Source organism: Halichoerus grypus, chromosome 1 (assembly GCF_964656455.1).
Source record: "Halichoerus grypus chromosome 1, mHalGry1.hap1.1, whole genome shotgun sequence".
NCBI lineage: Eukaryota > Metazoa > Chordata > Mammalia > Carnivora > Phocidae > Halichoerus > Halichoerus grypus.
Window position 1 is genome coordinate 147532922 of NC_135712.1, and position 141054 is coordinate 147673975.

General features: G+C 47.2%; 4 protein-coding genes and 1 pseudogene across 13 annotated transcripts; 2 read left to right on the forward strand and 3 right to left on the reverse strand.

The window, feature by feature from the left end:
- Positions 1-3901: 3901 nt before the first annotated feature.
- On the forward strand, positions 3902-15759 carry CSRNP1 (cysteine and serine rich nuclear protein 1). 4 transcript variants are annotated; one of them, XM_036076835.2, is made up of 5 exons: positions 3902-4055; positions 10375-10628; positions 12401-12660; positions 13195-13488; positions 13572-15759. In XM_036076835.2, the coding sequence occupies exons 2-5, from the start codon at positions 10415-10417 to the stop codon at positions 14553-14555; spliced, it is 1752 nt and encodes a 583-aa protein (XP_035932728.1). In that variant the 5' UTR covers positions 3902-4055; positions 10375-10414; the 3' UTR covers positions 14556-15759. The 4 variants fall into 4 exon arrangements, with proteins under 4 accessions (XP_035932728.1, XP_077929578.1, XP_077929572.1 ...); XM_078073452.1 differs by lacking the exon at positions 3902-4055 and adding an exon at positions 9164-9410; XM_078073446.1 differs by lacking the exon at positions 3902-4055 and adding an exon at positions 9164-9393.
- A 1481-nt stretch (positions 15760-17240) lies between these two features.
- Positions 17241-50566, reverse strand: TTC21A (tetratricopeptide repeat domain 21A). 4 transcript variants are annotated; one of them, XM_078073411.1, is made up of 30 exons: positions 50355-50566; positions 48953-49082; positions 48023-48133; positions 47182-47348; positions 45463-45585; positions 43776-43933; positions 40943-41027; positions 39505-39603; positions 38314-38506; positions 37709-37792; positions 35854-35951; positions 35492-35692; positions 34671-34800; positions 32618-32775; positions 32173-32388; positions 27105-27343; positions 26202-26274; positions 25984-26094; positions 25510-25648; positions 25237-25340; positions 23887-24075; positions 22588-22698; positions 21801-21882; positions 20800-20950; positions 20411-20572; positions 20084-20264; positions 19768-19992; positions 19174-19294; positions 18990-19057; positions 17241-18871 (listed from the first exon to the last, which is right to left on the reverse strand). In XM_078073411.1, the coding sequence occupies exons 1-30, from the start codon at positions 50379-50381 to the stop codon at positions 18794-18796; spliced, it is 4014 nt and encodes a 1337-aa protein (XP_077929537.1). In that variant the 5' UTR covers positions 50382-50566; the 3' UTR covers positions 17241-18793. The 4 variants fall into 4 exon arrangements, with proteins under 4 accessions (XP_077929537.1, XP_077929531.1, XP_035932726.2 ...); XM_078073405.1 differs by having other exon boundaries at positions 19729-19992; XM_036076833.2 differs by lacking the exon at positions 37709-37792 and having other exon boundaries at positions 19729-19992.
- A 2-nt stretch (positions 50567-50568) lies between these two features.
- Positions 50569-61201, forward strand: GORASP1 (golgi reassembly stacking protein 1). Of its 2 annotated transcripts, none has more exons than XM_036076841.2 (9): positions 50569-50741; positions 54460-54540; positions 55338-55541; positions 56777-56863; positions 57004-57134; positions 57388-57610; positions 58127-58277; positions 58725-58871; positions 59103-61201. In XM_036076841.2, the coding sequence occupies exons 1-9, from the start codon at positions 50679-50681 to the stop codon at positions 59351-59353; spliced, it is 1338 nt and encodes a 445-aa protein (XP_035932734.1). In that variant the 5' UTR covers positions 50569-50678; the 3' UTR covers positions 59354-61201. The 2 variants fall into 2 exon arrangements, with proteins under 2 accessions (XP_035932734.1, XP_035932735.1); XM_036076842.2 differs by lacking the exon at positions 50569-50741 and adding an exon at positions 51023-51465.
- Positions 61202-106329, reverse strand: WDR48 (WD repeat domain 48). 3 transcript variants are annotated; one of them, XM_078073436.1, is made up of 21 exons: positions 106246-106317; positions 103208-103263; positions 91778-91918; positions 89487-89565; positions 88497-88579; positions 88252-88381; positions 88057-88170; positions 86268-86356; positions 85763-85864; positions 82382-82606; positions 80629-80703; positions 79431-79533; positions 78521-78618; positions 74358-74465; positions 73932-74028; positions 71357-71452; positions 69029-69134; positions 68043-68130; positions 65618-65694; positions 63856-64048; positions 61202-63225 (listed from the first exon to the last, which is right to left on the reverse strand). In XM_078073436.1, the coding sequence occupies exons 1-21, from the start codon at positions 106298-106300 to the stop codon at positions 63130-63132; spliced, it is 2211 nt and encodes a 736-aa protein (XP_077929562.1). In that variant the 5' UTR covers positions 106301-106317; the 3' UTR covers positions 61202-63129. The 3 variants fall into 3 exon arrangements, with proteins under 3 accessions (XP_077929562.1, XP_077929550.1, XP_077929558.1); XM_078073424.1 differs by lacking the exon at positions 88057-88170; XM_078073432.1 differs by lacking the exons at positions 88057-88170; positions 103208-103263 and having other exon boundaries at positions 106246-106329.
- Positions 106330-127693: 21364 nt separating this feature from the next.
- Positions 127694-128442, reverse strand: LOC118525897 (small ribosomal subunit protein eS6 pseudogene; annotated as a pseudogene).
- Between the last annotated feature and the right edge of the window lie 12612 nt (positions 128443-141054).

Genomic DNA, 141054 nt, shown 5'->3' on the forward strand with positions numbered 1-141054 from the left:
ATTTATTTATTTATTTATTTATTTATTTATTTGAGAGGGAGAGACTGGGCGAGAGAGTGCATGTGCCTGTGCCCACGAGTGGGGGGAGGGTCAGAGAGAGGGGCAGAAGGAGAGGCAGACTCTCCGCCAAGCAGGGAGCCCAAAGTGCGGCTCCATCCCTGGGGCTTTCGACCCCAGGACCCTGAGATCAGGACCTGAGTGGAAGGCAGACGCTTAACCGACTGAGCCACCCAGGCCCCTAGTCAATATAATGGTTTAAAGATTCACCCTGGGGGCGCTTGGGTGGCTCAGTTGGTTAAGCATCTGCCTTTGGCTCAGGTCATGATCCCAGAATCCTGGGATCGAGCCCCACATCGGGCTCCCTGCTCAGCGGGAAGCCTGCTTCTCCCTCTCCTGCTCACCCTGCTTGTGCTCTCTGTCAAATAAATAAAAATCCTTTAATTAAAAAAATAATAATAAAGATTCACCCTGTCCTGGCATGGGTTGAGCATTTGTTCTTTTTCATTGCTGTGTAACATTCTATTGCAAGATAAATCACAGTTTGTTTCCATTGGACATCTGGGTTGTTTCCAATTCTAGGTTGTCATGAATAAAGCTGCTATACAATTTTTCTGAGTGTCTTTTGGTGGGCATAAGCACTTTGTTTCCGTCTTGGGAATTCACTGAGAAATAGAATTAGATGATCACAGAGCTTACCTATGTTCAGCCTTACTAGGTACTGCCACGTTATTTTCCAAAGTGATTGCATCAATTCACCCACCAAAACTGCATGATAGATCTGGTTAATTCTCAATCTTCCCACATTTGGCATTACTCTTTTTAATTTTAGTTTTTCAGATGGGATCATTCCTTTTTAAGTTTGAAAAATATTTATTTAAAACTAGTAATAATTGTTTTATTTACCTAAAATGGGTGGTCCAGGGATGCTGAATGTTTGAGAAATTTTCTGGACTCTTGTAAGTATTCAGAAATTCCCTGAGGATGTGTGGGTGTGTTTCTGCCTATGTATGTGCCATAGTCACAGATGGATGCTGCTCCAGACCCCACCCTCCTTGCCTTGGAACAGACCCTTCATTTCCCCATGAACAGGAAGAGCTTAGTTGGGATCCCAGAGGGAGATGTTTCCCATCACCAACAACATCTGGGGAACATCTGGTGAGCCCATCCCAGGACAGGGAGACACTTTGCTGGAGAAAACACATCACTTATTTGATTATTTTTATTCTCCTATATTTTCTCTTATGCTCTCCTTCCCTTCCTGCCCCCAAACCCCATCACCCATTGGGCTCCCTGCTCTAAGCCCCCACTCCAGCCCTTGCCAACTCCCTGCCCTGGTTTCTGTCCCATCTAGATTCTCCAGTACACTGCCCAGCAGAATGCAAACCTAGGCAGCCTGAGACACCCCCATTAACTCCAACGCTCAACTCTGCCCAGGCAGCATCTCCTAGAAAGTAACTCAAGGAATGTTGAAGCTGGTGGGGTTCTCCAGTCCAATGCCTCCATTTTACAAGTTGGAAGACTGAAGTCGAGAGAGAGAGAGAGAAGGAGACAACTAGAACTCCATTCCACTGGACGTCACAGAAACTCCCTTCTCCTGTGGACCTGACCAGAGGATTTGAGGCAGGAAGGAAGCAGCAGTGAAAGAAAGGATTCCTTAGAACCAAAAAGGTCTGCAACCAGCAGCTACAGGGAGGACAGGGCTGAATGTCTGAGGAGGTGGTGGTGGGTGGGTGGCCACCTGCCATCATAGCCCTAAGGGCTGAGTCACCTCTAACAACTGACACCCAGCTCCAGAGACTTTAAACTCCCTCTTGAGCTGTCTTAGCCACACCCATGGCTTCCATGTACCGCTGTATGCTGATGACCCCTCCGTCTCCACTTCCAGCCCCGCACACTTCTAGAGCCTCAGCTCCCTGTGCACATTTACTAGGTATACTTAATGTATCCAACAGGTTCTTATTGAGCACAGAGGAGAGTCAGACACAGCCCCTGCCCTCCCACTACTCCCAGACAACACAAGGAAATGCACAAGTAAACCACACAACTGAGTGCAGGGTAGGTGCAGGCTGGAGATGAGCATCTCGGGAAGTCTGAATCAGGATGAGGACACAGACCAAAAACCGATCATTGGCAAACAGGACCAGAGTCGTTATCAAGAGGTGTGGGTGGGAGTGCAGAGAGAAGGCGGGAAGAAACTTCGTGAGTTGTAGAACAGAATACCTCACATGTAAATTAAAACTACATGCGGTTGTACCAATATTACATGTATAGTGTATAAATAAAAAGACATGTGTGCCTATTCCAGACACTGAAATGGAGGAGCAGGGGAGTGGGGGATGGGAGCATGGAGAGAGAGAGGTAAGGCTGCAAAGGTGGGCAAGGGCCAGATTATTTGGGCTTTGTAGGCCCCACAGAGTTGAGACTTCATCTTGAGCACCCTGGGAAGTCACTGGAAGCTTGGCTCCAGCTGTCCAGACACCTGCCCCTACAGGTCCTCCAGGCACACACACTCAATACATACAGGAAGGACAAGAGCTCTAGCTTCCTCCAACCTGCTTTCCTCCTGTTTTTTCTTCCCTGGAAAGGTAAAGGGCAGGCAGACCCCTTCTGGCCTGCTCTACATAAGCACCTGTGGCTCAAGAGGGCCCTCACCATCATCTCTACCCCAGAGCCATCTATGCTGGAGAGGTCACCCCCAACCCCCACCTGGAGGAAGGTAGAAAGGAATCCTGAGGGTTGGGCTAGTCAGTGACAGCATTCATCTAGGACAGTCAGAGAAAAACCCAGAATGCAGCGGGAGCAGGACTGGGAGGGGGAGGGTCAAGCTCCCACGAAGGCTCCCTGGAGGAGGCAGTGCAAGCTGAGACCTTAAAGGCGATGAGATTCTGGTAAGCAGCGAGAAGGCAGACCAGGCATTCCAGGCGAGAGGAACGCTGTGTAGCAAAGGTGTGAAGGTAGAAACGCTCAAGGGACATGCGTGCTGGGTAAGGTGTGATCTGAGGTTGGGAAGAAGGGCAGAGGATGGTCTCCTGGCCAGGGCTCCCTGCCGTGGCATGCACACACTTTCCCCTGTGCAATAATACAGGGAGAGTTGGCCCCTAGTCAGGAAAGGCCTTGGCGGGAGCAGAGAAGGCAGTGGGCCATTTTAAGTGGCCAGGGTCTGGCTCGGAAGAAATCTCTTTTTTTTTTTTTAAAGGAGGGATGGGGATGGGGTGTGGGGGGGGAAGCTGTTTCCAGGAACCCCCAGCTCAGGACTTCTGCAGGGTCTCTGGCCCGTGGGCAGAGGTGAAGGTCAGACCCACAGATGACCTCCCTCCTCCCCCCCACCCCGCTTCTCTCCCGCCCCCCCCCCCCGCCGTCCTCCCTGCCCAGGTTCCTCTCCAGTCACAGTTTACTTTTTAGGCGGATCTGAGGGTGGGTGGTAAGGAGGGCGCAGAGGAAGGACGTTTAGATTGGATGATAGCAACTGCCTCGGGCAGGGTGGGGGTGAAAGCCTGGAGGAGGCCTCGGCTCTGCCACCGTCGCCGGGTGGCCTTCCGGACACTTCGCGCTGCTCCGGGCCTCAGTCTACCCATCCGCGAACGGGGGCCGTGTGGCGAGGTGGGGTTCTTTGGGACCCTGCTCTGCCGGCTGGAGCGTCGGCGACTTCAAGAAACTGCGGGAGGGGGACGGGCGAGGGCGACCCGGGGCGCAGGGCGGTCGCGGCGCCCGCGCGGGGTCAGAGTCCGCAGGGAGGCCCCGCGGTTGCTGCGCCGGGCTCGGGGCGGGGGGAGGCGGCGCCTCCGGGGCGGGGCTGTCGGGCGGCCTGGCGGGAGGCCGGGCGTGCGTCAGCGCTGCGAGCCCCGGAGTTTTCCACTGACGAGGAGGGCGGAGCGGCGGGCGGGGCCGGGCGCAGCCAGTCTCCCGCCGCCGCCGCCGCTGCCGGACGCTCAGAGCTAGAGGGGCGGTTGGGCCGACGGCTGCCCGGCCGAGCGCACACGGGGTCGCGGCGCGGGGGGCGTCCCCGGCCGGGACGCGAGTCGCGTCGGTGTCCTGGGCGAGCTCCCGGATCGCAGGTGAGCGCCGAGGGGTGGCGGGCCGGGACCTTGGGGAGGGGCGTCCCGCGCGGGGGGCTGCGCCCCTCCGGTCCCTGCCACTTGCCCCCCGCCGCCCTGAGCGGGAGCCGGGGCAGGGACGGCCCGGCTCGGCCCCAGACTGCGTGCCCGGCCGGCGTCCGGGGAGGGGAGGCGGAGAGGCGAGAGTGGCAGGTTTTCCGCTCCCCTCCCCCGCGCCGCCGCTTGTACCCCGAGAAGTCGCGGCGCCCCGAGCCCGCTGCGTGTGGCGGCCGAGCGGAGGTTGGCGCGAGTGGCGAGGTGACGGGGTGCGCGCGTCCACGGGAGAGTTTCCTTTTGACCCAGTTGCCTGAGAACTTTTCAGAAGTTCCTCGCGTGGCCGGAGCAGGTGACATTTGTCGCCTTCCTCCTCGGGCTCTCCACCCCCCCCCCGGGGGCGGGCGCCGGGGCTGCGGCGCGTGCCTGGCGCCCCCGGCCGGCGGGGGTCAGGGAGGGAGTGGAGAGAAGAGCGAGGAGGAGTGAGGCTCCGTGAGTCACGGACCCCGGCAGGAGGGAGGGTGGGGGGAGAGGAGGAGGGATTGTGTCGTACGCTCACCTGTTTGTCAGTCACCGTCACACGCAGAGGCCACCGCTGTGAGTCACGAGCGCAGCCCCACCGGACACCCGCGGGCACACGTAGCCTCTCTCCCACGCACTTCTCCCCTCTCCAGCATGTACTTCCTCCCGGTCCTCAGTTTCCCCTCCCCGGGGGCCCTTCCACAGGCACGCACCCTTGGATGTCCCCACCACAGCAGCCGTCACAGACTTAGTCACTCCGGCTCTCCGGCACAGTCACACACATAGCCTACACTCCTGACACTGGAGGAGCCCTCCCCGGCTCCACTGCCCACCCCACACCTCCACTCAGATGTCTCACAGTCCTCCGGAGCGGGCCTCCTCCGCCCGCCTCCAAATCCTTGACATCACTGCCCTCTTCCAGCTCCACATCCAGAGGTCCCCGAGTCTATTCCCCTTTCTCCTTTGCCCTCCCTGTCCTGTCATCGCTCACCTATCCCTGGCACGGGGCCAACTAGTCACACCCCCCTCCGGTCGGGGACTGAGCCATCTTTTTAAAATGCAAATCTGGTATTGTCACTCCCTACTTAAACCCTACTGTGGCTTCCAGTGCCCTCAGGCTAAAGCCTGCCTGTCAGCCCTGGCTCTCGAAACCTGTCCCAGGACGCCCCTCCCCCTCATCATTCTGGCTCTCTCTCATGCTGTGCCCCCTCTGGAACTTTCTACCTCCCTTCCTCCTAGAGATTGTTTTTACCCTCAGCTTTCCCCCTCCTGTCCCACCCCTCCGGCCTGCCATCCCAGCACTCACGATGGTTTTGTAACTACATACTCCTTGCCCCTAAATTCAAAAGCTGCAAGAGTGCAGCCCTAGTGTGGGTCTTGCTCCCTGTCTGCCCAAGTGCCTGACACAGTACTTGGCATGCCATAGGAGCTCAATATTTGTTGAATGAATGAATGAATGAATGAATGAGAATGAAGGAGGCCTTGCTTAGGTGGAGGAAGCAGTTGCTGTCAGGTGCAATTTCCCTTCGGCAGGAGCAGCTGACCTCCTGTAGCCAGCCAACATTTGGCACCTACCCAGTGCCAGGCCCTGGAGGCCAAGGCTGAGGAACTGTGCCCTCCTGGGGGAGCACTTTCAGAGGGATGGGGGATGGGTGTGCTAAGGCTTCCTGTCTCCCCTCTCTGTGCTGCCCAGGTTGTTTTTCTAGCCAATCCCAGTGGGGGCCAGAGGTACTCAGAGGTGTCTTTTCCTTGTCCCAGGAAGTAGTTCCTGAGAGTCTGGGGTCATGTGTTGGGGGGAGCTGGCCTGACCAAGGCCTGGGGATCTGAGGTTAAAGGACACATTCTTCAGATTCCCGGAGGAGGATGGAGGCAGCTGAAGGTGCCCTCTCCCCAGTATCAGCTCTGGTGGGGAGCTGGGGCATTGGGATTGCTGAGCTGCACAGAGGAGTTGATGTGACTTCCCAGAGGCCCTGAGATATCCCCCTGGCCCCCAAAGAGCCTTTGTTTGCCTGCTGCCTGGGGTGAGGTGGCCTTCCTGGGATTCACACTGTGGCCTGAGTGTGTAGACAGTTGTGAGTAGTAGAGTGGGGAGTCTCACCCCTTCATCCTGAGCTGTCCAACTCCTGTGTGTGGTGACAGGGGGGTGGCCTGATTCTCAGGGCCCAGGCAGATCCCGGAAGAAGCCTGGCTGTCTTTGATTCAGGGCCTGTGTCTGGGGCTCCTCGGGGGTGTGGCATTTCTGTCTGAGCCAGCTCCTGGGAATTGCTTTTCCTTCCTCCAGGACCCTAGGAGGGGGCCGTGTTCACCCTGGGAACAGAGCCATGGTTGGGATCTTGATTCCTGGGTAGCTGTTGAGGGCCCCTCCCCCCTCCTCTGACTCACTGTCTGACACTTTTCTTGGACTCTTTCACTATCTTTCATTCCTTTTTCTGACTTGGCCTGTCCTTGTCTCTGGCTGAGTCTTTTTCTCATCTCCTGCCTCTGCCTCTCTCAGCCTCTGGATTCCCAGGTGGGACAGGAAAGCACAAGATCCAAGGACTGCTCCTTCCCCCTCCACCCCAGAGGAGTGTCAGGGAAGAGATCGGTTCTCACCACACTCTAGGTCTGCAGATCCTGCTGGGGGTTCGTCACTAGAACCTGCACCTTCTGTGTGTCCCCGTTTTCCTGTCTGCAGCCTTGAAGCTTATAATGCCTACACTTTAAATTCCCATTCTGTAGACATGCCCGAGGCAGAGCCAGGGTGTCTGGCTTAAATCTGCTTGCTTGATATCTATTTGTTTACTTCTGGGGAACAGGGAGCCTCCTGAGGTGCCTATGTTGGCACCTGACTGCAGCCTGAGCTTCCTACCCTCAGAGCCACCCCCTCCTGTGGCTCGAAGGCAGACAGGCTGGGGGTGGAAATGCCCCCCCCCCCAAACTAACTGTGACAGGATCAGGAGGTCGCCCTGAGCAGTCACCCCCCAGAGGCCCACCTCTGCTGGTCTTTAGGTGCCTTCTCTGTGCCAGACTGTTCTAGGCATGGGTACAGGGATGGCCAGGCGGAGAGGCCCTCAGCCTGGTGTTGGGGGAGCGGCAGTGAGGCCGAGGCAAGACTTCGAGAGAAGGGCGGGGGTAGGGGAATCCCAGGGCCCTTGGGAGCCCAGAGAGGCATGTAGTCAGGAGTGAGGAGTGGGGGTTTCAGGGAGGCCCTCTTGGAAATGACTACTAAAGGAGAGTAGGCTGGGTTCCAGCTTGTGCAAAGGCCAGGAGGCGGGCAGGTCATGGCAATTAGGGGAACTGCAAGTTCAGCTGGAATATAGTGAAGGAGGGGGTGGGGGGAGGCAGCAGCCAGGCCGGCTTCAGCCTCTCGTGGAATTCTAGGCTTGATCCTAAGGGCCAGCTTTCCTAAGCATGGGGGTGGCAGGCAGAGATCTTCAGGAAGATCACTGTGGCTGCAGGGGGAGGGCAGGAGCAGAGGCAGGGAACATGGACAGTAGCAGGGGGGACAGAGACATAAGGTAATAAAGTTGAAGGAGCCATACCTGAAATGCATGAAGCATATGAATCGTGTGTGTACAGCTAGGAGAATTTTTAGTTTTAGACATTCATGGAACCACCACCAGCCAGATCAACACAGGACATTTTAAGAAACCCACCTGCCCAGAAGCTTCCCCCATGATTGTCCCCAGTGCATATCAAACACCCTTCCCTCCCATTCTGACTTGTATCATCACTGATTGGGGTTGCTTTTCCTTGAACTTCATTCACATGTATTCTTGTGTCTGGCTTCTTTCATTCCACATGACATCCCTGAGATTCACATGTTGTTGTATCCAGGAGCTCCTTTTTCTCACAGTGTAGAATGACATGTTCACTCAGCACGTATCACTGTCCTAAGAACTTGACATGTATTGATGCCTGTAAACGTCCCAACCCTGTGAGGTTTTAAGACAAAGAATTGGAGACACCGAGGGCTTGAGGACCTTGACCGCGTAATGGCCAAGCCAGGGTTCCAATGCAGGCAGTCTGGTTTTGGGGCCAAGGTTCTTACCACTGTGCTGATGGCCTCCCCAGCCCCATTGTACCTCTGCCCGGCCTTGTGTGCATTAAGCGGGCTAGCGTGTACTTGCAGGACTGGGTGTCTGGATGTGGCTGGAGGGAGAGGGAGGAAGGAGTTGAGGATGGCTGCAGGTTTCTGGCTTGAGTAACTGGGTGGGTGGCAGTGCCGTTACTAAGATAGGGGACACAGGAAGAGGAACAGATGGCACGGGGGGTGGGGAACAGAGACAGGGGGTTCGATTTGGGGCCTGTGGAATTTTATGTTTCTAAGGGACGGCCAGGCAGAGAGACAAAGTGGGCATTTGGTTTTGGCGGGGGTGGGCCTTGGGCTTGGGTGTGTGATTGCATTGAGCACCCTGTGGACAGCATCTGCAGTTTGGGATAGGATGGGGTCTCCTGGGGGGGCTGGTAGGGGCAGGGTATGGGGGTGTGCTTTGCCGGCGTGTGTTTGTGTGAGTCTCTGTGGTCTGCACGTGCGCGTACGTGTGTGTGCCTGGCTCTGGGTCATGAGTCCCCCCATCTCCTAGGAGAGCGTGCAGGTCAGCTGGGAGCTGGGTTGTTTTTGTTTGTGGTTTGCAGGGGGAAGGGGGGCTGCGGGTGCCAAGCCTGAGAAACTACCCGCTGAGAAGTCCCCGGAAGCACCTGTGCGTTCTCTTCCCCTGGCCCAGTGTGAAGGGCTAGCAAGGAGGGGAGTTTCTCTTGCTTCTCTCTTGCCTGTGGGGAGAGGTTGTGCTCAGGCCGAATTTTATCCAGTAAGTCCACTGACCGCCACACCCTCTAGGATCCAGAGACTGGGCTAGGCTTGGCAAAGGGGGTCAGGAGTGTTTAGAAAGGATACCTGAGTAGAGGAGATCGCCAGCCTTCTGGTTGGTTTTTCCTGTTCTCATTTCCTGTGATGGCAGTGGGGGAGGGGCTCCCCAGCACTAGGGCCTCTGCACCGTTTCCCCTTCTTCCTGGTGACCTTCTGGGGCCCAGGCCTGAGCCCTGTAGGACACAGAGAGACAAGGTAGCTCAGCCCTTAGGACTGAGTCCTTTGGGGATCCCCAGGGATGGCGGAGGCATTTAGGGGTGGGAGCCCCCAACTCCACTCCCCTTAGCCAAGGCCAGCCAGGCCGTGGGCGTCTCCAGTTGCACCCCGTCCGAGGGCTGAGACCCTCAAAGGGGAGAACACGGTAAGCTGTGTGTCCTGAGGCGCCCCCAAGTCACCAAGCTACAAACAGGAGAGAGTGGGACATCTTCTCGACCGGTCAGTTTCACCAAGAGGTAGGGGTGGGTGGGTGGGTGTGTGTGTGTGTGTGTGTGTGTGTGTGTGTGTGTGTGTGTGTTTAAGAGGAAAAAAATAATTTCCATAGGAAGTTAATTCAGACAAACAGGGTTAGATATTGGAGTAGAGGCAAGATGTAGATGCATTTTTAAGATCAAACAGGAGTCGTTAGAGACACATGAAGCACAGCTGGGCCTGGAGGCAGGGGACTTCTGTGGGGCGGGGGTTTCTGCGGGAAAGTCTGAGTGGCTCTGTCACAGGAGAGGAGGGAGGGGCTCCGGAAAGTCCTGTGTCTGGGAATTGGGGCCAGTGTAGAAGCCAGCCTGTTTCCCAGAGTGCCCTGGTCAGCCTGGCCCCAGAGACAGAGGGAGAGAAGGGGAGAGAGAGAGAGTGTGCGTATGCGCGCGCAGGGTGGTGTGTCTGTGGGTGTGCTGGGGTTGGTGGTGGAGGAGGAGGAGGACCAGGAAGCAGAGCCACCGTACAGGGCTGTGCAGCCCGTGGCAGACGGCCTCACACACACAAAGGCACACAGATGCGAGCCGGGTGAATCACCCAGCCAGTGAGTCAGCCCCCGGGATTCCTGTCGGGGGAATGAGCAAGGCCCGGCTGAGGTCTGCTGGTCCATCTGTTGGTCTGGTGTATGCATGTGTGTAGGTGGGTTGTAGGAGGTAGTGAGGAAGGTTCCTGGTGGCGTCCTGGGAAGGCTTTTGGGCAGAGGTGGTGGGAGTCTGCAAGTGCCAGGATGAGGGTTTGGACCTCAGTGCTCTGCTTGTGGAAAGAAGCCTCCTGGAGCCGTGCTTCCCCCCCGCCTGCCCCCCCCTCCCCCCCCCCCCCCCCCGCCGCACGCAGAGCCAAGGTGGGGGGCCTGGGACATCTTGGAGGGTAAGGGGAGAGTTGGTCGTGGCTGAGCAGCCGCACCTGCCCTCAGGCCTGCCACTGAGAGCTTTCTCCTTTCCGTTCCAGGCTGTCTGTGCGCAGACCCCAGAGTACCGCCTGCCCCACCATGACTGGGCCACTGAAGAGGAAGTTTGACCAGCTGGATGAGGACTCCTCCTCGCTCTGCTCATCCTCCTCCTCTTTGTCCTCCTCGGGCCGTCCTTCTCGCTCCTGCTCTCCAAGCTCTTCAGTCTCCCTGGCCTGGGACTCCGATGAGGAGGGCCCCTGGGATCAGTTGCCCTTGCCTGATCGGGACTTCTGTGGCCCCCGGAGTTTCACCCGTGAGTCCCCCTCCCCTGGGAACCACCACACCCCTTCTTCCTTCCTGAAGATGAAATTGGGAGGCCCCTGACAAAGCTATTCTAGCCTCTGGAGGTCATGTCCCCACAGCTTTGGCTCCCCACCTTGGCCACTTCCCGTAATACCGTGGTCACTCGGGAATGTCCACTGTCCCGAGGCACTTGGGCCCAGCTAGATTCACCTTCGACCTCAGGACTTCCTGCTTAGAAGTCCTGCAGGTCAGGACGGAGCTCCTCAGAGTGGCCCTGGGGCCCTCTGGCTCCAACTCCTCCCTTATGTTCCAGTTTCGTTTCTCCAGCTTGCACACCCTGTCCTACCAACTGAACCACTGGAGTCCCACGCCCCACACTCTGCACCGCGGGGCCTGTCAGGCCAGTCCCTCTCCTGTCAAAATGCCGTTTGGCTTTGCCTGAACATAGTGGAAAGGTTTCGTCCCCAGTTATTTTTCAAGCTGGCGTCATTCTGATTTCAAAATGACAAAGACAGCCCTAAAGCAGTATTCCTCGGCTGTGTTTTCCATTATTGCTGCCCCCAACCCCAAGGAGCCTTTTTAGACATATTTTTCCTAATTATCCCTGCTGTGACATCTTAATAACCCGGATATGGTGTCTTTGTTTATGTACCAATATGTATATCTGTGTATTATACATAGAAAAAGAGAATGATTTTTAGCACACAGAACCTAACAGTATGTTGACTAAACTGTGGGTTTATTCTGGCAATAGAAGAATGGTTTAATATTTATAAAATCCAGTCTTAGAGTTTACCCAATGGCGATATCAAAGGAGGGAAAATATGAGAGCCACTGTGGATGCTGAAAAACATTTGATAAAATGTCATGTTCCTTCTAGATAAGACCCTTGGTAAAATAGCAATAAGTGAATTCTGCCTTAAGTGATTAAAAATATGTGTCTCGACCCAAAAGCTGGCATTCCAATTAATGAGGAAATACTGGAAGCCGTCCCACTAAGGAACAAGATGAGGATGCTGTCTGTCACCGCTAGTAGTTAACATTGTTCAATAAGTGCTACCCAGTTCAGGTTGCAGAGAGAACAAGAATTCTGTGTATTGGATTGGGACAGGCAAAATAATATATTAAGTTGAAATACATGCAGTTGCCAATATTCAACTGTTTTAAGGTAACTACTTATGGTTCAGTTAAAAGCAATAGTATACCAATATTTGTATAGAATATACCAAATACATAGCTTACTAATGAATATACAGTCTATAACTTGGGAAGGCAAATAACAGCCTTTCTAAGCCTGTTGCAAAATGCAAGAAAAGCTATAAAGGAAAAGATCAACATATTTTTAATTACATGGCCTTAGAAGTTATTTTGCAAAATGCCTTGAACAAAAATAAGACTAAAATATTTGCACAGATAGGTTAGACAGATGATCAGTGTCTTTAATATCATATATAAAGAGCTCCTACAAATCAATAAAAAACTATAGAAAATTGCATAAGGACCCTATAAATGGCTAATAAAGAGGGGAAAGATGTTTAATCTCACAAATGCTCTGATTTGGACTGGTAAGTGCCCATGTTGACCTAAGAGTGGCATTCAGTTTTACCGTCTCTAATCCCAGCCAGGCTGGCTCCCAAACTCAGATCCGTTTCTTTTTCTCTTGGGTGGGAGGTCAGAGCGGGACGTGTGAGGAGAAGCCATTCAGCATCATCTTCCTGGAGGTCTGCCATCCTGTCCCTCACAGAGAACTAATGCCCTGCCCCTTCCCTCCGTGCCTTCCAGCCCTGTCCATCCTGAAGCGGGCTCCCCGGAAGCGGCCGGGCCGCGTCGCCTTCGATGGCATCACCGTCTTCTACTTTCCGCGGTGCCAGGGCTTCACCAGCGTGCCCAGCCGTGGTGGCTGCACTCTGGGTATGGCCCCTCGCCACAGCGCCTGCCGCCGCTTCTCCCTGGCTGAGTTCACGCAGGAGCAAGCCCGGGCACGGCGTGAGAAGCTGCGCCTACGCTTGAAGGAGGAGAAGCTGGAGGCGCTACGGTGGAAGGTAGGGAGACCTCTCTCCATCACCCGGGCCCTTGGCGGGCTTCGGAAGTCCAAGCCTTGAGGGGAGGGGCCTCCAGGGTGGGGGCGAGTTTGCTCATTCTGTATTTGGGGAAAGAGGCCCCTGGGGCCAGTATTGCTCCATCAGGGCCTGTTGCCCGGATTATCTGCAGACAGAGTGGGGTGTGGAAGGGCCTGTGTTTGCTGTAGGGGCTGGGGGCATGGTGCCTGAAGCTGTCTGACCTCGCCGCGGGGGCGGGGGGGGGGATGGGGAGTTGATGTGACATTGGGGGTCGGGGTGTCAGGCTGGCTGCGGAGGGAGGCGGGGGGCTTGTCCACGAACTGGGGAATGACAGGAACAGGAAATCTCTTTGCAAATGCCCCGAGGGCAGTGTTCTTGGCCTTCCGGTTCAGTGTGGTATCCATGGTGCCCAGCCCAGAGGAAGCCTGTGGGGAACATTTGTCCAGGGACTGATGGCTGCGGGGGGCCAAGACCCCTGACTGTCTCTGCCATCCCTCCTCCCTCCTGTGGGTACAGCTTGCAGAGACCGGGGTACCACTCACAGTGGACACCATTGATGACGCCTCCGTGGAAGAGGACTTGGCTGTGGCCGTGGCCGGCGGCCAGTTGGAGGAGATGACCTTCCTACAGCCCTACCCGGCCCGGCGACGGCGGGCTCTGCTGCGGGCTGCCGGCGTGCGGAGGATCGATCGTGAGGAGAAGCGGGATCTGCAGGCTCTGCGCCAGTCCCGGGAGGACTGTGGCTGTCGCTGTGATCGGGTCTGTGACCCCGAGACCTGCAGCTGCAGTCTGGCGGGCATCAAGTGCCAGGTATGGGCTGGGAAGGGGAGCCTGAGCTCGGGGGCTTCTGTGGGCCCCGCGGGATCCTCGCTCATGCTCTGCTCTCTCTGCAGATGGACCACACCGCGTTCCCCTGCGGCTGCTGCAGGGAGGGCTGCGAGAACCCCAAGGGCCGCGTGGAATTTAATCAGGCCCGCGTGCAGACCCATTTCCTCCACACGCTCACCCGCCTGCAGCTGGAGCAGGGGGCTGAGAGCCTGGGGGAGCTGGAGGCCCCGGGCCAGGGCGGCGCAGCCAGCCCTGGTGAGCAGGTCCTGGCCCCCGCTTTCCCGCTGGCCAAGCCCCCCGGGAGCAGTGAGCTGGGAGACAACAGCTGTAGCAGCGACATGACCGACTCCTCCACAGCATCGGGCACGAGCGAGGCCCCGGGCAGCACCGCCCACCCAGCCCTGCCTGGCCCTGGCTTCCAGCCCGACATGGATGATGACAGCCTGGCCCGGGTCCTGAGTCTCAGTGACTCGGACCTGGGCGGTGAGGAGGAGGAGGAGGAGGAGGACCGGGGGGTGGGGAACCTCGACAACCTCAGCTGCTTCCACCCAGCTGACATCTTTGGGACTGGTGACCCTGGTGGCCTGGCCAGCTGGACCCACGGCCATTCCAGCTCTAGCCTCACATCAGGCATCCTGGACGAAAACGCCAACCTGGATGCCAGCTTCTTCCTCAACAGTGGCCTTGAAGGGCTGGGAGAAGGCAGCCTCCCTGGCACCTCGGTGCCGCCCAGCTCGGACGCTGGCCAGAGCAACTCCGTGGACCTCAGCTTGTCTTCCTGCGACTCCTTCGAGCTGCTCCAGGCCCTGCCAGACTACAGCCTCGGGCCTCACTACACCTCCCGGACGGTGTCTGACGGCCTGGACAACCTCGAGGCCCCCTCCTTCCCCTGGCCTGCCTTTTCTCCCCCGGGGGACGCTGGCGCTTGCTTCCTGGAGCCCGTCGTGGGCCTGCCGGACCCCGCTGCCGAGGCCCTGGCCCCCTTCATAGACAGCCAGTTGTTTGAGGACACTGCCCCGGCGCCCCTGGTGGAGCCGGTGCCGGTGTGACGACCAGGGTACCTTTTCGCGGCCCCAAGAGCCCTGTTGCTGCTTTGTTGTAATTTGGGGGCTCCCTGAGGTCTGTATGTTAAGGGTTTCCCGTTGGCTGGCTCATCCATGCGGGCACTCCTGATTTTTGTGCAACACTCTGGATTGATTTATTTATTTTTGTAACTTTCTGTGCTGAAGAGAGGGCGGGGAGGGGGCTTTCCCTTTTGGCCACCCGGCCCCCCACCCCATCCCCCAAAGCTCACACAGTCTCTCCTTCCAGTTCCATGGTGTGTGCCTGGAACAGGAGGAAACAGGGCTCCCCTGGAGCTTTGCAGACCCCTTTTCGGTCTCGTATGATGTTCCTCAGCCCAAACAAGACAGGGCTGAAATCAGCCACTTCTAATGGCTTCTCCTGCCACCCTGAGCCCCAGACCCATGGGTGGCTATGTTTTCTGGACTGTGAAGACTATAATTTATTTCCATAATTTATTCGGAGACTAGGAGGCGTAGGCTTCTCCCCTCTGGCTGGTGGGCAGTGCTGGGGTTGGGGTGGGGCACAGACCCCTGTGAGTCCCTTCTGCCTTGTAGTCCTTCAACCCTGCCCTACCTGGGCTTTGGTACAAACCAGGTGTGGATTGGGGCCCTACGGTCCTACTGTGGCAGCTGCCTGGCTCCGGGCGGGTGGCCGAGGACAGCGTCTAGGTAGGGGGGCTGGGCTGACCAACCGTGACCAAAACCTGCTTCTGCCCCACACAGCCCCCTCTGCTTCCTGTCCTCTGCCTCATCATCTTCCTCCCCAAAGGCCACAGCCTTTATTCTGGGCCCACTAATGTAGAAGGGAAGCAGGAGAGAGGGCCCAGAGAGGGCAAGGGGCTAGCCTCGGGGCCCCCAGCACGCCCCTGACTACTGTCTCAGGGCTTTCTGGGCACTGCATGCCCCAGCCTGGGCCACCTGCCCATGCCCTGAGGCCAGTTGGCTGCGGTGAGGGGTGGCCCCTGTGGTTTTTCTGCCCTACGTTTGCTGATGCTGAGTTGTGCATCCTAAATTTCTGTATCGTCCTTGAGTGTTAGAACTATAATTTATTCATTTTTCTCTATGTCTGTGCCAAGAAGCCCAGGCTCTGGGCCTGCCTTCTTGCCCAGGAGGCCTTGCCAGCCTGCGTGCTTGTGGGAACACCTTGTACCTGAGCTTACAGGTACCAATAAAGAGGCTCTATTTTTAACAGTGTGGTCTGCGTTTGTGGGACTGGGAGATGGGGGGGTATACCCTCAGGAGGTAGTGAGGAGGGAGGGGGAGATGGGTCCCGCAGGGCAGTGTGGACACTGAGGCTATGTTGGGGTAGGAGTGGGGGCCACAACGCAGTGGGCCTTCTTCCATGCAGGCCTGTCACCTTGGAGCCAGGAAGCCAGCTGGGGGGTTGCCGGGCAGGTAGAGCAGTTTTCCCTTTCCAGGAACCCATCTCTCTCCAGTGGGCTCCTGGGGTGGTGGTGCGCAGCGGCAGGGCAGTCTTCTGAGACCTGGCTATCCGCTCGGGCTGTTTCCCACTTGTCGCGCTGCCTGCCTCCCCCGCTCCCCCCCCCCCCAGTTAGGGGCAGGCAGTGGGATGTGGCCGGTAGAGGCCTCCTGTGGGGCTGAGCTGCTGAGGCCCCTGCTGAGGCCCCTGGGGACTTGAGCACCGGGAAGCTGCAGGACCTCAACCATCCGCACCAGCCAGACCCGTCTGACCTGTCCCCAGCAGCCCGGCTGCAGGCCAGAGGAGCAGGCCACACCCTGCCCTGGGGACTCTCAGACTAGGGCCTGAGGAGCAAGGTCGACCTCCCCCTTAGGAATAATGATTTATACAAAGGGCTGGAAGGGAGGACCAAACAAGGAGACCAGATCTGGCTCTAATTCTCTGCCTTTTGGTCTGTGCTGGGCTCTCCTTATTTCATCTCTGTGGCTTATTGGGTGAGAGCACGGACCCAGAGTGCCAGGTTCAAATCCCAGCTCTTCTACTACCTAGCAAGGTGACTTATGCAGATCCTGTCCCCTCTACTACCACTGGGTCTTGGTGTCCTCAAAACTGCAAAAATAACACCGGTCGCCTCATAAGCTCGCTCAGTTCGCATATATACAGCACTTAGGAGAGTGCCCGGGACATGCAAGCCTTGTTTGTGACTTCCATTTTGTTTTTATGTTTCTGCCTCTATTTCTATGTTCTATCCTCTCTTGTTTGCAAGTTCTGTCACTCTTTGGGTATCTGTCTCTTATCTCTGGACATGGCCACGTGGCCACATGGTCAATGGCTGGGAGAGGATCCATAGCTTGGAGCCTGGCCTATGGTGGGCAGCCTGTCCCTGTAACCAACTTAGCCAGGGACAGCCAGGCCTTAGGCTTGTCAGGGTGGAGTATCCTGGTACATTCCTTTGTTCTGTCTTCCCCCCGAGGGTCCCCAGGAACCCTCTTGTAGAGATTGCTTCAGCATGCGTGATTCAAAATCTGGGTCTCTCCAAGGGCTCTGAGGCCCTGCTCTGATTAGCCTGGGGGTCTGGATGGCAGCTCCTGGCTGCTCCAGTTCCCTGGCTGGAAGCCCCCGCAGGCTCCTAAACCATGGACACAGCCCATGGCTGGACTGAACCTGCCCACTCCCTGTCTAGGGCAACAGGATCACTTCCTGGGCTTTTTTTTTTTTTTTTTTTTTAAGATAAATGAAGACAATTTAGGTTTTACAGCAATAAAAATGTGATTAATGTACAATCCTTTACAGCATCATTCTCCATACAGACAAACCTGTCTCTCAACGACCCGCCCCAAGAAACCAGATTGTAAAGCAGATGCTAGGAAAGGGGACTGGTTTCCCATAGGAAGGATGGTAGTAACCTGGGGAAAGCATTCCAGGTCATTGACTCAGATCAAGAGGCCATGCATGTGATCAGCAGGATGTTATAAAAACAAGGCTCAGCCACCACCAAGGACAATTCTGTGTGTTCTAAAAGCAACCCCTCCCTGTTCAGTTCCCAAACTTTCATCACTGGACAACTTCTCTTGAAAATTTTGCCATAGCTGCATTCTACTCATACTAAGTATTTTGCTTTACATCAATTACATCGATATGCTTAGAAGGTAGAACCATTCTGAGTTAACAGCACTCGGGAATTCATGAGTTCATCATGCTAGTTATTTTCCTCTGTTATGTAACAATGATATTTAAACACATAGTTATTAAACTGTAAAATGTTTGCTGTATATCACTGGCAGGGATTTGTGTCATGGTTTGGGAACACGCACATCTAGTCTAATGTCCTGCCACAGAGGGGGACACTGAGGTCCAAAGAGCAGATGGTCTTGGGAAGGTCACACTCCTGACTCCCAGTTCAGAGTTCGTTCCTCTAAGCCAGACTGGCCCATTACTGCCATCATGAAAAACGAGAGGTGTTGGGAGCTGGAGCAAAAGTGACCTCTGTCACCCTCTTGCCCGTTACAAGTAACATAATTCATCTAAATAGGGGTCACTGCTTGTGTCCCCCGAGGTGTGAAAAGGGTTTCTGGAGGATAAATTTGTTGGTCAGTGTCTTTTAGAAAATGTGAAGTGGGAACTATTTTTTCTTGGGCTGTATTTCCCTGTACCAGGCATGGGTAATCAGGTTTGTCCCAAACCAGTGAGGAGCAGCAGAGACCAGCGGAGGACTTGGGGAGACAGACTGTATGGATAAAGTGAGCCAAGGGCCCTCACAAGCTGCAGGATGATGGCCTCCCTCACACAGAGCCTCAGCTCTGGGACCCTCTGAGCTGGTCCTCCTGTCTGTGCCCCAGCCGGGCAGGATGGTGTGGCCGGCAGGGCAGGGAGGAGCAGTTGCTTCTTGAGCTCTGGGGGTCTGGAGACCAGAGAGGAGAGGGGAGGCATTTATAAATTGACATAATAATATGACAATAGCGGTAGGGAACTTGTTTTTTAAACCACCTCTTTGTTCCCCTCTGCTCCCTCACAGAGTCTGGAATAAAAATGGAAGAAGGTGCCCAAGGAGCCCAGCATAAGCTAGGCTGGCGGATCCCTCTCTTCCTCAGAGCAAAATTGCCTCTTGTGCCTTAAAAACACAAAGCTTTGGGATGCCCCTTAGACCCGATGAGGCATGATTCAAATAAACCACACACAATATAGAAATGGGTAAGAATATGTCATTTTCTGAATCTCTTCTCCCCTGACCCACTTCCCAAACCCTCTGTGAAACATCTGTAGCTTGATGGCTTCCACCCGCCCTGGCTCCTGCTGACCACACCTAGGGCCTCAGAGACCCTTGGGCCTTTTCCAAAATTTCTTCTCTGATTTGGGGGTAGTTAGGATGCTCTCTGAGGACCTGGGACAGAGGGAGAAAGGGGGTGCAGCGTCAGGCCAGGGGTGTCTGTCTCTGCCCCAGGACCAGGTCACTGCACCCAGCCCCCTACCCCCACCCCCCATGTCTCCCAGGGGCTTACATGGTGGCAGACTTCAATGGCCTCCACAAATCTCTTGTCCTTCAAGTAGTTGAAAGCGAGTTTGAAGCCTGTCCAGGGGCACAGGGAACACAGACAGTGGCACCCTAACTACCTAAGAGCCAGGGTAGTGGGCCGCCTGCCCATGTCCCTCCTCGCCCACATGCACCGCGGCTGCTGGCCTTACCAATGGCAGGGCTGGCACGATGACTGTACTTCCAGGCCAGCTCGTAGTTGGTGGCTGCGTCTTTGTAGGACTGCTCCTTCTCCATGATGAAGCCCATGTACTCATAGGCCTTGCAGCAGGACTGTAGGGAAAGCCACACCCGGTCCCAGCACAGGGTACAACCCGCAGGGGAAGGGGGGGGCAAAGGAGGGTGGTGAGCCGCATTAACTTGAACTTCTCAGGGACTCCAGCAGCATCTCCCACCTTTGCAAGGGGTCAACTTTTCTCCCCCTCTAGGCTACCCCGACGCGTGCATGACCCCTTTCCCCACAGCCCTCCTGCTCTGACCCCCACGCCCCTCGACCCCCTGAACCCTTCCCATCTCTCTTGGCTGCCCGACCCGGTGAGCCTCCTCTTACCTTGCCCCGTCCCCCTACCCCCACCTGCCCCCGGGCCCGCGTTCCCATCTTGCTCTAGCGTGCATATGCCCCGCTTTTGTCCGGCCTCTTCTCAGCGGGTTCCAACCCGCACCTCCTCTGCCCCCGACGCTCACGCGCCCCTTGCGCCCGCCTCCACCTGGCATCCCCGCTTCCCCGACGGCAGCGCGCCCCCTGCCTTGTTGTATTGCATGCAGCGCCGCAGCAGCTCGGTGGCCAGGTCGAACTTGCCGCCCTGGCAGTAAAGGTCAGCCAGTAGGAGCCAGCTCTTCTCCAGGTCCTCCGCCTCGCCCAGCGCCCACGGGGCCTTGGCCAGACGCTTCAGCTGCGTGCGCGCCTTGGGGACCTGCTTCAGCAGCGCGTAGGCCTGTGCCGTGGCCAGCAGGGCGGGGACGCTGTCCTTCTGCACACGGGGCGGGGGGGGGGGGAGCGGGCGTCGGCGCGCTGGGCCCCCAGCCTCGCCCCCCCGCCGCCCGCCCCGCGCGCCGGCCCACCTCGGCCTGCGCCATCTCGATGAAGGTGCCCAGCGCCGCCTCCACGTTGGCCTTCTCCCGGGTGGCCAGCAGGCAGAGGCTCTGCAGGAGCCGCAGCTGGGTCTGGCCCCAGGCCGAGTGCGGGTAGAACTCACGCAGCAGCTTCTCCGCGGTGCGCACACCGTGCTGCTCCGAGTCCTTCCTGTCGGTGGAGCTGCGGCCGTTGGACACGGGAACCCGGGAACCGCGGGGCCCTCACTCGGCCTGGACCCCGCCGCGCGTGGCTCTCCCCGCCTTTCCCAGAGTCCTGCCCCTGCGCCCCCGCCCCCAGGTCAGCCGGGCCCCTACTTGCTCTCAGCCATCAGGTTCTCAAAAACCTCTCCGCCCACGATCTCGTTGTCTGGGTTCAGACAGATCTGCACCATGTAGTAGGTGGCACTCTGGCCCCAAGTGCTGTCCTTGCGCGCTTTATTTAGGAACTTCAGTGCTTCGTTGGGTTGCCCTATGTGCCTGTAGTGGAGAAGAGAAATCCAAGAACCAGAGAGGGAAACTGAGGGCCAGGGAGGGCAGGGACACGCAGGAGCCACTCCCTGAGTCTGCACACAGCGGGGCTGGATCACTGCTCTCCTGGCGCCCTGATCTGCAGGCTGGATTTCTGCAGAAGCCCAGCGTGTCTGCCAGGAAGAAGCCCCTGCCTATAACTGCCCCGACAGCCCCCCCCCCCCGGCCCAACTCACCAGCTGTAGATGCCTCTGCAGTAGTTGAACCCTGGCTCCAAAGGAACGCGGCTGGACATCCTTTTGGTCAATTCAAAGAAGGCAGGGGCATCTTCAAGTCTGCCACTTCTCCATAGCAGATCAATTAGTTTATTCAATACCAAAAAATTGTCTAAAATAAGAGAGCAGAAATATTCAGGCTGTGATAACCACTAGCTAAGTCCTGTTGGGTGCCGTGGGCAGGCATGGAGAAGTGAGGGGACCAGCAGACACTGCCCATTTGGGCTGAGCAGGGACATCCCAGCAGCTTCAATGTCTCCACTGGTCTCCAAAGTTGAGAGAATAATAATAATCATACTGAAAAGCAGTAATAATAGCTAACACTTGTACAGTACCTGGCAGGAAGTGCTTTACCTATATATTAACCACACAACGAGATACCTATTTTTCCCATTTCACAGATGATGGAAACTGAGACACAAAGAAGTTCTCTGCCAACGGTTACACAGCTGGTGAGTGGAAGAGCTTGAGTTAGACATAGGCGGTCTGGCTCCAGGATTCGTACTCCTAACAGCAGCACTCTGCTGGGCCTCTAGGCAGAGCTGGTTGTGGGCCTGTGGGGGCTCAAGTCTGAGCTTCAGGTATGGTCCCTGCCCCGGCAAGAGGGGTGCTTTGATATTGCAGTGAGGGGAAATGTAGCTACCTAATCAGGGAGAATTTCTAGCCACCTCCAGGTGCTGTGACCTCAGAAGGGGGCCACATCCAGTCCAATGGCTGTGATGCGGGGACAGACAGGCTCTCCTGGGTCCAGTGCCAAGCACTGCCCTGCCTGAGACCAGGAACTGGCCCCTTGGACTCGGGAAGGGCCAGCATGTTCCATCGGGGCTTTATCAGTTTCCTGCCTCTCTGGGAACAATCAGAGAGGAAGGGGCTTCCTCTGCCCAGTCAGGAAGGAGGGGAGGGGGCCCACCCTTCTCCGGGAGAGCAGCCCTTGCGGGGTGGGAACTGATGCAGGCAATTACCTGGCGCTTTCTCCAGGACTTGGCGGTAGAGATCGACAGCGGCTTCGTACTTCTGTTTTCTAAACATCAGGTCAGCCATCATCTATCAGAAAACACACGGTGCTCCGGAATTCCTGGCAGTAGTTCGCAGGGGCCTGGAGGGGGAGGCTGGCCGGGGGTGGGGATAAGCAGGGCAGGTGGGAAAGGACTTCCAGGGGAGCCTCTCTGGGCACAGGGAGAAGCGGCCAAAGGAGGAGCCCAGAAGGAAGGGCCTGCCTGGGGCGGGGTGAGAGCTGGGGCGAGGACGGAAGCGGGAAGATAAGCCCAGGGGTGGACACCAGTGGGACCCTTGACAGGCAGCAGAACCAGCCCCTCGGCTCGTGTCTGAGAACTGCCGGCCAGAGGCAGTGGAGGCGGAATGAGGGCTCCCCTCTTCTGTGGGGTAGCCCTGGCGGCTGGCTGGGTGTTAGGGAGGAGAGGAGTCAAGACAGGAGAGACCTTTTCCCACACACTTCTGTAAACCCAGGAACCTGTCCCACCCTTGCCTTCACCAACTATGGGTGTGGTTCCCCAACCCCCCCCCCCCCGGGAGGGAATCAGCCTCCCGGCCTCCCCCATGATGTTGCCCCCGGCTGCCAGCCCACCCCCTACCGCGTGAAGGGCAGCCGGCCCCCGTGCTCCGTCCCCTCTGCCTGGCCACCCCTGGGGCCGGGGTGGCCAGGCGTCTGAGTTCTGGGGCTGGGCAGCAGCCCTCGGGCGGTCACAGGGAGCCTGGGGAGGGCAGGCAGAAGGTCCGGCGGCCGCATACCACTGAGGCGGTCTCATGGTTCTGCTCCGACTGCAGGAGGATGGCACAGTGCTGCTCACACAAGTCCAACTGCCCCTGCAGGAGGTAGAGCCGCGCCAGCTCCAGCACCACCTGCGACAAGACCGGACAGAATCGGCCGGTGAGCATCATGGCAAAACTCGGAGACTGATGTCTCCCGCTCTCATCACCCATTTCTCTTAGTTCTGCCTTCACAATAGGTCTCTGGCCCTCCCCTTTTCCCTCACCAGTACTCCAATCATACCATGTGTTTTACTAACTAGCCTCGGACACTTGGGGCCTGGGTAACTCGTACTTATCCATCAGCTCCGGCTCTGACCGAACCGCCTCTGGGCCGCCTGCTGTGCCCCAGACTCTGGGCCAGGTGCCCATCTTCTGAGTTCCCACAGTGTGCGGACCCACATGCAGGCACGTTTCGTGTAGCATTGGAACTGCAAGCGTGCTCATCTGTCCCCCTGCCCGAGGCAGTCTATGGGCAGGGACAGGTCTTGGCCCATTGTCTCCCAGGCCTAGCACTGAGTCTGGCGCATATGAGATCTCTGTTAAATGAGTGCATGCTTTGTTTTTTTGTTTGTTTGTTTTTAAAGATTTTAATTATTTATTTATTTGACAGAAGGAGAGAGAGAGAGCACAAGGAGGCAGAGAGGCAGGCAGAGGGCGAGGGAGAGGCAGGCTTCCCACTGAGCAGAGAGCCTGTGGGGCTCGATCCCAGGATCTTGGGATCACGACCTGAGCCGAAGGCAGACACTTAACCGACTGAGCCACCCAGGTGCCCCAAATGAGCGCGTGTTAAATGAATGAATGAATGAATGAATGGCCCGGCAGAGTGGCACTAAGCTCTTCCTCCGTTCTCCTAGTGTGGACTCCAGCCACCATTGCCTCATGTGGGCCATACCTCCCTTGTGGACCCTAAACCTCCTTGGAAGCTTAGTCTGGCTTTGTGCCTGAAGGCCCCTGGCAGCTACAGCTTTCACTGTGTCCCCACCTCCAAGGCGGACCTGGAAATGCCAGACTAACATGACTTCCGGCAGCACCTTTCCCGCTCTACCTCCCACAATGGCTGTCCAAAGGGAGGCTTCCCAGCCTCGGTCCAAGGGCTATGATGGCTGAGGGCCCCAGGGTCAGCTAAAGCAGACTCCCCACACCAGCGGCCCCGGGCCCTTACACCTGCAGCTCCTCAGGGCGGCCCAGGAAAGGACCTGGCCTCTACCCCTCAGCAGGGCTCTCAGCAAGACATCATGGCCCAAGAGAAGGGGCAGGTTCTGGCTTTGAGAACCCCACCTTATTGTCGACGGGCGAGTAGAAGAGGGCATCCTTATAAGACCGCACGGCCTTGGCAAACTCCTTCTCTGCCAAGTAGTGCTCCCCAAACTGGACACAGATGGAGGCTGCCAGTTGCTTCTGGGGGGGGGTCATTTCTGGTTGCTCCAGTGGAACACGCTTCAGTATCCGAGACTGGAGGTCCATGGCCTGGGGAGACCAGTAAACCCAGGATCAGAGACTTAGAGCCTGATGTGCTAGATCTCAGGCCAATTCACAACAAGTCCCGACGCTCTTGTTTCTGTGTCAGCAGATTCTCAGAAAGGGCATCTCAAGTGCCCTTGAGCAAATCTGGGTCACTCTGGACAGGCAAGGCCACTGGCTGAGTACTCAGCTGACTCTGCCTCTGGGGCAGGAGTAGAAGCAAAGGCACCCAAACAAAACACTCTACTGGACTGTACTTGTTTACCTGTTTCCATGACACCCTGCTACTTCCCGTGTCTAATTTGCGCTAGAACAAGCACACAGTAGGTGCTCAGAGCAGGCTGGGGTTTGATAGACCCATATGCGCTGAATATTGCCCTGCCGGGAATTTGAGGCAGCCTCTGCAAATATCCATGACATAAAAGGATCAAGCGAGTAACCGGGGAGCATCGGAACGAGAGGAACGAAGACGCCAGGGTTAAGCTTTGGGCTTTCTAAGGGCCAAACAGGAGTGGGAATCCAATGGGAAGCAAGGGACTAAATCATCTCCAGCAGTGAGAGAGTGGGCTCCGCTTCTACACCCGCAGAACGCCCCCCAGGAACAAGTGGCTGGCGACGCCCTTGCTAGAAAGAGCGAGGAAGGTATGGCGGGAGTGGCTGGGAAGTGTCCCATTGGGGCAGCCCGGTGGGGAAAGAGCTTCGGTTGGATCAGGTCAGACCTGGTTCCAATCTCAGCTCCACCTTTTACTAGCAGTGTGACTTTGGGTACATTTCTTAATCTCTCGGAGCCTCATCTGTGGAACAGGAATGTCACAGAGCTTATCTCAACGGGCTGCTGTGAGAATTAATAAGAAAGCAAAAAGCCTAGTGCTGTACAACCGGCATTGTCCAGTATTATCACCACCAGCATCCTTGAGGACAAGGGCACCTTCTTCCTCCCTGCCTTCCCCAGCCCGGCCCAGCCGGCCTTTGGGCACTTTGGGGCACCATCAACGAAGAGCACAGGTGTGGGAATAAATGGAAGGCAGAGGTCTGAGGTGTAACCTAGGTCCTCTTTTGAGGGCCAGCCCTGGAGCCTTCCAGACCTGCAGTCCTATCCTTCCTTTTATAGCTCCCATCAGGAAACGGCAGATAAAGAGCTTGAGTCTGTTGTCTGTTGTCAATTACCTCATTCAAAGTTCCCACCACATCTTCCTTTTTATGACTCTTATAAACCTTTGCCAGCAAAAGCAAGCACTTGACATCGTTCATCATGGTCGGGATGTCTTTGACTGCAAAATGGAAACCCAAATCAGTGTTCTCTGGCCCCTGGGAAGCCGGGGATGGGGGAGGGAGGGGACTGGGCTCAGGACCCCTGCATCACTCTGCAGGAGAAGAGTGGGGGGGGGGGCAGGGGGGGCCGCAGTATGCTGGGGGAGAGACTTTAGGACATGGCCTCACCAAAGTCATGTTCCAGTGCTTGTTTCAGAACTTTCTCTGCCTTGTTGAATTTCTTTAACTTCAGGAGCAGCGCAGCCAGATCACAGCACAGAAAGTCCTGTCCACTGATCTTCTGCGCGGCCTCATAATAATTAATTGCCTTAGGGCAAACAGGAAATATTGGCATTGGGTTTGGTTCTACCTTGAATGCCTCACACCGCATTCCCTCAGTGGCCACCACACCTGTGTGTCCCTCCAGAACACAGAAGCCTGAGATGGAAAGGCCCTCCCAGCTGCAGAGGGCTCAAGCTGAGCAGGAGTGTGTGCTGGGGGGTGGGTGGCTGGCTTCTGAATTCTCCCCTTGGTACCCCATTCAGCAGGGAGCTAGGGTGGAAATGCAGCCACTCCCCTCCCATCCAGACCCTCCTACTCATGCATCCTCCTCCCTCTTCTCTGCTGGGCTGCCCCCACCTCCCCACCCCAACCTAGCCTGACCTTGGTGTACTGGTGGGTCTTCACATAGGCTTGCCCGATCCTCCTGACCAGGGATGCATCGTGTGGGTTCTTTCTATAGGCCTCCTCATAAACCTCCAGGGCCTTTTCGGGCTGGTGGGAAAAGTGTCCAGAGGTCTCTCTCTCTCTGTCTCTCTTCTCTCCCACTGGAGACGTGAGATCAGGGGACCACTTGGCAAGGCCATGAGGCTTTCACTCACCTCCTGAATGTTCATGAAAGCATCACCCAGTAGCAGGCTGGTGTGGGGACCAGGCAGGTGTTCACAGAGCTCCCTGCAAAAGCAACCAAAAACTTAGCTCAGACCTGTACATCTTTCATGTTTCTGAATCCACCTCCTCCTCTTCTTTCCCACTGATTCATTCATCCATTTATCCATTCATCACCCAGTACTCCTTGAAAGCCCACTGTGCATGAAGGCCTGTGTTAACCACCTTAGTCTAGGCTCGCCTTGTCTGTTTTCTGGATCGTGCCAGAGCTTCCATCCACCCCTCTGGCCTCCACTCTTAAACACCCACCCCCCCAGATCCCTCTGCATAAGCAGGCATCCTGCACTTTCTAAAACTCCATGTGACCACTCCACTGTTTATTGGTTTCCCACTGCTCTTGGTTTCACCTCCCCCACCCCACCCCACCCCCAGCACCACCTCCCACCTGGATTGAGGAGGCAGAGTTTTGTTTGAGGGAGGGGCTAGGAAGGTACTTTGGAGGCCCCAGTGTCAAAGTATATAGACAGGGCTTCTAACCCCAGCTCTCCCCCTTCTTGCCCCTCTCATCGGCCACATCAAGTCACTGGACATTTCTTCAGGGACAGGCAGAGTCAGGGGCCAGGGCAGAAGCACATTCCCATGGTTCCCACCAGAATGTGGGGCCACACAGGGCAGCCAAGCAGGACAGATTCAGTTCCGGATCTTCAGGACTCAGCAATGAGCCATCCTGACTGAGCACACTCAAATTCTGACCCCCAGGAAATTCTGTACTTGCATCTAACACACTTGGAGGACATGGACTGGAGACCCAGGTGGAAGAAACATAATCTGGAGGAAACACTCCCTAAAACACTGCTGGAGCCGAGGCCGGCATGGTGCCGCCGCCTGGGGCTTACCGGTAGCAGCCGATGTAGAGGCGGGTGTCTTTGCGGGTCTGCAGGTAGATGTTGCCCATCTTTTCCTTGGCTTCCGTGTAGCAGGGCTGCTTGGGCGTGATGTTCCTCAGCAGGCTCAGTGCCATGTCCACATTCCCCTTGCTCAGGGCCAAGTCCGCATTGGCGATGGTGATGCGGATCTCCTCTGGTGTGCCACTGAACTCGTTGATGGCATCCTGCATGACCTTGGTGGCCTCATGCTGGGACATGGGAAGCCAACAGACCCTCCGTGAGCTGTCACCCACCACAGGTGGCCTGACAACACTTGAAACCTCTTGGAGGAGACTTAAAAGTGATCCCTCTTCCCACTCCTAACCCCGGAAGAGAAAGGAAACAGAGAGACAGCTGGGAGCAGTTCTGCTACACGGAAGCCAAGGATAGGATGGCTCCCATCCACCTGCAGAGAGGCTCCAGTGGCAGAAGGGAGAGACAGCCCTTCAATGTCCACAACCGCTGTTCCTGGGGGATGGCAGGGGGAAGGTGCCCGGCTAGCTGGGGGTACAGAAACCTTCAACTGTAAGAACCAGCCTGTTCCTTAGCACCTCGACGTCTGCTGGCGATTCCTTCCTGTTAGAGACCTATGGACACATCTCCTTGTACTTTCCTGCTTTTGGTCAAAGGTATGTTTTATTTTTATTCTTATTAATTTGTTTATTTAAAGATTTTACTTATTTATTGAGAGAGAGAGTGCGCGCACACACGCACGTGCTCATGCAGGAACAGGGAGAGGGGCAGAGGGAGAAGCAGACTCCTCGCTGAGCAGGGAGACCCCCCCTCACCCCTGGGGCTCGATCCCAGGACCCTGAGATCATGACCTGAGCTGAAGGCAGACGCTTAACTCACTGAGCCACCAAGGTGCCCCAAAAGTATTTTAATGTTATGGTATTTGGTACAAAAATTCTATTTGAATTATTTCTTCATTATATTTGTCCCCTTGATTATTTTAACAAAGTGACTCTCTTTCCCCATTTTGGTCCTTTTTGACTTGGATTCAGCCTTACCAGACATTTCTTCCTCAACCTCTGCTTTCTTTTTGTTTGCTTCATATGTTTGTACCATGTTTTTACTACCATTCTGGGTGGGTCCTTTGGTTTTTGAAGTACAGACAGTAAGGGTTCCCTCTGTTTGTTTAAACCACTCTAATGCCTCTTTTATTTAATAGGTACATTTATTTCATTTACAATTTTATTATCACAGATACATTCTCAGGTTTTCTGTCAACTTGCTTTGTTTTCATTTTTATATGCTGCTGTGTTTGACTTCATTCCTGCCTTTACGTGTGGTCTGCTTTCTTTTCTTCTTAACTCTTGATAAAAGTGGTGAAAATCGTCTCTTTTAAATTCTACTAAGAGTCATCTTTCTGGGGCGCCTGGGGTGGCTCAGTCGTTAAGCGTCTGCCTTCAGCTCAGGTCATGATCCCAGGGTCCTGGGATCGAGCCCTGTATCGGGCTCCCTGCTCGGTGGGAAGCCTGCTTCTCCCTCTCCCACTCCCCCTGCTTGTGTTCCCTCTCTCGCTGTGTCTCTTTCTGTCAAATAGATAAATAAAATCTTTAAAAAAAAAAGTCATCTTTCTATCAAGACACATTTTCTGTAAACTTTTTGTTTCACACTCTATAAAGATGGAAAAAACTAGCATGCTTACAGTAACCCCACCTCCCCTTCCCATCCTCCTCCCTGAATTTTTTATGGGATACTATTGTTATTTTGACTTTAATAACTTTTATTTCAAGAACTTAGCAATTATGCTGGCTTTGAGTTGAAATGACCATATTTCAATGTAATTATATTTAGATTTATTTAGATTAGTTCTATGTGTCCTTTTACAGCTCAAATTTTTTCCCCACTTATAAAAAACTTCATTTTCAGGGCGCCTGGGTGGCTCAGTTGTTAAGCGTCTGCCTTCGGCTCAGGTCATGATCTCAGGGTCCTGGGATCTAGCCCCGTATTGGGCTCCCTGCTCGGTGGGGAGCCTGCTTCTCCCTCTTCTACTCCCCGGCTTGTGTTCCCTCTCTCGCTGTCTCTCTCTCTCTGTCAAATAAATAAATAAAATCTTAAAAAAAATTAAGTATTTAAAAAAAAAACCCTTCATTTTCTTTTGTGTTTTTAGTTGTCTGGATTACATAGACAAGTAGATTTTTCAAAAAGGTTTAATTAACACCATAATTCTGGAGTTATTCGAATTTTTAGAGTATCCTTTATTGCTTTCATACATGAAAGCTATCCTGGGGGGACTCCCTCCCCCCTCAACATTTTATAAATATTGTTCTGTTGTCTTCCTGAATTTATTTTTTATTTTATTTTATTTTTTTTTTAAAGGTTCTATTTATTTGACAGAGAGAAAGACAGGCAGAGAGGGAACACAAGCAGGGGGAGTGGGACAGGGAGAAGCAGGCTTCCTGCGGAGCAGGGAGCCTGATGTGGGGCTCGATCCCAGGACTCTGGGATCATGACCTGAGCCGAAGGCAGACGCTTAACGACTGAGCCACCCAGGTGCCCCTGTCTTCCTGAATTTAGTATTGTTGAGTAAAAGTCTGAGGCCAAGTTGATTTTTTTTTTTTCTCACAGTGGGTAATATGCTCCCTACCCAGATGCTTGTCAGAACCTTCAATGACATTGTGAATCCTTGATTCTTGTAAATTCATTAGGACATTACTATTAGGATATTTCTTGGTCTTAATATTGTACTGCTATTTCTCCAGCACAGAGTGCCTTTCCGGGTCACTGTATTGTGTCTCCCCTAAAGGAATCATTCTGGTCCATCTCTGACGTGTCCCGGGTTCCGTTTCTTCTCGCTTCTGCAGGAACGTTGATTTTGCGTTTGCTGGCTATCTGCTGTCTCTCTCTTATCCATCATCCTCTCAAATCACTTCAGTGATTTTTCTCAACCCTTTCCTCCATCAGAGAGCCTCAGCAAGGGTTCAGCCACTTTCTGTTTTTTCTCGTGGGACTAACGGATCACTGCTTCCTGTGCTTACTGTCTAATTCTGCTAGCTGAACCCCTCTGTGGACCTCTGGTGCTCTGCTTTGAGCTGGTTTTTACAAGAGTTCATGTTCTTTTTATTTTCACTGAGTGCAGAAAAGTTTTTGTTTTTTTAAAATATTTCTTCTAGGGATGCCTGGGTGGCTCAGTTGTTAAGCGTCTGCCTTCGGCTCAGGTCATGATCCCAGGGTCCTGGGACCGAGCCCCACATCAGGCTCCCTGCTCCGTGGGAAGCCTGCTTCTCCCTCTCCCACTCCCCCTGCTTGTGTTCCTGCTCTAGCTATCTCTCTCTGTCTAATAAATAAATAAAATCTTTAAAAAAAAAGACAACCAAATAAATAAATAAATAAATAAATAAATAAATAAATATTTCTTTTATTTTGTATAATACTCTTTCTCCCAAAGTGTAACCCTCACTTGTCTTTGGCTTGTGATTTTGTTTCCTCTCTCCTCTTTCCTCCCTCTGTCCTTTTCTCTCTTTCCTGCCTTCCTTCATTCCCTCCCATCCTTCCTTCCCTCCTTCCTACCTTTCCTCCCTTCTTCCCTCCTCCCTTCCTTCTTTCCTCTCTCCCTCGCCTCCTTCCTTCCCTATAACCACCATTTTGGACCCCATCTGATCACTGCTCATTCTCAAATGAGATTTTCATTCCCTTTTCTCAGGAACGGGGCTGGGGAGGGAGAGGGCCTAGCACAGCTGCCCTAGAAAGCACATTTCCTCTGAGCTTTCTGTGGGTCCTCCCTTTTGGGGTAGACTTTGTGAGAAGCTGGGGGGTCAGGATGGAACCCCTGGCTCACAGGGAAGGCCTCAGTTTGCAGATCTGTCATCCTAGCAAAGCCAGCTGCGGAACTGATTTTCTGGTCATTTCCCTCCTTCCTTTCCTCTGGCCCATGTCTCCTAGAAAGGAGTCCGGACAGAGAGAAGCAAGGACGCATTTTAGCAGAGAGTTCTTGCCCAGTGGTCCTCCCCTTCCAAAAGCGGAATGCCCCTGCTTTTCCTGGTTTGACCACGTCTCCAGAAAGTTTCAAGCAAATGCTGGAAACTCAGGTCCCACTGATGGCACCCTGCTTTCTCTCTCCCCCACGGACGGTAAGTTCTGAAAGGACAGGGACTTTGCGGGCTGCTCTCCTCTATCCCCAGCCCTCACATGGCGCCTGGCGTATAGGTGGCCCTCAATCACTAGCTGAATAAATGACCGGCTTAATCAACTCTTCTGGGATGCGGCCCATCCCTGATTTTGTTATAGATGGAGATTCCTTCCCCACTTTTAAGTCTTGTGTTCCTTTTGGCAGATTTAAAGGAGGAAAGTACAACCAACAGGCTTCTGCATCGCCATCTTTGCCCAGAAGGCAATTTTTAACTTTTAAGGAGAAAGGCCCTCACGGGCTGTTCCTTCTTGATGGCAGGATTTTCCCAGGAGGCCAGATGCCCCCGTACTGGTGGATCACAGAAATGGTCTTGAAGCTCTGCTGACAAACTGCTTCCAGATGAGCGGGTGGGTGAGTGAGGACAGCGGGGCCAAGGGAGCATGGGGAGCCAGCTCTCCCCCTCCCCGCCTCTGTGTTCTCCGCTGCTCCTTTACACCAGCATGGGATGCTCAGGTGCTCACTGCCTTTGCCTACCCAGCCCCTCCAAGGCCCCAGAGCTGCCTCGTACAGTTGAGCAAATTGTATACCACGAAACTCCAAGGGGACACAATTCATAAAGGTTGTGGTGGGATGATGACATCTACTGGAGCTCTACATCGCCCAGTCTGCATGACCACCTGCGGCTGCCCTCATGGGCCTCTGTGCTCTGCCTGCGTGGGATCCTCGTGGGGACAGTGAGGTAGGCAGGGGACAGATCGCGCAGGACTCAGTAGGGTTTGGACTTTATCTTGAGGGCAGTGGGAGCCTCTGAAGCCTTTAGGCAGGGGGAAGATGTGCTCCCAAATGAATAAAGGCTCAAATAGTAGCACAAATAAACATCAGCCAGAATCAAAGAGCCTGGGTTGATTACCCTGGACCTCCAAATGCCCCAGTCCCAAGGGAAGAGAGCATGCTATCTCTTACCAGCTCCCCATTCATCCGGAGGGCATCTGCCAGTTCCAGTAGGATGGACACCCGCTCGCTGGGCTGTACAGAGGGCCCACGGAACTTCTTGCCTTCTTCCATCTTCCGAGTTGGTAATTTTATGATCATTTTCAGTGTCCTTATGGCTTCTGGATAGTCCCCAGACTTGTTGAGGGCCCTGGCCTTGATGTAGTGGTAGAGGGGGTGGTCTCGGACCTAGAGGAGCACAGTGGGGCACGGGGCTCTGGCATGCCGCTGCGGCTACTCACAGCACCCAGCCTGGAGAAAGTGCCAGAAGCCCACTGAGCCTGCCCCTGCTTTTGGCCAGCAGAAGGGTCTGAAGGCTGCAGGGAGCTCCTGGGGCTACCCTCCCGGGGCAAATAGGGGCTGCAGCTGGGTGGGCCGTTGGGTGCTGAGTGGGCGGCTGGGCATAGAGGACCCCCACCTGGAAGTTGTGGCTGACGCCCAGCTCTAAGCAGTGAGAACACATGGCAAAATTGCCCTGTGCCAGGTAGATGTGGGACATGAGGAGGTGGGCATCCACGGAGGTGGGGTCCAGCTCCAGGCAGCGCTGCAGAGTGCTCTGGGCATTCTCTAACTCTCCTAGGAATGAGAAACAGGCCTCTACATCCAGGGGTCCCCGGTGACTTCCAGGGCCCAGTACGTAAAGGCAGAATGAAGTTTCTATGTCCAGTTGCCCGGAAATACCCAAGTTGCCATTTGACCTGGTTCTGTTCTGTTTCACTCAGAGGTCTTGTCTTAAAACCAGAACTACAGTTTGTGCCTTGACCCAGACAAAAGCCAGGAAACTCGAACCAGGGTGTGACCCCTCCTTTCTCTCTGTAACCCTCAGGGAGACGGCTAAGTCACATCACTGCTCTGTCTGGAAGCTCCGGGGAACACTTAAGTCTTGATTCCCACACCTCAGAGCAGAATGAATCCTAACAATAATGGCAACTATAATAGCCCCAACTTATGAAGCATCTGCTCTATGCCCAACACATGCAAAGCACCTTTAGAAAGGGTGGTTTAATATTTGCCCAGCCCTGCGAGATTGGCAGTATTATCTGTGTCTTTTAGCTGTAGGACTGGAACCCCGTGACAATAAGTCACTCAGCTTGCAAGGGACCAAGTCAGCATTGAAATCCAGGGCCACTGGCTCCTAAGGCTGAGCTCTGAATGCCCAGGCACTAGGGGGCTACAGGGTTTCCCTGCAGCCAGGCTGGCCCTCAGTGGGCAGCGGTGGCCGCCCAAGGGTGGGGTGCACTGAGCTGGTAGGAAGGTCCTCCGCCCTCTGCATCCAGGTCTCTCAACAGTTCCTGCTCAGGGTCCATAACCTAGCGAGTGGGGAGCACCTGCTTGTGGGTCCCAACTCCCTGCTCCTTCCTTGTGTGCTGCAGAAATGTGAAGATGTCACTATGGCAACCTAAGCAGCTGGAGACCTGGCCTTGGCCTGAAACCTGCTTGTTGGCAGCTGCAGCACCCCTGGGGGCATGCTCCTGCCTTTGCCTCGTACCCAGGAGCCCCTGAAACTGTGGGTAAGCCTGGAACCCACATACACTGGGGGGCTGGAGGATGAAGACGGCGGAGCCCTCTGCACAGTGTGACCCACAAGGCCGTGCCAGAGGCCAGACACATGCCTTGGCATTTGGGATCCTTCGGAAGCCCCCAGCACACCAGAGATGAGCCTATCTTCCAGGCAGACGCGGGGTGCAAGACAGCGGGGTGCGGGAGAGTACTCAGGACAATAAGGCTCCCGTGGAGGCTTCTCCCCTCCCCCACCCCCTCTCTCCAGGGCCTGGGCCTTGAGATGGAAAGAGCTGGAAGGGTATCACTCTGGCCACCCTGAGGCTCTGAAAGCCTAATACTACAGGGTCTCACCTCCCCATGAGGCCCTCCGGACCACCTTGAAAAAACTGCAACCCTGCCACCCCCTCCCCTCCCCTGCTTTACTTTTCTCCATGGCATTACTGTGTCCTAACAACCAGGTGCGCTTAGTTGTTATGTTTATTGTCTATTTCCCCTTACTAGAATGCAAACCTCCTGAGGGAGTTTCTGTGTATTTTGAGGACTCGCGGAGCCCAGTGTTGGCGTGGCCCCGGTGTAATAATGGAAGTTCAGGGACTATTACCTGGCGCAGAGCACGGAAGCAACCAGCAGCAGGCCGGGTGGGAGAGACCCCTGCTGGCCACGGAAGTCAGGCGGGTTTCAGGGGAGTGGAGGCCAGAGATTCGGGCAAGCCTGGGTGAGGGTGTGTGTGTGTGTGTGTGTGTGTGTTTGTGTGTGTGTGAGAGAGAGAGAGATTCAGGCAGGCCTGGTGAGGGTGTGTGTGTGTGTGTGTGTGTGTGAGAGAGAGATTCGGGCAGGCCTGGTGAGGGGGTGTGTGTGTGTGTGTGTGTGTGTGTGTGTGTGTAACACCCCAGGCCGGGGGCCTGTGGGCGCTCACCCGGGGCAGTGTCTGAACAGATGAGCAGATGTGGGGGGACCCTTGGGCTCACCTGAGAGGTACTTGACCTGAGCCATCACATACAGAGGGTCGATCAGAGCTGGTGCTGCTTTGACTACAGGATTCAGGATCATGGCGACTTGTTTAAGGAGTGGAGACACCATCTGGCCTGGTGACCGGGGCTGGAGGAACACAGGGCCTGGCTGTATGGTTTGCCCCATGCCAGACAGACTCCCAAAGCTCTCAGAAAACCCTGTTTCAGTGCAGGAATTTTACTTCATTCCACATGTTTATTATCCACTCTGTGCCATCGAGGACTAGAGCATAAGCTCCGGAGAGCGGGGACTTGGTTTTCGCTATTGTGTCCCCAGTACCTAACCTGGTGTCTGGCACATGGTTAGCGCAATTGATAAATATTTGTGGGACGACTCATTACATGGCACTGGGGGACAGGATCCTTGCCCACACGGAATCTTGGCTGGCCAGGGAAACAGGCAAACAAGTAAAGGCTAACAGACTTCTTAGAAGACTTCTGGAAAAAAGGAACCTGGTTATTCTAGGATAAAGGCAGGGGCACAGGCTAGTGCCCTGCTCCTCCACGTGTGGTCTGTGGACCAGCAACTCGAGCGAGCATCATCTGGGAGCTTGTTCCAGAGGCTGGCTCTCTCCCCCCAGCTCCCCCCCCCGCCAAAATCAGAATCTGCCCTGGAACAACTTTCAGGTGATTCGCATGCTACACATGCAAATTTGAAGGAGAAGGGGTTCCCTAACTGCAGGGGCACAGAGCTGCCTGGTGGCCAGCCAGGTGAGGTCCCTGCCTCTGTCCAGACCTCTGCTCCAGACCCCCGCCATGAGGATAGGACTTCTACTAACCTGCTTGGGGCAGAAGAACAAGTACTCCTTGGCGATGCAGACCAGGAAGAGGGGGTCCAGTTTTTCCAAGTACTCGGAGCCCAGGGGGAGGCCCTGCATACTGGAGAAGTGTAGCTCTGCAGCCTCCTTCAGGAGGGCAGTGGCTTCCTGCTCCCCCGTGTGCTTCCGGGATGCCAGAAGGGCCTGGAGGAAAACCAGCACCTGTGGGAGGCAGGTCCGGGTCTTTGGCACCAATGCCAGCCGGGCAGTGGGTAGGCGGGGGTGAAGCAGGAGTCCAGGCCGCATGGGCTGCTGGATACTGGAAACTGGGTGGGGGGGGGCACGGAATCCTGGAGCAACCCATATCCCCAGAGAGCTCTGACCTCAGACTTTCCGAGGGACTGCTGCACCTCCTTCAGGAATTCCAGCTGGTGCTCAGCCTCCTCCAGGTGGCCGTCCAGGATCTGGCACCAGATGATCCCTGGGCCCGGGATAGAGCGAGCATGAGCAGCCGGCTCTGACGCGGAGCCAGCAGGCCAGCAGGCCAAGGAGCACAGATGAGACAGCGGAAGGAAGGGTGATCCATGCTCGGGGTAAGGAATTCAAAGCATGAGGCAATATGGAAAAACGTCCCTAGCTCACGCTCCAGCTTGAAGCAGGTCTCTCTCCAGAGGTAACCGCCCTTAACAGTTTGCGGTATAGTCAACCATCTTTCTAGCAATGTGTATGCATCTTCATGAGATGCTTTAGTTTATACACACCCACCCCGTTCTCTTTAATGACAACATAATATGCCACTGTGGATGCGACATTGTATTTGTGGCCCCATTGAAGCACACCTCATCTAACATTTAGTTTGCTTTTGATGCTTAATGTTGCATGGCCACAGTGAACATATTTCCGTGTTCTAATTCCTGAAGTTGAGCTGATGGGTCAAAGGGCATGTATATCTAAAATGTTGACAGATAAGGCTGACTTGTCCTCCAAAGACATTTCAATTAATATTACAGCCAAGAACTTGAAAGTGGCCTTTCCCCACAACCTTGCAGACATGCTTTACTCTTTGCCAGTCTAAAAAGTGAATAGTAACTCATTTGAATTTACTTTTTTTTTTTTTATTGCCAGGGAAAAGGAACATTTTTTTTTTTCATATATTGAATGGCCTTTTTCTTTTCTACTATGAATCTCCCGTACATAGCTTTAGCCTGTTTTTCTTTTAGGGTTGTTTTCTTTTTATATATTAAGATGATTAATCCTTTGTAGCAAACATTTTCCATTAGTTTGTCATTTACCTCTTAAGTATTTTTCAGTGTCTTTTGCCATCCATTAGTTTTAAATTCTTACATAGTCAAATCGGTAAGATATTTTCCCTTCCATCCTCTGAGTTTCCCCCAGGGAAGCCAAGTCCGATTGAGTTTTTATGTTTAAATATTTAATTCATCTGCAGTTTATTTTTTATTTTTTAACTAATCTTTACCCTCCTCCCCCCAATGTGGGGCTCAAACTCACAACCTCAAGATCCAGAGTCACGTGCTCTACCAACTGAGCCGATAAACTGGAGTTTATTTTTGAGTATGGTGTGATATGGGAACTTCCCTTTACTTTTTTCATAGCCAGACGTCCAGCCATGAGTTATTGAAACCTACCACCATATTGGTTTGAAATGTCATCTTATTCGTAAGATCTGTTTCTGTGCCATTTATCTGCCTCATTATTCCAGCGTTGGCCTCAAGCTGACTTAACTACTGTTGCCTCCTAATGTGTTTTGGATTTGGGCAGACAAATCCATCTGTTATTACTATTCCTCCTTTATAGATATTTCCTGGTCATTTTGGTGTATTTATTCCTGATTGTCTTCCTAATCACCACCTTGGCTTTCACTCCTATCCATCCCACCATTTGGCTCATCAATGGAATTTTGTACTTTGCAATCGTATTTTTAATTTTCAGTAACTTTTTTGTTCCCTATAACCTTTCTCACAGTAGCCTGTTCTTTACTTATTGACTGATGTTATAGCCTCTGCAAACACCGGAGGTGTATTAGTAGGGGAGGGGAAGTCTTGTCTGTATCCGGCTTTAACTTCGCTCCTCAGAGGGCTCTCCCCTCTTTCAGACTGTTAGCAGATTTACAAATGGACTAGACTGATGAGTATTAGCAGCTGAGGCACATTTCCCAAACTGTTAAGGTCACTGATTTTTCCGAGACAGGTCAGATGAGAGGGTGACTCCAGCACACACCTGACAGGGCTCGCCCGGGCTGGCATGTGGGATGGCCATTCAGGCCGGTGGACTTCCTTTCCGGCTGACTGGCTGGGGTCTCCCCTGAATGAAGAAGTGGGGAAGGACTGAGCCAGGTGGGGGAATGTCAGGGGATGTGGCCTGTGTGGGGAGCAGCAAGTCTTTTTGTCCTTCATGTCTCTGGTGGTGCTGGGAAGCATCAGGGGCTCTGTTCCGCTCTCTCCTGCCCCACCCCCCTTAATTGCCTCCTTGATTGCATTCTCGCCGACTGCCCCATGGCCTGTTTTGCTCCCAGCCTCCAGTGACCCTGAGCTTGCTTTTTTGTTTTTGTTTTTTTTTTAATTTCTGTTTTTCCTGGAGCTCTCTGGGGGAAAAATCGGTCTACTCATTTCTTTAGCTGCCCCATCTCTGCCTCTGTTGGAGCATGGGTTTCCGTTTCTATGTCATGGAAAGGCGCCCCATCATACAATGTATGCCCAAACTCACACACCCTCTAGGGAGAATGCTTCCCAGCGCCTCTCTTCTGGATCCACGGAGGCTACCCTGCTACCTGCCTTCCCACGCCCCCCACCGCGCCCCCCCCACCCTGCCCAACCTGCATAGACCTGTCAAGGCAGCCACACTGCTCTCGTCCAATTTCATGGCCTCCGAGTACCACAGAGATGCCTCCCTCACTTGGTCCTGCAGGATGAAGAGATAGCCCAGCTCTGTGGCCACACGGGCATAGGAGGGTGTGGCCATGAATGTGCACTCGATGAAGCTGCACACTAGCTGTAGAATCGCCTGGTGCCTCCCACACTGCAAGGAACGGACACATGGGAACAGGGAAACCAGTCAGTCCAGCCTGTCGGAACAAGGCCACGTCAGAATCGGGGGACGCTTCGGCAGGCCTGCTGGGGGCTGCTCAGGAGAGCCTAAGGGCTGCCTGCGACCCACAGATGGGTCTGTGCAGTCACCCAGCTTCCAAAGACCCTCACCCTGGCCACATCTGTGGAACCTGCCTCCAGGCACAGGGCCCTCCAAAGGGCCCATCTCCTGTCTGGCCACAATAATTGGTCCAAGTCACCAAGAAGTTTTTCAAAAACTGAGGCTGGGTCAGAGAGGCTCTTTTGTGCCCCGTTGACGGGAAGTGGCTCTGAAGACTGTGAGCAGCCATGTTCCCTGCCAGATGTGCAGAATGAGCAGAGAGCATCAGACACAGATCTGTGTCTCTGCGGGAGAGATGGTGTCCCCATGGCATTTGACCCCATGGGCTGGTTCCCAAGGCCCTAGAGCTACCCCGGTTTTTGCAGCAATTCCTTCTGGTAAATGTTGCTTTGGGGCTGAAGGGTCTGATAGAGACAGATTGTTTGGCAACCTGGTCCATTTGCACCTGGTCTGCTCAGAGAGGTACAGGCAGGCCCGCCTTTCCAGGTCACTTCCACAGAGAGAATATGGCAGTCGGGCGCCCCTGCACCCCGAGCCACGGCCGGGCACGGCTCTGCTGTGTAACAGCCATAATACTGCCCTCTTCCCCCAAATGAGGGACCTCCTACTCTAAAAGCACTTCCAGCCTCAATCGTGCTGATCTTTACAGTGTGTCTGAGCAGCGTTTGGGCCCAGATACAGAGCCTACACGATACAGTTATCAGCCAGAGGCAGGTAGGGGCCCTGGGTATGGGCCACCAGCCCGAGAGGCCAAGTTTGAGCCAGAGAGGGGAGGACAGGGTAGCCAGGCAGCTTCCAGGGGGCCATAGCGCTCCCCTTAGGAACACAGCAAGAAGCACGATTCAGAAACCTGGAAAGGACCTTCTTACCAGCCTGCTAATCACAAGAATTTTTTTAAGATGGAGGCTTGGATTTTGAGGCTCTCTTGTCTCCAGTGCCTTAATCAGATTTCTAACATGACTGGCAGCCTGTGGGGGACAAAACAGACAAGGTCAAAGGTAATATATAAAATGGGAGTTGGGCAGAGGTTTCAACCCCAGCATTCCCTGGGAGATCTTAAAATACCCACGCCCAGGAGCCAGCCCCAGAGATTCAGATTCAGCTGGACTGGGTTGGGCCTGTAGGTGGAGCTTTCGGGAGCATTGCCCAGCCAAGAGCTGGCACTGCCCCTTTGTTCATGGATTTGTGAAGAGAAGTTGCCCTTTCAGGCCCCCTCCAGCCCCGCCCCCGCCAGAGCCAGTTGTCACAGTGCCTACAGAGCAGCCCGCCAGGCCGTGGGCTGGCTCAAGAGCCAGGGGAAACCCTGGATGGGGCAGGACTACTCTGCTCAGTAGATGCAAGCAATGTTAGCACTGAGCAGCCAGGCCTGGGGACAGGGGCAAATCCCAGGGGTTGAGGTGGGGGGGGGGGGAAGGAGGGCCATTAATGCTAACTCTGCCCCTGGGATTAACCCTCAGGCCAGGCCCCAGGAAGGACTGCCCAGGGCTTTGGGGATGCCCGGAGCTGAGGACAGGCACATTCTCCTCCTGTTCCTACCCAGAGAGGGCGCTGGGGCCCTTGTTGAGGGTTCCTCCCAAATATGGACTGTACCCTCCATCTCACCCCACCCCACAAAACCCAGAGTCTCAGAGCTGGGCAGAAGGAACCAGAAGCTTCCTCTTCCCATCATGAGATGCTAACAGACTCCTGATTTGTCACTCTTTACACAGGCAATGCTTTTATTCAAAAGGCAATGTTGTGGCTGGAGACACACACTCTTCTTGAAAATTAAAACCTGTCCGGGCACTAAGGTTTTCATGAAGATTCCAGATGTGTCTGGCTGTGTTTGAAGACTGTTTTGGGTTTCTCTGGAAAACTACAGGGCTTAGGAGCAAGCCTGGGGCTAGGTTCTACCTGGCCAATACCTGAGCGGTTTCAGCTACTCCTTAAAAAATGGCATTTCCCGAAATCAGGCACTGTTCCAAGTTCTCCCACATGTCATCCCACGTAGTCCTCTTACCAACCTCACAAAGTGATTGGAGGTATCTCCAGTTTACGAATGAGGGGCCCGGGGCTTCTCCAGGTGAACCTGCCCAGCCTCACACAGGTAACACGGGGCAGAACCAGAATCAACCTCACTGCCCGCCCAAAGAGCAAACCAGAGCAGATCTCCTGACCTCCTTATAGGGAGTACAAGGTGAGGGAGAAGGGAGGGAGCTGAGATCCAGGGAGCACCCTCCGAGGCCCTGGGGATGGGGGTGCTAAGAGTGCTTCTGCCCAGGCTGTGCTTGTTTCAAGGCCCAACTCCTGAGTCTTGAAAGAACTTACTGTGGTCATGTTGCCTTCTCTTGCAAGCTCATGCACAGCTAGGATTTGGCAGGCATCGATATTATATTCATCTTTTTCTAGGATTCTGAAATAGGAAGAGGAGTCACATGAATTGAGAGTATTCATAGGCCAGGGTAGAATGGTGCAGCAGCCACTCCTGATTGTCTGGAAATATCCAGTCTCCCTTTCTCCTTTTAATTATGGAACTCCCTTATTTGGCTGGACTCATGGCTACCCAGAATAAAGACTACATCTCCCAGCATTCCCCTGCAGCTTAGGTGTGGCCCTGTGACTAAGTTCTGGCCAATAGGATGTGAGTGCAAGTGCCCCAGGTGACATCTAGCTGTATTCTTACAGCCCACCTTCTCTTTCTTCTCTTTCCTCCTTCCTGCTGGCTGAAACGTGGACCATGTGAGCCACATCCTAGGAATGGTAGAGCAGCAAGACAGAAGGAGCCTTGGACCCTACAGAGTTAAGCTGCTGTTCCAGTCCTGGACAACCACCCAGACTTTTACCTGAGAGAGGAATGTCATTTAAGTCATGTGTCTGGGGTGATTTGTGACAGAAGCCTATTCATATTCCAACTATCACAGACATGATCATGGTACTGTCCATGGTCCCACAGTCCCAGGGTGGTGGAGAGATGCTTGGGGGGGTCATCTGCGGCTGTATGATAGAAAGGGAAGCTTGTTTTCCATCATGTGTCATTGTGAAGACACAGTTTCCAGTCATACATACTATGGGGTTTTCAATATTCTGTTTCTTTATAGGAAACTTCCTATTTTTCAGCCTGGTCAGGGATGGCCTTGTGCTTCATAGAGGGTTACTCTAATTAACACCCAAAATTCCAATAGGATCGACGAGGCAGTCAACATTCAAACGGTTCTAACACTTTATGGTGATTCTGAAAGTATTGGGCACCAAATACATTTGGAAATTAAAAAAAAAAAAAACTTTAAAATAACTTATGGACTAAAGAAGAATCAGAATGGATATTAGAAAATTCTTAGAACCAAATGATACTGAAAATATCACATCCAAATGTGTAGATACTGCTAAAATGGTACCTTGAGGAACATGCACAGACTTAAATGCTTATACTCTAAAAGAAAGTTGAGAATGGATGAGCCAGGCATCTGACTCAAAGAGTTAGAAAACCAGAGCAGAACAGCCCCATAGGAAGGAGTTGGCAGGAAATCATAAAGAGCAGACATTAATGAAACAGAAAACAGAGATGTGATAGACACCAAAACTCAAAGCTGGGTCTTTAAAAAGACTAATAAAAGAAACAAATTAATGTTGACAAAGAAAAATAAGAGGGAATGGAAAAATAAATAATATTAGGGATGGAAAGAGAAACACACCTAGAGGGGGCAGAGATATTAAAAACAATGGGGGCGGGGTGCCTGGCTGGCTCAGTCCATAGAGCACGCGACTCCTGATCTCTGGGTTGTGAGTTCAAGCCCCACGCTGGGCGTAGAGATTGCTTAAATAAGTAAATAAATAAAATAAACAAACTTTAAAAAAACATTTAAAATTTTTTTTAAAAATACAAAACAATGGGGGAGTTCTGGGAACACCACTAGCTGGGGAACACCCCCACGAGGGCAGGCGTTGGGTGTGGGACTCAGCCCGTTGGCACTAAACACTATTCCTCTCGGGTAGGGTAGCAGGGCCTTGGGCGAGGGAGACTGCGCACACCATGGTTGTGGCCTTCAGCCAGGTGCTCCCAGGATCCCACTGGCTGAAGGCCAAGCCTCCAAAGCAAGCTCTTGACCCAGCTCCTGCTGAGGACACTGGCCAGGTGTCAACTGTGGGACAGAGAAGCCGAGGGCCACAGAGGCGCTGCACGAGGGGGCCCCTGTGGGTTGAGCAGGCCCGAATCGCGTTCATTTGCTACCAGGAGCCTCTCTCTGGGACACAGATTCCAGGGCTGATCGTCAGAGGAATGACCATCCCTCCACAGGGAAGAAAGAGGTCTGCTTGTGTTTTGTTTTGGTTTTGAGCTGTGCTGTAGACTAGCACAATTTAGTAATGATTCATAGTGATCACTTGTGGTCACTCAGACAAAAAATAGTCTGTTAACTCTTTTTAGGAAGAAAATGAGTAGCATGCATTTTAGAATTACTTAATAAAAACAGTTCCAGTGTCAGAGTTTAAAGAGATAAGCTTCAGTTATCTAGAAAAGTCCATCCTCAGAAAACCTGGCATCAAACATCCCTCCCCCTCCAAGTCGTCTTTATTTCTATTGACAATGACAATACTCCAAAGTCACCTCAACTTGGTGTCTGGCTTCCACAAACCCCAGGAACTCCCCAGCTCTCACTGTCTAGCTGATGTGCCCAGCCTCAGCTAAAAGTCTTCTCCCAGTCACCAAGGACCTTGCCCCCTGAAGTTTTTATTACAGTGTATCATACCCATAGTTTAAAACAATTAAATAATGCAACAGTCCCTTTATGCTTCCCTACCCACCCCCCCATTCTTTAGAGGGAACTGCTTGTCGCCCTGTAACCTTGGTTGCTTTGGGCTCTTTGGGTCACTCCCTCCACCTGTCTCCTAAACAATGTGCTTATACCTCTAGATACGCCCATTTCTTTGTCCATCATAGGCCTCCTTGTCCCCCCGCCATATGATCGCATCACTATTCATACCTCCTCTGTTGACAATATTTACTTTTATGTCTTGTTCCATCAAATACATGATGTCTCCCATGTCCCAGCTTGTAAGATGCGAACACATGAGGACCCTTGGCTTTGCCAAAAAAAAAAAAAAAAAAAAAAAGGAAAGCAGCAGCATGCTGGTGCTGTGGTGTCGGCTGACCCCCGTCCCTCACCTGTGGCCTATTTCGACCGTCTGCTCCCAGTCCTGCTGAGCCAAGAATAGCCGCATCTTTAGGACCAGGGCAGGCAGGAAGCTCCCTGAGGTGACGGTGATCTGGTTCACCACCTCCAGCGCCCCCGTGTAGTTCTGCTGCAACATGAAGTAGGTTGCCTGTTGGAAGCCCAAGAGAAGAGCCTCCATCAGTGCCCAGGAAGGGAGGTTGGGCGGGGGGCGGGAGGGGTGGGTGTCAGGGTCTCTACCAGAACAGGAGCAGAGCCTGACACAGGGGCGCTGCAGGGCCCCTCAGCTGTGCCAGGGAATCCCTCCAAGTCCCGGGGGCAGGAGTCATCCCTCAGAGTCACAGATCAAAGTCCGCAGCAGGCTTGGCTTCCTGGACAGGCAAGGCAAGGGCTCCGGGGAGATAGGGGAGCCCTAGCAGGTGTGGGATATGGCAAGGCCACATGCGGGCCACCCTAGGGGGAGACCTGAAGGTGCTGGGCACTTTCCAGTTCCACAAATGGCCCACTCATTTGCCATTCAGTTCCTTGAAGCTTATCACTGACAACTGCTCACTGGGGCCCAGGGTTAGTTCGGGCTTGCAGGCAACACCCTTGATGGGGGGGCTGCGGCACTTTTTCTCTGTCAAGGCCTACTGGGCTGGGGTTCTGGCCTCTGCAGGCCAGTGGGAGCCACCAGGTTCTCCTGAGTGAGCTATGACCCAGGTGTTTGAGGGGCAGAGAGCAATGCTCCCCAAGGACTTGAAACTGGACTCTGAAAAGGATAGCTTATGTTAGACCTTCGATAACCCGCCCTCAAGAGACTTACTAAAAACAAGAGGAGGATTGTTCTAGATAAAGATTTATGCATACACGTGCTCACTGCAGCACTCATTTCTAAGTGTAAACTGGAAACAATCTCCATGTCCAAACAATAGGGGATTGGGTTGGCAAATTATATGAGGTCCATACAATAGGGGATTGGCTTGATGGAGCTGTTCAAAATGACATTGGCTTATGACAAAATCTTACAGGAAGAAAAGGAAACCGAATGATAAGATGCCTTATGATTACAATTAAATTAAATAACAACAACCCTATTTCCCTCCCTGTGGAGGGTGCTCAGTGCCCTTCTAAGGCACACCCTGAACTGCATGCATAGAAAAAAGACTGGAAAACACTAAGGCCCTAAAACGTCCACATGAGTTGTTTGGAGGGGGAGCATGAAGGACATCATTTTAATTCGTCTTTTGACTTTTTTAGCCTTCTGTTTTTTTAATGAGTACATACTCATTTTCTAATAAGATATATACTAAGAGAAGAGAATAAGAGGGCTAGCTTTTCCTTCATACATTGATCCAGTGGGGATCACATAAGAAAAAAGGAACTTAATTTAAATTGAGATCAGACAACACAAACCACGTATCTCCTTTCTCTTATGGCCAACTGAACTTAACAGGTGAGAAGAGAAAGCGTGACAGAAAGATGTGGAGAAAAAAGGACAGACCCTGAGAAGACCCCATGCAGAACGAGACAGGGACTCACACTGAGCAGGCAGGATGGTGAGAGCCGAGCCTGGGCTGCTGTGTGACCCTGACCCTCTCTGGGTCCCCGCCCCTCATCGGCCAGGTGAGGGCCCAGAGACAGAGGGTCCCTGGCTCCAATGGCCCAGGCAGGGATCCTTCCCCTCCCCCCACTGCCCACCTTTCCCATCAGCCCCAGCACATCTTTGCTGTCCTGCAGTCCTTGTTCCAGGTACTTGATGGATTTCTTCACCGTATAGGGCTTGTCTGAGGTGAGGTCCACCCAGCCTCGGAGCACATAGCTCTGGGATCAGAACAAGACAGAAGATGAAGTCCTTGGTCTTGCAGAGCCTTGGCCCAGGCTGCCCTCCCACCTTGTGTCCCACCCCTGTCACTCTGCACCCCGAGGCCCCACCAGGCGCACCTACTTGCAGACCCCAGGGCAGCCCTGCTCCCTCCCACTGCCAGGACTTGGCTCTGCTTGCTTCTGTGCCCACACAGCACTCCCAACCAAACCCCTTCCCCTGATTAACTCCCTCGAGTCTCGTCTCTCAAACTCAGCCTAGGGGGACCCTCCTGTGGGAGGCCTTCCAAGACCTTCCAAGCTGAAGGTGGGTCCTCCCCGGGACCCCCACGGCTCTGCTGCCCCTACTGACATACTCCCACCTGTCTTGTTACTGCCTGTTTACTCTACACTGGGGTCAGGAGGCCACCATGGGCCAATGGGCATAGCCTCTCCTGCTCTCTCCACGCCTTAGCCCAGCACAGGGCCTGGACTGCGTGGGAGGCGGGAATGCCTTCTTGGGGGGTGAGCAGGAGCCATTCTAGCTCCAGGGCTTGCAGGCTCTGCTCCAGTCTTCACCCAGCCTCTGCTGGCAGATGGGTGGCCAGGCCTGGGAGGTGAGATCACAGGGCACTTGGATGACCATTGCCCTGAAGCATCCCTCATGCCCTAGACCAGTGTTTCTCAACTCTTTCCCATCGCTCCCCTCCTAAGGAGCCTTTTCAGACATTTTCCCTAATCATTTCCTCTCCTTCCAAGACATTTTAATATCACAGATACACTATCTGTTTATGCGGTGTGTAAATCTATGTTTTGTACATAAACAGTAAGATTTTTCTCACCCCCTCCTCGGGGAAACAATTTTCACCCCCTTGAGGGGTGAGATCATCCCCTGCTGAGGTGGAGACTAGACTGAGCCTAGATTGAGGCTTCAAACTCTACCATTAGTCCCGATCCACGACATGTGAGAATCTACTGTATGGGCCACCACTGATATCCAGCAGACCACTGCAAGGAGGGAAGGTAGGCCCAGCGTAGCCAACTCATCTAGTTTTCCAAGAGAACCAGGAAATCTGGGCTTTTAGGTAAAAATCTTTTGATTTCTAAATGTCGGCAACTAATTCAAGATTTAAAAAATATGCAGTACAGGGGCGCCTGGATGGCTCAGTCGTTAGGTGTCTGCCTTCGGCTCAGGTCATGATCCCGGGGCCCTGGAATCGAGCCCCGCGCTCGGCAGGAAGCCTGCTTCTCCCTCTCCCACTCCCCCTGCTTGTGTTCCCTCTCTCGCTGTGTGTGTCTCTCTCTCTCTGTCAAATAAATAAATAAAATCTTAAAAAAAAAAGAAAGGTTTAAAAAACATTTAAAAAAATATACAGTCCAGGCCACAAAACGGCTAATCTGTCCACAGATTAGACTCTGGACACATCCCAGCGTGTACTCGGCTAAACCCTGAGACAACGTGGGTGGGGGCTCCCATGAGACCTGAGGTCTTGTCGGTGCCCAGGTGCAGCCCTCTCCCAGTCCCAGGGTGCTCCGCGGGAGTAAAGGCCACCCCACTCGGATGTGTTCAGGTGCTGCTTTCTGCAGCTCTGTCCCCTCGATGCCTGAGGCAGGTACCTCTCTGGAGCTGCTGGAGATCTTCAGGGTGCGGTCGATGTACTCCTTGGCCTTGTCATGGTGGCCCATGAGCCAGAGGAAGAGGCCGCCATAGTAGAGCGCCGTTGCGCCAGCTGTCTTGCGGATTTTCTTCAGGCTGCTCTCGAGCTCCTGAATGGCTTCTCGGTCTGTGAATCCGAGAGGAGGAAGAGGGCGAGTCAGAGGGAGGAGGGCTGCCTGGTCCTGCAGGAGGCACTGAGGGCCCCAGGAGCTGCCTCTCAGAGGCCACTCTGAGGTCCTTCAGCGCGCAGCAGACCACATGCCAGCCCGGGGCCTGCAGGCCACAGGAGCCACCCACGCCGGGACTTGGGTTTGCTGTCCGAGGTTTATCTTTTCTCCCCTGTGCCCAGCAGTTTGCCGAGTAGGCAGACCAAACGAAATCCCCTACCTCAGGCCCACAATCCATCCCGAGAGGGGAAAGAGTTGTTTGTAGTGTCTTGGAATCTTTCCCTGACTCTAGAGAGATGGATGTTAGGGGTGGAATTATTTATATCAACTTGATTTGTCTCAACAGGGTCTGGGCAAAGGAAAGCGGGGTGTCTTCCCAACTCCTGGGATCTGGAGGGAGGCCCCCTCCCACTGTCATGCTCTTTGTCCGTGGCTCCCACTCAGCAGGACCTGGGCACGGGATCTTCTTTGAGGCCCCCAAGGGGAGAGAAGGGAAGCCACTCCTCACGGGCCAACGGCATGTGCTGTCACTGGTGTACCGCCTCCCGTGGCAGCCCCTGGGGGGGGCGCCGCTCTGGAGTGGGGCTGTCTTCCGCCAGCAGGGCCAGGCCTTGCTGGGCATTGCTGCACTCACCGATGGTTTCAGAGCACTTGTGAGCATAAATGAGGGCCATGGTGGAGCACAAGGACACGTCTGGATGATTCCGGATGCTCTCCAGGTTGCTGATGGCATCCTGGATGTGCTCTGCAAAGAAGAGCCCATGTGGTTATGTCCCCAGAGGGCAGAAGGCTCTGTGGCAGACGCATGGGAGCCCTTGTCAGAGCTGACTCAAGGCTTGGCACCACCTGGCTTCACCCAGAATCATTAGGCTAATAGGTCCAAACATCCCCAGTGGCCCAAGTTCCCTAAAGGGGCTGCTGACACCATGGTCCAGGCTGCCAGGGGCTGGAGGGCTTGGAGCTCAGATGTACCTGTGAGTACTCTCAGGGACACCCCTGAGGCCGGGATTTGGGGATTTGGGGGGTCAGTTCTGAAGAAGGACCTCAGGGCATTCTCAGCTTAGCTGCTCAAGAGCCACAGATTACACTTATCCCTCCATGTCCACTGAGGTTGGCCACGGGTGGCTCAGCCAGCCCCCGGCCCACGACTACCTTCTTACTGTCAGTGAGTCAGTACCTGCGGGAGGCTCGCTCCTCCCCTGCTCTGGCACCATACCTGCCTTTACCCATACCTCCCCCTTCCTCCCTTTCCTGCACTACCAGCTCCCAGTTTCCAAGCCTAGGATGCATCCAGTAAGCATGCAGTCATGTCCCCCACCCACTCATTTTCCAGATAGGGACACTGAGGAGCAGAGCAAGGGTACTGAGCTCTCTGATGTCTCAAAAGTCGACTAGATATGTCTTACAGAGCCATGTGTGGATTAACCTGGGAACCTAGCTACTGAGTGTGAGACTCTTCCCTTGGGCACATGGCTGGGGTACAAGGAGGCATTCCAGGTAGAGCCAGAGTGTCAGGGCTGGGCTAGTGTCTGAGGTCAGGAGGCCAACACTGGCAAGTCCTTACCTTCCCTGAGGATCCCGTAGGTTTTAAAGAACTGTAGGACAGGGTCATTGCTGAATTTTTCCAGGCCCAAGGCCGCGGCCTGCTGCACATGGCGGAAGTACTGTTCTTGGCTATAGTAAATGATCCCAGCCTGTGGAGAGAAAGACACAGTGGCAAGAGCCCCAGTCCCTTCTCTCTGTTCCCACCCACTTTCTCCCCTATTCCCTGTGCCTCCTCCATTCTGCAAAAGGAAGGCGGGAAAGAGAACATTTGGGCCTCATTTTGTTCTTCACCAGCCCCAGGAGTAGCTCCATTGCAGTTCCCCAGGAAGGAGGAGCTTGGACGTGTTTGGGAATTGTCCACAGATTCTGGGTCAGATGTGATGGAGGATTCAGCTTAGGCTTTGTCTTAGTACGGGACTAAGGGGAAAGAGAGAGGGCCAATAATAAGAATGGCTACACCACCAGTTAGAGTTGTAAGTTACTGTGGGTTAAACACTTGTTGGGAACCGTATCAAGGGATTTACACCCATTATCTTATGCATTATTCTCTCCATATCCTTCACAGTTAAAAAAGCTGAAGCCTATAGAGACGATGCCTTGACAAAGGTCATGCAGTAACAAGGGCTGAGATTTCACAGTGAAGTCTCACTTCCCTTAAGGTTCGTGGGTGCTGGGGTTGGGAAGGAGATGTGGTTGGGTTGTAAGCAGTCTTGTGGGCCATATGAAAGAGCCCAGACATCACCCTCAGGGTAATAGGAAGCAGATGGAATGGTTTTAAGCAGGAGGAGGGATGCGTTCCGATGTGTGTGTGTGAGTGGTGGTGGTGGTGTGGGGACTGCTGGTGAAGAGAGAGCTGAAGCAGAGAACTCTTTGGGGGGTGTGTGTGTGGGGTAGTGTTTCAGGTGCCTGGGGAGAGAGGGTGGTGATCGTGGGCTAGGAGATACAAAGCAGTGGGTTCTGTCAGGTCACTTGTAGGAGCTAACATTTCCTGCTGATAGACAGGACCCGAGGTGAGAATGGGGAAGAGTGAAGGCTGTAGGATCAAACAGTGGTGCCGTCTACTGAGGTCGGGGACGCAGAAGAGGCAGAGGCAGGGGACGGGGAGATGTTGGCAAGATGGTAGAGATAGGTTTTGGATACGCCGGTTGGGGGCAGCTCGAGGACAAGACTGGGTGGGGATGCTGATTTGGAGCTCAGGGCCCACGGAGAACACCAGAGGAGAAAGATGCGCTCGCCGGGAACAGTGAGGCCAGAGGGGGCCAGGCTCTTCATTAGCGGCCGGCCGGGGACAGCGAAAGGCGGGTAAAGGGGACAGCAGGAGCGGTCGGAGAGGTGACAGGAGAGCAGCGGGGCGCGGGGGTCTCGGGGCCAGGGGCGGAGAGTCCCGGAGGGAGCGGCTTGGCCGCACTCCGACCACACACCATAAGGGAGGAGTCATCGCTGCTCATCTCCAGGCGCCCGCGGCTCCGAGTCCGGGTCTGGTCCGGCCGAGCGGAGCTGGATTCCCGAGCCAGGGTCCTGGGCACGCCTCTCGCGGCCGGAAGCTGGAGGCGCGCGTCCTTGGAAACGGAGGTAAGGGCCGGTTGCTAAGAGCGTCAGAGTCAGGGGTGGGAGAGGCAGGCGCCCACGTGACAAGGCGCCGGCAATCGAGCGCCGAGAGGGCGAGTGCGCGCTGGTGGCGCCCGGTTGGGCGGCCGGGTGGGCACGGCTGTACGGGACACGGGCGCCGCCGCCGGGCCGCCGCCATGGGTCTGGGCGCCAGCGCCGAGCAGCCCGCGGGCGGCGCCGAGGGCTTCCACCTGCACGGGGTGAGTCGCCCCCGCGGCGCCGGTGACCTTGGCGGGGCGCCCGCCCGGACGCGAGGGGACGTCTGATCGCCGGCTCGAGGGCGTTAGCGGCGGGGTCTCGGCCCCCCGAGAGGCCGGGGTGTGCCTCCTTCCCGGTGGGTGGGGGCTGTGCCTCCTTCCCGGTGGGGGGTGTGCCTCCTTCCGGGTGGGAGCCGCCCGCGGGAGGCGGCGCCGCGGCTCTCTGGCCCCCGGCCGGTCTGCGGCCGCCGTCGGCCCGGCGCCAGCCCCGAGTGCCAGCCATGCAGGAAGCGGGAGTGTTTCCTGGTCCGGTCGGGCCGCCCGGAATGGCACTTCTCCCGGGTGAAGATTACTCCAGGTCCAGCCGGGACGCACGTGTGCGCTTAGGTCGTATTTGTGATCGCCTCCTTGCTGGGCCTGGGGAGAGAGCCAGCAAGGCCGAGACCCTAGCTCCCCGCCCTCGGGTCAATGGAATCGGGGTGGCCAAGTGGACGCCGACTGCCAAGGAGCCTGCCGGCGCGCATCCCGCCGTCTTGGCGTCGGACAGGACTCCGGTCCGGGGCTCGAGGAGCAGTGCCAACCAGCCAGGGAGAGCCTCAGCGGGAGAGCCAGGAGAATGCCGCAGAAGGCACGGGGGGCGAGCGTTGGCAGCAGGGGAGGGACCAGGAGGTCTGGACAACCGGTTCTGGGCAAAGTGGAGACGGAGCGGAGTTCCTAGAGTCTGAAGGTGAGGAGAGGGCCCGCAGCCAGATGGAGAGTTGGGGTGGCTTTGTGTACTGTGGAGAAGGAGGTGAGAGGGGCAGGAGGGTCTCCGAACCCACAGGGCAGCGAGGAAGGACCTCGTGTTCTTCCATGGGCACCGTGGATGGATTGCAGACCTGAGTGTAGGGCGGCAAGCTGGTCAGCTTGGTGCCTGGCTGCTGAGGGGAAGGCTAAAGGAGGGGGTTCCTAAAAGGAGAGCCAGGTTGGCTTCAGGGCCCAGAGTTGACAGAACCCGTGTTCGGCGATGGGTTTTCTCTGGTTGGCATCACGGTGAGGCACCTGACAGAAAAGGTGGACAGTGGAATGCATCCCATCAGGAGAATCTTCCAGCAGGTTGATGGAAAGCAAAGAAACTGAGGACTTGGCAAGAGGGAGAGGTGGGGCAGTGGGGGGGAATGTGGGAGAGGGGCTGAGTGGAGAGGTGAAGGGATTGGAGGTCTTCCATCCACAAAAACAGGTATTTTCGAGCACGTGCTCTGGCAGGCCGAGTTCTGGGTGCCAGAGATAAAGCAGCGGACAGAACGGACATCGTCCCTCTTCTTATGGGGCCTACCCTTGGTTGCTGGCGCGGAGAGAAGGGAGACAGACGAAATAGAAATACAAATACATGGTAGGCCGTGATCAGTGCTGGGGAGGAGAAGAAAGTAGAGCGTGTGCGTACAGAGGATGAGTGGGTGCTGTTTTGGATAGAGGGGTCAGGAAAGGCCTCACATCAAGACACCTGGGAAGGAAGGAGTGAACAGTACAGATACTTAGGGGAAGAGCGTTCTAGGCTGAGGGAGGCCCTGAGGTGGGTTGCTCCGGTTGGGTTGAGGAAGAGCAGGAGATGAGGCTGGCGTGCATAGGTGGGGTGGCCCGTGTGAGGAGGACAAGCGGTACAGGATGAGGCCAGATTCTGCGGGGGCCTGTCGTGCCCCAAAGATCTAGGATTTTCTTCTGCCCGGTGGAGCCATTGGGACGTTTTCCGCAGAAGTGTGACATTACCCAGTTACATTTTTTAAAAACTGAAGAACACGCGTGCCGCCTTCTGGAAATGCTGGCATTCTCGCTGTGCGCCAGGCATGTTGGGAAAGTTCCTGCCCTCAGTGAGATTAGAGGCGTGGAGGGTCCCCCCGGGAAATGGTTGTTACCTGTCTGTGCAGGCTCTGGGTTGGACTTCCTGGGCTCCGATTTCTGAATAATGGAGTACTTTTCCTCCTGCGGAAGTCGGTGCTAGTAAAAGGGTTAAATGCAAGGTAGGGCAGGTGGTGCAGTCCCCTGGGACCGAGCCAATCCTCAGCAAGTGTCAGCTGCTGTCCCTTTAATTACATTAGATCCCCTGATGGGGAACTCAGGTGGAAAGTGTTGTGAAAGCAGCAAGCATCGAGGGGCTGTGGGGTGGGGGTGATGGGAGCCCCCAAAGGAGAGCTGGACAGGGGGCAGTGCTCGTGGCGGGAGCGGGGGTGCGGTGGCAGCCGCCTAGATTATTTCTGCGCTAGAGCCCTAGTGGGCGATGGCAAGGCCCGGGGCCAGGGCAGTGGAGTACAGCCAGCGGACAAGGTCACGGCGGAGGGTGGGGAGAGGGCCGCGGGATTGGAGGCCTGAGCCTCTGGACCTCAGTAATGATGGAGGGCAGCTGCCAAGGAATAACTGAGGAGGGCAGCGGGCCGGCAGCTGGGTGGCTCTGGCCTCGGGAGCAGAGGGAGGCAGAGTGGCATGAGTAACTGTCCAGTTGCTTTCAAAAGACACCTTGTCCCAGCTTGCCCATGAAGAGAGAGGGTCAGGGCTCAGAGCTCCCCTGTCGCAGGCCAACTGGGACTGGAGTCGGCTTCTGGGCTCACTGTCGTTGGAAGCCATGGCAGCTTCTGGGGGTGGCAAGCAGGGGCTCAGTGGGTGGTGACCTAGCTAGAAGGGCGTCCTAATTCCGGGGGCGAATTAGCCTGGATCCCAAGGCTCAGGGCGAGCTCTCCTTCAGCTTGGGGAATCCAAGACTATAGGGGCTGGTGGGTGGCGGAAGCCACAGGGCCTTCCCATGGTGGGGGCATCCAGAACCTGAAGCCACGTGAGCCCTGTGTCCTCTGGGTTGATGCCTGACCAGCAGGACATCAAGTGCTCACAGCCAAAGGCCTGAGGGTGTGGGGCCCACCGCAGGGTCCGGCCCTGGGGATAAAGGCTGCATTGTTTGAGCAAGGCTCTGTAAATGGGGCCTTTGAGATGGATTTCTACCCCAGCTGGGAGGCCTGGTTGCTGTGTGTTTGGAGACAGCAGTGAGTTCCGGAGTACAGGGTTGGAGGCCCCCTTGGGCTAGGAGCCGTCCCACACAGTAGTGGAGACTAGGCTGTGAGGCGGGGATTCGGCCCTGCTCGCCGGGCTCCCTCTCACAGGGCTCCCAGCTCAGGCTCATCCCTGTCCCTTGCGTCTGCTTCCCTCAGCCACACTCCTCAGCAGCTCCCACGCCTGCCCAACTGAGCTTGATCTGTCACCACAGGGTATCTGGGGCCCTCTGGCATCTTGCCACAGGCTGCCCACCCTCTCTGTCTTTCTGAGCACAGCCCTGGTTCCATCTATCCTGGGGCCCTCCCTTCCTGTCCACATCGAAACCTTTCTGGTAAACCTGCTGGCTTCCCGGTGGCCCCAGCTTCCCCACAGGCCTCTGCCACCCTGTGTCTGTGTGGTCTACTAGAAGCCCCCGGAGCTGCCCTGGGCTCTCCTGTGAGGCATCCCTGGAAGCAGGATGTGTGGGTCACGATCAGACAAGAGCCATTTCCTAAAGAGGACGGTCTTGCCCAGGAAGGTAGCAAGAAAGGATGGAGTTACCCTGACAATGCCCACGTGGGGCCTGCCTGGAACAGTCATGCAGTGCCCGGGTCCTTGCTGGGACAGCGGAAGTGGTGATGGATGGTCTCTGACATTGGGGGCGGGGGGTTTCTCGGGGAGTCACGAGGCTGGTGCCGTGACTGTGGCCTCTGCTGTGGGACAGGTGCAGGAGAACTCCCCAGCCCAGCAGGCGGGCCTGGAGCCCTACTTTGACTTCATCATCACCATCGGGCACTCGAGGCTGGTGAGGCTCCCGGTGCTACCTGCTGTGTGTGTGTGTGTGTGTGTGTGTGTGTGTGTGTGTGTGTGTGTGTCCTGGTGAGGCTCCCGGTGCTACCTGCTGTGTGTGTGTGTGTGTGTGTGTGTGTGTGTGTGTCCCGGTGCTACCTGCCGTGTGTCTGTGTGTGTCTGTGTGTGTGTGTCTCCTGTGTGTGTGTGTGTGTCCCCGTGCTACCTGCCGTGTGTCTGTGTGTGTGTCTCCTGTGTGTGTGTGTGTGTGTGTCTGTGTCTGTGTGTGTCTGTGTGTGTGTCTCCTGTGTGTGTGTGTGTCCTGTCCCACAGCAGGCCCCACCCTGTTCCTGCCTCCCTTTTCTTCCGGAGGGAGGCCCAGCCCATCTCTCCTTATTCTAGGCCTGTACTCAGCTTGATGGGGGCCCTGCCCAGTGCCCAGCTCCTGAGCTTTCTGGGGTGGATGGGCGGTGAGGGGGCTCTTGGGACACGAGGTCTAAGGGGCCTGCCTCTCGGAGCATGAGAGGTGTCAAGGTGGCCAAGGGGCTGCTCAGAGAGTCAGAGAGGGGCAGCCCTGCGGTGCTCTGGATTGTATTTTCCAGGGGGCTGAGGGAGGCGGGTTTCGTGGTGCTTAGGGGTGGTGGGGGTTGCGGTGGTCGCAGGCCCAGACCTGCCCTGGCCCACGCCCACACAAGACCCTGCTGGGGCAATTGGTCACCTGGGCCCTTCCCCATGTCAGACCCAGACTTGTCTGAGGGGCCCCAACCCGGGTTGGGGGTGGGGCCCTTGGCGTCAGCCCCGCTGCCCCCACAGAACAAGGAGAATGACACGCTAAAGGCCCTGCTGAAGGCCAACGTGGAGAAGCCAGTGAAGCTGGAGGTGTTCAACATGAAGACCATGAAGGTGCGCGAGGTGGAGGTGGTGCCCAGCAACATGTGGGGCGGCCAGGGCCTGCTGGGGGCCAGCGTGCGCTTCTGCAGCTTCCGTAGGGCCAGCGAGCACGTGTGGCACGTGCTGGTGAGTGGGCGCAGGCTGGGCGTGCGGGGGTGGCTGGCGGCCCGGGGGGTAAGGGTGGGGTGTGGGGGCAGCTGGGTGAGGCCAACAACCAGTGCTCCTGGGAGAGGGGTCTCTGAGGGCCGCTCATCATCCCCCGAGCTGTGCACCCTGCTTGTTAGCCAGGCGACTTGGGGCACCTTCTCACCCTCTAAACCTTGGTTTGTTATTTTGAGGGGTGGGCTACCATCTACCGGAGGGGTGCTTGTGCTGCCAGAAGGCTGCTGCTGCTGGTCTTTATAGATCGTGTCTTTTCTGGTAGGCTCTAAGGTATACCAGGATCCAGTCGTTTCTGGCAGGTCCCCTGAGAGCCCCTTTGGGCCTTGGGCGGGTGCCTGGGGGCTGGGTCTTCCTGAATCTCAGTGATTGAGTTGTCAGTTCACACACACACACACACACACACACACACACGACACGTACATTCTTTGATGGTGCCCCCAATGTTGAATGCTTGGTCCCAGGGCTTGGTGGAAGGAGGGTGCCCTGAGCTGGAAATGGACTGATTTGATTTCTGGCCTCCTCTGTTGCTCACTGACTTCTCGTGGGAGACTTCTCAACCTTTCAGCCTTCCTTGGTTTGTCCATGAGTGCAATGGGGGTGATGAGGCAAATTCCTTTGCATTTCTTGGGGAGACTGGGAGATTGGGAGTGGTAGAGTTTCCCAAGGGAGGAAATGATCCTTGTACCCAGTTCTGCTCACTGCCCCTGCCTCCAGCCCCTAACACAGGGGTCTTCAGCCATCTGCCTGCACCAGTAACAGCACAGCAATTGGGCACTTATTGTGGGGCCAACCTGTGGTTTTCATTCTTTACCTATATTCTATTTTTAATCTTCTCAGCAACCCTATGAGGAAGTACTGCATATCCTCCTTTTAATTGTGGGGAAACTGACGCTAGGGGGTTAAGTATTTGTCCACAGTTACAGGCTAGAGGTTGGTGGAGTCAGGATTGAACCCAGATCAGATTCCGGAGCTCAGGGCTGTGAGCGGTGCCGTGGTGCTGCCCTCTGCTGGGCAGGCTGTGCACCTGCGGGAGGTCGGGAAATGAGAGAGTGGAGTAGGAGAGTCTGGGCTTGAGGTCCTGACCTGGAGCCCAAGGACAAGTGTCCCGCTCAGCACCTAGAGAGGCAGCCCCCTCCAAGCACCCCCCCGCAATGCCCAACTCGAGGAGCAAGACGGGTAGTTGGTTATTCTTTCCCCAGGACGTGGAACCTTCTTCACCTGCCTCCCTTGCTGGCCTGTGCCCCTACACCGACTATGTGGTTGGCTCAGACCAGATCCTCCAGGAGGTGAGCAACCTTTGGTTTGCCCTCCCCAGGCCCCCCGGATAGGGTGTGGAGATGGGTGCTGTCCATGAGAAGGGCCTCGTTTTGTCGAGGCCTCCAATCCCAGTGCTGGGAGCGGGGCTCAGGCGCTGGCTTTGTCGTAGTCCGAGGACTTCTTTACACTCATCGAGTCCCACGAGGGGAAGCCCTTGAAGCTGATGGTTTACAACTCCGAGTCCGACTCCTGCCGGGAGGTGACTGTAACTCCCAACGCAGCCTGGGGTGGAGAGGGCAGGTACTTCCTCAGTTGGAGGGCGGCGGGGTGGGGGCCCAGTAGAGCCCTGGCTGGACCTGGCCACTGGACATGGATGCCCAGAATCCCACGGTGGGGGGGCGGAGGCAGGGCTCTGGGTCCAGGGATCCTGAGGATGACCACTGGTCCAGGAGGCACCCTTTCTGCCCCTCATGGCCAGGAGTGGGTGGGGTTGGCAGGTCTAGGAAGGGCTATGGGACAATCCCCTGGATCGGATGTTTCTGGACTTTGGCAGTCTGGGCTGTGGTATCGGCTACGGGTATCTGCACCGGATCCCAACCCAGCCTCCCAGCCACCACAAGAAGCCACCTGATGCCCCGCCACCTGGTGCCCCACCACCTGATGCCCTGCCTCCTGATGTCCTGCCTCCTGATGTCCCGCCACCTGGACCCACCCCCCAGGACTCTCTTGCCCCTCCTGGCCCAGAAATAGGCTCTAGGCAGGATGACTACATGGAGGTACGAGGGGAGCATCTGCCAGTGAGGGGAAGGGGGAGCTTCATACGGGCAAAGGGGCCTGGCATCTGGGAAAAGAGGACTCAAGGCTGCTGTCACCAGGGGCCCATTTGTGGAGCCGTTAGGAGGCTTTTCTTGCTTCTGGGACCCAGCGGAAGCAGGTGGTCCCATCCTGGGACAGTGAAGCCCACTCTGGTTCTCCCGCCACTTGGGTCTGGAGGTGAGGGTAACGGCAAAGCACTAGTTGTCATTTTCCTTTCATGAGCGGGAAACGGAGGCTCAGGTGCGCAGAGCCTCGTGCTGTGCCTCAGTGAGTCTGTGGTAATGCTGGGCCAGAGGCTGGGCATCCAGAGGCCTCTTGTGCCCGACTTTAGATCCCCTGTAGGGGAAGGGCAGGTCCCCATGGCTGTTTGCTCCGTCACGCAGAGCGGTACTTCCATGGCCAGTGTGGGCCAGGGTTGGACTACTCTGTCCCGACTGCCCCTGCCCTGTTCCCTCCTTTTTCCCTGGCCCCCGTAGGCTCTGCTGCAGGCACCTGGCTCCTTCATGGAGGGACAGCTTTCTGAGCCTGGGAGTCCCAGCCATGGTGCTCCAGACCTTGGGGGATTCCCACGTCCTATGGAGACTCCTCTTCAGCCTCCCCCTCCAGTGCAGCGCGTCATGGACCCAGGTAGTGAGCGGGCTCTGGAGAGGAGGCTAAGGTGCTGAAGTGGGCCCCAGGTTGAGGGCGAGGTTTCCGTGGCAGCGCCAGACCTTCCTCAGACCTGCTGACGCCTCCTAGCTCATATATGCCCAGATGGTCGCAGATGAGCCAGTCCGACATGCTGATGGGGGCGGGGGGAAGCACTGCAGTCCACAGAAGGGAAGCAGCCTGCTCAAGGTCACGCAGCAGAGTGGGGACAGAGCAGGGTCCGGGCCCTCTGCCACTGTGCGGTTCTCTTTCCTCAGCAGCGGGCAGTGGGGACCACTTTGGGGTTGGGTGGGGGCACCCCCATGGGCTGAGATTGCAGTTTCAGGCCGGGCCAGGCGCCCCAGGAACGGGGCTGAGTGAGCCCAGGGTACGGGCCTTCCAGGAGTCCGGGTTTTGTGCTGGCGAAGACTTGCACCCTTCCCCTAGGCTTCCTGGCCGTGTCGGGTCTCTCCTTGGAGAGCAGCAGTGCCGGTGTCTGGCCCAGCCTGCCCTCGGCCACACAGCTGACCTGTACAGCTCTCTCAGCCTCCGGGCCCGAGGACGTCTCCAGCTGCGGTTCTCACGAGCGTGGCGGTGAGTGGCCCACACCTGCGGAAGCTTTCCGGGAGGGACCCTGCGTTGTTGGCAAGGCAGCCCTGAGTTGCTTGGCTGGGTGGGAGGCTGGCTTTGGGTGAAACACAGCCAAAAGCTCCCTTTCCCCATCAATGCCTGCAGTTGGGGGGGGGGGCTGTCAGTGGTGGCTGCTCCAGGCCACGCCGCCCCGGGGTCCTGCAGGTCTCCTCAGCCCCTCCCTGTATGTTTCAGGTGAGGCCACATGGTCCGGATCAGAGTTTGAGGTCTCCTTCCCGGACAGCCCAGGCACCCAGGCCCAGCCAGACCACCTGCCTCAGCTAACCCTTCCCGACAGCCTCACCTCTGCAGCCTCACCGGAAGACGGGCTGTCTGCTGAGCTGCTCGAAGCGCAGGCTGAGGAGCCGGCAAGCACAGAGAACCCAGATTTCGAGGCAGAGGCTGAGGCGGCAGCCAGCCAGGCCCAGCTCTCCACCCCCGAATAACGCCCTTGGCTGTGTCGAGGCCCGTGATGGCATTTCGTGAGGCCTAGATGTGGGGAAGCAGCTTAGGCCACACTCCGTAGCCCAGCCCCTTGCCTGATCCCGGCCCAGTGTGCAGCTTCCTAGGCGATGGCTCCCAGGATGTGCAGGGACTTCTGCGGCTGGGGGGGGGCGGGGGCGCTTGTGTGTCCACATAGACCCTACTGGTGTCCAAGAGATGACCTCCCAGCATTAATTGTGCCTGATGGTCCTGGCTTTGGGGAATCGTGCACTCAGACAAATCCTTTTGGGGTGGTGGGAGGCTGGGAGCAGCACCCAGATTAAGTTTTGCAGGAGCTGGGGTAGGAGAGGAAAGGACTGTGCTGCTCGGGTGGGGCAAAGGGCCTCAGTGGGTAGGAAGAGGAGGCCGTGGGCCAAGGGCATCTCTTGGCCACGTACCCTTGAGTCCAGTGCTTGCTCCTGCTTTGGTCACTGTGGCTGCCCAGGAGGCAGCAGGGTCCACACAGGGTCGTGTGTGCAGATGGAGTGAAGGAGGAAGGGACAGGTCTGGAGTGTTCACCTAACACTTGGCAGGGCGTGCCTTGATTCTTGCACAGCTCAGCTAGCCCTTGGGGACCCCAATTACCGTCTCTTCTGTCCTGTGCCCTCAGTCTCTATGCTGCCCTGCACCGTTGGCTCCGGCAGGCTGACGTCTGCCAGTCACAGCCGGAGGAGAGAAGCAGTGACCTCGTCCCTCTCTCCTGGGAGAGGAGGGTTGGAAATTCCGGGCCTGTCAGCAGAGACTCACTTGTCCTTGGACCACGATGTTTCTTCTTCCCCAGGGTCTACACTCCACAGACCCAATATCCCTAGTGGTGACTCCTGTCAGCTTCCCAACTTCTATAACCATCTCTTCTAAATAGATACAAGGCATCCAGGCAGCCCCAGTGGTGAATACAAATGGCAAATTTAAGCTCACCATCCTAAGCAGACTCTCAAAGCCAGTCCTGACTGGATCGCTTTACACACAGCTCCCACCCTAAGGGGGAACGAGGGGCCTGGACAAGAGTGGGCAAGGGCCATTCCGTTCTTTCCCAGAGTATGGAAGGAGGCTGTTCCCTCCACCCCAGGTACCCGGAGAGGCTAGGACTAGGCCAGATCTGCTCTACCTGGTTCCTGCAGGAAGAGGAGGGCTCCACACAGTAACCAGCTCCTCATCCCCTGAAGTCCCTCACCTGCCCACTTCTTGCTGGTTGCCACGAGAGCCACCTCTCTGGCCTTGTCTTCTAGCTGCTACCCAGTTTAAAGTCTCACCTTTGCCGCTTGATCTGTAATGTGTGCACTTAACAGCATTCAGAGTTCTGTTAGGCCCATAGGACAAGGACTGTCTGCTCTGGAGGGCACAGACCAAGTATATGCAGGGAGGGCCCCCAATGAGCAAACACTTCAAATTTCTAGCACTGTGACTGCAATCTGAAGCAAGGCCTCCTCAAGCCTACCATGGCAGCTGATAAGCCTGCTGAACAGGGAGGCATTGTGTCCGAAGCCAGGGCTGGAGCTGGGTTCTGGGATTGTCTGGGAGCCCAGTGTCCGCCTGTAGGGATCCAGGAAGTAGAAAAGAATCACCACAGGACTGTTCTGAGGCCAGCTTCCCTGAACTGCAGCCTGGTAATCTGGCCCAAAGTCACCCTCACCCCAGGATTCTGGCTCTTCCCTCCCTCACTTTGACACACTCCCCGCCCTAACCAGGGGGATAAAATGGGTACTGATGCTAACAATTGCCAGGGTAAACATGGAACCAGAAGTTTCTCTGTAATCTGCTATGAAGGAAAATGACAAGTGAAAGAAATAAAGGTGTACTACACTTCGAAATATTTTAACTAAAGCCTTTATTCTATACAACTGTGAAATACAGATTTTTACCCTTTTGGCATTGCAGACTCAAATTTTCTGGAAACTTACTGGTTTGACTGGAAGGGAAAAAAAAAGCATGCTGAGGGTCAGATCTATGACAGGAAGGGAGTGCAGCCGCCCCTCAAGGCTCGGCACACAGGGCAAAAGGGCCCAGCGAAACCCATTCCTTTAGCCCAAGGGCCCCTCTGGCAAACACAGCAGAGGGCTGGTAAGTGAGTTGTAGGACTTTTTTTGTTTTTGCCATTAATTCACAACTATTGCTAAAAAATGTGCACCAAAAGCGCACCGTTGTATCCAACAGATAGAAAGGATTTTTAAAAAAAGAAGCCGGTTGCTCTCTGTGTAAGGGGGAAAGACTCATTGGAAATGTGGTACATCTTTGCTCACTTCTTCCAAGCGCTGGAGGCAGTGACCTGTCCACTTTCCAAAGGAGGCTGACCAGCAGTGAGGGAACCCTGTCTCTACAGTTGTGCAGATAAGAATATCTCAAATAGAAAGGTCTGGACCCAGGCCCATCAGCTGCCTCCAGCTGAACCTGTGAAGATGTAGAAAAGAAAAAACCTTCCCCGCTCCTTCCCAGTCCCTGCTGTTGTGGGGACGGACCGCACGCGAGCTGGGGAGGCAACTGGACTGGAAAAAACTGCCCTCTGAAGGCACTTGTGCTTTTGGCTTCCTACAGGAGGCTTGTCTTAATGTAGTTTTACAGCGGTGGACCATTGTTCTATTCTGAATACAAATGACCTTGGGGAGAATCCAAAGTATTTTTTTTCCTGCCAAAAGTTGAAGTGTTTATCCCCAATAAGTTATATTCTGTACAAGAATCAAATGATTCTATGAAAGCTTCAGATTGTTAGAAAGAACAATGAAAAGAGCTCTGGATACAGGTACCACAACAAAAACCTGCATATAAAACTCTGGAGAAAACAAATATGTATACTTCCAGGATATGTGAATATCAAGTTAACTCACTAGGATATCCTTTTTTCTCTGACACCGTACATTTTAGGTAGCATTTAAATGAAGCGAGTATCTCCTTGTGGTCTTCAGTTGCGATGGTGTCGCACTGCTCACCCAGAGCGCAAACCTGTGGCATCATGTGGCTTGGCCCCTCGACAAAGCTGGACACGGCGGGGCAGGGAAGGCGCTGCACCTGCCCGTGGCTGCCGCACGGCTCGGGGCACTGTGGGGGTGCGGCAGCCCTGGGCGCTGCTGGGCGTACTCCAGTCTGGTGGTCCAAGTGCTACGTTCCAGCACCCAGAATTTCTACAGGTCTTCCTAAAAGAATGCATCTGAGATGCAATATTAAAACAAGCCCAACAAGGATAATTTATTATGAAATGGGCTGGCTCTGGAATTGTACAACAGCAAATTCCTATTAAAAATAACTGTCTTAAATGTGAGAACAACTTGCTTGTTTTTAATGACCGACTTGGAAAAAGCCTTCATATGTGCTGCATGAATGGAATGTACTCTCTTAGAAAAGCTCCAGAGCATGTGGGTTTGAAGTTGAAACACAGTGACAGATGTGGCTCTACCTATGTGTCTCTAACAAGTGCTAACAGACAAAGATAAGGTCCTTTGAAACGAAAGGAGGAAGCCAAGTCTGCTGGCCTGCCGTCCGTTCTCTGTACATCTCACAAGACACAGTGTGCTTGCGGGCTGTTTTCGCATTCTCTGCCTCCCTGGGGACAGCTTAATCTACACATGGAGACTGGTTTCTATTTTACATCGCAATTAGTCATTTCAACTGAAAGAGAATCTCGGTCCATACCAAATCAGCCATTAGAAGTCTTGCTCCCGTTGGGGCTCGGTGGGCTTCCTAGGACTACTCTCAGGGCCATTGAGGAAGGTCAGTAAATGAATACCCAGGAGCGCTCACCCACCCCTCACGTGGACTTCTGACGGTAATGGAGGGTGAGGTCACCACCACTCTTCCATATGAAGTGCTTCACTGTTCGGAGGTCCATGTTTGGATCTAAAACCTGAACAGCAAAAAATAAATAATAAAAAATGTCAAAGCCTCTACTTTGTAATATCCGAGACCTTTACTGCGAGCTTAGGGACGCTCATCAGGGGATCTAGCTCGTCCTCTCGCCCGTACCTGGTGGCCTGCTCTTGCTGACAGAGCCCCCATGCACGCAGACACGAACGCGGGCACTGAGAGACGGGCGGCTGGTGCGGCTAGGCCAGAGATCCCAGCTTCAGCCGTTTCTCTGAGGAAGTGCCTCAAGTGCATCTTTATCTAAAACAGTTCCCCCAATGCTCCACCCACCTCCACTTCACATCCTACACCAACACGGCAGATACTGCTCTGCCGATCAAGGCGATCATGTGTCTTTTTCTTGTCAGGAGAAAAAAAAAAAGAAAGCCACCAGCACATTCACCATTTGTGTGTGCATTTCAATCTCCATATCCTTTTCCTGAGAACCTCACTGGGATAAATAGAAACTTTAGGATGGGCTGCGGGACCCTCCAGAAAGGGCCTCACCAATAGGTGGGAGAGAGCCAGCACTTCTAAAGGTAAGAGACACAGGAACCATAATCACACCACATGTAACTTTCTGAGCATCGGCACCGGAAAAAACGGGGCTATGGTCCTCAAGTGCACTTACCTGGTCCTGGCACAAAAGTTCAATTTTCTCCTCTGCCAACACAGCAATATCCTCTTCTTTTTCCTGTTCTCCTGGTTTTTCATTATTAGAAGAGCTAGTGGTTTGCGACTCATTATCCAAGTTGATGATTTTCTCATAAACATGTTCCATTACTTTCCGGACTTGGAGCATGTCACTAGCAGAGAGTCTATCCCTGTAAAAAGCAAGGACAGATTGTGCCATCACGAAATCACTGGATACTGTCTCCTAAATATTCTTTGGTGTTCACAATGGATAAAGATAAAACAACACAGAAACATAAACCAAGAAGTGTTTTTAGTTACTGCCTTAATCTAGTTTTAGAATTGCCAACACATTTCCATCGTGTTCCCCTAAGACACAGATTACGTGTAAAGTAAGATTAAATACGTGTTCTTAAAACTTACATATACATCAAGAACAGCCTTCTGGGTTTTATTCCCTTAAAGACGATTCTAGAGCATGGGCAAACTAAATGCTCCTGGCAGGGAAGGCAGCCCCCAGTGTTTACCAGGCTCCAATTCCCCCGGTGCTCATCTCTCCTACGGCTCTCGGCCCTACAGCCAAGACCTCCTGCCTGAACTCCAGGCCACAAGCCCAACAGCTGGCTGGGTATCTCCAGATGGACATCCCACAGGCACCTCAAACTCTACCTGTCCCAAACCAGATTCATCAACTTCCTCACCCCCAAACCTACTTACCTTGTATCGCTAACGTCAGTTAAAAATGGCCTACCCAAGTAGCTCAGGCTCAAACTCTGAAAGCCATCTTGAACTTCAGTCATTAAATTTAGTTGAATCTAGGACTTGCTTAAAATAATCTGGGGTGTGTGTGTAGGTGGGTGGGAGGGAGGCGAGGTAGAGATAGAGATGAAGCAAAATGTTCAGCCATGTGTCGATAACCCTGGAGCTATCTGATAGGATAATGGGGGTTCATGCTCCTGATCTCTTTTTTGGATATGTTTGGAAATTTCCCTAACAAAAAGCTTTCAAGTCTTGTTGATTTTACTTGCTCGGATATATATCCATGAGACCTCAGATTTCCTTTTCCACTTCTGGCCACCCCTCCATCCTCTGCTGTAGCTACACTGGTCCTTGTTAATTTTCAGGATCTTGTGCATGCTCCCACTTCCACATCCTCAATCAAAGCATTTCCTGGACCTGGTATACCTCTCTTTTGAAATTCTATCCATTCCTTACATGTCCAGCTCAAATTCCATGTCTTTCAAGAAGCCTTTCTGGAAAGCTCCAGCCCACAATTCATTTCTTTCACCTACTCTCATCATTCCCTAAGCATCCATAAGAGCAGTTTTTATACACAGATTGAGTCCTAAACTATGCTGTGGCAAGAGACAAAAACCAAGTCTTACTTTTTTGAACATCTGTGGCCTACCACAGGAGGTACTTGGTAAATGGTAAGTTGTATAAGCTTTCAATAGATCTCCTTTACTATAAAAGCAATCATAAAGAAGAAGAAAGCTCTGGCAATTAATCAGATCTAGATATCACGTGACACTGCCCTTACTTACTTTTTTTTTTTTTTTTTTAGATTTTATTTATTTATTTGACAGAGAGAGACACAGCGAGAGAGGGAACACAAGCAGGGGGAGTGGGAGAGGGAGAAGCAGGCTTCCCGAGGAGCAGGGAGCCCGATGCGGGGCTCGATCCCAGGACCCCGGGATCATGACCTGAGCCGAAGGCAGACGCTTAACCGACTGAGCCACCCAGGCACCCCCCTTACTTACTTTTTTAAGGTTTTTGCTCCTGAAGATGCATGAGGTTGGAGGTAGAAAGGAATTTTGTTGAATTTGGGCATATTCTTCTGAAATATTAAAAGTAGAAAGGTATGATCATTTTGATCAGCTGATGAATGAAAATGGTGTCAATAGAAAAACATGATTTGCAAGTTAAGTTATTTTACAATTAAAACTGACTTTCTATGAAATGTATAGTAAGCTATCAAATCATCCAAGTCAGCCTTAGTGAAAATTTATCAGAAAAGTATCATGTTTAGTTTTGAAATAAGAGATATGTGAGACAAATGATACGTCAGTGGCAATATGAAGCTGCAGGATGCCTCTTCTCAAATAATTCAAGGTATTAAAGGGAAACAAATTTTAACTCTTAAAGCCCTAGAAATAAAAATCTCAATTCCACATTAAAACATTGGGGCTGATACCTAAGGGCCCAAACACAAAGTTCGGTGTCTTGAGAGAAACCCACAACATTCACCTTTTAGCAAAACCGTACACTCTAGACTGGTAAGGCCCATCATCCAACTGAAAAGGCCACTCAGGTCCTCCCACTTTCTTTCCCTCTGACCTCAGGTCTGAGGTTTTAAGCAAGAGTGGAAACTTCAGCCAACCACCAAGATGTCTACCAGGAAGTAAACCACATACTTAGATGAAGGATAAAATTAACTGGTCATCTTTTCTCTGGGTTTTAATCCCCTCCGAGCCTCCATGTCATATCCTGTCTGGATGTCTCCTCTCAGGAATAAGCCACAGGCCTAAAGTCAGCAATGCATCCCAGGTGACTTTCACACTCAAAGGAAGTAGTGGTTTATGGGGAGCTCAGATTTAGAGAAGAGCATAGAATATCCATCAGGTGTCACACTGGCTTTAAGTTCTTGGAGGTATATCTGGGACAAAAAACACATTTTCTGAAACTTTTAGAGATTAAATCTCTTTTCATATGGCTTTAGGAATATATAAGACAGGTCAACAGCACATAAGAGAGTCTAGAAACAGGCCCATGTGTATACACAAATTTAGTATGTGATAAAGATACCATTTCAAATTAGTAGGAAAAGGATAGATTAATCCAAAAAATTGTTTTGGCACATGGCTAACCATCTGGAGAAAGTTAGCATCCTACTTCACACCAAACAGAATAAATTCTAATAGATTACAGATCTAGACATATACCATGATCACAGACCTACGAGAGGAGAATACATTTTTGCTACTTTGGAGCAGGAAATACTGAAGCAAGACATGAAACTCAGAGCCATAAAAGACCAATCTGATTACATAAAAATTCAAACTTTTTGCTTGGCAAAAGACACCAGCCATGAACAAAGTAAAACTTCGACTGAGAGACACAGATAATAGTCAAAGGGTTAATATTCAATATGACGAAATCCTACAAATCAGTAAGAAACACAAATTACCCAATAGAAAAATGAGTAAAAGGCAACTCACAGAAGAAATACAAATGGCCAATATGAAAAGATGCTTAACCTCACTACATGTGAAAAACAACAGCCCGCATTAAGACAATGAGATCTTTGCCATCTTTTAGCAAAGACTGAAAGTACCCAGTGTCGGTGAGTGTGGGAAAACGGGCACACACACAGTGTCGGTGAGAGCTGCTATAGCTTTTGTGGGGGGCAATTTGGCAGAATCTATCAAAATTGAAAATGTGCATACCCTTTGATCTAGCAATTCCACTTCTAGGAATTTATCCTAAAAAGTACACAAAGACACATGTACAAGGATGCTCACTGAAGCATTGCTTGTAATAGAAAACATTGGAAACAACCTTAATGTCCATCAATAGGGAACCAGTTAAATAATTTACGGTACATTTATACAAAGACATACTATGTAGTCATTAAAGAGGAATGACCCATACATAGACAAGGAAGGATGTCCAAGATATATTTTTAAGTGAAAAACCAAACCAAACCAAGTTGCAGAACAGTATGTGTAACAGATTTTGTGCAAAATAATGAACTGTGCGCGTGTGTGGTGTACACACATAGGTGCATGCACACACAGCTCAGCAGTATCTGCTTGTGTATGCACAGAAACAAGTCCTGAAGGTTGTAGCCTGATCTAGGACTAGTTATCCCCTCCAGCGAGAAGGACAGGAGTGAGTGGAAGAGAGGAATGACTGGGAAAGAGATGGGAGTTTCACTTGATTCATTTATTATTTTCTTTAATAAGCACATATTACGTTTATAACTAAATCCAACAAAGATATAAACAGACACATAACTAATTGCCAGTACTTCTTCCGCAACTTTGGGCCTGCAGGGAAGCAGAGGAGGGTTCCCTTTGGCAGCCTGGTTTTTACTAACTAAGACTGTACAGTCTAAAGCTGCTCTTAATTTCCTTCGTGATTTGGACAGAACAAAAGGGCAAAGCAGGAGTGCAGGACACTTACATCCACAGTGATGTCAATCACCCATTGTGGCACCGTCTCATTAAGAAGCATCGACTCGGTCTCACCCCCGGAGTCTCGGCAGAGCAGCCTAAACATAACCCGTCAGGTAGTCAGTGACACAAGCAGCACAAATGACAAACATTAGAGGGAGGGACCCTAGAGCTCATTTGGGATGACCCCCACTTGACAGCTGCGGAAATAAAGTGCAGCCAGGCAGAACGGCTCACTTGGCTAAGAGGGGCAGCAGGTGCATACACTAGAGCTGCTTCTCGGAGTCCTCGGGTGACGACAGGAATGCTGGGTGCAGGCAAAGCACTCAAGACACGTCCCCTGCCCGGGCTGCAGTGCACGGCACAGGCCTCCACACATCACAGGGACCAGGACAGTTTTGGTCAACACACTCTCAGGAGTTTACCATAAAGGAAGAGAATTCTGAGCTTAAGGGCAAGACAAGCATTTTCCTTACTTCTGGCCCTACAGAAGACTGTACTGGGCTCTCCCCTGTGATTCCACCAGGGCCTGGCTGGCAACCTGAGGTGAAGCTAGTCCAGCTTCCTGGCAGGGCCTCATGAAGGACGGCCTCGCACCTCAGGTTGGGCACCGCTGAGCACGATTCTCAGGAGCAGCCCAGCCCATCTTGTGTGGCCAGCCTGAGGGAAGTTACCTACTCTGATGCTGTTCTAGGAGCAGGGACTTCTGGTAATTCCCTGACCCCGGCAGTCACGTCAGGTAAGTAGAGAAAGTGACAGCTTCCTGTAGAAACCACCAGAGAAGCTGCCTTAAAGCAAAGTATTGACCTCATTTCAACACAAGAGGCTCAGCTCTCAATTAGAATGTGGTCTAATAGCATCAGACACTTAACCATCTCATGGAAATGGAACAGCTTCCAAATCTCTCACATCCCTAGAACAAGTTACCACATTTGAGTATTTCTTAGCAAATGGGATGATTTCCTAGGCAGAGTCTACAGCCCTCCATGCCCCTACCTGAACAGCGTGCGTCCTCCAGCTTCACCAAAGATCACAGGGGTGTGGGGGGGCACTTGAAAATATCCATTTCCCTTCTGTACTCGGTTCTCCTGCTCCCCATTTACTAGGAAAAGATGGAGATGGTGTCAGTATCCAGAACTAGTGCTAAAAACACAGATTCTAAACATTTTGTTTCTACAGGCTTCAAACATTGCAAAGTTTTTAAAGCTAGTCTGATAAATCAGCCGGTCAGATAAAGGTAAATAACAAATCAAAGTTAAACTTCTACAAAGAATAAGAAGTAAAGCAACTTGTGATGTACCTTATGGGAAATGACTGTATAATTTCAGAGAATTTTAATAGAAGAGATTAACATTTGAGATTTGAAACAAAAAGAGAACTCCACTTCAGCCACAGAAAAGTCTAGGACAGTTTGTTTAAAAATCGCAACACGTGTGCGTGTGCGTGTGTGTAGAACACCAAGCTCAGAAAAATTTCTTGGGCCAGAAACAAAAATTGATGCTTAATGGCAGCCACAACTAATGGCAGCGGTATTGGTGAAAAATAAAATCCTCAGTGAAGTCAAAATCTCTTTTTTATTATTCTCTCTAGATTTCATTTCACTCTGCTTTCTCTGTAATCTTTTGACCAAGTACGGTTGAGCCCCACTCTAGTACCACCATGTTCATAAAGGCATCCCTAGTGAATCTGGAAACAACCTCACCCTCTGACCCTACAGTACTTTCGGACCCTCTCTTGTAGCAACAACCAATGCTTCCCTCTGACCTCATGTTCTCTCTGCTCTATCTGAGGAGTTCTCTGCCCTACCAGAATGTCAGTCCCTACAGTATGTAGTCCATGCCCATTTATCTCTATCGACCCCGCCTACAACTCACTACAGGCCTCCGAACACCTGAGCTGCTCACTGAGTAGAATGTACACGACTCTCAGAGTCCCCTGGTCATGGTGCTGGTACAGCAGGTGACCGCACAGGTGGAACAAGCAGCCATCGGGCTGGAAGGGGAGATGGGTGGGTCCTGCTCTGCCTTTACTATGGCAGTTTGATTTTAAGGATGATCTGGGGTTTCCTTACTCCCACAGCCAAAGCCCGGATGCCAGCTGTGCTGACCGTACTACTAGTTTTTGACCTTTATCGTCCACTTGGGCCTCTAAGGGCATCCTGCCTACCTGTCATGTTGCAGATGGAGAGGGATGAGCCAAGAACTGGAAACGACATGCCCACAGTGACACAGCTGATAAACGGCAGAGCCCACACTAAAACTTAGCTTTTTCAAGCCTCTGTGGAAAGACCTTTCCATTGAATTTCTCTGGCTTAGAGGCCACTGTACAATTCTGATGGGGAGGGGAGTGGGCCAGGTGACATAAAAGAAAAGCCACCACGGATGGGGTCAGTGTCCTCTCTGACAGGGACATCAGAAGAATGGCTTGCAGAGAAGCATGCCATTCTTGCACAAGAGATTTAAACTCCAAAAATCATTTCCGATGAGTCAGCCAGACCGAAGTCTCTGGCAGGAGATCCTCATCATTGTTGACCACCACAAGTGGACCATCTTCAGCAGAATCTTCAGAGAATTCAGAGAATATTCAGCAGAGTAAGTCCATGGTAGGTGGGACTCAAGGACTCTTCAACCGGCTGCGGGTAACATATGAGCTGTGAAATTTCTTTTTTTCCCCTTTCTTCAATCAAACTGAACCAGACTTATAAATTCAAAACACGTTCTCTGCTGCCCAGAGAAAGTTACGGCCACTGCCCGTGGCACGCACAGCTTTACAATGTCCTCAGTGACATTAATTCCTACACATACTTGTTCATTTATCCTGACACTTATGAGTTGGAATTTGATTTTCTGAAATGTTTAGAGCCAAGATCAGATAGAATCACCAGACTTGGTAATGTCTGTGTTTCAGGCTGACATGAACTATGATGACACAAGGACAGAAATGGCTTTTGATGTAGCTCATTAGCTGGCTCTGGAGGTAAGTCCAGCAGGGCCACAGCTACTCTTGAGAAGTATCTTTGGAAGCAGGCTGCTAAACTGCTTGCTTTTAAGGGCAAAGGTCATTTAAATATGTAGAGGTTTTTTTAATCCCTCTTGAGCAGCTTCACTGATTGAAAGTGCTCCTGGAATCTTAGTTAAGACTGGATGTTCTTTGATCTGGGGAAGGGAGGGTGATAAACTGGGCACATCACAGGTTATTTATTATGTCATGACTTAGCGAATGCTTCTTAAATGTTTCTTAAACATTCCTGGAATAACAAACACTCCAAGTATCTTAAACTTCTAAGTAATTTTAAATCAATTATCCTGATATAAAAACACGAACCATGGTTTACTTCGTTTTCTTCTTCATCCATTGGATTCACATGGGTTCTAGGCCAATATTCTAGGAGTGCCTGGAGTAAAAGTCCTCCTAAGTTCACTGCAAAAGAGTTAAATAAAATGAAAAGAAATGGAAAAGATTTATTAGCTTTAGCCTAAAAACAGAGGGAAAGGAATAAAAATTGTTTCCACATATTCTGATATTAAATTCTTTTTTTTTTTTTAAGATTTTATTTATTTGACAGAGCGAGAGAACACAAGCAGGGGGAGCAGTAGAAGGAGAGGGAGAAGCAGGCTCCCTGCTGAGCAGGGAACCCCATGCGGGGCTCGATTCCAGGACCCTGAGATCACGACCTGAACCGAAGGCAGATGCTTAACCATCTGAGCCACCCAGGCACCCCCTGATATTAAATTCTTAACCCAATGCCAATGATGTTCAAAAGCAAGACTTGAAAGATTTTGCTACATCTATTAAAATTTATCTTAGAATGTTTAAAAAAGTAATAATATGGAGCAAACAGATATTCTATCTGGTTGTTCAGATATAGATAGCCATTCTTTAAAAATGAACAAACAAAAACAGGAATTACATTCTTTAAGGAACTATTTCCATATAGAGCCACTAAAACTATATTTATATACATCAGGTATGCCTACACGCTACATTCTTAGAAGAATACCAACCAAAGATATAATCAACAAAATACAATAGACTTCTTCGAGTCTCTTCTCACAATACACAAAAATTAACTCAAAATAGATCAAAGACTTGAATGTCAGACCTGAAACCATAAAACTCCTAGAAGAAAACATAGGCAGTAAGCTCCTTGGGCTTGGTGATGATTGTTTGGATCTGACACCAAAAGCAAAAACAACAAAAGTAAAAGAAAAGTTAGTAGGACTACATCAAACTAAAAAGCTTCTGCACAGCAAAGGAAACATCAACAAAATGAAAAGGCAGCCTAGGGAGTGGGAGAAAATATTTGCAAATCATGTATCTGATAAGGCGTTAATATCCAAAATATATAAGGACTTCATACAACTCAACAGCAAAAGAACAAGCAATCCAATTTAAAAAATGGGCAGAAAGGGGCGCCTGGCTGGCTCAGCCAGTGGAGCGTGTGACTCCTGATTTTGGAATTTTGAGTTTGAGCCCCATGTTTAGTGTAGACATTATTTAAAAATAAAATCTTAAAAAAAAAAATCAGTAGAAGATCTGAATTGACATTTTTCCAAAGAAGACATATAGATGGCCAAAAAGTACATGAAAAAATGCTTACTGTCACTAATTATCAGGGAAATGCAAATCAAATACACAAGCTATCATCTCACACATGTTAGAATGGCTATTACCAAGAAGATAAAAAATAACAAGTGTTCATGAAAATGTGGAGAAAAGGGAACCCTCGTGCACTGTTGGTGGGAATGTAAATTGGTGCAACCACTGTGGAAAACAGTATGGAGGTTCCTCAAAAAATTAAAAATAGAACTGCCATATTATCTAGCAATTCCACTTCTGGGTATTTAGCCAAAGAAAATGAAATACTAACTTGAAAAGATATATGGACCCCCATGTTCACTGCAGCCGTATTTACAACAGCCAAGATAATGGAAACAACCAATGTTCATCAATGGACGAATGGATAAAGAAAAAACATGGTATGTTTGTACAATGGAATGTTATTCAACCATAAAAAAGAACAAAATCCTGCCATTTGCGATAACTTAGGTGGACTGTGAAGGCTACATGGAGTAAGTTAGACAGAGAAAGACAAATACCATATGATCTCACTTATACGTAGAATCTCAAAAAACAAAACAAGATAAAAACCAAAAATCAAAATTCAGATACAGAGAACAGATTGGTGGTTGCCAGAAGCAGGGGGTAGGGAAATGACGGGAGTCAAAAAGTACAAACTTCCAGTTATAACATAAATTAAGTCATGGGGATGTAGTATACAGCATGGTGACTATAGTTAATAATACTGTACTGCATATTTGAAAGTTGCTAAGAGAGTAGATCTTAAAAGATCTCATCACAAGGGGAAAAATGTGTAATTATGTACTGTGATGATGAATATTAACTGGACTTGTGATCATTTTGCAGTATATACAAATACTGAATCAGGTTGTACATGTGAAGATGAAACTAATGTAAAGTTATGTCAATTATATCTCAATTAAAAAAAAAAAAAAGGAAAACAACAGAACTGTTTCCCAGCTTCACTTTTCCTACCCTAACAGATTTCCAGAAAGGTTTAAGGGTAGAGAGTGTGTTGAGTGTTCAAGTGTTAAAGCTAAACCACAGACTGTGAAAAAAATCAAGACCCCCAAAACATTTAAAATGGAATAGTATTTTCCATTTCCATGAGAGAATATATGGATTTCTTGAGAAATGATTTAAAAAACCTCAAATAAATAAAAACAAAACAAAAAAACCTCAAATACTGTTAAAAAAATAAAAGAGCAGATAGCAAAAAACAAAACAAATCAAAACAACAACAAAAAAAACCCCAACTCAGCACAGATCCACCTTCGCTTTTGAAAGGAGGAAGGGAAGGAAGGACACTTAAACTCACGTTTTGGATCTGACCCATCAGGGCTGCTGAAGCCAGCATCTTTTGCAGAAACCCAAGCAGCAAAACAATCACTCTCATCCAAAGTAATAGTCAACATCTGTCAAAAGAAAAAACTGTTAGTGGCATTCCGTTTCAATATATTCTCCAAATGAGTCTCTAAGGCCCTATTTATCTGTACTATTTGACTGAAGAGCTAAGCCACAGATTCAGAACCAAAATGTGTTTCATGCGATTCACTGCAACTACAATTTAATTTACTGGGATACCAAAAGGCATTCTAAACTGCATTTTGCAAGTATTAACATGAAAAATTTACTGCCTTCACACTTAAAAACATAGGACTCTGTAACTAATAATACTTAATTTTGAGCTGTATCAGAAACTTTTAACTATCCCAAACGGTACAAATACCAGTTGCTAACTTACCCCTGTTTTTAAGTCTACTGAGAACCAATTTGGCACATATACCATCTTAAATCTTTTCTTAATTTCATCTTCAAAATCCACTTTGCCCAGGTCTTCAACTTTACATGCCTATACAGCAAAAAAGAAAGCATGGTAATTATCAATATTAAGTGGTAAACCGATTCTGACTTAGGTGTTCAAAATGTTACACATTTTCACACCTGTCTAAATAAAAGAGAGTCTAAAAACATCCTGGACGACACTGACACCCACAAAGGCCATACTGGCCTCTCAAATCCTTGCCAATATTCCCGCCATAAGTGTACGGCGGTCTCCAACCTCACCATTGCTGCTACCTGGGGTTTCTTCTGTTTCCAAAGTCAGTTCTCCACAACACCCCAGTCAAATATTTACCCTCAGGTTTGGCCTTGCCACCTCCCTCACCGCCCCTCAGCACAGGACTGACCTCCACTCCTCAAAATTAGAGAAGCCTTGACAAAATCCCCTTAGCACTGTGCTACTGTTCTTCCCAGTGCGAGGAAAAAAGTGCCCCTTGTGCTGTGCTCCGGACCCCCTCACTTCTTGGGGACCTGGTACCGTCATCTACCCTCTCATGCTCTCCTGGCTTCTCCCCATGAGCAGTGAACACACTCCAATTACTCTCATCTCAAAAATACCTGAACACCAAAACAAAATCTTTGCTTCACCCTCCCATCCCTATATCCTCTCTCACTACTGCCTCTTCCTGCCCACCTCCCCAAAGTCAAATTTCACCAAAGATTGCTCCACTACCTCCCAATCACTACTCAACCCACTCCATCTGGCTTTTACTCTTAGGACTCTCTCAAGACTGTTCCCCTCCACACCATCCTCCCTATTGGTTAAGTCCCAGGCACATTACATTCCAAATTGGACGCAAACTCTCCATAGGCCAGTGCTGCTAACCACAAGCCTTTTCGGGAAATGCTTGCTTAGTTCTTGAGCCGCCACTGGCTCTTGGTTTTCCGACCCCTTTTTATTATACACCTCTGTGATTTCCTCTTTTCTAACAGTTCCTGGAAGGGTGATGACTGGTTTCTTCTCTCTTCAGTACAGATGTATCCCTTGGAAACTCCTGATGTTCCCATTGCTTCAGTTATAATCCACCAGCCACTGACTGCTAAGCCGGTCTCTCTGGCCCAGCTCATTTACTGGCACGTGAGGTCCTATCTACCTAGACATTCACATAAACTCAAATTCATTGTCTTGCTCAGCATGTTCCCCTGTTCCCCCATCAATCCATTTTCCCTTACATCACCGCCCCCCATCACTTCCACTTACCAAACTATCTGACCCAGGAACCTGGGACTCACTCTGCTACTTTCTTTTGTTTTTACTTTTATTCAAGCTCTCTTATCCATAGGCCTCAATACTTCATCATCATTCTGTTTTTTTTTTTTCCATCCTAGTCCAGATAAATATCTGATCTCTCACCTACATTAGTGTAACAGCTTCTTAACCATTATGTGCCAGCCACTACGGTAAATACTTCTCCAACATCTCCTTAACCTCACCAAGAAATAGGTGCCACTCACACTTTAGGAATAAAGACAGAGGTTTAGAGAGGTTCAGCATGTTCCAGAGATCACTGGCTAGTAGCTAGCAGAACCAAGATTAGAATGCAACTCTATCTCACTCTGAGCCTATGTTCCTAAATACTCTTGACTCCCTACTTCTGTTTAATGTCATGTCCATTGCTCCCAATCACTTGATCTTGACACTTCAGGGTCTAGTGTCTAGGTACTGAAAGCTGCTAGAGACACAAAAATGCCAATTATGGAACATGCCAGATCACTGCCCCATCTAAGTAGAGCTACCTCCCATTCAGGCAGCAGGACTCTACCAAGGCTTTGGCTAATCTGCCCAAGAGAGAACATCAGATCCACCGGCAGAAAATCAGTCAGCCCACCCTGAAAGAGTAGCTTTGCCCAATTAGGTTGTTATGTTCTGGAGAGCGTCAGGTGCTGGGCAGCATGAGGGGAAGCCCAGCCATGGGGCAGAACTAGGGCCACGTCAGTGGCAGGGTAGCCAAGTTCCTGCTGACCAGGTCCTCAGGGCTGCTCTGGATCCTCCCAGTCTCCACAGCACCCCTCTCTGAAACAAACGTGAGTCTTTAGTCCCCTGAGAAGTGTATCTCTAACGTAAGAAAACCCAATTGGACTTTTGGAGTCTGCTGCAATTTCATTTTCCACTCAACTACTAAAGCCTCTTGCTCCGCAACCATGCTCACCAGGCAACTGCTTCATTATGTGACTTCATGTACGCCTGCCCCATGGGGAGGGAAAGTGTCAGTGAGGCCAAGGTTTCTATTAAGACAGTCCCTTCTTCTCAGAAAGAAAGCTGTTTATCTTATTCTTTAGATGTAGACATTTCTTCTAACCAGGAGCCTACCCAAAACCCCAGAGCTTTTCAATTCTTCCTTATAATGTATCCAACATCTGTCTCTTCCTTGAGATTCCCAAGTCATTATGCTGAAGACACGGCCTTCCAGCCTCTTCCCCATCGCACAGACCACTGTCGCTCGGGCATGGGATTCTTCCTGCTCCAACACAATCTAAGATGAAGACTCTTTAGGGAACAGCAAAGAAGGCCAACTGGGGGGCCTGTACTCAAGAATCTCTGGGGAATGCCTTGAATGGCACCTTCTCCCCTTACACCCCTATCCCCCCCAACATTCCCTCTAGTCTCCAGTTACACAAAACTCTGAGTCACTGAATGAGCACTACCTTCCCTCCTGTGCCTTTGTCATTCACTCCCTCTTCCTAAAATGCCCTACCATTAGTCATCTGCTGGAATTCTTTAAGACCCTCTTCAAATGATTTCTCCACCATGAGGAAGCTCGAAGCTCACCTGATTTCTCTAGTTGTAAGTAATTGCCCTTGTCCATAAACTACCCTGTAATTTATCTGTTTTTTATCTGTAAGGCCTTCCCATTTCCCTACCCTTGTCCCTACCAGAAGTGATCATGGTACAGACTTTCTGTCATCTATGGCTCTCAACACAGTTCTCTGCACACAATATTCATTCAATCCAGGAAATAGATGTTGAACAAATATACCAACACCACCAAGAAAAGCAAACTTTTCAATCTGCCTATAAATTTTTTATAAGATTTTATTTATTTATTTGAGAGAGAGAAAGAATGAACAGGGAGGAGAGGGAGAAGCAAGATCCCTGCTGAGCAGGGAGCCCGATGAGAACCCTGGGATCATGACCTGAGCCCAAAGCAGATGTTTAACCAACTGAGCCACCCAGGCACCCTGCCTATAAATTGTTTAGTGCTATTTAGAATGTGGTTGAATGGTTTAAAACATCTAACTATCCCACAGGGTCATCTTAACATGACAGAGTTGTAACTGATGCTCATAGTGATGTCTATAAATCCTAAGAAATGGATAAACTTATTTTGTGCACTGCAGGGATTCTCAACCTGGGGTGATTCTGTATGCTGCTGCTTCTTCCTCCCCCTAAACATTTAGCGATGTCCGGAGAGAGTTCTGGCTATCACAACTGAAGTTGGGGGTAGAAGAGAAGGTGGTTACTGGTACCTGGTGGGTAGGGGCTGGGGATGCTGCTAAACATCCTATCATACACAGGACAGATCCCACTCTACCCCACTTCCCTCAACAAAGACTTATTCAGCCCAAAATGTCAATAATGTCAAGGATGAGGAACTGTGATATATTTATTTTAAGGTAAGGCAGCATATAACACAGCGGAATGGTTCCACTCAAATTTTAGGTGCTTAAAAAGATAAACTATGGCCTTATCTAAATACTTGTATAAAAAAGTATCCACCCCGGGGTGCCTGGGTGGCTGAGTCGTTGGGCGTCTGCCTTCGGCTCAGGTCATGATCCCAGGGTCCTGGGATCGAGCCCCGCGTCGGGCTCCCTGCTCCACGGGAAGCCTGCTTCTCCCTCTCCCCCACTTGTGTTCCCTCTCTCGCCGTGTCTCTCTGTCAAATAAATAAATAAAATCTTAAAAAAAAAAAAAAGTATCCACCCCACCCAAAAAAAGTATTATTGCAATCTAATCTTAATGTACATACTTATTACCTTGGTTATTTCATATATATATATTTTATAATAAAAAATAAAGAGGATACATGATCCAATAACTTATATTTAATACAAAAAGTTACTTACCTTTAATACATCCCAATATGCCACATTATTATTGGTATCTTTGGTTAATATATGTCTCTTATCATTAAGAATGTGGCACTGAATAATACTCGCACCCCCTAAAGGAAAAGAACCCAAACAATTAGCAAAACAATTCCCTATTTAAATTCACCATATAGCAGTAATTACTCATTGGCATGTAACAACAGAAATCATACTATCCACCAGAAAGGAGAAGGTGAATCAAAAGATACACATATAGTAATATATACACGTATAAATATATCTAAGGCAGTTTAAGGCCAACCTAAGACAAACTGTCCAATTTTAAAAACAGATTATAGATGGAAAAACCCCCTCCTCCGAGGGGCTACCAGTGGAAAACTGTTAAGGGCAAACCGTTTTACCCACTGGGAAAAGTTCAAATGATGACAGGAAATCTCTGGATCAGTCCCATCTCTAATTTCTGCCTCCTGCACGGACATGCGGTTCTAAAGACACCAGCATGGACACGGAACTGCAGTTGAATGCACCGTTCAGCATTCTACTCCTCACTTGAGCCTTCAAGTCAGAGCTGCCACTTCCCGCTGGAGCACAGAGAAGTCAGGGACCAGATTGGACTTGTTCTGCCTTGTGCCAAAAGACAACATTCAACCCTACATATTTTACAAAATGGTTCTTGGCTCGACCCAGACTATGACTATTCTGATGCTGGGCAAAAAGATTACCTCAAGAAACTCCCCTTTCTAAAGTCACTAAATAGCATTTTAAAAATATTTTTCTTCTATTAAAAATAAACCAACACACTGTGTCTTCTGTTGCCATCAGAATTACATTTAAAGGAAGGTCACTTCCTTTATTTTTGTCAGTCTCTTAGTAACGATAATTAACCTCGGTAAAAGGTATAATACCTTCCACCTTCCTTACTCACCTTTAATAACCTGGTCAGGCTGCGTACAAAGGGGTGTTATAGGGCTTGTACAGTCATTGTCATAATCTCCGGAGGCTCTAAAATTATGAATTCCCTTCAAGGTCTAAAGGAACAAAATTCATTTTTTAATCATTTTATGCTTTCTAAGTTTTGCCAATCTGTTTAAAGTGGCAAGAAAAACAAAGAACAAATGAGAAAAACCAAAACAGTAACATCAACCAAAGAAAATTTAATCATAAAGTTCAATAATCTACCATGATTTCAAGAAACAAAACAAGGATTAAGAAGGGAATATTAATACTGTCTTTTTGGAGGGAAAAGTAGGCACTCTTCCAGGTAAAGCTATGTTGATCTCACATTGGCACGATGAAATTTAGACAAGATAGCTAACATTTTTTACAAGTACCGAGAAAGCCCACTTGACTGAGGTATAAACAAATAAATGGAAACACTCTCTCTTTTGTTATCCACATATAGTCTGGTAAGCAAGAAAACGTAAATCTTCTTTAATTAACATTTAAGAATTAAAGCACTTTTAATGACTTTTCTCTGCTTATCCTCTATTTCTATCCCTGTTCTTCATGCTATGAGGAAAAAAGAAATGAATTTGAAAGCACAATTTTTCTATTTTCTCTTACACTTGGAAAAACAGAAACCTAACAAGTGTCCCTGCCAAGTTGGTACAGGTATTCCCTGCTATCCAAAAGTAAAGCGTTCATATGAAGCCTTTTATAAGCTGAGATGCTGTAAAGACAAAAAAGCAATCACCATTTTATAAAAGCAAAAATTCCCTTCTGATTTCTTTTGGTTAGAGAAAATGGGTAATAAATAATGGCACAAAGCAAACTTTTGGGTATCTGGGGAAACTTGGACCAGGGCTGCCTGTTTTCAAATGCAGTTTTGTGAGCTCAGACGCTGTACTAACATTTATTGGTTTATCAGGCAACACTGCTTACTCTAAGCACATCAAATGTCTATCTTGGCTCCTGACAAAGAAGTCAGATGCTTCATCTTGACTATTATCGTAATTTTAGTACAATCTTTAGGATCACTCACAGAGGCTTTCAGATTTTGCCACTGTTCAAAAGCATGCTGAGTGTCAGGTTCATCCCGAGCATTTGCTACTGGTATCTGGCAGGTCTGTGATAACAAACCACACGTTTACAAACCTTTGCCAGGGATATGGCGGTTCGCTTACCCATTTATTTACTGTAGACTTAGTCGAGGCAACCCAGATTGCGGGAGGGGGATCAGCTGATCTATCAAGCTCCATCTGAAAACAAAGCACAAAAACACTGCTCTGTGGAATGCTGACTCTCCTGAGCTGCCAGGACTAGCTACATATTATTAAATATCAACTCCTTCATTCGATGTTTGGATGCTGACTGTACTGTGGCATGCGTTAAAAGCTAGGGTTGCACAGAATAATGAGGGAGTGTCTTTGCTAAAGGAGAACGGCCTTTTACGAGTGTAATAGGAGTGACTTCTCACCAAAAACAGCGGCTGAAAGTTTCAGCGTGATTTTAAATTAAATAGTTAAGGGATCCAAATGGGTACAGTCAAAAGGGTGACTTAGCATAATTTTGTTTTTGTTACTCTTTTATTTTTTCTTTTTTAATAACAAGGAAATTAAGTCTCTTTTTCTCTTTGAAAATGTTTGTAGTAAAAAAACATTCTAACATAGCAAAAGTGAAAAGTACCCACGTAATTCACCTCCCTCACCTAAGACTACTACACCTGCAAACAGTTTACCGTGTGCCTTCTGTATTTTTAAAAATAGTACACATATAGAAATATGTCCCTACAGCCATGTATATAGATGGCACGCACATGAAATCACTCTATGGTCAGTCATCCACTATTCTTCCTGTGCCAGGAAACTGACAGTTGGAAGTCGTGGGATAGGCTGGACTCCTAGCAAGTAGGAATCCTCTTCAGTTCAAAGTTACGTTTCTTTCAACACACAGTTATGTTGTCACTAAATTCTTTGAGTTTTTTCCTCCACAGTCAAGAGATCCTGGCAGCTGCAGGACTCACACACAGTGCTTCTGCCCCCTGAACACAGGCTCTAATTTCAGCCTCAACTCCCTTGCTCCCCTAGAATTATTGGTTTTGTCCTCTGGGGGGCGCCACCTATTTTAAAGAGCCATACTCGGCCAGGATGTGTGCGCTCCTAGGCCACAGGAATCCCCTCAACTGTCTCCTTTGACTTCTATTCCCTTTTTCAGCCCTTCCTCTTACACTGTGGCCTGGGTTTCAGATGTCACTTAGTTTCGTGGGTATTTGCAGTTCTGTTTCTTGCTTTTCTAGTTGTTTTTGGATGATTTTTGTGAAAATGAAGTAGTGCTGTCTTTATGCCTCCATTTTAAATCTGGAAAGCTCTTCACTATGGTTTCAATGTGTAATTCTGAGATCATCAGGGAGGCCGAACATCTTGTCCTATGAAGATACGGCCATTTAGCAGTCCAGGCTTCACTTTCAGCAGGTGTCAGTATGGATGGCTTCTCAAGTACCCTTTCACCCACACAGCAGATGCTGATTAGCAATCAGGACTACTCTGAGGCAGTCACGGTTTGGCGTATGAACTGGCTTGTTCTCTCTTCTTCTGGAGCAACTCTTCCACAACCTCCCTCTTGAGGCATTGGACACATTTGTGCTTTGTTGTTGTCTGCTTAGAGATACCTGAACTCGTCACATTCCTCCACTAAGGACAGGTTAGGAAAGCCAACTGAGCTCAGGAGCAACGTGGGGAAATTGCACTAGGATTCGCCAGTGGGACAGCTACGTGTCACTGAGGTACCCAAAAAGTCACAATTTCTTCTACAAGTGACTAATGAAAATTAAAATACGTTTTTACAATCCCATAGCTGATTCCTGCTTTAATACAGATTTTGCCGGATTTGGCTAGCACATGTAACAATCTTAACCACAAAACTAAATTTAGGACACACCTTGAGAACTGGTGCTTTTTCTTCACAAATTAGTACCCGAATGTCAGGGTTTCTCAGGTCTGTACAATAAATCTTTCTGTCCCTTCCTCCAGAATACACATGCGTGAAGGCGTCATTCACTTGCAGAGCCCAAACACCTTCATCATGGACTCGGTACGTTGCTATACATCTCTGCTGGCCAAGGGACCAAAGGCGAATTGTCCCATCAGAACTGCCGGAAAGGCACTGAAAACAGAAAGTTAAAGTTAGAAAAAGTTCTGGCTGGGAAAGTTCCTGCTTTGCTGTGCTCTGCACTCAGTGCCTCTCCTGCCTCTACACTGTCAAACACCCACCTCTGACATCCTGTATTTCTGCCTCCGATAAAGACCTCTGATAAGCATGCACCACAGGCTGAAATGACCGAAGGCAACAGTACATGCTCAAGCAGGGGAAACTTCTGAGCAAAACTGCCTTTCTCCTCTCCTACCTGGCCACATGCAGAATCGGCATCCCCTGGGAACTTGTTAAAAATGCAGATTCCTGGTCCAATTCCAAACCTAATGAGGCAGAAACTCTGGTAGGGTCTATCAGTCTGTGTTTTGATAGGCTCTCCAGGTCATTCTGTACACTAAGGTTGACGAGATTTGCACTAGGCCAGCAGGTCTTTTGGAGCCCTAGGTCACACCTCTGTCTCACCTCTCCCTCACAGCAATGCGCTCCTAATGGCCTGCCAGGTCTCTGGCATTCTACCAACAGGAGTCAGAAGCAAAATCTAGTCCCGGGCTTACCACTCAGTCTTTGTGACCTTACATACTTCCCATCTGAGCCTCAAGTTCAACATCTATTAATATAAAATGTGGACTTCCAGCATTCAAAGTTAACATTAGCAATTCTGACGCTTTCTAAAGGCTCAGGAGCATCAACTACATAGAAGTTGCTGGCACACAAACTAGGGCTGAGCACACTGTGACTCCGACAGAAAGAGGCTGAATTGGGCACACTACATTCACATTCAGCATGCCTGGGGTTCACTACCAGTTACTGTGGTGACTTGCAGAAGAGAATAAAAACTTACTCCTTTGGGGAAAAAATGGCCTCAAGAAGAAGCAACTGCTGGTGCTCGTGTAAAAAATTAAGTAGGCAAAGAGCTTCAAAGAAGAGAAGATAGTTGTGGGCTTGGAGATTTAGAAAGTGTCTGAATAGATGAGACCTTAAGGAATATTAAGATTTATTGGCGTGCCTGTGACTGGAAGGGGCCTTTCGAACTCTGGATGTGTTTAGTTAAATGCACACCCACTAGGACACTCCCCCATAAGTTGCCAGGAGCATCAGTGTTTTAATCCCCTATTCTAACTGGTTTACAAGGCAACCAAGAGCCTAACCAACAACGAAACTGTCCAGAGGAAGTTACAAGCAGACCTCCAACATGCCTGTGGGAGGACCCATACAATCTGATGGAGAGAGAGCAAGGAAGGGCTCCGCTGTCCAGGAAGAGCTGCTACTCTGAGGTGGCAAAGCTGTTAGTGTAGCTTTGATCCCTCAGATCCTAGGCCATGTATCTACAGGGAGTAAGATCTGACCATTTCAGGATAAGGAAAGCTAAGGTGATGGGTTGAAGTTCTCACAGCCTAGGCAACTTGCAGCAAGGGAAGAGATAAGTCCCAAACCCAAAGCGTACAGCTGAAAGATGAGAGAACAGAGCTGTATCAACTCTGATATTGAACATAAAATAATCTCTGATGGTAAATGTATTCTAAGGCCGCTAAAAGGCAGGCCCCCAAGCAGACAACAATTACTTTTAAAGTACAATGCTGGCGAACTTCTTTGCAGCGTTTGGTAGTATGGTTGAAGGATGTGCCTGTTTAATAGGAATTCTAGTGCCTGCTACCTTGCAGGAGCTAGAGTAATCATCAGACATTTCCCACTACTTCCACCCTTCCACTGGATAAACGTGAAGACCCTGTCACTAGGAGGTAATTCTTGGGACTAGGACAGAAGGACCTGAATGGTTCTACTACATTAGACTTAGAGGCACAGACTCTACAGCCCTAATCAGGTGGCTGCGCTTTTGCCAAATAGAAATGAGGGGGGCCAGTGTATTGAGGCCAGGCCGCTGTTGACCAACATAAGTGTTTCTGGGATGGTCACTCATATGCAATTGTAACTGCAATAGACAGCAGCCAAGTGGGCAAGGTAAGTCGGGGCAAGGAGTGGCCTGATGCTTAAAGACCCCTTGACTTTTAGCTAGGTTCGGCAGGACTTCAATTATAGGAAAACCCTGTGAGGGTCACACGAGGATGTCACTGACTCAAACCAAGATGGCAGATTGTCCCAGTTCCTAAAGCAATTGCCTAAGCAAGTACAAGGGATGAAATGGCAGGTGGCTCAGCCCAGTAATGTTGGCACCAATCAAAACAACTGCCGTGGCGACAGACCTCAAACAGTATGATTTGCTAAATAACAACAACACAACAAAGGAAGGGGCTGTCCATGGGATTCACATCTCCAAAGACCTCCATGGGCATCTTCAAGCCTCTCTTTGCCTGGTTCTGAAGATGAGTTCCTGGTTTTGGCTAGTTTTCCAAACCTTCCTCTCGCCCCTGGAGACAAAGGTTTCTCTAATTCACGTGTGAGGCAGTTTCTACAACATAATTTCCACAGGAGTGATGGCGCCTCTCATCGCACCACCTCCCTACTCTCCCTTTCCTAACCCGCTTGCAATCAATTCCAGTTAGCTCTGGGCTTCTCCTTGGCCCATGAGAAAACATGGCTGGGGGAGGTAGGGGTACAAGGTAGAGGTGGGTCTTAACTGAAAATGGTGCTCAGTTTTTGTTTTTATTATCTATATTGATGAAACATCATTTTCCCACTGCTACAGAACAAATCGAATTATGTACCCAACCAGTACATGTTCAAACATTACCAAAATGTTTTTCTTTGAAATGCTGACTCTTAGGTATTATGTCAGATAACTAAATTTATAAACTGTATAAACTGTATCTATACAGTCAAATGACAGGATTTGCCCAAAGTCAAACCCACTGTCAGGAAATTTCCCCTTAATTTACTAGCACAAAGCATTCAATACCAAAACTTCCTTCTGCTTTACACAAAGTGACATTTTAAATTATTTTATCCTATACACATCATAACTGCATATACTTGTTGGCATTAGAATTATTCTGAGGGAACTTTTTGTTTGGCCTTTATTTAGAAGTGATGCAAACAGAGTAATTTCAAAATTACATACAATTGAGTATTTTAAGGATTTAAAAGCAGACCACAGTTTATAATATGTGTGGCTTTGGGTCAAAATCAACCTAGGCAACAAAGCGGGGAAGTTTCTGGTGCATGAAATTTTGGACAAGGTTATTAGGTAAACATGCACACGCAAGTGCATACCTGTGTACCATCTCTGTTCAACAGCAGTGCTTTGACATTGTCTGTGTGTCCTTTCAGCTTCATTAGTTTTGCACATGTTCTTGGATCCCATACCCTTAAAACCTGTGTATTTTAACAAAATATTACACAAACTGAGTATATATATATATATATATGAACAAATTTCAATAATAAATGACTAAGAAGTTAAATGACAACCATTACATTCTGAGAAGGAAATATTGTTCTGCCAGTGGACACTGTCTGAGGCCCCCAATCTTTGCAAGTAGGAGGAAGCCTTTCTAATGTCAAAACACAAATAGGCCTCCTCCACCCATCCACCCCACCCCCATCACCACACGCGACAGTAATTATATAGTTATATTCTCGTTTGTTCAAATAAAACCTTTCCCTTAGCACCCACCAAGCAAAACCATGGTCTGTATATTTAGTAATTACACAGATCAAATTATTTTGGTGTCTTTGTTTTCCAGTGTTAAGATATATCCGTTAAGCTCCCCCTTACCTTCTCAGTGGACCCTGATACAATGATTGTTCCCAGTTGATTCATTGCCAGGCTATAAATGGAATCTTTGTTCCCACTTAAAGAAGAAGCTATTAGAGATAAAGGAAGCTAAACGTTAACAAAATCATCAGCTGTTCAGCAGCTAGTCAGCAAAAATCGTAAGTTCAGTTATTCGGTTTAGAAAATCTTATCTTTGTGAGTGCTCTAAGGAAAAGAAGTCTAGCGATGATGGAGGTCATTCTAAACAAGACCATTATCAAAATTTACATCTTTTCTAGATTTAAGCATACACAAGTGCTCAATAAATATTTGCTAAATTGAATTGCACTGCCATTTAAAAACTATCCACATAAGTAATGTATTTTCAAAGATATACTTGTGCCAATAAATATGAAAAATATGTCCAAACTCACTATTTTCAAGGAAACACAAATCAAGGCAAAAAATATTATTTTCACCCACCAATTCAGATTTTCAATGAGGTAATAATTCTCAAAAAACAGTTCAATTGTACTCTTATACATTACTTGTGGGATAAGTACAATTTGTTGGTACAGCTCTTGGAAGGACATTAGGCAATGTGTAGCAAGAATCATGTTCATGCTCTTTGATTCAGAACTCAGTTTCACTGAGGTGAAAAAAGTTACATACAAAACTGTCTATACGGTATGATCCTAATTTTCAATAAAAAATATAAACAAACATACTAAGAGGTTATGAGTGAAGCAGTTAATATATTCGTATATTTAGAAAACGATTGTAGTAATACTCAATAAATGTTAGCAATTAGTGTGTCTATAATCATAAATCAACCTGTGTGGTAACCTCTTTAAACAATTCTAAGCAAGATGTATCTGTTGCAGAATCTGTAACCGTAAGCCTGGTCTCTGACCTTGGGACAATCCTGACTTCTTTTGCTTTGTTCCCTCCTGTTAGTGTCTCTTTGAGGAAGACCCTACATCTAGAGAGATCCAATGTGTGTCATGACAGCCCTCAGCAGGGACCAGTTGCTGAATCACTACAATAATGCACTGGTGAAAAATCAAAGAGAACAGAGGAGGGTAGTGTTTAGAGCTTTGCATATTTCCTGGGGAAAGGGCAGAATATTCAAGAAATTATAAACATCAGTCTCCTAATGTGCCCTTCCTGGCACATCCTAGATTATATTCCGACTGATTTGGCTATGTCAATGTGAGTATTCCACAGTTATGACAAATTGGACCTATATGTAGGGATCTAGATAGTTCAGATCCTGAACACAGACTTTCTAGCCTAGAGGACTCTAATAGGGTGAGCCAACTGTGAGGCCGAGTCTCAAATCTAGATTTGTTTGGGTCTAACCTGGTAATCTGAGATATCTTAGTTGGTGAGGCACCTGTGCTATTAACCTACTGTGAATGTCTCTGAATTGCCTCCAGAGGCACCCAATCTCTCTGAACTCTTTTGAAACTGGCTGGATTGTTTAGGGCGGCTCTGAAAGGGTCCCACAAAATCGGTATTGGAGGACTTTTCTGTCTTTCCTTTGGGTATTCTCCATCTTGGCCATCAACTCAAGGGCTCATAAGACATAGTAACACTTTTAAGAGTCAGAAACTGCCTGCTTTGTCAGGTAATCACCACTTCTATCGACAGTATCTGCTGAAACTGTGGCTTTGGGCCAGGCAATGCTGTGGGAGGTACAAAGTGGTGATAAGACAGATTCCTCTGCCCTGAAGGAACTTACACTTTAGCTAGGGAGCTAAGACATGCACACGGACAAAAATAACCAGGTTACACCTGAAGAAGTTACCATTTTTAGACTGCAGTGACGAACTAGCTCCTTGTTGTTCAATCATACTCTTGGGGGCTAGAACAGTGTAGGTAGAAGCACTCTCAAAATATGAAGCACTGCCTCGATGCAAACCTATCAAAGATGTTTCATAAACCATTCTTTATTTATATCAACCTGAATTACTTTTAAAGAAATTTTTTTCAAACACCTTACTTGTGACAGTGTTATTTGAGGCAGTCAATGCTGTTAAAGTATTCACATCCCAAAGGAATATTTGTCTGTCCAACCCAGCCGAAGCTACCAGTTCTTTATCCTTGGCATATGCTAAGGCCTTTACATAATCCTGTAACAGAACACACATACAATGATCTACTAGATCAGTAAGAAAATGAGCCACATAAAGTAGCGAGATCTCAATATTATACTAGAGACACCAAAAATTATGTTTGTTGTTTTACCTTATGTGTCCTTAGTGTTGACATGCAAAATCCCTTATGTGCATTCCACACTTTCACTGTTGTGTCAGAAGAAGCAGATATTACTAGAAGATGCAAAGAATAAACAAACTCGAGTAGTTAAGACTTCACCATTTTAAAGACTTATAACAATGCAACATACTTTCAAACTAATGTTCATAGACACACATATATTCTTGAATATTTATAGTATTCTTAACATTAAGTATCTGTTAATGTTTACACACACACACACACACACACACACACACACACACAATCTAAAAGGTTTTCCTAGAACCTATTGTACTTTGTCTCAAATATTTATTTATTTATTTAGATTTTATTTTTATTTATTTGAGAGAGAGAGAGAGAGAGAGCACGAGCAGGGGGAGGTGCAGAGGGAGAAGCAGACTCCCTGCTGGGCTGGGAGCCTGACTCGGGGCTTGATCCCAGGACCCTGGGATCATGACCTGAGCCAAAGGCAGACGCTTAACCAACTGAGCCACCCAGGCGCCCCTCAAATATTTTTTTAAATAGGCAGAGCAAACTTTTTTTAATGTTCCAGTTGAAGGAGCAACTAATCTGATGGAGAAAAATTTCTCTAACACACACTGCAAAACCAAGAAATGGATCTTACCATAATAAGAACGAAAAAAGACATTAATAAAGCTAAAAGAATACATATTGTGATGAGTCTATTTATATATAGTTCGAATGCAGGCAAAACTAATCTACAGTGTTTAGAAGACAGGAAAGCAGTTATCTTGGGGCATAAGGGAGTGACTGAAAGGACAGTCCAAGGGGGCTTCTTGTAATCTGTACGTAGACATGGGTGTTCACCTTATAAAACTTACTAAGCTGTGTTCTCTAGGTGTGTGTGCTTTTGTTTGTATGCCAAACTTCAATTAAAAAAAAGTACACAAAAAATGAAAAGCATATCAAATTGAATAAAAAACTTCCAGAAGCCCAATGATCCAAAGAAGTACTTACATGTTTTCCCATTACAACAAAGTACAATGTCGTTTACCCAATCGGTATGGTGTTCCATAGATGCTATATATGGATCTTGCTAAAATTAAAAGAAAAATTGTAAGGTCATTAGTTTACATTAGAGAATGAAATACATTACAAATTATAGATATGTCTACATTCTTCAATTAATGTGACACACTGCTCTCAGGTCTTAAAACTGACAACTGAATTCAGAGTAGAATGAATGAATTTATTTAAGAGAGAGAGAATGCGCACGCGCCCATGTGTATGAATGCATACTGAGCGAGTGGGAAGGGGCAGAGAGAGAGTCTTAAGCAGACTCCACGCACATAGCAGAGCCCAATGTGGGGCTTGATCTCACAACCCTGAGATGATGACCTGAGCCCAAATCAAGAGTCCGATGCTTAACCGACTGAGCCACCCAGGCACCCCCAGAGTAGAATTTCATCAAACAGTTGGTGCTTCCATATAACAGATGTAAACAGAAGTTTTGTTTTAGGAGTTTTATTACTGATGAAAGCCTAGGTTTCTAGGACAAATGCTTAATTTTTGTCTTAAGTTAGCAAAGACAACAAGATCTGGGCGAGGCATTGCATATGACACAGAGTGCTGCAGGCAGGGGTTTCCTAGGAAGGACAGGATGTGAGCAGATCTGCAGGCTTGAGGGATTTGGATCGGGGGTGGTAAAGGCTCACAGCAGACAGGAGACCCAGAAATGAAGATGTGGCTGAACGAGAGTAGTGAGGAGCCCAGCCTGACTGCAGAAGGAGATGAACATTTTTGCTCTTAACCTCCTACTAAGGTTTTTACCTTCTGAACTAAATGTTTTCCTCATGATATCTACAGTCCTTCCGAGAAGAACTGGAAGCCCAAAGTTAAAGGAGTACTAGCCCTGCCACCGTATCGATTCAGTAACTTGAGATTCTTCCATTCTTCTCTCTTGGCTTAATTACCAGGAGAGGCCTTTTAAAGAGCATTTAGTTATATCCTACACCGAACACAGGCAAGTTCAAGACTCTTCAAGGCTGAAGAGAACAGCTCTCTCTACAAGTTTATTTGAGAAATGATGCTACTTAGTCTTGTCATGAAATGAAGACCGGAAAAAAGATGTCTAAGGGAAGGATAGGTAGCTTTCTAGATTCTTTCAGGCTTAAGTTCTTGTGAGTGTTTTCCTTAATTTATTTGAAATACTGTTAACTCCTAGAAGGTGACATTCCAATTCAAATGTGAGTTCCAAGAAGTATTTCAAAGCCATAGTATTCTTAGTTTCCATTTTTTTGATACTGGGCCCACCACTATTTCCATTGGTTAAAAAATTTAAAGCCCACTGGACCAAAGTCCATTTGAAGAAACATCATCCAGCAACTGTGCAGAATAGTGGCTCTTTTTCAGACTGAACATCAGACTTGCACAACTTGCTAGAGAGACAGAGACTTTTAAAATTACAAGGTCAAGCACCAGCGTTCTGAAGTTAGACTGGGACCTAATTCTCTGTCACTTACCAGCTATTTAACCATGGGTTTCTCTGAGCCCGTCTTCCCATCTATGGAAATGAATCATTATCAGCTGCCTTGAAGGGTTGTTGTGAGAATTAAAACCACACTGGATAGGAAAGGACTAAGAGTGTATCTGATACATAGCTAGGAGCTCAATAAATGCTCTTTCTCCTTCCCTGAATCTTCCTTCCTATGTCATTCACAATACAGGCATTCAAACAAAATACAAAAAGAGTTCCTTTCCATTTGACTGGGGATTTATTTTTACATAGATTTAAGTCCTTTCCCTGTTTAAGAAAACAGACTTTAAATCTCCTGAAGAAGTCGACCATGTTGTCTTTCTATTTTTATATCAACCTTATAGTATCTAATAAGGCCTTATGGATTTTTTGGGTACCCTAATCACTTTTAAAGAAAGAAATCAAATGTTTCCTCCAGATTAATTATTAATTATAAATGTAAAAAAGTGTATTCAACTTTTTTTTTTTTTTTAAAGCACTGAAAAGGGCTGCCAAGAACAGGAAAATATAAATTGTTGAAAGTAATCCTCCCACCAGACCAATCTCTTTGTTTCTTTGTAGCAGAGATCTCTTATCACACACCTAAGTTTATGGAGTCCTTAGCTAAAGCAGTTTTGAATACTCCCCTGGGGTGTTTTTCTCAGAGGCTTACAGAATTCTGGTTGCAGTGCACCAAATAACTCATTGCTCAGAGATTAAATCTGAAACTGTGAAAGGTGCCATATTAGACAGACTAACATTTACTGAGTATAAAACTCAATCCCTGCCTTACCTTGTGCTGATTGACACTCCATATTCTTATGATTGAGTCTCGACCGGCCGTGAAAAGTCTGTTCAGTGCTGGATCCAGCTGCAGGGCATTAACTCCATTTCGGTTGTACTTCTCCACTTCATCTCGAATAACATATGAAACCTGATAAATACGTCCAGATTTGCTTTTTATGAAGTTGTAAGACATGCAATAATAAAATGTAGCCTACTAGTAGCCAATCTGAAATTCAAAATCCCATGTTTTCCAATATAAAACTTATTTTTCAACCCAATAAACATGTCATTTTATTCTGTAGACACTGAAACACTGAGAAGTGGAGAATGACGACATTCATGATGTCAGGCTCAGCCTAGTCCAGGATCAGCAGGTATAAAGCTAACTTACTACAACAGCTTCCTAACCAGACTCCTCCCCACTCTTGTCCGTCTTGAATCCATTTTCCACAAAGCAGCTGGGGAATCTTTTAAAAATGTAAATTGGACTGTGTCTCTCCTCTGCTCAAAAACCTCTTGGGCTGCTTACTCTCCTAAACTCATGATTTGATCTGAAAGCTTTGACTGGCCTCAAGTGCCCTGCGCACTTCTGCCACTCATCTTTGCACACGCTGCTCGCCATTTGGGCACACTGCACCTCCGGACCATCGCATGCACTGGCCCCCTGTGTGGAAGCTCTTCCCCCCCACTCTGCTGCAGTCTTTAGATGTGTTTAAACAATGCTTCCTCAAAAAGGCCTCATCTGACCTGCCACACAAAATGAAGTTTTGTGTTCCTATAATACGCTAACCATTTCCTTCAGAGCGTTTTCCTCTACTTTGCTGTTGGTAACCTGTCTGCTCCAAGTGAAAACCCAAGAAAATCAACCAAAAGCAACTATAAGTAAGAAAAAGGCAGCCCAAAGCAAAATGTTTCTTTCTTTTCTTTTTTTTTTTTTTTTAAAGATTTTATTTATTCATTGGAGAGAGAGAGAGAAAGAGAGAGTGAGCAGGGGCAGAGGGAGAGGGAGAGGGAGAAGATGACCCCCTTCTGAGCAGGGAGCCCAGGACCCCGGGATCATGGCCTGAGCCAAAGGCAGACACTTAACCGACTGAGCCACCCAGGTGCCCCAAAGCAGAATGTTTCTAATCTAACGAAATAACTAGTTAAGAAAAAACTGGGGGGGGGGGGGGGAGAGATGATTTACAATAGGAACAAGAGTAAGTACTAGAAACATATTTTGCAAGGAAGATACATAACCAACAGCACAAGATACATAAAAGAACAACCTGAATAAAGGAGACATGCCATACTGTAGCACAGGAAGATTCAAAATAAATAATTCTTTCCTAAATCTGTGAATTTAACCCAACTTTGGTCAGAGTCCTATCAGAATTCTTTCTAGAAGCTGACAAAATACATACAGTACAATGTCTCCAGGGTAATACCTAGTCATTTTTTAAAAATGAAAGGATATTCTTTAAAGGTTTTAAAAGGTAAAGCTACGAGAATTACAATGGAGTACCACAACAGGAATATAGAAAAAAAGGATCAGTAGAATAAAACAAAATTTGGACACATATTTTCCTACTACAAATTTTTAATTTTGATATAAACGTAGTGTTTCAAATCAATGAGGGCATGATAACCTCTTTAATAAGTTATCTAGGAGCATCTAGTGATTCCACTGGGAAAAATTATATCCTTTCTCCAGATCTTAAACCAAAATGAATTTGCATATGAACTAAAGATTGAAATTTAACAATTTAATCATAAAAATACTTTTTAAAAGACAGGCAAATATGTATAATCTCTACATAGAGAAGGTTCTGCTAATATGACAAGAAACAGGGTAATCTTTTCAAAGAAAAAGACCAATGCTGCTTTGACCAACACAAGTCAAAACCTTCCAGATGTACACAACTGCTCACAGCAGCATTATTCACAACCGCCAAAAAGTGGAAACAACTCAACTGCCCACCAACTGATGAACAGATAGACAAAATGTGGTCTGTCTGTGCAATGGAATCTCAGTCAGCCATAAAAAGCAGTGAAGTACTGACACAGGCTCCAACATCGACAGAATCTTAAAAACATTCTGCTAAGTTAAAGAGACCAGTTAGAAAAGGCCACCTATTTTAGGAGTATACTTCCAAGAAATGTCCACAACAGGTAAATCTACAGAAAGAGAAAGTACATTAGTGGTTGCCAGGGACTTGGAGGAGAGGGAAATGGGGGTGAATACTAATGGGTATGAGGTTTATTTCTGGGGTGACAAAAGTCTCTGAATTAGGTGATCAATGTACAACATTATGAATTTACGAAAAAGCCCTGAATCGTATACTTTAACAGGTTGAGTTCACATAAATTTTATCTCAATAATGCTGTTATTCAGGGAAAACCAAACAAAACTCTGAACGTCAAAAAATAAGATGAGCAAGGTTAAAAGGCAAACATCTAAAATCTGGGAAAATAATGAAATAAATATGAAAGATAAAACTCTTGAGAACCTACAAAGAGTCCATACAAAACAGTAAGAAGTCATCAAACTCTGACAGAGAAATAAAGATCACCAAGAGGAAATTTTTTAAAAAGAAAAGAAAATGCCAACAAACACATAAATAAAGACATGAAAAGGGCCAGGGTTATACGCACAAAGACAAGACTGTTGTTTTTGGCCTAGTCTTTTGGGTGCAACTAACTGTAATACTCAAATCAGCTTAAATTAAAGAGAGAGGGAGGGAATTTAACAAAAAAATACAAGGATATCTATCAGAGTCCAAGGGCAGGAAATATGGTCATGATTCATAAGAGACATTTTTAAAATAAAATCATGGCACTTCTCTGCTGAAGTCTTCCAAAGGTTTTTCACTGCATTTAAAAGTCCAAATTCCTCACATGCTTTGGATCTATCCTGCATCTTCACACTCACCTCAAACTAACTCCCCCTAGCTTCTTTCATGAGAGTCACCCCAAACTCTGTTCTGTTCCTCAAACACATCAAGCTCTTTCCCACCCACACCAGGGCTTCAGTATTTACTGTTCCCTGTGCCAAAAACATCCCCCTCCTCTACGATCCCCACAGGAATATCCTCCCCCTGGCTTTTATCTTGTCTGGCTCATCCTGGCCCTTCAGGTCTTAGCAGAAAAGTCACTTCTTCTGAAGGGAATCCCCTGATCTCCTTCCTCCATCACTTACCCTATTAATTTCTTGCACAGTTCTTACCACCCTCCGTATTTCTCTTTTTTGTTGTATCTTCTCCTTCAGAATAAAAGCTTCAAGAGGGTAAGGAACTTGTCAGCCTTGTTCCTTCTATCACTGTGCCTCATTAGAGTGTCTGACACATAAAAGACACACAATAAATATTATTGCATGAATCAGACACTGGAAAACCATCGGAACCAAGATGGCTTCAATGTCAATTTCAATCTCTCTCAATCTCTTTTTCTCTGGGGCTTCAAGACCCCTTATCTGCTTCTCTCAGTACATTTCATAGTGGAGACTATGTTGCAAATAGGAATCTTAATGTTCAAATTTCTGGCAGATTATGTGATTGGTCCAGTGGGAAAGGGTCAGAGAATAACAACATGATTGCCAGGTCCTAATTCCAGGTGGAAAGTAATTCTTAGCAAAACAAATCCAGGCCTACCTCTTCAAGGGTATCTACTACAGATGTGTGATTAAAAATGGCAAAGAATTAGAAGTATCCTAGTTGGGTAAATCTTGGCACACACCTTATAAAAGAGAATGCTACTTAATCATTAAAAATGTTGATGTAGGGGCGCCTGGGTGACTCAAGTCGTTAAGCACCTGCCTTCGGCTCAGGTCATGATCCCACGGTCCTGGGATCGAGCCCCACATCGGGCTCCCTGATCAGCGGGAAGCCTGCTTCTCCCTCTCCCACTCCCCCTGCTTGTGTTCCCTCTCTCGCTGTGTCTCTGTCAAATAAATAAATAAAATCTTTAAAAAAAAAAAGGTGATGTAGATCTAGACTGACCAACATGGGAAGAAAGCCATGATGTGTTTTTTTGAAGTGAAATATGTCCAATACAGTAGTGAATAATAAATATTACAAAAATGTTGCAGAATTTTAAATGTGTATTTTAAAACAACTACATAAGTTTGGAAGGATATACATACATAAAACTATCAGTAGTTATTCCTGAGTGATGGAATTATGGTGATTGTCACTCACTTGTGCCTTTTTTATATGGTATGAATGTTTTACAATAAGACATGTATTAGTTAGTTTTTTGAATTTATAATTTAATTTCTGCCCAAGTAATTCTTGCCTGTATTCAGAAGATCAAATACCGTAATACTGAAAAGACTCTAATGAGGGGCGTCTGTTGGCTCAGTTGTTAAGTGTCTGCCTTCAGCTCAGGTCATGATCCCAGGGTCCTGGGATCAAGCTCTGCATCAGGCTCCCTGTTTAGCGGGAAGCCTGCTTCTCCCTCTCCCACTCCCCCTGCTTGTGTTCCCTCTCTCGCTGTGTATCTCTCTGTCAAATAAATAAAATCTTAAAAAAAAAAAAAAAAAAAAAAGAAAGACTAATGAAAAACCATCTCCCTGTTGTCTGGGTAAGACTCCCCATACCCAGTCTTAATTCCTAGGGGTAACAAATTTCAACTCTCGGTTGTTTCTGAAGAGTTACTCCATTTCTCAAAAATACTGTGCTTATCCTACAACCTTCCATTTTAGACATTATCTATTTACTCAGGCTATGGTAGACTGGGATCTAGCTCTGGACTACTCTCAGTAACTCCTCCCTCTACTCTTCTGATACAGATATACCACGATTTTCGATTTTCGGGTGAATAAATCACCAGTACTAGCTCCACTGTTTGACTTTGTAATTGCTGTCTACTGACTAGCCAAGAACTATATCATGAATACATTTCCTTTCTTAGAGAGCTTTTTGTTTTCCCTGGCATTCTCCCTTTTTTTCCTTCTTCAATGCTTTCCTCTACTTTAACTTCAACTCCCCTTCATTGTAGCACCACATGAGATATTCTAGCAAGAGCCCGGACCACCCCACTTTGCCCAAAAGTCTTCTCTCAGAAACACACATCTTCTCACTCTGGTCCAGGCCACCTGCCTTCTCTGTCTGCTGGCACAGCTGTCACCTTTGATGCTTCCCTTTACTGCTCTTCTGGGCTGGGTTTGAGCCACTGTTTCCTGAATTCCAACATCTCCTCCTTTCTGTGTTCACTCCCCAGTTTTGCTGAAGCACATTCCCAGGACCTCAAGAAACTAACACAGGAAAAGGTGCACGGGAGGTGATTTTAGCCCTCACAAGCCTGAAAAGGTCTTTACCTCTACACTGGATTTGGCTGGGTGAAGAAGTCCATGTAGAAAAACCCCTCTGCTTCTGAAGGCACTGCTCCAACTTCCAATCCAGCACCCAGTGTTGCCACTGAATTCAATGCCATTCTGTTTCATTCCATTCTAAAATGATCTCATTTTCATTCTTTCCTGTACCGCCACCTGCCCACTCCCCTCACTCCTAAGTGTGTAGGATCTTCTCTATTTTCTTGCTGCTTTATTTACTTAGTTTTTGGTCCTTATCAATTAATTTTGCTATGCACTGAGAAAGCCCTTTCAACCTAGAAGCTTGTGGCACTTCAGCTCTGAAAAACTTTCTTCTATTAAGTCATTAATAATGTTTTCTCTGCTCCTTCTTAAACCCCCATCAGTCAGATGTTGGAACTTTCAAACTGATCCTTCATCTTTTATGCTTTCTATATTATGGATCTTTGTCCTTTTGTTTACTTTTCTAAGACCTCCTTTACTATTTTTTAACTGCTATTAATTTTTTTTAGTAAATTTTAGTATGATGGACAAAACAGCAATAGTATCTTCAAAAAGGAAACGACCAGATTAATTATCCATTCTAAGTGGTCATTAAAGAATGAAGATGAGGGGCACCTGAGCAGCTCAGTTGGCTGAGCGTCTGCCTTCGGCTTGGGTCATGATCCCGGGGTCCTGGGATTGACCACCGTGTCGGCTCCCTACTCGGCCAGGGGCCTGCTTCTCCCTCTCCCTCTGCCGCACCCCCTGCTTGTCCTCTCTCTCGTGCATGCTCTTTCAAATACATAAAATCTTACAAAATATAAGAAAATGAACTGTATACGCTGATATATTCCAAGACATATCACATTAAGAACTTATTGAGAGAGAGAGAGCAAGGGGGAGGGGAGGAGCAGAGGCAAAGGAAGAGAGAGAATTCCAAGTAGGCTCCATGCCCAACATGGAGTCCAATGAGGGGCTTGATCTCATATGACCTGAGATTATGACCTGAGCCAGACACCTAACCTACTGAGCCACCCAGGCACCCCCAAAAACCTATTGTTAAAGAAAAAAAAATTGGGGCACCTGGGTGGCTCAGTCGGTTAAGCGTCTGCCTTTCGCTCAGGTCATAACCCCAGGGTCTTGGAACCAAGCCCCAAGTCGGGCTCCCTGCTTGGCAGGGGAGTCTGCTTCTCCCTCTTCCTCTGCCCCTGCTCATGTGCCCTCTCTCTCACTCACTCTCTCTCTCAAATAAATAAATAAAATAAAATAAAATAAATGGCCGTAGATAAAAACAGAATGCAGTTCTTTCAACAAATATTGATGAAGCATCCACCAGTGGCCAGGCTCAATTCTAAACACTGAGGATTTTGTGAGTGGGCACAATAGTCCTCCTGGAGCTTTCATTCTTCTATTTTTTTTTTAAAGATATTTATTTATTTATTTGAGAGAGAGTACGTGAGCACATGAGCAGGGGGGGAAGAGTAGAGGGAGAAGCAGACTCCCGACTGAGCAGGGAGCCTGACACGTGGCTCAATCCTAAGACCCTGAGATCATGATCTCAGCTGAAGGCAGACCCTTAACCAAAAGAGCCACCCAGGCAACCCAGGAGCTTTCATTCTAGTGGAGAAAGAATATAAGAGAAGTCACAGTAAGTTAAATAAAGTTTGCTGCCACCAGCCCCCCAAGATATAGGTAAGCTTTGTAGGCAGAAGAGATGGAAGTAAAAGAAAAAGAAAAGCAGAAGGTGCTGGAGATAGTAGCAATGAATGAGTGAGCAAAGTCCTGGAAAAACCTCATTAAACAGTCAAGAATACAGGCAAAAGCAGAGATGAAGACTCATATCTGACCATTTTAATTTGCTTAAAAAAAGTGGGCAGGGGGAAGAGCAGAGGGTACTTTAAGAACTCTGCAAGGGACGGGAAGCCAGACCTTTGGTAGGAGCTATGCATTTTGGAAGAAACATGTAAAGGGACAAACAAGGAGAAGAATATGGCAGTGCCCCAGCACCAAGTACCCGGTTAGGTTACACTCTTTAGTATTTGTAGCTGGCTTAGTAAGCACTGTTTGATTAATTTCCCCAGCAACTGTCTGGGACCCAAAGTAAAGAAATCAGACAATGGGGACGATCCACTAAACTTCATGTGATCTGTCTCTGCATCTGAAGCTTAAATACCCCTAGAGTTATTGGTAATGTGCCAGAGGCTACAGTAGAGGCAATCAGGACAGAAACTATCCTTGATTATTTTAATTTCATGATAATCAGATTAGTTTTCTGTAGCTGACATAATAAATTACCACAAATTTAGTGGCTTCAAACAACTCCCATTTATTATTTCACAATTCTGAAGGTCAGAAGTCCACACAGAGCTTGGATGGGTCCTCTGCTCTCACAGACCAATATAGACAAGAGTTGACTGATGGCTCTGTGTTCCTTCCCAGAGGCTCTAGGAGAGTTGGCCTCCAAGCTCATTCAAGTTGTAGGCCTGAAGGTCCTGTTTCCTTGCCGGCTATCAGCCAAGGTTCCATCCTTGCTCCTACAGGCTGCCTGTAGTCCTTCTCATACTTTCTATGTGCCCTCTCCTACAGAAAAGGGTCCCTCTAGTGCCTCAAATCTCTCTGACTTCTGTGTCCACTGGAAGAACATTCTCTGCGGTTTTTTTTTTTTTTAAGACTTTTATTTATTTGACAGAGAGAGACACAGCGAGAGAAGGAACACAAGCAGCGGGAGTGGGAGAGGGAGAAGCAGGCTCCCTGCTAAGCAGGGAGCCCGATGCCAGGCTTGATCCCAGGACCCTGGGATCATGACCTGAGCTGAAAGCAGACGCTTAACGACTGAGCCACCCAGGCACCCCACATTCTCTGCTTTTAAGGGCTCACATGATTAAATTGGGCCTACTGGGATAATGCAGGATAATCCCCCCTTTAAGGTTTGTAACCTTAATTACATCTGCAAAGTCCTTTTTATCATGCAATATAACATATTCACAAGTTTCAGGGATTACGGCATGGGCATTTGCTGGGGGGCGGAGGGGGAATTCTGCTTATCACAGTAGTAATTTTTTATATGAAAACAAATACGGATATATCATAGAATAAGTACAAAATTCACCATCTTTTTAAGAAAAGAAGGGATACTTCAAAGCATTTCAGGCTCGGGGTGCCTGGGTGGCTCAGTTGGTTAAGCACCTGCCTTCCGCTCAGGTCATGATCCCAGAGTTCTGGGACTGAGCCTGGGATCTAGCCCTCATCAGGCCCCCTGCTCAGCAGGAAGCCTACCAGTCCCCCTGCTTGTGTGCTCTCTCTCTCTCTCTCCATCAAATAAATAAAATCTTAAAAAAAACAAATAAAGCATTTCAGGCTCACAAAGGAGGCACTCTGGGCTATTTCCCCAGCCCTGCCCCCCCACCATGTGCACTGACTCACCTCCACTTGGTTGTCTAACAGGTATCTTAATTGTGGCATTGCCCAAACCAAGCTCCCAATAGCCCTCTCCAAACTAGCTTTTCCTGTGGTCTCCCTCACTGATGGGCGTTAATGGCAACTCCATTCTTCCAGTCACTCAGGCCAAAAACCTTGATGCCATCATTACTTCAATTTGTCTCATCTAGTCTTCCAAAATCTCACTACCCTGCATGGAGCACTATCACCTGGATTTCTTAAATAGCTACTGGTCCCCCTGCTCTGCCCTTGCTCACCTTCAGTTTGTTCCAAATACAGCAGCCAGGCTGGTCCCATTAAAACCCACATATATTGTGTATATTCCTCCGCTCCAAATTCACCAACTGCTTTCCATCTCACTCAAGAGCAAAAGCCAAAGCCCTTCCTATGACCTGTAGTGCTCTAAAAGATCTGGCCTGCAGTTATCGCTCTGATTTCATCTCCTGCTCCTCTTCCCTCGCTCACTCCACACCAGCCACAAAGGCATCATTAGCGTTCCACAAATAAGCCAGGCGCATTCCCAAACAGGACTTTTGCATCTGATATTCTCACTGGAATGCTCTTCCAGATGGCAATCTCATTTCCTTCAGATCCTTACTCAAAAGTCAGCTTCTCAGCAAGGCCTTCTCTGGCCACCACAACTAAAATATCCCCCTCCTCCTGCTGCTTATCACTAACCATTTTTTAACCTTTAAAGCTTATTTTCCCCCAATATTATATTACAAAAATTTCAAACACATACAAAAGTTGAAAGAGTTACACAGCAAATATCCATATACCCACAACTATTCTACAATTAACACTGTTTAGATTTGCTTTATCTCATACCCATCCAACCACTTGACCTGTTATTTTCAATGCCTTTCAAAATAAGTTGCACGTCATCAATACCACTTCCCCCTAAGCACTCCAACATGTATATCATCATTTAGAGTTCATTATTTATTTGTGGCTCCCTTTTTTTTTTTTTAAAATGGCTCCTTCTTTTAAGGTAAAATTTACATACAATGAAATGTAGAAATCTTATGTGTACACAAATACTTCTAACAGATGTATGGATCTGTTTAATATAAACCCCTACCAAGACATAAAGAACATTATTACCACCCTAGAAAGTTCCCTCCTCTGCTTCCCAACCTCTACACCCCATTCCTAGGCAATCTAGATCTGACTTTTTTCACCACAGATTAGTTCTGTCTGTTCTGTAACATTCTATAAGTGGAATCACACAGCTCTTTAGTGTAAGGCTACTTCCAGCTATCAGGCTAAATCAGGCTAAATTTGGCCAAGAAAATATTGGCCGGATAGCAGTAATTCTCACATCTGTTCAATCCTGTGGACCATTACTTTCTACTTGTACCTAATTTCAAGAGTGCTGATTTTAAAAACTATTCTAAAAAGCAGTCTTGCAGATAAAAATACGACAAATTCTAGCTTGACTTCTCCTGGTCAGGGGGCATTAGTAAAACTCCTCCAGGGGCTAGTAAAAAACCACCCATAGTCCTAATCCAGGCCAGAGGCTGTTTCTGTAAACAAAGTTTTATTGGAACACAGCCACATCTATTCATTTAGGTATTGTCTATGGCTGCTTTCACGTTATCATAGCAGAGTTGAGGAGTTATGACATAGTAAAATGGCCTGCAAAGCCTAAAATACTTACCATCTGACCCCTTAGAGAAAAAGTTTACTGACCTCTGTTCCAATGGATGACATATTGGTATAATTTGTTTTACTACCCATCCTACATAAAAAGTAACTCATCTTGAACATACAGCTAATTTGTAAGGGTCTTTCCTTGAGAAGTCAGGATTTGGCATCATTCTACTTCCTTTAAAAAAAAAAAAAGTCTCAAAGATTAAACAACCAACCCAGAACTTGGACTCAGAATCAGAAATAAGACCCATACTGAGTTCTGAATAGGTCTGGAATAACTAAATATTCGGCAGAGAAAAAAGGTAAGTACTGATAAAAGAGACCTTTGTTGGTTGCCTCTCCATTACCCATTTCTGCTCCTCAAGGCAAGCAAATCCTAGAGAAAATGTACAGGAGCTACTTAAGAGACTGTAGCCTTGAATACTGTGTGAACAGACATGAGGACTGGGATGGGACAGCGACCAAGAGGGAAGGCCTAGAGCTGAGAGTTTGGGAATAGAAGATAACTCATCAGCAGCCCAATGGTAAAGCTGACTTTACAGCACTTCTTAGGTTAGAGAGTCACAGTGAGCCTGCTGGTTCAAGATTTGCATGAAACCAGCACCACCTCTTGACTTCTCATTTACCTGAGCCAATACATGTCTTTTATTACGTAAGCCTGGTTAAGCTGGATTTGGGGTCATTTCCAAGGAAAAGAATCCTGTTATGGAAGGCCAAGTATGTATATACTTGAAACATCACTGGATACTAGGGCATGGTTGTTGCTCCTAAACCAGGAATAGCAGTGACAACCTCATTCCAAGAATTCTGAAGCAAGTTGAAGGAAAGATGGAGAGAGCAAGAGAAGGAGAGGGAGGAAGTAGGAGAGAGAGAGAGAGAGAAAGAGAGTGAGTCAACCAATAGACTGTGGTTATTGGAAAATAATAACAGTAAGGGACCACCAGGGAGTGAAGAGACTTGTTTTGATATCTTGATTACCAGGAAAAAATCTGCATCATCTATCTGAATTCATACATTTGATTGTCTGATCATGTTTCTGCCAATCACAAATTCACCCCTCCCCCTCATACTCACCTCCAGGCTGCTGAGAAGTTGAAGATGGTAGGACATGTGCTCATTCTTCATTATGTCTATAATTAATAAGCAGTATGTTTGGACCCCTCTCCACTGGTTATTTATCAATATTATAAATCTCAAGGGTTCTTTTTGGCCTACAATTTAATAATGAAGCTCAGGGCTACTGCCTCTTGGTACAAGACAGCCAAGAGGCAAAATATATTTAGGTAGCCATATACACTTTCTCCAAAATGGAAAGATTTTATTTATAAAAACAAAGAATGTTGTAAAAAGCTCAAAAATATAAAAGTTAATATATATTTTAAAATAAAAGATATCCCATTTCCTGCCTTACCCATAATCACATAATCTAATACATAGAGACTATCACTGTAATTGCCTTCCAGACGTTTAAAACACATTATTTCCTTTGTAGAAATGGGACTATGCTATGTTGACTTGTTTTTTTGACTTCTGGACACCATTCCTTTTTAATAATACAGATCAAGCTTATCTTTTTAACAACTGCAAATTAATCCACTAGGTAAGTGTATTTATCTGCTAAGTGACTACTGTTGGACATCGAGATTTTTTTCACAATGACAGCATTCCTAAAATAAACACTCTTGTACAACTAGAGAGATATATGCATATGCACTTTTTAAACTTTTTAAAATTAACCTAATCTAAGTGAGAGCAAGAGAGACATGAGCTGGGGGAGGGGCAGAGGGAGAAAGAGAAGCAGACTCCCCACTGAGCAAGGAGCCCTGATGCAGGGCTCAATCCCAGGGACCCTGGGATCATGACCTGAGCCTAAGGCAGACGCTTAACCAACTGAGCCACCCAGGCGCCCCTCATTTGCACTTTTGTAAAACAATTTTTTAGACGAGGAATTGCTGGATCAATGGGAATGTGTATTTAAAATTTTGACAAACAGCAAGACACTGAACAATAAATACTATGACTTTGTTTAGAGTTAAAAAAAAATCACGTAAGTTGGGTACACATGCACAAAGAGGTATAGAACATTGGTTTTCAACCAGGGGCAATTTTACCCTCCCGCAAACATTTGAAAGTATCTAGTTATTTTTGGTTGTCAACACTGGATAGATGCTAACATCTAGTAGACAGAAGCCAGGATGATGCAGAACAACTTATAATGCATAGAACCCCCTCCCGACCCCCCCATAAAGAATAAAAAATCATGCAGCCCAACATGCCAACAGTGCTCAGAGTAAAACAAAATACAAAAAACTGGTCTAGGGTTATATATCACACCGTCCACAGTAGCATTCTTTGAAGAGTAGAGGACAATTACCATTTATACCTTTGTATTGTTTGTGGGGTTTTTTGAAACACTTCCATAAACAAAAGTTCTCCCTCACGCTGAGATACAATCAATCTCTGTAGCTTCTCACATTGGTTCTATACCTTGGGGACAAATTCTGAAAGCAACTATCTTCAGCAGGCTAATATTGGTTCTTTTGATGCTCTTCACAGGAAATAGTTTCAGGTTACTTCACCAATCTGATTGCTAGACCTATCAAGAACAAGGTACTAAGTGCTGAACCCCAAACTGTAGTTTTGTACTATGACCAGCAAAGAATGGAATTATCTCCCTCATTCAACATGTGATGGCTCACATTCAGCTTATTAAAACACTCAATTTTTCCATACACCCTGTGGTGAATTTACATTTCCTCATCTTGTACTTTTATATGGCCTTTAAATTTAAATGCAAGTAACAGATGCCTGATTAACTCTCCTTACTACCCTAAGAAGTGTACCACTCTAGTGTCTAGAAGACAATTAAGACAATTTTGAGTTACATTTTAGTCCACAGCACATATTCTCACCCACCTGGCTTGGATGCTGGGGTTACTTAAATCCTGTTACTGATGCATTTAAAAATCACCTAACAGGGTAAGCTATTTTAGATTCTTATTAATTTCACTCAATTCAGAGACATCTAGTGAACGCTCAGTGATCAATGAGATCAATAAAACAAATAAGTAAACTGCCCAGAAGACAATGGCCTACAGCCACTGCTGGGGTTACCTTACTGAAGGATCACTTTGTCCTGTTTACCTATTAAACAATCGATTTCAATCTGCAGAACTACATATAATGTGTTTCATAAAGAGATCCTGGGTATTACTTATTCCCATACTGTCTCAATTCTTTGCACATCTTTGGGACTAAACTAAGTGCTCGGTAAACGTTTAATGAATAAGCACATAAACCGTCACTCTATATACAATTTACTTGCAGGTAAACACTTGTAATAGGGCTTTTACTCCTTGCACAGCTGAAAATACTAGGTAGCGATAACCCTTAATCGTACCCAAAATAAAAGTGGATTCATGAAGGCATAAAGAAACACGAAAGGATTAGATAACTCTTTACCCTTGGATCATAAATCATTAGAAACAGGAAAGAATCAAGGATGCACAATGAAGATGAAGAAAATTAATAAAAATGATAATTTCCCCACTAACACCAGCACACTTCCACGTCGTTTCCACCTCACAAGGGACAAAGCTTCCGCAAAAAGAAAAAAAATAAATAAAAGGCAGAGGGCTCCCCTGTGCAGAATCCTCCGCAGAAACCCCGCAGAGCCATCTGCGCCCCGCCACGCCCCCGCACAGGCCCATTCCGCCGCCGCCGGGGAAGTGCCCGCAGGCCTCGTCTCAGACGCGGATAGGGCAGAGCGTTTTGGTGAAAAGCAAGGGAAGGGGGAGGCAGGTGGGCGGGAAACGAGCCCATCCAGATCCCGCAAGCCCAAGCCTACGAAAGAGCTGGAGTCCGGCAAGCCCTAGCTCCAAACCCCGCACCCTAAGGTCCCGGGACTGGGCCCAGGCCGGCCCAGCCAGCCGCCCCCCGCCCCTTCCTCAAGCCGTTAGCGCCGCGGCCCCACCCCTCACCGCCGGCCGCGCCCTGTCCCGCTCTCCCCAAGCCGCTACTCTGGACGACCGCGGCCCGAGGCATCTGCTTGCTGCAGGTGGGCCCGGGGCCGCAGGCCACGTCCAGGAGGTCGAGGAGCGGGACTCCCATACCTGCACTTTCCTCCGCCCTGCCGTGTTCTGCCGGTGATGGGCCGCCATCTTGCATGTTGACACTGCTACGTCACTTCCGGAAGTGTTCCCGACCGGGCGGATATCCCGCCTCTTGCCCTTTATCCAAGGGCAGGTGGTGAAGCCGAGGTCGGGCTTGTCTTGTGCTCACCTAATGCTGTTTGTCGCTGTGGGCAGTGGCTCTCGGGTGAGGTTGAAGCACCTAAAAACCGTTGCGTGCGTATAGTGCTGGCAGAGAGAGGGCCACTTTCTGGACTGAAGGAGCAGTCCGACTCCAGCTCTGGGCCTTAAACCATGACTTGCGCTGCTCTCCGGGGTGCCTCCTCCAGAGGTCCAAGCAGGCATAACGAAGACTGAAAGAATGTATACTGGACATGGGAGGCTTGGACAGACCCCGCCCCCCAACTTTCCTAGGCAGCCAAGGGAACGGACAGATTTGCCATGAAGTACCTTAAAATGGAGAATTATAAATTGGCTTTGAAGGAGGAGAAATAGAATGGCTGGCAAAGAAGGTGGCCCATACCTTAAGGAGGAGCAAAGTTTCTATTTAAATAAGAGATAAAGTATGTTATAGGAAGATGAACATTAAATTGTTCCCAGAGACAACTTTCTAAGTTAATGAATCCTGAAGGAGTTGGGGCTCACTCTTTTATCTGGTTTAAATCATCTCTTATACTGGGAAGATCTAACTAGATCTTCTGGATGAAAGTTTGACTTAAGAATGCTTTCCTGGCACTGATTTTAGGTGCTGAGGATGGTCAGACTCCTTGTGAAAGTGATTTCTATAGAACTGCACTGTCCCATACAGTATCCACTAGGCACGTGTGGTTCCTGAGCACTTGAAATATGGCTAGTTCAAACTGAGGTATGATGAAACTGAAATACTCAAATTTCAAAGACAGGATAAAGAAAAGAATATGAAATATTTCATCAATATTTTTTATCAATCTCACATTGAAATGATGTCTCAGAAATACTGGTTAAATAACATAGTAAGATGATTTCTTTTTAGTTTTTATAATGTGACTGGTAGTATATTTGAAGTTACATATGTAGCTCATATATTTCTGTTGCATAGTGCTAGTGTAGAACGATGCTTAGGAAAGTTCTTGTCTAGACAAATGCCTTTTTAAATTAATAAAGAAATGTGAATTCGAGGAGTAGGAACTGATAGCAGAAAGCTTCTTAAGCAAAACTGGCAGTGATAACTTGGAGATAAATTACATATACTACATTTTATTATAGACACATTCATTCATTTATTCATGTGTTCATTCAGCAAAATATTATTTAGTTAAATGCCAGGCAATATATTAGGTGCTAGGGATCCAGTGGTGAGTGCACATAATCATAGTACTTAGAGTCCCATGGTAAGGCAGGAATTAATTAAACACATAAATAAATATGGAGTTAAGTATAGTGAAGAAAAATAGTTATGAGACAGGAAAGAAAAAAAAAAGACAGGAAGGAATCCTTGAGTCAAGATCTGAGAATGGAGTTAATTTGGCAAGGAGAGGGTACAGTCTGAGCAAAGGTCTTGTGGCAGGAGGGAGCATGGAACATTCCAAGAATTGAGGACGAATGTTTAGAGTTCAGAGAACAAGGGGAAGGAAAAGGCAGAGACTACACCCAACAGGATCTTCTAGAGCAATAGGAAGCTGTTGAAGGAGTTTAAACAGGGGAGGGAGGGAAATGATCTGCATTTTTTTTTCTTCCAAATGTTTATTTAAATTCTAGTTAGTTATGATCTGCATTTTTATTTTTTATTTTTTTTAAAGATTTTATTTATTTATTTGACAGAGAGAGACACAGTGAGAGAGGGAACACAAGTAGGGGGAGTGGGAGAGGGAGAAGCAGGCTTCCCATGGAGCAGGGAGCCCGATGTGGGGCTCGATCCCAGGACCCCGGGATCATGACCTGAGCCGAAGGCAGATGCTTAACGACTGGGCCACCCAGGCGCCCCTATGATCTGCATTTTTAAAGAATGATTCAACAAATGTCTGTTGAGTACCCATGATGTGCCAGGCATTGTTCAGGTTTGTTGCTCTGCACAATATGGTGGTACCTGCGAGAAATGCATTGTGAGATTGTTGGCATTCCACTTTGGATCCGAAGAGCATTGAAGTCATGAAGTCCTTTTAATGAGCAGAATGTCCAGCAGGATGTCCAGAATTTCACTTTGCCTGAAAGGAGTGTTGGTCTTGGGTAATAATTCATGGTGCAAAGCTAATTGTTTGACCAGGTGGTCAAGAACATCGGAAAGAGCAAGATTGGAGAACTGGTGACAAGGAATATTTGGGAGGGTTATGCTGATGGACCTAGCACAATGAATCTTATGAATCATAAGGATGAAATGAACTGCTCTGTGGAGGAAACTCAGCCTCCTTTTCCAGGCTCACTGCTTGCTCAGTGGACTCATGAATGAAATGGAAATGATAGCAGGATTGGAGCTATGCCTAGGATCACCAAACCACCGTTGAGTGTTCAGGTTGCCAGCAGCAATGACCAGTTCTGAGTTGATGAGATACCCCCTTCTCCAGGAGGACCAGCCAGCCACTCAGAGGCAAGTCAATTCCTTTGGCCCTACCCAGTCACTGCGAGAGAATAGTTGTTTTTCTCTCTGAAATTGCTTACTGTAGATTTCGATTTGCTTCCCTGCTTGCTGTGCCACTGTCAGTGCCACCATCTGGGGATTTATTGAATGTTTTATACACAATCACTGTGTCTGACACCATATAGCTTCTGACCATGAAACTCACTCTGTAATGAAAGAAATAATGCAATGGGCTATTGCCCATAGAATTCATTGATCTAATTGTATTGTCTATCACCAAGAAGCACATGTCTTATTGAAGACTTAGTTATGGTGCCTTCTGGGAGATAACCCTTTTTGCAGCATATGCTTGAACTAGTGTCCAATATTTAGTACTTTTCCTTCATGTCCTTGCTGTCTATTGTTGTATTACCACCTCCAAAACTTAATGGTTTAGAACAACTACAACATTTACTTTGCTTACAAATCCATAACTTGTGCAGGACTCAGTGAGGACAGTTTATCTATTTTCCACTTTCCACTTGATGCCAGCTGGGGCAGCCAAAAAGTTGGGGGCTAAAATCATCTGAAGTTTCGCTCTTTCACATGTCTGGGGACTGATGCTGAGTCTGTGGCCAGAACACCTACCCGTGGCCTTTTCACAGTGCTATTTGGTTCCTCACAGCATAGTAGCTGGGTGCCAAGGGCAAAACATCCCCAGAGAGAGAAATCTGGATGGAAACTGTAATGCCTTTTTAAACCAACAATGGAAGTCCTTCAGTGTCACTTCAAAACTACATTCAGTTCATTAGGACTTAGTCACTAAGGCTGGTTATATCAAAGGAGACTCCTTTTCTTTCTTTTTAAAAAAACTTATTTAAATTCAATTAATTAGCATATAATGTATTATTTGTTTCAGGGGTACAGGACTGCAATTCATCAGTCTTATATAATACCCTGTGCTCATTACAACACATGCCCTCCCCAGTGTCCATCACCCAGTTACACCATGCCTCCACCCCCATCCCCTCCAGCAACCAGAGACTCCTTTTCTTAATGGGAGAAGGGTCAGAGAATTTCTGGATATGTTTTTAAACCATCAGGCTTCCATATCCAAAAATAATGGATTTAGGAACAAAGGGCTATTAAATTTTTTTAACTGCCAGTCTTTGAGATTCTGGGTTTTGATTGTTTAGAGGTCTGTTACCAAAGAAAGGAATTCTCCCAACAAAAGCTGAGGAATGGTTCCATTGATTTGGGGATGAGACTGCCATCTAACCATTTTGTGTGTCTTGAGTCACTGGGTAGGCAAGAGAAGGAAAAGGAGAAGAGCAAGGTTATGGTACTGGCTGGAGTGATTCACCTGATCATCAAGCAGAAATAGGTTTGCGATTATACCTTTAAACAGATAGTTCTATCAAATACACAGATCCCTTAGCAATGAAGGTACTGGCTGAAGGTAAAGGGAACACAGATTGGCTGGTGGAGAAAGGAAGTCACTAAGAGTGGTGCAGTCCTCATGATCAGGGGAAGAAATGAGAGCTGGCATCTTTACTTGTATCTCCTTTCTTGAAGAGTATCATGTGCACTTTTATGTGTTTTAATTTTTGTTTTCTTTCTTTGCCCTCTACTTCACTATTGTATGTGGGGTGTGCTACTCTTGGTGAACTTCATTAGTTAGCCTATAAATTGCAAAGGACTGGATATCAACTAGAGGTTCTGGACTTAGAAATGGATAGATGGATGTGGTAACTGATGAAACATTGGCTGACTTTCTTGGAGGGTGATAGAGTGAGTGCATCTTTGTATGAAGGCTATTTGCAACATTTTAAGTGGCAACTTTTTTTGAAGTATAAGCATTGAAAGCAGTGGTTGTATCAGTGTTGGGCAGCCAAAGGGATGACTTTGAGTTAGACATTTTTTTTTTTTTAAAGATTTTATTTAGGGGCGCCTGGGTGGCTCAGTCGTTAAGCGTCTGCCTTCAGCTCAGGTCATGATCCCAGGGTCCTGGGATTGAGCCCCACATCGGGCTCCCTGCTCTATGGGAAGCCTGCTTCTCCCTCTCACGCTCCCCCTGCTTGTGTTCCCTCTCTCGCTGTGTCTCTGTCAAATAAATAAATAAAATCTTAAAAAAATAAAAAATAAAAAATAAAAGATTTTATTTGTTTATTTGACAGAAAGACAGACAGTGAGAGAGGGAACACAAGCAGGGGTAGTGGGAGAGGGAGAAGCAGGCTTCCCGCTGAGCAGGGAGCCCGATACAGGGCTCTATCCCAGGACCCTGGGATCATGACCTGAGCCAAAGGCAGATGCTTGACGCCTGAGCCACCCAGGCGCCCCTGAGTTAGACATTTTTGTGGTTTTATTTTCTGTTGTCCACCATTTGAGTTCTCTTTCTGTGTTTGGGGAATTACCCACCATGTGTCTTGGTGGTGATGAGCACTGCTTACAGAAAATGAGAAAGACAGCAACTCACTTTTTCTAGCCTTCTTACAGCGGGAGTGTAGGCATGTGACCTCAGCTTGCTCAATGAAATGACATCTTGAACTGCAACTTAATGAGAAACTCTGAGCCAGCACATTCAATTAAACTGTTCCCAAATTCCCGATCTACAGAAACTGTGTGAGATAGTAAGTGTTTATTGTTTTAGGTACCTTCTTTTTGGGATGATTTGTTACACAGTAATAGATAACTGATACAACCTTCTCTCCTCCATAAGGAGGGGAAATGTCACAGCATCTTCATAGCTCTGCAAAGATATTCTCACCCTCAGCCTCTGCAATTGCTCTTTCATTCTTTGTCTTCTCTGGTATAACTGCCAGGAGGCTTATCCTGGCAGAATTCCTTCATCAATCTCTTAGCACTTCCTGCATGGGCAGATTGGCATCTTTATTCAAAACGTAAGAAGGCTTGACACCTATTATATTGTTCTCAGATTTTGAGACCTCTGCCTTTAGAATCCTGAAAAAAAATCCACACACATATTAAATAAAAATGCAGTAAATATAAAAAGCAAATTAGAGTTCTAGAAGACTTCTACTTCCAAATAAACCAGATATGTTCTTATTTAGTCTTTCTCTGGAGGTTGATCCTTCCAGTTACTCATATTCAGTTTCTTTATTTGTGCAATGGAATAACAAGGGTACCTATCTCATGTGGTTCTTATGAAGGTAAATGAGATAATCTTAGCACAGTAGCTCGTATGTAGGAACTGTTCAGTATATTTTAGGTATCATTTTTAATCATCACCTTGCTCAGGGAACATTGCCGAGGTGCTATATTTTCCTAGGGTAGATTATCTCAGAAGTTTTATGTAATGTAGGCTCTATCACCTTTCAAAGTTTTGAAACCAACTTGAAATTTCATACCTTTTGGTCTTGCCTCCTCTCTTGTTCTGAACGGCCTGGAAAAAGATCTGTGAAATGATAAGGCCTTTTTACAGTTTATCCTCATGCTTAAATGCATGTTTTCCGGCTCAATGATCAATCCATTTATTGAACAAAGTGAAGGTCACCAGGTATATTTTTGTACCATACCCCAGATTTGCCATCACCAGGGGGAGACATAAATGTTGTCATGTTTTTTGTCTTAGTTGTTTAAGAGGAATTAATAAGTTTTGAAAATTTGTTTACAAACATGAAACCCTATGGAGACTTGGTTTGCAACTACTACCATTTGCTAGTACCTAATGCATTAATTTGGATATTTGAAAGATGAATTTTAAAAAGTATCAAATTGGGGTGCCTGGGTGGCTCAGTCGGTTGAGCGTGTGTGTCTTCAGCTCAGGTCATGCATGATCCCTGATCCTGGGATAGAGTCCTGCATCAGGCTCTGTGCTCAGCGGGGAGTCTGCTTCTCCCTCTCCCTCTGCCACTCCCCCTGCTTGTGCGCTCTCGCTCAGGCTCTCTCTCAAATAAATAAGTAAAATCCTTAAAAACAATTTAAAAAGTGTCAAATTTTAAGCCTCACGCAGATGTGCTAAATAAACTTGTTAATGTAAATCTGCCATGATACCAATCAGAAACATGGAGAAATTGAGCTGCATGCATTTTCTTATAACTCTTTAATGATTCTCTACTAAGAAGAATGTTTGATATATAATAGAGTACCACATCATAACTACATAAGTATGCATAAGTAAATCAATTTTATATAAGTAAATATAGAGACTCAGAATGCTTAAGATGTTTACATCAAAAATTGTGTGCTATTTTATGTCTTGTCAGTAACTCCTCGGGTTTAAATGTGGCCTTAGAAGGCGTGGTACTAAATGACTCATCATTCAACAGTTCACTTATTTCTGAACACACTGGGGGAAAAACAGCCTTTGGTTCTTTTTATTTCTTTCTGTCTATATTTTGTACATGCCAATGTTAGAAATATACACCAGTCTCCATCCAGCTTCCCATATACATTCCACCTCCATCCAGCTTCCCACTGGAGGGCAGTAGAGAATCATCCAGATCATCCCTGATTTTGGCCCTCACTGGCTGTAAGGTGACAAAATCAAACCTTAAAATGGATTTCCTACTGCTAAAATGTCATAATCAAAGTACATTTTTAGGAAATCTATTTGTTCCCATAAACAGCCATAATTGATTATGAAAATAAAAGAAAATATAGCAAAAGTTATGCATTTACAAGCCCTACTAAGTGGAAGAACAAAATTAAAACTACATCACAAATGTCCTTTTTTTGTGGTGGGACTTTTGTACATTAGCTGACTGGCTGAAACTTCCCAAAATGCTAGTCCTAAAAAGTACTTTGGGTATGAATCTTACTCTTATATGTGATATATATAAATATATCATATGAGATTATTAAAATTATATTAAGTATAATTTTGAGCCCTCAGCCAGCCAAAATGATGGTAAAGTCTACCTCAGTCATTGCTTAGACTCCCCTAGCCACCCTGATCCATGATAAGTCACCCATAGATTTTGGGAGTCACCCATAGATACCCAGAGGCATCAGTAGTCCCAGGCCAGAGTGGTTAGGGCTGAGATGCCCAGTGTCATTTGAAAGTGACCAGGCCTCTGGTCTTTTCCTGCACTGGGACTGGGATTTTTTTGTTACAGTTGGAAATCCCAGTGCCTCAATCCCTGCCTCCCTAAGATCACTAGCCATCATTGATCAGTTTCTGTCACTGTTCAGAGGAAAAATTTTCCTTTACCCTTCAAGATTCTTTTGGCTGGCTGAATTCAATTGACATGCGGCAGATTAACAGGAAAAAATTAAATTTGTTACATACATAGGTGGACTCATAAGAATATGAGACCCACAGTCAGTCAGGCAATTGAGGCTTATCTAGAGCTAAGGAGAAGGGGGTAGTAGTCTGGGACTTCATGAGGAAGGAAGATAAATCATAGGAAGATGAAAAAGATAAATGTTTGCTGGACCATCCAGAAACAACGGACATAGAATTTACGCAAACAGACTTTGCTACCTTTTGCCCTACCACCCCTAATTCATATTATGCTGTAGTTATCTACGGTGATTACTCCCTTCCTGGAGCAGGTCCTCTGTGTAAATTCTTATAGGCAGTCAGGGGGAAGGGCAAAGCTTCTTCCTGAGCCTTTTGTTTCTTAAAAAGTAATCAGCCTAAAATAATCCACATGCCAAAGAGACACATTTTGGGGTGGCAGATTTTGCTCCCCTGCAGTCACCGTCCTGGATGCTTTTAACAGTGGCCGTAGGTCGTCACCCCTGGCAGAACCTCTTCTCCTGATTTCATTGACTTCTCTACCCTCCAAAGAGAATGGATTTTTCCTCTGTACACCCTTTCCCACCAAGTTTAACCTCTTCAGTGAGTCCAGACTTTCACTAAAGGAAAGACCGGAGATAGTCTTTAGGCTTAAGGCCCACTAAGCACTGTGAACTGGCAACCATCAGCAGAAGGTAGGGGAGAATGGAAAATTGCAGCAAAAACAAAATGCAGTCTAATGTCTTAACAAATTATCCTCCACAGAAGCTGGCACTGGAGATAATTCTTTTCCTAGTAATCTCCCTATGGAAACCACAGGCATTCTTCATGCCTCTAAGCACCTTCAGACTGCATTCAAAATTAGGGTGGTGAGTCTGGAAATCTTTCTTTGCTAATTTGTTGTACATGAATGCCTGTAGAAGCCTTTGAATGGTAAATGCTGTGGGAGGGGCAGTTTCCATGGTGACTTTTCAATGCACCCTTTTTCTTGCACTTCAATTAGATCTTCATTGCTGAGGGACTGTGAATGAGAAGGTGAGGACTCAGTCACATCTGGGGGGCAGGAGGTGTGAGAGACACAGCCTTTCTAGATGCAGGTACATTCTGAACCCACTGAGTTGTACTACTTGCCTGGCCCCATCTCTTCACCGTGGCCCTAGCCCCACTGTGGGAAAAGATGTTTGCAACACCCATGACAGAGGGCCAATTTCCTTAATATCCAAAGAGAGCTTACAAGTTAATATGAACAATACCAAAACAATAGAAACAAATGGGCAAAGGACAAATAGGCAGCTTACAGAGAAAGAAAATTGATGGCTTACATTGTATGAAAATATGCCAATCTAATTCATAATGAAAGAAATACATATTTAAGTAAGATTCCATTTTTCACGTACCAGACTGGAAAAGATCTAAAGGTTTGATAATGTGTTGTGTTCAGAGAATATGAAAAACCATCATTTTATACACTCTTAGTGGGAGGATAAATTGTATAATTTCTTCAGAGAGTGATTTAGTCCTTCTAGAAAGTCATCCTACAAGTGTAATTACATTTGACTTAAAAACACAAGTAAAAGCATATTTATCAAAGCCTTATTGAAGCAAATGACTGGAACAGATTAAATGAGTTACTGATACATCCAGACAGTTACTCACACAGGGCAATGAGAGATAAAAATAAAGTTGGATTTTCCTCACATCCCATGAGTTGTATGTTCAACCAATTGGCTAAACACTGTTAAAGGATAATTCTCAAAAAAATAAAAATCATGACTCTCGTGCAGATATAAAATGAACACGTGCTGCAGATTTTATTTGCTCATAATGAAGGAACTAGGCAGATCTCATTACTGGATCAAAGGAGAAGTCAGAGAAGGACAAATTCCTGTGGAGTAAAGGAATGTTGAAATGAATGAGCAAAATGGGGGCAAAACTGGTTTTTCCACGGGTAGGGGAGCTTGTCCCTGCACTTGCTGGAATTGATTTGCATGTTGATAGACAGGAATTACTTCACATTGTTTTTTTTTTTTTTTAAAGATTTTATTATTTATTTATTTGACAGAGAGAGACACAGTGAGAGCAGGAACACAAGCAGGGGGAGTGGGAGAGGGAGAAGCAGGCTTCCTACTGAGCAGGGAGCCCGATGTGGGACTCGATCCCAGGACCCTGGGATCATGACCTGAGCCAAAGGCAGGCACTTAACGACTGAGCCACCCAGGCGCCCTACTTTGCATTGTTATCTGTAATTTACAGAGTTGTAAAATAGCTCTCAGAAACAGCACAGTTTCCACTGTAGCTATTTTCTCTACAAGATTTAAGTGATTTAAATGATAAATGCAAGGAGTCTAACAAAGTGTAAAACAGAGTGTAAAACTGGGGTCCCAATTATATTAAAAAAAAGACATTCAGGTATATGCATATGTGTATATATATGCACATGTGTATATATTATATATATTAAAAATATATATATATTCCTCAATGGAGACAGAAGAAATTGGTAATTGTGGCTGACACTCAGGAGAGGGATTGAAAGTTAGGAATTTGAGGTGAAAAAAATCTTTTTTCACTATACTCCTTTATATATTGCTTGATTTTTTTTTCTTTACTTTTGCCAGGAGCATGTATTATTTTTCCAAGGCAATCTTTCATAAACAAATAATAAAGCAATGGCATCTATAAATCAAGCATCACAGGAAATACAAGGAGAAATGGATAGAAATGTAATAATCAAGGGAGGGGAGCCCTTCACAAACCTCTTTCAGGTTTTGTTCATTGAGCAGACAAAAAATAAAGCTATGAAAAGCAGTTTTCAACATGGATTGCATATTAAGAACAATTAGGGGGTTTCTTTAGAAAAGCTTTTTTATTTCAAACCTATGCAAAAGTAAACAGACTGGCCTAATGAACCCAGGGGACCCGCCACCCCAGCATTGACAATTTTACCAAGTCATGGCCAGCTAAGTCTCTACCCCCTTTCCCCCTTTCCATATTATATTGAAGCAATCCCAGAAACCATATCCTTTAATATATAAACATTTTGTCCAGTAAGTAGCTCTAAAATATAAGGACTCTTTTAAAAACATAACCACAATACCATCATCACTTTTTTAAAATTAAAAATTCATAAGCACAATATCATTGTCACACCTGAAAAATAAACAGCAATTCTTTAACTTCATCAAAGATTCAGTGTTAAAATCTCTCATTGTTTTATAAATGGCATTAAAAAAAACAAGTTTTGTTTGAATTAGGACCTGAATAAGGTTTACACATTTTGATTAGTTGATGTGTCTCTCAAGTCTTTTATTGTAATCTATACATTATCTTGTGTGTGGGGGGTGTCTTCTAGAAACTATTGTTGTCCAGGCTTCATCCTGACAGTGTTGAATTTTACCTGAGCCCTATGCTCCTGGAAAACAGTGACAGTTTAGAAACACACACACACACACACAGAACCTCTTTTGTGTTCTGGAAAAGAATTACTGCAAAGAACCATCCTTTCCCATATGACTTAGGTAAGACTCACATGGCGAGACATGTTTACCTATGGCAAGACTAAGCATAGACCCTCTAAGTTCCCACCCGTGGCCTCATAAGTGATAAGCTGAACTGCTTGTTCCCACTGACCAATCAGAAAAAAATTCTTGTTAACCAAACTTTGGTTAAGATTCTTTCCTTCTCCCAAGTCCCTGAGCTTTGACCCACCCCCAGCCTGAACCAACACATAACTCCTCCTTAACAATCTCTCCTTGTTAGGAGTTAGTTGGACAGTTAGGTAGTCAGGGCCAGGGTCCCCAACAAGAAAATATGGAGTCAGGACAGCTAAAATAAAACAGCACTAACATCCTGTTTTGTAGCTTAGATAGGAGCGCACCAGCATTCTGCTTTGCAGCCTTTGCAGAAATGACTTCTGCAAAACATCCTAAAATAAGGCAATAACCCACAAAGTGTTTGTCACTATCACGGGCAAGGGACAGTTAAGACATAAGCCCCCAGATGTCAGCAAAAAAAACCATCAGCATGATGACATTAACCTAATAGGTAGATATGTGACCAAAGCCCTGATTAGCCTGACTCAGTACACCTTGATTGCTTAAGATAGTTCCACAAAAGAGCTCATAAAAACCCCTAAACTTAGAAACTCCAGGGGCAACCCATTTGGGCCCCACTCCCCCTCCGGGAGCTTTGTACTATTGCTCAGTAAACTTTGCTCTGCTGCCCACCACTCTTCTGGTCTACCTCTTCATTCTTCGAAGTGGCGTGACCAAGAACTGCGGGCACTAAAGGCAGAGAATTCCGGCTCAGGGGGAAACATTCTCTGATCTACTCTTCCATTAGGTCACTCTTTCATCCCACTTCCCCACACCTAGTCCCCGCCCCCCCCCCACTTCTAGTCTTGTTTACTCTTCTCTATAAAAGAAAAACTCTTCTTGTCTAACCTTCGAGATCTTATGGTCAGAGCTTCTCTTTGCAGCAGCAGTCCCTCTCACCTGCTTTGCATTAATCTTTTCCAATAGTCTCTTCTTACTAAATCTGGATTTGTTTTTTATTTGACAATGCCTAGAAATTTTGATGTATTTATCTCCAGTTGATTATAATATGAAATGAGATTTGAGAACCACTGCTTAGTGGATGTAAACCGTACAATTACTAGGATAATCTAATACATATATATCTGTGTTAGTCTGTGTTCCTCCAGAAAACAGATTCTGAGGTGAGGTCTTGTGCAGATAGTTTATTTAGGAGGTAATCTCAGGAAGCACAAGAAAAAGAGCAGGGACAGTGAGCCAGGAAGGAGGAAAGCCCCGTCTACAATGCATAATGGGCAGGTTTCACCTGTGGGTAACCAAAGCTCAGTTCCTCTGGGAGATTCTTTGAGGAACATGTAGAATGTATCTTAGATATGACCTCTATAGGGATAGCAAAGCTGGGGTATTTACCTATTTTCCCCTCTCCTTCACTGGTTGAGAATTGTCTCCAAGGGTTTTAAGTCCCAAACGTTGCTGGCCACCTTCAAGCAGAGAAGAGATGTATATGTTTTTGAGGGGACTGTCAGCACATTGTCCCTTGCAGCTGCAGGCAAACTCAGAGGGAACCCAAGGCGATATGGAGCTGGGATCAAGAGCATGTGCTACTGTATTGAACTCTATACCTAAAGAGAATACCCTTTTTCATTTCTTGCAAGTGCCAATTGAACAGCAAAAGTTGACCACAGAAATTCCCTGTAAGTTTCCCAAATAGAAATTTTAACTAAGATTTATTGAATACTTACTATGTGCTAAAGGATTTACATGTATTACCTTAATTTAACTCTCAGGACAAACACCTGAAATAGGTATGATTATTATCTCAATTTTACAAATGAAAAAAATTGAGCCTTAGTTTAAATACTCTGCCCAGGGTCATATAGCCAGGAAAGACAGAGCAGGAGTTTAAATCTTAGCTTTCTGACTCAAGAATGCAGCTGCTAACCACTATGGGGTATGCTTCCTCACAGCCTTTAATCATAATGTGGGAAAACTACAAGTTAGTTATGTTAGAATAATATTAGAAATGCTAGTTAATGTTAGAAAAAACAATGGTTATAATGATCCAACAATAAATACTCCCATCATTTGGGGATTTAAAAAATTTCTGTATAGAGAAAATGAAAGCACCAATAAGAAAAACCCTGTATGGCCAAATTTATGAGTTCTGGTTAAAGCTGTGATGGGGGAAAAAGAATATCATTATAAGTAAGAGTGACATTATATGAATTAAACATTCTATGCAAAAGGTTAGGAAAAGAATAAATCAATGTTGGATATGTAAGGAGCTAATAAAAATAACAATAGAGAGGACTTCCAATTCAGCTCAAGATGGAGTAACAGGAATTGGATGTACCCTCCCCCCTGGACAACCAAAAAGCAGAACATGTAAAACAGGGATTGTCAAGACACTCAATATCAGGCAACAAAGGACTAGTGATCTCTGACAAGAAACAAGGTGAGCCCCACCTTGAGAGAGTTTCCAGGCCTTGGTGCAGGAAGGGGAACCCAGGCAGAGCCCAGCAGACTCCATTAGTTGAGGAGGAGCTGAGAGTCTGGAGGAGAATAAGAAAGCTGGAGTTCTCAGGATGAGCTGAGAGAACTACACATGGAGAGAAACCCAGAGACCTGTAGAGCGCTCTCAAGTATTCCGCAGAATACAGGTCAGTGAATGCACATAAGGAAACAACCTGAGATGGGTGCCTGGGTGGCTCAGTGGGTTAAGCATCTGCCTTCGGCTCAGGTCATAATCCCTGGGTCCTGGGATGGAGCCCCATGTCGGGTTCCCTGCTCAGTGGGGGGGCCTGCTTCTCTCTCTCCCTCTGCCACTCCCCCTGCTTGTGTTCTCTCTCTCTCTGTCAATAAATAAATGAAATCTAAAAAAAAAAAAGGAAAAAAAAGAAAATTTCCCAAACTTGATGGAAACTATAAATAAATAAATACATACATACATATATACACATGTATATGTATATGAAACTTCACAAATACTCAAGCATAAGAAGTGTGAAGAAAACAACATAGAGGCCCATCATAATCAAATTCATTAAAACCAGTGATAAAGAGAGAATCTTAAAAATAGCCTGAGAAAAAAGGCATGCTATGAATGGAGGAACAAGATTAAGGATGACTTCAGATTTCTTGTTGTAAACAATGCAAGTGAGAAGATAATAGAGCAATATCTTTAAAGTACTAAAAGAAAAAAAAAAACCCTGTCAAACTAGAATTCTATACCCAATAAGTATATCTTTCAAAAATGAAGGTGAAATAAGGTGAAAGATGTTGTTAGACTTAACAAAGGCTGAAAGAATTAATCCCTATGACATCACACACAATAGGAGATATTAAAGGATGTCCTTCAGGCAGGAGGAAAATGATGCCAGATAGAAATCTGGATCTATACAAGGGAATAAAGACTACTAGATATGGGATCCTTTTTTTTTTTTTTTTTAAGTAGGCTCCATGCCCAGTGTGGGGTTCAAAGTCACACCCCTGAGATCAAGAGTCACATGCTCTATCAACTGAGCTAGCCAGGCACCCTGAAATGGGATCCTTTTAATGCTTAATTTGTATGCATATCTCTGAGCTGAGTGGATGCACAGGCAATGCCTCATACTTGCAGTTTTCTCAGGAGGATTATCCTTGAACAACTGAGGTTATCTTTTTTTTTTTTTTAAGATTTATTTATTTATTTGACAGAGAGAGACAGCAAGAGAGGGAACACAAGCAGGAGAAGTGGGAGAGGGAGAAGCAGGCTTCCCACTGAGCAGGGAGCCCAATGCAGGGCTCAATGCCAGGACCCCGGGATCATGACCTGAGACGAAGGCAGACGCTTAACAACTGAGCCACCCGGGCACCCCCAACTGAGGTTATCTTAACCAGAGGTGCCTGGGAGTTATGCTGCTTCTCTGTCTTGGCAGCGCATAGTCAATAACTGACTGAGGTGGGGATGCAGAAGCACTTGGCTCAAGGTGGGACACATTCTGTCCTCCAGATCTCCCTGTGGGATCAGAATGAAGCTGGACTTCACCTGAAACCCCATTCTTGCTTACTTCTTTTCCCTTCCCTACTCTGCTTCCCTCATTCCCTTATCAGATTCTCCTGAGAGTGCTTGAAAAATAAATCACATACATATGAACCTCTGTCTCAGGCTCTATTCTGGGGAACCTGATTTAGGAGAGGCAGAGAGTATAAAGATATTTGTACCCAATGTAAATACTGACCAAAAGGGCTCCATGTTAGGGGAGCCTTACAACAATGAAGTGGATGAGATAACTATCCTGTCGATATAAGTGAGTTCTCTTTTTTCATCCGCCCTGCTGCTCACTCAGGGGTTCATGAATAAAGTGGCCATGAACATCAGAAATGCAGGCCATACCACAGCTTAACAACATGGACATTTTCACACTAAGATTAATCTGGCTATTGCTATTGTTGAGCACACAATATGCCAACAGCAGTGCTGAGCCCCTCATATGGCATCATTCCCTTGAGGGACCAGCCAGCCCCACCTGGTGGTAGGTCGGTTACATTGGAGCCCTCCCATCATTAAGTAGGAACCAATTTGTCCTCACTGATTGTTTTCTGAATATGGATTATTTCTCTCTGCCCATTAGCTTCTGCCAGCACCCTTGCCCATGGATTTATGGCATTCCTATTCACCCTCAAGGTATTCCATACAACATTGCTTCCAATCAAGGAACACATTTTACCATAAGTATAAGCAGCAAGAGATTCAACTAGTCTTATCATGTGTCCCCAAATCCAGAAGCAGCTGGTCTTACAAAATGTTGGAATGGTCTGCTGAAGACTCAATTATGGTACCAGCTGGGAGACAGCACCTTACCAAATTGGAGTGTTGTTTTGTGGGTTATGATTTGAACCAACTGTTAATACATGTTGCATTTTCTTTCATGGCAAGAGCACACTGGTTGAGAGGAGCTTCTCACAACTAATAACACTTGCAAGAGTTTGGCTTCTCATTTCTGTAAACTTAGCTCTTCTCATCTAGAAGTCTTAATTCCCAAGAGTAGAATGTTTCCACTAGGATACACAACAATGGTTCCATTGATGTGAAGGTATCTACACAGTGGAGACAGATAAGACTATGTCTGGAATTGTGATTCATTGGGATGCTTCTTCTTTTTCTTCTTTTTTTTTTTTAAGTAAGCTCCATGCCCAGTATGGAGCCCAACACAGGGCTTGAACCCACAACCATGAGACTGAGACCTAAGCTGAGTTAAGGGTTGGAAACTTAGCCAACTGAGCCACCCAGGCTCCCCTCATTGGGATGCTTCTTAATACTTGCATGTTCAATAGGAAAAGTCAGTATGGGGGAAAGGGATAATAGCAACCCCAAAAGGCAGGATGATTAAGGACTAAAGCCCATTAAGAATGAAAGTCGGTGTCCCCTCACTAGGTATAGAATTCCAAGCAGCCAAGATTCTGAATGAAGTCAAGAGTAACATGGAATAGGTAGAGGGAGAAGGATATGATAAATATCAGTTATGGCCTTGTGATCAGTTACGAAGTTGAGAACTAAGGCTGCTATATTATGTATATTTTAATGAGTGATTTCAACACCTCCTTTCTTTCCCTCTCATTTTGCATAAAGAGTTTTGGCAGCACTTAACTTTATAATTTAATTACATGGCAACCAGGTTATGAGGAGTCACACTCAGACTCGTTGGTGCTGCATATCCCTTGGAGATCCTAGACTTGATATGGACAACATGGTAAACGGAATTGTGTTTCCCCTTGTTGGGGAGAGGGTGAGAGCATCTTCATTTGTAGGATACATCTTCTGCCTGACATTTTATTGTGTTGGTCTCAGCCTATTCATAGTGATGCTATTGGCTAGGAATGCCTGAGGCACTTGTCCAGACCTGTATTACTCTTAGCAAGACCCCACAGACATTTCCTCACCAGGGCCAGTGTGGTGGCTGGATTAACCCCTGTGATTTTTATTATGATTTTGGATGTATTTTAGCAAGAAATTATCAGAGAAATTTGAGGAACAAGATTTATTACTCACAGGTCCTGGAGGATACACAGCATGCTGGAGGGCCATATAGTGAGGTCAAGGGTAAAGGGAGAGGGGGGTAAAGGGAGAGAGAAAGGACCTAGGGTTCTGCCTTTATTAGGGTCCAAGGGTGGGGTATCTGGGGTTTCATTGGTTCATTCCTCATTGGCTAATCTAAAGCTTAAGAGTGGGAATTAGGGCATGGGAAGGGAGAAGTGGGTTCATTCGAGTGGTCAGTTGTCTAGGTTACCCAGGGCTTTCTGAAAGAGGAAACTTCATGGATAGTGGTGGCTTCATTCCTTATCTGGTGGTTTTGCTAGTAGCTGTGCCATACAACTGGCAAAATGTTTATTCAAGATGGATGTTTTTTGAAATGGATGCCTCAGCAATCAAAAGCTTAATGCCAGGCGCTTACACTGCAGTTTTGTTAGGTAGAAGCATGAAGTTGTTTTAGAGAGTTAAGTATGGGTGGGAAGATGGGAATGAATGCTGAGTAGCAAAAGGGGTGGACTGTGCTGATGTGGCTCTTGTTTATGCCTCACCCTGTCCCTTCTCTGATTGACGGGGGCCTGCCCACTGCACTTTCCAGAACCTCGTGTCCACTGGCTTCTGGCTGGGTTTGGCACTACTGGGAACCAGAAAGGAAAAGAAAGGAGGAAGCCAGGGAATTTCTTCCTCTTCCTCTCTGTTCTGGGCATCATCTCTGGCAGGGGCCATGTCTCCTCCATAGACCAGCTATGGCATGTACAAACTTTCCTGTATGTGACAGTGTGTGTGCACTTTTCAAATGTGCCTTTGAAATCTGTCTCTGGACCACTGTGTTTCCTAGATCTGCCAAGAAAAAGGATTGGAAAACACTATTTTTTGAAAAAAGATTTTATTTATTTATTTATTTACTTATTTAGAGAGAAAGAGCGCACACACACTCACACACATGTGAGCAGGGGAAGGAGCCGAGGGAGAAGGAGAGAGACAATCCTAAGCAGATTCTGTGCTGAGTGTGGAGCCTGACACAGGCTTGATCTCACAACCCTGAGATCATGACCTGAGCTGAAATCAAGAGTCAGACACTTGACCAACTGAGCCACCCAGCTGCCCCCTGGAAGACACTATTAATGATACAATCTATTGAAGGTGGTTTTCTTTAAGTGAGCATTATTGGTGACTTTTCTTCATTTGGTTATTTTTAAAAAAAGAAAAAAAAGTATGCCCCCTCTCACCTCTGTTAATACTCTGATGAAGAGTGCAAACTGTCACCTGGTATTTTGATTTGAGCCCCTAATTGCAGCTAATCAAGCATTTACCTTGCATTTACAAGCTCTTGCTGCAGGTACATTTTTAGCCATCCTCTGTAAAGAAACATAATTGCAGTAGAAACCATAGAAATGAACATAAGAAAGAGTAAGAGATGAGTATCATCACTTATTACTTAAGCATAATTCCTTTTTTCTAGCCACCTAGAGATCAGGAAGAGAAAACATCATCTTAAATAGAATTTACGAAGCAGAGAAGCTGTTGACAAGGAGCCTAGATAAAAACACCATGGGTGTTTTGCATGTAATGGAACTGTATCCAGAACGCTAATTTTATTCAATGAATAGAATTATGGATTATTTAATTTGTAAATCTCAAAGCCCAAATCAAATATTATTTTCTTCTTTAAAATGTTTTTATTTCTATCTTAAAGATAAAAGAGTTTCCTTGTCAGGGTGCCTGGGTGGCTCAGTCGTTAAGCATCTGCCTTCGGCTCAGGTCATGATCCCAGGGTCCTGGGATCGAGCCCCGCATCGGGCTCCCTGCTCCGTGGGAAGCCTGCTTCTCCCTCTCCTACTCTCCTTGCTTGTGTTCCTGCTCTTGCTATCTCTCTCTCTGTCAAATAAATAAAATCTTTAAAAAAAAAAAGAAAAAAGGAGTTTCCTTGTCTAGATCAATCTGACTGACCTGCCTTTGCTGTTCAGAATATTATTGGTAGAACATACAATAATTTTTAGACTTAATTGTAATCTTAGTAACTGTTAAGGGCAGCCCTCTAATTTAACAGGAAATTGAGACCAAGTGACTTGGTTAGGTGAGTAAGTGGCAGAGCAGAACCACAAACCATTCTCTTGACTCTACCTTCACTGCTTCCTATAAATATTAGTGGTTCTCAAACAGTGGTTTAGTCTTCAGATCACACCTATCCCGCCTTAGCATTCCCGCTCTTTTGATTCTCTTATGTCCCCTTCTTCAGCTGAAAATCAGCATATTACCATCTTCCACCTCTCAAATCACAATTTAAAATCCCCAATTTACTATGTTATTATCTATTGACTTTCTACTGTGGGAGATACAGAGTTAGCTCTCTTTTGCCTACCTTCCTTTTAGCCCCCTGGTCCTGCCCCCAGCCCCTAATATAGTTATGTCATACTTTTGATTAGACAGTATCAGTTTACATGTAAATGCTTTTCTCAGCTGAGCCATGCAGTATGCTATGGATACCTTCCTTTTCTGTTTGATTTTCTCTTTTCTCTGGAGTTTATGGTTGTTTGTTTGCTTAGGTCTACTTAACACTAATGTAATTCAAACACTCCACTAGCTGTGTAAATCAGCAGTTCTCAAACTTTTTGGTCTCAGGACCCCCTTTCACTCATAATATTATGGAGGATCCCAAACAGTTCTTGTTTATGTAGGTCATATCCACTGACATGTACCATATTAGAAATCAAAACTGAAAAAATATTTATATATACATTCAAAAGCATTAATAAATCTATTTCATATAAATATAAGTAACATTTTTTATGAAACTATTTTTCAAAACAAAATAAACTTAATAAAAAGAGTGGTATTTTACATATTTTCAAGTCTCTTTAATGTTGGGTTTATTAGTAGACAGATGGCTTCTCATTTCTACTTCTGCATTCAATCTGTTGTATGTATGTTGTATGTTAAGTAGCCTCCGGAAAACTCCACTGTATACTCATGTGAAAATAGCTTGACCTTGCAAATTTCCTGACAGGGTCTTGAGGACCCCTAGGGTCACTGGACCTCACTTTGAGAATTACTGGTCTAAATATATTCAGATGCAACAAGTGTTCCAACAATTTAATCTTTTAAAATGAAATTGTTTCTGGATCCTTCTGACTGCTCCAATATGGCCTGGTTTCCCTCTACATCCAGTGCTCAGCTGTTATCCTGGGATCTACCTTAACTTCTCTCCAAAGGAAACCAGGCCTTGTTTCATACATCTCAAGGCTTCCTCTTTCTTGTTTTGGTGGAGTATATCCTGCAGTAGCTTTCTTTGAAATGATGCATGGGAAACACATTTTCCTAGACCTTGCATACCCAAAAATATTTTACCTTCATATTCCTTTGAGAATTTGGCTGAATTTATAATAACTTGGAAATTATCTTTCCATCATTATTTTGAATGCATTACTCTCCATTGTCTTTTAGCTTCCTATATTGCTATTGATAAATCAAAAGCCATTGTGATTCCTGATCCTGGTATTTTACCCTCAGGGAACTTTTAGTATTTTCTCTTTGTTCCCAGTGTTCTGAAATTTCACAGTGATATATCTTGGTGTGAGCCTATTGTGCTGGCATTTCCTGGGCGCTTTCAATTTGGAAATGCATCTCTTTGTGATACTGTGATATAATAAGAAATATATATTTTGTCTTCATCCCTGATTCCTGGCACAGAGCTTGTAAAACCCTTGGAATTTCCTGAGTGGTAAGAGTGAGAGGAGAATCTTTTGTTAATTATAACAACCCCCTTTCAACCATACCTGAGTTTATGTTAATGAAGTGACTCTTTTTTTTTTTTTAATAGTCCTAGTCCTTTTATTTCCCCCAAATTGTTCCATGTCTTGCTGAAAAAGCAATAGGTACCTTATGCTCAGAATCCTTTCCTGAGCCACCCACCCATCTCAAAAGAAACCCTGTACTGACCATCTCTCCCACTGTTACAGTATGGTCTCAGCCTCTCACCTTGAAGGTATCACTTTCAAGTATCTCTTGCACACTTTATCCACCATCATATTGCTATGTATGATATTCCCTTATCTATCTCAGTTTTCTCTCCATTTATCTATGTTTTGTCATCAATGAAAATAAAGGGGATTTGATGTCTGATCTTATTTATCTGTCACTCTTAGGAAAATCTCATTTTTAACTGGACTCAGACTTAGAGGTAGAAGCTCTCAGAGAGGACAGCCTCCGTCTCTTGGCAATCTGTTCCTGGCGTTTTTCTTTGGCCTCCTTCATTCTCTTGGCCAAAAGTTTAGCATATTCTGCAGCTCTTCCTTATTTTTCTTAGTGTGCTGCTTCTTCAAAGCAATACGCCACTGTTTGTGCTGGAGGACACGTGGAGTAACAATACGCTGAATCTTAGGTGCTTTGGTTCTAGGTTTCTTACCTTCTTTGTTAGGGGCTTTCTCACAACATACTGGCAGACATCATCTTCTTTAGAGAGATTGAAAAGTTTGCAGATTCTCCTGGCTCTTTTGGGCCCCAGGCGATGAGGCACAGTAGTATCAGTGAGTCCAGGAATATCCTTCTCCCCTTTTTTTACAATGACCAAGTTGAGAACACGGAGATTGGCATCCACAATGCAACCCAGAACAGATTTGTGCTTTCTCTCTCCAGTCCTCCTTGGTCTATAGCAGGAATGCCCCTTACTCAGCAGCAGGCGGACACGGCCATGAGTCAAGACACCCTGCTTCATGGGGAAGCTTTGTTTTTCATTGCCATCACTGATTCGGACCACATAACCCTTCCATTCTTCACCCAGAGCATCAGCAGCAACTTCTGTGGCCATACGCTTCTCATAAAAGGTGCGAAGTTTGTGTTCATCGTCCACTTCAATGAGTTTCTGGCAGCTAGTAGCTGGGAAAGAGATGTTTAGCTTCATCTTGAAGCAGCCTACCACCTCTGAGGGCCACGAAAAAGAGGCAAATGAAGTGACTCTTGAAGGTTGGGGGCTGGTTGCCAGAGGAAGCAACCATGTGATTAGAGGGTTGGAACTTTTAGCTTCACCCCCTGACTTCTGGGGTGTCAGGAGTGGGGGGAGGGAAGAAGGACTGGGAATTGAGTTAATCACCTTTGGCCAATTATTTAATTAATCATGCCTGCATAATGGAACCTCCATAAAAACCTTACATGAAGGGGTTTGGAGAGCTCCTTGTTTGGTGAAGCTGAGAGGGTGGTGCCCCCCAAACTCCATGGGAACAGAAGCTCCTGTGCTTGGGACCCTTCCAACTTTGCCCTGTGTACCTCTTCATCTGGCTGTTTATTTGTATGCTTTATAATACATCGGTGATATTGAGAAACTCAGTTTTCCTGAGTTCTGTGAGCCATTATTGCAAACTATTAAACCTGAGGAGAGAGTTGTAGGAACCTCCAATTTGTAACCAAATCAGACAGGAGGGTGGGTAACCTGAAGACCTATGACTTGTGATTGGTGGCTGAAGTGGGGGGAAGTCTTGTGGCATTGAGTCCTTAGCTCATGGGGTCTGCACTAACTCTAAGTAGTTAGTGTCAGAATTGCTTGGTGGGGAAAAAACCTATACATTTGGTGTCAGAAGTGTTTTAAGTAGGGAAAAACAGTTTTCCTTTTACTTTCCATCCTGTGAAATTTCCTTGAATTCCTGCTTTGATGATATTCTCATTTAAATATTTTTTCTTTTCTCTTTCTGGAACTATTATTCAAATGTTGGGGCTTCTGGACTTGTCCTGTAATTCCTGCTCCCTTTTTCTCTATGTCTGATTTATTTTTGCTCTACTTCTGTGATATTCTCAATTTTATTTTCCAATTCTATTGAATTTTATTTATTTACTTAGTTTTTTTAAGATTTTATCTATTTATCTGACAGAGAGAAAAAGAGAGCTAGCACAAGCAGGGGGAGCAGCAGAGGGAGAGGGAGAAGCAGGCTCTCTGCTGAACAGGGAGCCTGAAGTGGGGCTTCATCCCAGGACCCTGGGATCATGACCTGAGTTGAAGGCAGATGCCCAACTGAATGAGCCACCCAGGTGCCCCTTCTATTGAATTTTTCATAATTTCTTGTAATAGCATTTCAGTCCTCTGAATGTTCCTTTTTAAAATAGTGTCTTTATACAAAATACTAATTCAAAGGGATTCATGCACCCCAGTGTTTATAACAGCATTGTCTACAAGAACTAAATTATGGAAAGGGCCCAAACGTCCATTGACTGATGAATGGATAAAGAAGATGTGGTATACACACACACACACACACACATACACACATACAGGAATATTACTCAGCCATAAAAAAGAATGAAATCTTGCTATTTGCGACGATATGGACGGAGCTAGAGAGTATTACACGAAATAAGTCGGTCAGAGAAAGAGAAATACCATATGATTTCACTCATATGTGGAATTTAAGAAACAAAACAAATGAACATGGGGGAAAAAGAGGGAGGAAGATCAAGGAACAGCCTGTTTTTTTTTTTTAAGTTTTTATTTATTTATTTGAGAGAGAGAGAGTGTGGACATATGAGTGGGGGGAAAGGGGCAGAGGGAGAGGGACAAGCAGACTCCCTACTGAGCTGGGAGCCTGACATGGGGCTCAATCCCAGGACCCTGGGATCATGACCTGAGCTGAAGGCAGACACTTAACTGACTGTACCACCCAGGTGCTCCCCCCAGGAACAGACTCTTAACTATAGAGAACAAATTTTGGTTACCAGAGGGGTGGTGGGTGGGGAATGGTTCAAATAGGTGATAAGAATTAAGGAGTGCACTTGTCATGATGAGCACTGGGTGATGTATGGAAGTATTGAATCGCCATATCATATACCTGAAACTAATATTACACTGTATGTTAACTAACTGGAATTTTTTTAAAAACTTGAAAAAAAATAAAATAGTGTCTTTATCTTGTTCCATGCCTGTAACATCTTTTCCTAGTATTCTGAGGATATTAATGACATTTTTTTTTCTGTTTTCTTCTCCTTTGAGAATCTGTTTCTTCTAGTTTGCTTTTATCTGTAAGTTTGCTAGTCTCCATCTTTCATGTTAAAAGTTCTCCCTGGCATCTCCCTAGATGCCTGGCATTCTTGGTTGGATATGTAGTGGTAGAGCAGGAATCCCCTGATTGGACATATCAAATGTGGGCTTCACCGTAGGATTGACTGGCTGGTCACATAAAGGAAACTTTAATGTCAGTATCACCGTAGGATTGACTGGCTGGTCACATAAAGGAAACTTTAATGTCAGTATCACTAGGTCTTTTTTCCCGTGTGAGTCAGATTCCCCAGAGAAGGCCCTTTCAATCTCCTGCTTAGAAGGCTGTAAAAGAAAAATATTCCTTACTATAGTCTGAATGTCTGTGTCCCCCCAAATTCAAATGTTGAATTCTTATTGCCCAATGTGATGGTATTAGGAAGTAGGGTCTTTGGGAGGTGATTAGGTCACAAGGGCAGAGCTGTCATAAATGAGATTAATGCCCTTAAAAAAGAGGCCCAGCAGAGCTCTGCTGTCCCTTCTGCCATGTGAGAATACAATGAAAAGTCTGTGACCTGGAAGAGGGCTCTCACCAGGGTCTAACCATGCTGGTACTCTGATCTCCACTTCCACAACTGTAAGAAATAAATTTATGTTGTTTAAAAACCACCTAGACTGGTATTTTGTTATGGAAGCTTGAACAAACTAAGATACTCCTCTTTTTCCTATACTGTTGTCAATTTTGGTCACTAAAATGTGTGGATTTTTCCCACATCAAGCAATTCTCCAACACTCTGGTGGACCTGACTGGGTATCCTATGATTTAATTCAATTCTGATGCTACCTACCTGGAGATAGCATAAGGTCTCACAGGTTGAGGGTTCAGTCCCACAAGGCCTTGCCCTATTTTGGACGCCAATCACAAGTCCAGGCTGTTAACTGTGCTTCCGACAAGCTATGAATTGAAGGTTCCTATGAGCCTTTCCTCATGTTTGATTAATTTGCTAGGGCACTTCACAGAACTTAAGAAAAGTTTACTACTATCTTCCATTTATTAAAAGGATACAATCAGATAGAAGAGATGCATAGGGCAAGGTATGGGGGAAGAGGTGTGGAGTTTCCATGCTCTCTCCAGGTACAGTGCCTTCCCAGGACCTCCAGGTTGGTGACACCCTGGAAGCTCTCTGAACCTTGTCCTTTTGGGTTTTTATGGAGGCTTCATTATGTAGGTTCAACTGATTGAATCATTGGCCATTAGTGATTAACTTAATCTAGTCCCTGTCCTCTATCTGGAGGTCAGGGGGTGGGACTATTAGTACCAATCCTCTAATCACATGGTTGGTGCTCCTGGCAACCAGCTCCCCATCCTGAGTCTATCTAGGGACTTTAAAAAAATTACATCATTAACGTAAACTCAGGTGTGGTTGAAAGGGGCTTGTTATGAATGATAAAACCTTTATCACTCTTGAGCTCTTTTAGGAACCAAGGACAAAAGACCAAATATTATAGCAAAAGATGTTCCCATCACTCTTTATCCTTTAAGATATTTTAGGAACTCTGTTCCAGGAATGGGACAAAGACCAAATGTATATATTTATTATTAAAAATTGCAATCTCACAAGAGTATATACAGGTTTGGCCACCAGTGTTATGGAACACTGTGAAGGAAGAGCACTGGGCATCTTAGCACTCAGTCTTCCTAATTTCAAGATGGTTCCTGTTGCAGACATTGTTAGTCCACCTAGAACCCTCCAAATCTTTTTAAAGTTTTAAATATACTTTATTTTTTAGATCAATTTTATGTTCATAGCAAAATTAAGTGGAAGGTATAAAGATTTCCTAAAAACTTTCTGCTGCCACTCATGTATACCCTCCCCCACTACCAACATACCAAACCAGAGTGGTACATTTTTTATAGTCAAAGAACCTATATTGACACATCATTATCACCCAAAGTCCATAGTTAACATTAGGGTTCACTCTTGATGTTATACATTCTATGGGTTTTGACAAAAATATAATGTCATGTATCCACCACTATAGTGTCATATCAAATAGTTTCAACCAGTCACAGAGTACTAAAAGTACTCTGTGCTGGACCTACTCATTCCCTCCTTCACCCCTAACCCCTGGCAACCATTGGTCTTTTTACTGTCCTCATAGTTTTGCCTTTTTCAGAATATCATATTATTGGAATCATACCATATCTAGCCTTTTCAGATTGTCTTCTTTCATTTAGTAGTATGCATTTAAGATTCCTCTGTCTCTTTTCATGTCTTGATAGCTCATTTCTTTTTAGTACTAAATAATATTCCATTGTTGATGTACTGTAGTTTTTTTTCATCCATTCACTGACTAAAGGACCTCTCATTTGCTTCCAAGTTTTCATGATCTCTTTTGCCTCTGTGCTTTTGTTTATATGACTCATCCCAAATGGTGAAACTCAGCTCTCTTTTTTACTTCGTAAACATATTCCATTCATACAAAACATCTGTGAGTAAAGAGATTTTATTATAGCACTGGTCATGGGGCATATTATGGACAAAATAAACTTACAAGTTCCTGCTCTCATAGTCTTTGTATCTCATTTAGACTTCTTAATACCTTATTGGTTAAGAATCATTGGTGAGATTTCAAAACTTACTATAAACTACAGTAATCAAAACATCGTGGTACTGGCATAACCATGTAGATGAATGGAATAGAATTGAAAGTTCACAGATAAACCCACATATCTCTGGTCAACTGATTTTTACAAGGATGCAAAAACCATTCATTGGGGGAAGGAAAGCACCTTTTCAACAAATGGTGCTGGGACAACTGGATAGCCACAGAATGAAGTTGGACCCCTTACCTCACACCATATACAAAAATTAACTCAAAATTAATCGAAGACCTAAATGTAAGGACTGAAAGTAAAACTCTTAGGAGCTAATATAGGTATAAACCTTCATGATCTTGGGTAAGGTAATGGTTTCTTTTTTTTTTTTTTTTTTAAGATTTATTTATTTATTTATTTGAGAGAGAGAGAACATGAGAGAGGGGAGGGTCAGAGGGAGAAGCAGACTCCCTGCTGAGCAGGGAGCCCGATGTGGGAATCGATCCTGGGACTTCAGGATCATGACCTGTGCCGAAGGCCATCCTCTTAACCAACTGAGCCACCCAGGCACCCAAGGTAATGGTTTCTTAAATATGACACCAAAAACACAAGGAACAAAGGGAAAAATTAAATAAATTAGACTTCATCAAAATTAAAACTTTTGTGCATCAAAGGATACTATCAAGAAAGAGAAAAGGCAACTCACAGAATGGGGAAAATATTTGCAAATCATAGGATCTGATAAGGACCTCACCCAGAACATAGAATTCTTACATCTGAACAACAAAGAGACAAATAACCCGATAGACATTTCTTCTAAGAAGATATACATGTAGGGGAGTAAGAATAGTTTTCCCTGTACCCTTCTAGGTTCTAGAGATCCCCCTATAATAAGAAACAGGAGAAAACAAATTTAATTATGTATGTATGTATGTATGTGCAGGAGCCCCACAAAGATATGAGACTCAAAGAAGTGACCAAAATAGGAAGGTTTTATACCTTTTAGGCAAAGAAATTATAAATTTCTGAAGAATTGACTAGTAAAGGGGTTTGGACTAAGGGTAGTAAAATGGTAAAGAAGAAACAAGGTTTGTTTATACATCCTTTTTGACCCTAAATTCCCAGTCTCTAGCGATAAGGATACTTCCTACCCTCCTGGCACAGGGAGGGTACCTATCACATGGGAGATTTATCTCCTGCTTTCACAGGGACAAAGGCAGACCAGAGTGTCTGTCTTGCACTGGCTGTTTCTCAAGTTTAATTCAAAATAATCAATATGCCAAATGACAAAATTTGGGGTGATATATCCTGAGCCCTAACATACAAATAGCCAACAAGCACATGAAAAGATGTTTAACATCATTAGTCATTAAAGAAATGCAAATCAAAATTACAGTATGTTACCACTTCATACCCACTAGGATGGCTATACCTAGTGTGCAACATTGTGAATATACTAAAAACCATTGATTATACTCTTTAAAATGACTTAAATATTGAATTTTATGTTATATGAATTTTACCTCATTTAAAAATACAGAGTTCAGGAGGCTGATGTAACCTTGGACTGTTTGGCATGATCACAGTATTTATTCATTCATTTAATAAATGTTAAGTGAGTGTCTTAAATGTTCTAGGTAGTGGAATGCATGCTAATAAAATTAAGTCATGACAGCTATACTCAAAAACTTGAGTCTAGAGGAGGAGATGGATTATTTAATTAGGTTGCCTGTGGTAAGTGTTGTAACAGAACTGAGTAAAACTTGTTTGAAGCACAGAGGAAAGGGAGAACAACTTTGGAAGACTTGAGAAAGTCTTTGCAGAGGGGACATTTGAACTTGATCTTGAAGAACAGTTTGCTGAGTGGGCCAGTGGTACAAAGAACATGTGCAAAGCCAGATATGAAAGAATGAGCCATATTCCAAGAATGAATTTCCCTATTACTATGCAAACCTTGAAGACTCGTATAGCCAAACTCAACCCAGTCCAGACCAAACCAGACACAAACCCAGAATCTCTCAACAGACTCCCGTTAGGAGGATGGGGTTTTAAGCCTTGCCAGACCTAAACTAATCTATGTAAGGCATAGACTTCAATGCATTGACCCCTAGAGTCCTTTATATTGTCTACAACAGTAAAATCGGAAATGAAGCTATTTTCAGTAGGTGGCAGTGTTCACAAAGCAGATATTTGTGTGCCCCGCCCCCGGGGATTTTAGCTATAGGTGTTGACCACAGCCTAAAGGCTTAAACATACCGAGTCTGGAAGCCAGACCCTGGAGGGACCTTAGTCAGCCTCTCTGCCAGGATCACTTAGGTTCTAACTGACCACCTTTACCCACGGTGGACTCCTCACATTTCTCCCAGTGGAGTCCTTTCACCCAGAAACTGCAGTGCTAATTCCTGGTTTTGAGTGCAAAGGAAACTGCATTATCAGAGTGTTTATTATTGGAGTACCCATAATTATACGTTGGGAAGCAAAGGTCCTCCCAACATGAAATGTTCACTAACAAATCCTTATAAAGCCAGTCCCCCTTCGCATCTCCCTCTGGCTTAACACTGACATCTACTCCCACCCAACATTAATGGCAGATGTTTTCACTGTGATTATTATGTCAAACAATTGCAAAGTGAAATTGCCAGTCTTGCAAAAGATGTAGAATTTCACTAAGATAATGGAAGTTTTGGTAGATGACTGATTCAGTAATTATTATTACTGAAGCCTCCAAGAAATGAGGGTCTGGCAGAGTTAATCTGGTCACAACTGAAAAAGAGAAAATCAACAATGATGATGGCATAATGGAGGCTTCAGAAGGGGATGAATAGAAATTCAAAAATTAGAGGAGTAAAGTGGTAGAAAAGTGATAAAGCCCTTGACTATTTTGCAAAATTTACTTTCTTTAAAACTTCACTGTGAAGATCCAATGAGAAGTGATGGATGCCATATTTTGCTATCTTAACAATTTCTTTTTTCAGAAAAAAGTATGCCCCAAACAGGTCTTAATTCATTTTTCTGTTCCAAAAATTAGTCCATAGTTGCAGTTATAATCAAAATGTGGCTAAGTATAAAATAAATTTACTATCATAATTTTAAATTCCTTTTGAGATAAACCTCTAATTTACACTCCCCCTCACCCCTATCATTTGCTATAAAATATTGCTTCCCATTTAAGTGGGTTTGCTTAAAGTCACCTTTTGCCAGGACCAATTATCCTCAAAAACCTTTTTTTTTCCCCCTAGGGAATGCCTTAATTTAACCTGCAAGAGCCTAGGGCCCACTAGGCATAAGAACATTTTAGATTGTGCCCTGTGTTGATTAGTGGAAATTGCAGATCTGGTTCCAGATCACTGGCCCAGCTCCTTCCCCCAAGAGGAGTGAGGTTTCCCTATGATAACTGCATCAGTTTGCCCCAGATCTGAATCATGAGGATGTTGATCTGGCTCATAGAAGCTGCTCTCTGGGCTTTGTGAGAAATTCAGCTGCTGATATAACTGGCTGTTCTTCCTTCCTTTAATGCTGTAGCTACATTTCTTTTTTTTTTTTTTTATTTTTTATTGTTATGTTAATCCCCATACATTACATCATTAGTTTTAGATGTAGTGTTCCATGATTCATTGTTTGTGCATAACACCCAGTGCTCCATGCAGAACGTGCCCTCCTCAATACCCATCACCAGGCTAACCCATCCTCCCACCCCCCTCCCCTCTAGAACCCTCAGTTTGTTTTTCAGAGTCCATCGTCTCTCATGGTTCGTCTACCTCTCCGATTTCCCCCCCTTCATTCTTCCCCTCCTGCTACCTTCTTCTTTTTTTTTTTTCTTAACATATATTACATTATTTGTTTCAGAGGTACAGATCTGAGATTCAACAGTCTTGCACAATTCACAGCGCTTACCAGAACACATACCCTCCCCAGTGTCCATCACCCAGTCACCCATCCCTCCCACCCCACCCCCCACTCCAGCAACCCTCAGTTTGTTTCCTGAGATTAAGAATTCCTCATATCAGTGAAGTCATATGATACATGTCTTTCTCTGTTTGACTTATTTCGCTCAGCATAATACCCTCCAGTTCCATCCACATCGTTGCAAATGGCAAGATCTCATTCCTTTTGATGGCTGCATAATATTCCATTGTATATATATACCATATCTTCTTTATCCATTCATCTGTCGATGGACATCTTGGCTCTTTCCACAGTTTGGCTATTGCGGACATTGCTGCTATAAACATCGGGGTGCATGGAGCCTTTTGGATCCCTACTTTTGTATCTTTGGGGTAAATACCCAGGAGTGCAATTGCTGGATCATATGGTAGCTCTATTTTCAACTTTTTGAGGAACGTCCATACTGTTTTCCAGAGTGGCTGCACCAGCTTGCATTCCCACCAACAGTGTAGGAGGGTTCCCCTTTCTCCGCATCCCCGCCAACATCTGTCATTTCCTGACTTGTTAATTTTAGCCATTCTGACTGGTGTGAGGTGGTATCTCATTGAGGTTTTGATTTGGATTTCCCTGATGCCAAGCGATATTGAGCACTTTTTCATGTGTCTGTTGGCCATTTGGATGTCTTCTTTGGAAAAATGTCTGTTCATGTCTTTTGCCCATTTCTTGATTGGATTCTTTGTTCTTTGGGTGTTGAGTTTGATGAGTTCTTTATAGATTTTGGATACTAGCCCTTTATCTGATATGTCATTTGCAAATATCTTCTCCCATTCTGTCGGTTGTCTTTTGGTTTTGTTGACTGTTTCTTTTGCTGTGCAAAAGCTTTTTATCTTGATGAAGTCCCAATACTTCATTTTTGCCCTTGCTTCCCTTGCCTTTGGCGATGTTTCTAGGAAGAAGTTGCTGCAGCTGAGGTCGAAGAGGTTGCTGCCTATGTTCTCCTCTAGGATTTTGATGGACTCCTGTCTCACATTGAGGTCTTTCAACCATTTGGAGTCTATTTTTGTGTGTGGTGTAAGGAAATGGTCCAGTTTCATTCTTCTGCATGTGGCTATCCAATTTTCCCAACAATATTTGTTGAAGAGACTGTCTTTTTTCCATTGGACATTCTTTCCTGCATTGTCGAAGATTAGTTGAACATAGAGTTGAGGGTCCATTTCTGGGCTCTATTCTGTTCCATTGATCTATGTGCCTGTTTTTGTGCCAGTACCATACTGTCTTGATGATGACAGCTTTGTAATAGAGCTGGAAGTCCGGAATTGTGATGCCACCAGCTTTGCTTTTCTTTTTCAACATTCCTTTGGCTATGCAGGGTCTTTTCTAGTTCCATACAAATTTTAGGATTATTTGTTCCATTTCTTTGAAAAAAGTGGATGGTATTTTGATGGGGATTGCATTGAATGTGTAGATTGCTCTAGGTAGCATTGACATCTTCACAATATTTGTTCTTCCAATCCATGAGCATGGAACGTTTTTCCATTTCTTTGTGTCTTCCTCAATTTCTTTCACGAGTATTTTATAGTTTTCTGAGTACAGATCCTTTGCCTCTTTGGTTAGATTTATTCCTAGGTATCTTATGGTTTTGGGTGCAATTGTAAATGGGATCGACTCCTTAATTTCTCTTTCTTCTGTCTTGTTGTTGGTGTATAGGAATGCCACTGATTTCTGTGCATTGATTTTATATCCTGCCACTTGACTGAATTCCTGTATGAGTTCTAGCAGCTTTGGGGTGGAGTCTTTGGGGTTTTCCACATAAAGTATCATATCATCTGCAAAGAGTGAGAGTTTGACTTCTTCTTTGCCGATTTGAATGCCTTTTCTTTCTTTCTGTTGTCTGATTGCTGTGGCTAGGACTTCAATACTATGTTGAATAGCAGTGGTGATAGTGGACATCCCTGCCGCGTTCCTGACCTTAGGGGGAAAGCTCTCAGTTTTTCCCCATTGAGAATGATATTCACTGTAGGTTTTTCATAGATGGCTTTTATGATATTGAGGTATGTACCCTCTATGCCTATACTCTGAAGAGTTTTGATCAAGAAAGGATGCTGTACTTTGTCAAATGCTTTTTCTGCATCTATTGAGAGGATCATATGATTCTTGTTCTTTCTTTTGTTAATGTATTGTATCACGTTGATTGATTTGTGGATGTTGAACCACCCTTGCAGCCCAGGGATAAATCCCACTTGGTCGTGGTGAATAATCCTTTTAATGTACTGTTGGATCCTATTGGCTAGTATTTTGGTGAGAATTTTTGCATCCATGTTCATCAGGGATATTGGTCTGTAATTCTCCTTTTTGATGGGGTCTTTGTCTGGTTTTGGGATCAAGGTAATGCTGGCCTCATAAAACGAGTTTGGAAGTTTTCCTTCCATTTCTATTTTTTGGAACAGTTTCAGAAGAATAGGTATTAATTCTTCTTTAAATGTTTGGTAGAATTCCCCTGGGAAGCCATCTGGCCCTGGGCTTTTGTTTGTTGGGAGATTTTTGATGACTGCTTCAATTTCCTTAGTGGTTATAGGTCTGTTCAGGTTTTCTATTTCTTCCTGGTTCAGTTTTGGTAGTTGATACATCTCTAGGAATGCATCCATTTCTTCCAGGTTATCTAATTTGCTGGCATAGAGTTGCTCATAATATGTTCTTATAATTGTTTGTATTTCTTTGGTGTTGGTTGTGATCTCTCCTCTTTCATTCATGATTTTGTTGATTTGGGTCATTTCTCTTTTCTTTTTGATAAGTCTGGCCAGGGGTTTATCAATCTTGTTAATTCTTTCAAAGAACCAGCTCCTAGTTTCGTTGATGTGTTCTACTGTTCTTTTAGTTTCTATTTCATTGATTTCTGCTCTGATCTTTATTATTTCTCTTCTCCTGCTGGGTTTAGGCTTTATTTGCTGTTCTTTCTCCAGCTCCTTGAGGTGTAGGGTTAGGTTGTGTACTTGAGACCTTTCTTGTTTCTTGAGAAAGGCTTGTATTGCTATATACTTTCCTCTTAGGACTGCCTTTGCTGCATCCCAAAGATTTTGAATAGTTGTGTTTTCATTTTCATTGGTTTCCATGAATTTTTTTAATTCTTCTTTAATTTCCTGGTTGACCCATTCATTCTTCAGTAGGATGCTCTTTAGCCTCCATGTATTTGAGTTCTTTCCGACTTTCCTCTTGTGATTGAGTTCTAGTTTCAAAGCATTGTGGTCTGAAAATAGGCAGGGAATGATCCCAGTCTTTTGGTACCAGTTGAGACCTGATTTATGACCTAGGATGTGATCGATTCTGGAGAATGTTCCGTGGGCACTAGAGAAGAATGTGTATTCCGTTGCTTTGGGATGGAATGTTCTGAATAGGTCTGTGAAGTCCATTTGGTCCAATGTGTCATTTAAAGTCTTTATTTCCTTGTTGATCTTTTGCTTAGATGATCTGTCCATTTCAGTGAGGGCGGTGTTAAAGTCCCCCACTATTATTGTATTGTTGTCCATGTGTTTCTTTGCTTTTGTTATTAATTGCCTTATGTAATTGGCTGCTCCCATGTTAGGGGCATAGATACTTACAATTGTTGGATCTTCTTGTTGGATAGACCCTTTAAGTAGGATATAGTGTCCTTCCTCATCTCTTATTACAGTCTTTGGTTTAAAATCTAATTTGTCTGATATAAGGATTGCCACCCCAGCTTTCTTTTGGTGTCCATTAGCATGGTAAATGGTTTTCCACCCCCTCACTTTCAACCTGGGGGTGTCTTTGGGTCTAAAATGAGTCTCTTGCAGACAGCATATCAATGGGTCTTGTTTTTTAATCCAATCTGATAGCCTGTGTCTTTTGATTGGGGCATTTAGCCCATTTACATTCAGGGTAACTATTGAAAGATAGGAATTTAGTGCCATTGTATTGCCTGTAAGGTGACTGTTACTGTATATTGTCTGTGTTCCTTTCTGGTCTATGTTGCTTTTAGGCTCTCTCTTTGCTTAGAGGACCCCTTTCAAGATTTCTTGTAGGGCTGGTTTCGTGTTTGCAAATTCCTTTAGTTT

What these genes read in the sequence shown, in the direction of transcription:
- CSRNP1 (XM_078073441.1), top strand. Translation starts at nt 9,810, where the DNA reads ATGCGCGCGCAGGGTGGTGTGTCTGTGGGTGTGCTGGGGTTGGTGGTG. An exon ending in TGGCCCCCGGAGTTTCACCC is followed by an intron (nt 10,629 to 12,400) that starts GTGAGTCCCCCT and finishes CGTGCCTTCCAG; the next exon opens with CCCTGTCCATCCTGAAGCGG. An exon ending in TGGCGGGCATCAAGTGCCAG is followed by an intron (nt 13,489 to 13,571) that starts GTATGGGCTGGG and finishes CTCTCTCTGCAG; the next exon opens with ATGGACCACACCGCGTTCCC.
- TTC21A (XM_078073405.1), bottom strand. Translation starts at nt 50,381, where the DNA reads ATGAGCAGCGATGACTCCTCCCTTATG. An exon ending in CAGTGTGGCTGCCTTGACAG is followed by an intron (nt 37,793 to 38,313) that starts GTCTATGCAGGT and finishes TTCTTCATTCAG; the next exon opens with GGGAGACCCCAGCCAGTCAG. An exon ending in AGTCCCTCGGAAAGTCTGAG is followed by an intron (nt 35,693 to 35,853) that starts GTCAGAGCTCTC and finishes TGCCTCCCACAG; the next exon opens with GTGCTGGTTTTCCTCCAGGC.
- GORASP1 (XM_036076841.2), top strand. Translation starts at nt 50,679, where the DNA reads ATGGGTCTGGGCGCCAGCGCCGAGCAGCCCGCGGGCGGCGCCGAGGGC. An exon ending in AGGGCTTCCACCTGCACGGG is followed by an intron (nt 50,742 to 54,459) that starts GTGAGTCGCCCC and finishes GCTGTGGGACAG; the next exon opens with GTGCAGGAGAACTCCCCAGC. An exon ending in CGGTTCTCACGAGCGTGGCG is followed by an intron (nt 58,872 to 59,102) that starts GTGAGTGGCCCA and finishes TGTATGTTTCAG; the next exon opens with GTGAGGCCACATGGTCCGGA.
- WDR48 (XM_078073436.1), bottom strand. Translation starts at nt 106,300, where the DNA reads ATGCAAGATGGCGGCCCATCACCGGCAGAACACGGCAGGGCGGAGGAA. An exon ending in GGAGTGTCAATCAGCACAAG is followed by an intron (nt 89,566 to 91,777) that starts GTAAGGCAGGGA and finishes TTTTAATTTTAG; the next exon opens with CAAGATCCATATATAGCATC. An exon ending in TTGTTGTAATGGGAAAACAT is followed by an intron (nt 88,580 to 89,486) that starts GTAAGTACTTCT and finishes TGCATCTTCTAG; the next exon opens with TAATATCTGCTTCTTCTGAC.